The 119,150-nt window shown below is 38.5% G+C and overlaps 1 protein-coding gene across 1 annotated transcript; it reads left to right on the forward strand.

Annotated features, from left to right (window-relative positions):
- The first annotated feature begins 2,711 nt into the window (after positions 1–2,711).
- Positions 2,712–101,197, forward strand: cacna2d1a (calcium channel, voltage-dependent, alpha 2/delta subunit 1a). Its single transcript, XM_079403456.1, has 38 exons — positions 2,712–3,074; positions 32,048–32,129; positions 33,521–33,637; positions 54,541–54,600; positions 57,525–57,560; positions 57,671–57,800; positions 64,116–64,247; positions 65,236–65,305; positions 65,431–65,481; positions 66,852–66,951; positions 67,591–67,749; positions 68,105–68,209; positions 74,730–74,808; positions 74,893–74,942; positions 75,025–75,114; positions 75,200–75,277; positions 75,363–75,443; positions 76,726–76,800; positions 77,264–77,335; positions 77,911–77,982; positions 80,034–80,095; positions 80,601–80,677; positions 84,145–84,205; positions 84,337–84,437; positions 88,952–89,033; positions 89,462–89,527; positions 89,618–89,727; positions 89,813–89,884; positions 90,152–90,219; positions 90,756–90,794; positions 91,888–91,959; positions 93,868–94,020; positions 94,665–94,717; positions 94,942–94,997; positions 95,300–95,426; positions 95,763–95,875; positions 96,645–96,727; positions 99,804–101,197. The coding sequence occupies exons 1-38, from the start codon at positions 2,941–2,943 to the stop codon at positions 99,918–99,920; spliced, it is 3,285 nt and encodes a 1,094-aa protein (XP_079259582.1). The 5' UTR covers positions 2,712–2,940; the 3' UTR covers positions 99,921–101,197.
- Positions 101,198–119,150: the final 17,953 nt, after the last annotated feature.

The raw sequence follows: 119,150 nt of genomic DNA on the forward strand, positions 1-119,150 counted from the left end.
TTATTATTTTTTTTTTTTTACAATTTATTGTTTATTTAATAATTTATTTGTAATTGTAGTTTTTATTGTTTTATTTTTTATATATACAAAGTGTTATAGAATTTAAGCTTAAACTTTTCAATCAGGTTTCATTAAATACATATAGCTTTTAATAATCTAATGTTAATCTCAACGTTTATTAATGCATTTGTAAGATCAAACCATCTGTTAACATTAGTTAATGCACTATGAACTAACATGAACATTTTTTGTTAATTGACATCAACAAAGGTTTAAAAAAAGCAATGTTAATAAATGAGACCTTGTTATAAAGTGTTTCTGATTAATAATAGCAGCTATTTAGAGGTTATCAGGCAAAACATATCACATATATTATCCAGAATCCAGATTTTGGCAAGAAAAAAAAGGCAGTGTGTGTCCTTGTTGATAACAAACTCTTCACGTACAGTATAGTGCAAGCAGTGGTTCTTGATACTGTTCTCAATGTCACTCTTCTGTATTGGTTGCGTTTGTGTTGAATGTTGCTTCTTCTTACTAATACCACCTAATCTAACTAAAGCCCTGTAATCCACTTAAAATGAGGTTATGAGGGAGCTGCTGGATCTGTGAGAATGAGTGTCTGTCTTCATGTACTGCTGCGATCTGTGCGTCTCACATTGAGGAAACAAAAACACATCAGAAGGTGACTGCAAAACACTTCACAATAAATAAATAAATGGTGCATTTTTTAGATACATTAATTGAATTGACATCTGCTGTAGGGTCTTATAAATATCATCTGTCTGTTAGATGTCCTTAAAGTATAATGTGTAATTTGTAATATGTCCTACAGATGCATTATGTGGTCGCTCCTTTGGTTTACAGTAAATTCACCACCTCACATATTCAAAGTGCTAACACATGTGCACGCACACACACACAAACACACACAATCACACAGTTCTTCAAATACACCCTAGTGTAAATCCTCATATTTGCTTAGATCAGAGTCAGCTGCTTATTTGCTCAGTAAATGCAGCGCTCCGGTGAGCTCACCTCCCCTGAGCTGGATCCAGACAGCGAACACTGCATATCTTTTCATAACATAGAAATCATACCCTTAGGGAGCAATCTAACCAGCAAGAAAGTTATTAAAAATCTATTTATATTGTCATGGAAGATTTCTTTCCTCTTTGCCATTTGATATAGACACCTTTTATAAGAACTGAGATATTTACTTTACAGTGTCAATCTTTAAAGGTGCCATAGGATGGAAAACTGTCTTTACCTTGGCATAGTTGAATAATAAGAGTTCTGTACAAATGACATACAGTGAGCCTCAAACACCACTGTTTCCTCCTCCTTATGTAAATCTCATGAATAAAAAAGACCACTGAAATATAGGCGAATCAGAACATAACACCGACTGTGACGTAACAGTCGGGATCACTAATAGTTACGCCCCCAACATTTACATAAACCCGCCCATGTTCTAGGCCAGCCACCAGCCGAACCATCAGAAGTTCTGCAGATATTGTGAAGAAATACGAGCAAGGACAACAGCGAAAATGGCAGATCATGGAAATAAATGTTATGCTCCAGGCTGTGCAGGGCGTGTGAAGTGCAGGGATGGGTTGGTGTCTGTATTTAGAAAGGCACGGAAAGCAAATAACGTTCTATTAAAATAACGCGAGTCACTAAATGGACATGGATAGCTCCTTGCTAGCTGTAGCCTGTTACAGTACATAAGATTTCACTTAAACAGAGTAAGGAGAGATGCCTGCGGATGATGGCGAATGATTTATAGATCCTGAGCACCACTGATAAGCATCTGATCTATAGATAGCACAAAAAGTTATTTATACAATGATTATTATATGCCTTTTATTTCTGAAATGTTTTAGTACACTCATGGAATATTTTTTACATTTGACTACTCTCAGTAACATAATGTTCCCATTTTGCAGTGTGTGTGTGTGTGTATGTTCCTGTCTGTTTCACTGACTGTCTGTCCATCTGTCAATCTAGAAGCAATAAGTGATACAAAGTGATACAATATACAATAAGTATACATACAATAAAATGCAAAATTTGCATTGGGGTGGGGGGGGGGGGGGGGGCAAGTATGGCCTTTTTAAGGTTTATTGTTTTAATGTTTCCATTTTACTGAAACCAGGCTTCTTAATAGGCTGACTATCATTATCACAAAATGTCAACTTGTTTTCAGTGAAGAGTATTTGTTTTTTGAGGCAATAATAGTAGTTTTTTATATATATTTTGTAACTTAATTAAATTATTTACTTTAAGCTAAAAAAAAATTATTTGAAGAGTTCAGATGCAAAAGCCTCTAAGTGCCATCTGAAATTTTCTTCTAAAATTAGCATTTTTCTCAGGCTTGTATGCTTATGTTCAGTTATTTCACTTTAATGGCAAAAAAAAAGAATCTATCTATCTATCTATCTATCTATCTATCTATCTATCTATCTATCTATCTATCTATCTATCTATCTATCTATCTATCTATCTATCTATCTATCTATCTATCTATCTATCTATCTATCTATCTATCTATCTATCTATCTATCTGATGAAACTCTAACTTTCTTGTCATTCAAAGTTATATGAGCTCATGATGCCTCGCAGCGCGTATCTACTGTGCGTCGCGAGCTCCTTGTATGGAGAAACACGCGTGATGAAGATCGCGCGCAGATGGGAGGGGGGCGTGTGGTGTGGAAACTGATCCGACGCCGCGCGCACAGTCTAAAACAGACTCTTAACGTACTGCCAAACCGGAGAGAGACGGAAACGCCCCGTTTCGACATCTCTGGAGAAACATCTGAACTAATTCAACAGGGCAAAGGCAAAAGTAGCTGGAAGGACCAAAAGCATCTGAGATTTGTTTGTGGAAGTAGCGGCGCTCATGGCGGCAGCTCGGCTGCTTTAGGAGGGTCACTTCAGTGGATGTTTTGGGAGAAACTCGTCTGTTGGATGTCAGTCAGAAGAATAATGGATGCGCTCAGATTGTCCGCTGCTATTCTTCTACTTCTGTCTTTATTCAGCTGTGGAAGCGCTATACAGTTTCCCGACTCCCTTCTGTAAGTAGGCACCACGAAACTTGCTATTATTGTTATGAATTCTGAGTTGTTGCACTTCTTACAATCAACATTTTTGTTGGCTAAAATTCCAAAAGATTTTTTATTTGTTTTGTATTCCAAGCGCGTAAGATAGACTGGTACTCTTCAAGCCACAAGTTTGGGTCTTACTGGACGCGTCCACACAGGAACGTTCCATACGCACGTTCCATATTCGCTATTTTGAATTCAGTATGGTAAGCCGTTTTGACTTTTATTCCTTCTCAGGATATGAATTCTTGATATCAACAATTCAGTTTTTGATATAAAGAATTAAATTGTTGATATCTGTAATTGTATTTTCACTAGTTAAATGTTGCCATAGGCTGCCATTCAAAATCAATTGTTGATATCAAGAATTAATTTCTTACTAGTTGAAATTCCAATTTCACATATCAGAAATGCAGTTCTTACTAGTAAAAATGTCTATTCTTGACATCAAGAACTAAATTGTTGATATCAATAATTAAATTGTTGATATCATAAATTACCAATTGTTGATATCAGAAATACACTTTCAGGTATCAGAAATGAACATTTTAACTAGTAAAAATTTAATTGTTGATATCAAGAATTCATATCCTGAGAAGGAATAAAAGTCAAAACGGCTTGCCATAGATACAGTTGTTGGTACACATGCGTTGGCGGCCCTTGCGCGTTTCAGTAAAGGGATAGTTCAAAAAGACATTTTGGAGAATTTCTTTACTATGCTGTGACATTGAATAGTAACTAAAAGAAGATGTCAAGCCTCAAAATAGAACACAAAAATGACCACAGAAGTATCATAAAAGGAGTTCGACAAAACATTTCATGGAGATAAAATACAGGCAATATGTGATGAACAGATGAAATTTAAGTTGCTTTTTCCTAAAATCTTTTTTATTTTGTTCTATTTATTGATAATTTTTAGTTTGATTCGCTCAACATTTTACAACAGTAGCCAGATGGTGAAGACAAGAAAAAAGAAACTAAATTACAATGTCACTTGCACTCTAATGTATTAAGATACATTAAGTGCAATTAAAAGATAAAATTCAAAGTATAGTTATTATTAAATGTACTACAAGGCAAGCAGACGGCCATGAACACAATACGCAAACTTTAACTTGTCCTCCCATACAGCAAAATGCTTATTGTGGCATAATGGATTAAATTTAATAATAATATAATAAGACAGTTCATTAGCCTATAAGTCTTGTTGACACAAAGATACAGACCAGCAGATATGAACGTACATTATGAAATGCATTAAGTGATATTATAGGACGCAATGCGTTAAATTGCACTTTAAACGTTTTCTTCCCATAGAAAATAATTTTAAATACAACACGTAATATAGCTTAATGGACAAAGACAATGATATAAAAGAGCTGTAGACCGTTTATTCTATATGGATAATGTACAGGCTGGGCTCACCTGCCTGTACATTAGTTATGTATATTTTAATAATGATGAGGAGCATATCGAGTTTGCACTTTATCATCTTAGTCCATTATACCACATTGTCCCATGTTTTGCGGTATGGGAGGAAAATAATATATACATATTAACATCTTAACACATTAAGCCATATTAAGTGTTTATGATTTTCTACGGGAGGAAAACGCTTAACGAGAAACTTTGCGCATTGCGTTCATATTCTGCTGTTCTGCCACGGATTTGCGGGTCTTGTCTTTTTCTCCTTCAGATGACTTGCAGGACGCTGTTCGTTATTGTTCTAAATTAGTTTTAATAGTTTAAGCACCACAGCGTCTTGTCTCCACTGGCAACGCACACGATTCGTGTTGAATGCAAGTGACATCGCAGGTAGCGGAAAGTGCAAGCGGCGATTGTAATTTAGTTTCTTTTTTCTTGTCTTCATCACCTGGTTACTGTTGTAAAATGTTGAGCGATTCAAACAAAAAATAATCAATAAATATAAAAAAAAAAAAAAAAAGACTGCAAGTGACCTCACTCGCGGAAGCGCAAGTACTGAGCGTGCAAGTACTGAGAGTGCAAGTACTGAGAGTGCAAGTACTGAGCATGCAAGTACTGAGAGTGCAAGTACTGAGAGTGCAAGTACTGAGCGTGCAAGTACTGAGAGTGCAAGTACTGTGCGTGCAAGTACTGAGAGTGCAAGTACTGAGCGTGCAAGTACTGTACTGAGCGTGCAAGTACTGAGCGTGCAAGTACTGAGAGTGCAAGTACTGAGCGTGCAAGTACTGAGCGTGCAAGTACTGTACTGAGCGTGCAAGTACTGAGCGTGCAAGTACTGAGCGTGCAAGTACTGAGAGTGCAAGTACTGAGAGTGCAAGTACTGAGCGTGCAAGTACTGAGAGTGCAAGTACTGAGCGTGCAAGTACTGAGAGTGCAAGTACTGAGCGTGCAAGTACTGAGCGTGCAACTACTGAGCGTGCAAGTACTGAGAGTGCAAGTACTGAGCGTGCAAGTACTGAGAGTGCAAGTACTGAGCGTGCAAGTACTGAGCGTGCAAGTACTGTACTGAGCGTGCAAGTACTGAGCGTGCAAGTACTGAGCGTGCAACTACTGAGCGTGCATCACCCCCCCAATCAATCAATCAATCAATCAATCAATAAACAAAGTATATGACTGATCCGGTTCTCAAGTTCTCAAAAATGGAATAGTATATATATATATATATATATATATATAAAGAAAGTCATACAAGTTTAAAAAGACATGAGGGTAATAAAGTGATGGCAGAATTTGTGAGCTGTCCCTTTAAAATGTTCATTTAAATTATAAACTGTAAACTGTGTAATCTTTTGAATTCACAACATGTTTTGTGGTTTTATAACAAACAAGGCTAGTGCCAGACAAGTGGTCATCAAAACCTGATGTGCCACCTGTGTCCTGTGAGCTATTTTTAGTTGAGCAGAGCCTATCACCTGTTCATATTATGTCAAACTCGAGCTTGTGAAATCTTACCCTTTTTTTTACTTGTCCGCTCTCTTGCGAGTGTATCAGAGTTGTTTGACCGTGCTCTCCATCATGTAGCCTCATTTGCTGGCATTAAACTACAGTTGTTGGGTTTTAGTGTGTTTCACAACATCTTCAAACTGATATAGTCCCTTTCTATGACAGATTGGACACAAGAACAGCTCAAGGCGTAGAAGCAATCATCTGTCAAATGCAAGCAATCAGATTCCACTCCTTGCTTGAGATTGTTTGGGGTTGAGACAGAATTTGGTAATATGTAAATCACAGTCTGATGTCCTTAGGCCTGTGTCTGATCTGTGTTGTGAGCTTGTACCTGATCTAACAAGTTAAAGTTAACATAGAATCAAAATCCAGTCTTTACCTGGATTATTTGGAACAAGTTGTTGGTTTATGTTGTTCTACTGTATATAGACAAAATAGTTATATTCATAGTCTTTTGTCAAAATTGAATAACTTCATTTGTTTCTAAAATTACTTTCCTTTTTAGCTGACATCACAAATTCTGGTGCATTCTGGTATAAAACACCCATTTTGTTTTCATGCAACAAGCAAAACCCAACAGATAAACGGATGTTCCAACTTTCATTCCTTCTTGCTTCTATATCTATATATATATATTTCACTGAGAAATGTCACATTACATAAGTAAAATATTAATTTTTCTTTATTGTGTTCACTCTTCCCTTCTTTCTTGTCACTCTGAGCCCATTTTCCTCCTGATTTGTGTGACTGCATCTTTGTGCCCAAACTCTAACCTCCTAATGCCAGAGCCTGTCTGCTTCAGATGCTCTATGACTGCACTCTCCTCCCCAGTCTCCCTTCTTAGTGTCTTGTGGCTTTTGCTGTGCTGTGAGGCAAATGATTAATGTCCTCAGATCTGAGGCTGATGTCACCCGTTCCACCCCAAAAGCTTCTCAAGAGAAGCACTAAGCAGGTAGCGCCTCTGTACTCTTTTGCTATTATTTATGTGTTATGAATTGTCATCTTTGCTTCTGTAATGGTTTGGGACCTGTCATCCTCCTTTTTTATTATGTTAATAAACAAACTTTTAGCTGTGAACTTAAAAATGAAGTGAACAATTTGCATAGATTATTTTGATCTGAATTCATCTGCTCAATATTTTTATGCAAAAAAAGTGCCATCAACACTACCCTTCAAAAGTTTGGAGTTAGTCAGATGTTTTAATGTTTCTGAACGAAGTTTTTTATGCTCACCAAGGTTGCATTATTTGATCCAAAATATGGTAAAACAGCATTATAGTTTTCATTTTTAATATATTTTCGAATTTAATTTATCCTTGATGACAAAGCTAAATTTTCATCATCATTACTCCAGTCTTCAGTGTCACATGATCCTTTAGAAATTATTCTAATATGCTGATTTGATGCTCGAGGAACATTACTTATTATCAATGTAAAAAAAACATTTTAGTGGAAACCATGATATGTTTTTTCAGGATTCTTTAATGAGTAGAAATGTCAAAATAACAACAACAACATTTTCTGTAAAAAAAAAAAACCTACTGCCACCAAACTTTTAACGTAGTGTCTATGTACACTAATGCTGTCTTCACGTGCTATTGGAAATTTCATATTTCCCACTTATGAAGTCATGATTACGAGCTTGTCATATTCGAGTGCTTTAATGTCGTAATCCAGCAGGCACACAACAGGCACACAACGTCATAAGACGTTGATATTTGTTTAAATTTCGGTTGCGACGTCGGGTGACCAAAATTCAATGTAAATTCAACGTCTAATATCAATGTTAAATTGATGTCTGATTCCGACGCCAGCTGATGTTGAGATTTTGTTGTTTTTAGGTTATGTAACCAAAATCCACCGTTAAGTCAACGTCAAATTGACCTCAAATATTGACGTCAACCCGATTTTAATTTTCAACCAAAATTCAACGTCTGTCCAACGTCAACTTGACGTGTTATAGACGCCTGGTGCCTGCTGGGAAATAATAAAATGTAGCATTCCATATTTTACAATCATATAAACATTCACTGCGCTTTACATGCAGTTTGCTGACAATTCTGGAATTTCAGTCAAATACATACTTATTTCACTGCTTATAAAACACAATATGCGTCGAATGATCGTTCATATCTAGCCTATAAATGCACTACTTTAGCGACAAGACAAAGGGGTGTAGTTGTTGTGAGAACAGCATTGACAACAGCAATGGGTGTCCCCTCCACCATGTTTACTTTTTACATATGTACTGTTTTATAATGTACTACAAAACTGAGGTGCAGATAATTGCCACTATTTGCAGTAAGTTGTATATAAATAGCAGAAACTCTTGCTATATATAATATATAATATAATCTAATTGCTATTTACACTTAGTGCAAATAGTCGCTGCCAACTTTTAAACGTGGCCTAATGGTTAGAGAGTCGGACTCGTAATCGAAAGGTTGCGGGTTCGAGTCCCCAGCCGGCAGGAATTGTAGGTGGGGGGAGTGAATGTACAGCGCTCTCTCCACCCTCAATACCACGACTGAGGTGCCCTTGAGCAAGGCACCGAACCCCCAATTGCTCCCCGGGCGCTGCAGCATGGCTGCCCACTGCTCCGGGTGTGTGTTCACGGTGTGTGTGTGTGTGTGTGTGTGTGCATTTGTTCACTACTCACTGCTGTGTGTGTGCACTTGCATGGGTTAAACGCAGAGCACCAATTTTGAGTATGGGTCACCATACTTGACAATACGTCACGACTTTACTTTTACTTTTTTTTAAACACTTGAGAGCAAAGTACTTATTAAAACTGATCATTTTTACTAAAAGTGACAAATGAGGAATCACTGTGTAATTCAAAAGAGGGTGTTTTGGACTGTACAAAACCATTTTCCTTGTGCAAGCCTTTGAAACATTTTTATTTGACTTAAAAAAAAAAAAAAAAACATATCATTGTAGAATGTTTTTAGTGAGATGCATTACTTCTAAAAGTTCCTGAACATCTTAGAATAATTTCTTTTTACTGCTTGGACTTTGGATCAGGACATTGAGGTTGTTTCTCAGCACATGTGATGGATTCTTTTTCCATCAAACTTGAGTGATGGTTCCCTGTAATTATTATTATTTTTGGATCTGGAGCCTCAGGTTTCTGGGCCTCTGGGATGACAGTACTGGATCGGTTAGCCTCTCGTCATCTTCGAATCACACTTCTACAACATTTGCGTCAGTGTCCTCGCCATGTTGCACTTTGACTACAAGCATAATCAAATTTCATGCTTAAGCAGTTCGATACATGGGCCTTTCCTGTTTCTAGCCTTATTCCTCCCGTCTCATTATTTGGCCTTTGGAAATCAGCCGGCTCACTGTCTTTGTGGCGTGGGTTTAACTTTGAACTACGGCTCCAGAGTTACATCTTTCCAGAAAGAAAGGTTTTGCTAGTACATTATGTGTTTGTGCTGTGCCGTACTTATGTGTTTAGGGGCAGTTTTTTAGCACCTTAGTTCAGCAGGAAACCTTTTTGTAGGTATTTGCTGAGCCCTTTGAAAACAGCTGGGAGCTATTTTTGTCACTCAAACACTCGGGCAAAGTTAAAGCTCAGTCAGATTCAGGGTGAACGGCAGAGGACCAGAATGTCCCCCTGATTCTTTCAAATTAATATTCTTGTGCAAACTGCACAGGAGTTTATACTGTCTTTCCCCACAAATATATTTACCTAGATATGTGAAAACATTTAATTGTTCTGTTCCACGTAGTTGATTCGTATAAAGTTAATTATGAATGTCTAACTGTTTTTGGGAGAAAATTCTGTTTCTATTTATTTAATTGTTATTTTTAAATATAATTTAATGAAACCGTAATTGTGAGTCAACTCAAAGTTGTTAAATGCATTTATTTATTTTTTACATTTTAATTTAATTTAATATTTTATTTAATTATTTTGTCATGTTTTATTTAATTTTATTTTTTATAATTAAAAATTTGAAATCCCTCGGATGACTAAAGGGAGTTTTAGACAGATTTAGACAAATTTGTCCCCAGAGTACAGCTAAAGTAAACCCACACAGAATGTCTTCCCGTTCCCATGCCCACATACAGGTCCTTCTCAAAAAATTAGCATATTGGGATAAAGTTCATTATTTTCTGTAATGTACTGATAAACATTAGACTTTCATATATTTTAGATTCATTACAACACAACTGAAGTAGTTCAAGCCTTTTATTGTTTTAATATTGATGATTTTGGCATACAGCTCATGAAAACCCAAAATTCCTATCTCAAAAAATTAGCATATTTCATCCGACCAATAAGAGAAAAGTGTTTTTAATACAAAAAAAGTCAACCTTCAAATAATTATGTTCAGTTATGCACTCAATACTTGGTCGGGAATCCTTTTGCAGAAATGACTGCTTCAATGCGGCGTGGCATGGAGGCAATCAGCCTGTGGCACTGCTGAGGTGTTATGGAGGCCCAGGATGCTTCGATAGCGGCCTTAAGCTCATCCAGAGTGTTGGGTCTTGCGTCTCTCAACTTTCTCTTCACAATATCCCACAGATTCTCTATGGGGTTCAGGTCAGGAGAGTTGGCAGGCCAATTGAGCACAGTAATACCATGGTCAGTAAACCATTTACCAGTGGTTTTGGCACTGTGAGCAGGTGCCAGGTCGTGCTGAAAAATGAAATCTTCATCTCCATAAAGCTTTTCAGCAGATGGAAGCATGAAGTGCTCAAATCTCCTGATAGCTAGCTGCATTGACCCTGCCCTTGATAAAACACAGTGGACCAACACCAGCATCACTGACTGTGGGTACTTGACACTGGACCTCAGGCATTTTGGCATTTTCCTCTCCCCAGTCTTCCTCCAGACTCTGGCACCTTCATTTCCGAATGACATGCAAAATTTGCTTTCATCCGAAAAAAGTACTTTGGACCACTGAGCAACAGTCCAGTGCTGCTTCTCTGTAGCCCAGGTCAGGCGCTTCTGCCGCTGTTTCTGGTTCAAAAGTGGCTTGACCTGGGGAATGCGGCACCTGTAGCCCATTTCCTGCACACGCCTGTACACGGTGGCTCTGGATGTTTCTACTCCAGACTCAGTCCACTGCTTCCGCAGGTCCCCCAAGGTCTGGAATCGGTCCTTCTCCACAATCTTCCTCAGGGTCCGGTCACCTCTTCTCGTTGTGCTGCGTTTTCTGCCACACTTTTTCCTTCCCACAGACTTCCCACTGAGGTGCCTTGATACAGCACTCTGGGAACAGCCTATTCGTTCAGAAATTTCTTTCTGTGTCTTACCCTCTTGCTTGAGGGTGTCAATGATGGCCTTCTGGACAGCAGTCAGGTCGGCAGTCTTACCCATGATTGCGGTTTTGAGTAATGAACCAGGCTGGGAGTTTTTAAAAGCCTCAGGAATCTTGTGCAGGTGTTTAGAGTTAATTAGTTGATTCAGATGATTAGGTTAATAGCTCGTTTAGAGAACCTTTTCATGATATGCTAATTTTTTGAGATAGGAATTTTGGGTTTTCATGAGCTGTATGCCAAAATCATCAATATTAAAACAATAAAAGGCTTGAACTACTTCAGTTGTGTTGTAATGAATCTAAAATATATGAAAGTCTAATGTTTATCAGTACATTACAGAAAATAATGAACTTTATCACAATATGCTAATTTTTTGAGAAGGACCTATATAATATGTTGTCTAATTTTGTTTTCATGGTCATATGAGAGTCATAATTGTATGTTTTCAAATGATTTTAGTAGTACGACAAAATGTTGAATCTATCAAATTATGCTTGATGTTTTAAAGAATCAACTGCAAACATAAAACAAACAGAAAAACTTGCTAATGGTCTATCATCATGCTAATGGGTGAAAATTCTTTGTTTCTGCTCTGAGACATTAGGCCACGTTTAAGACCCCCCCCCCCCCACCACCACACACACACACACATTTTCCCCAACCCTGGGCTTAACATACATGTGCATCTTGACGTCTGTTTCAAAGACGTGTGCCATAGTGAGACAGACAGATGTCCTGACCATGAGTGAAGGAAGGAGAAAAAGAGGGACAGAAAGGAGGAGAGATGTATTTGTGGAGACAGCCATGCTTGCCAGAGGAGATTACTAATGTGTAAAGAAACCCTACACTCTCCTTGATGGACTCACTCACGCACATACACACTCTCGCAGGATGCACAAAGAGCATATTTAGATTTCGGTCTCACATTTTGCAATTCATTCTGACATAAATCAGTTTTAATCAGAAATTTCAATATCAGCACCTAAGGGAAGCTCAGTCCCGGGGGAGAGAGATGCAAATTTTACAAGCTCAACAAGACAGGCATAGACAAAAAATATTAATATCCAAAAATATGTACATATATATTTTTATTGTAGTTTAATTCATTCCTTCCCCTTACCACAAAGTCTGACCTTAAAGAGATAGTTAATTCTGTCATTAATTACTCACCCTCAGTGTTGTTTCAACCACAGAAGTCTTATGTTCTTCTTTGAAACACAAATAATTTTTTTATAAAGCCAGATAGATTTCTGTCTTCCCATGAAAATCAATTCCACCAAAATGTTTAAGCTTCAAAAAGTTCACAAAGACACTATAAAACTAATCCATATGAATTAAGAAGGTTTGTCCAAGTTTTCTTAAGAGACACAATCATTTTATATGATTAATAGGTTTATTTTAGGCTTTTAGTCACATATTGTTAACTTTGTCTTTATGAACTATTTGAAGCTTCATTACTTTTTGTAATGAATTCCAATCTCTCATGTTTTATTAATAATATCTTCATCTGTGTTAAAAAAATTATAATAGAATTTTAATTTTTGGCAGAACTATTTCTTTAAAGATATAGTTCACCCAAAATTGATGTTTTGTCATCATATCATCACCCTAATTTTGTTCCTGAACCTATTTTCCAAAGAATATACAAACTGCTCTTTATCATGAATTGAAAGTTGAAGGTGAACTTTGACAGCTTAAATTTCCATCTATTCATGACACATACAGTGTAAACAGAATCCCTTCAGTAGACTTGAAATATAGTGCATGGGTCATATGGACCATTTTTTATGATACATTTATGCTTTTTTTTCTTCTTTTTTGGAACTTTACCTCATATACAACAGTTACAACACATGAAAACATTCAATGATGCTTATTAAGGAAATGCATGAAGAGTTGGGTGTGTCAACTTTTTGAACAGGATGATAATGTGTTGTTTATTGAATTTAAATGTCATAGATTTTTTCATTTTGTACTGCCCTTCGGAATCTACATATACAATGCCTTGCCTTTCTGTAAGCATCTTCTTTGGCCTGACTGAGCTGTCTGAGTTTTGCAGTGAACCATGGTTTGTCATTGTTGTAGATTAGATGAGTCCTGTTAGGAATGCACATATCCTCACAGAAACTGATATAAGATGTTACTGTCTCTGTGAGCTCGTCCAGATCGATGGCAGCGGCTTCAAAAACAGACCAATCAGTGAGGCCGAAACAGGCTTGTAAATCCTGCTCTGTTTCATTAGTCCATCTTTTAACAGATCTTAATACAGGCTTTGCAGATTTAAGTTTCTGCTTGTAGGTCGGAATGAGATGAATCAAACAGTGATCAGAGAGTCCTAAAGCTGCTCGTGGGACAGAGTGATATGCATCCTTTATTGTTGTGTAACAGTGATCCAATATATTACTGTCTCTGGTGGGACATGTAATGTGATGTCTGGATTTTGGCAGTTCACGGGAGAGAATTGCTTTATTAAAGTCCCCGAGAATGATTAAAACAGAGTCTGGGTGTTGTTGCTCACTCTCTGTGATCGTATCAGCGAGTTTCTGTAAAGCTGTGCTCACGTGCGCTTGCGGTGGAATGTAAACACTCACGAGAATGAACAAGCAGAACTCCCGTGGCGAGTAGAACGGCTTGCAGTTAATGAAGAGCATTTCTAGATCTAAACAGCACATCTTCTTGATGTTAAAGAACGTCCCGCCACCGCGCGATTTTCCTGTTGATTCCGCGTCGCGATCTGCTCTGATCAGCTGGAAATTAGGCAGATGAATCGCGCTGTCTGGTATGTCGCCATTTAGCCAGGTTTCCATGAAACACAGGGCAGCAGAGTTAGAAAAATCTTTGTTTGTCCGGGAGAGCAGAAGGAGTTCATCCGTTTTGTTGGGTAGAGAGCGGAGATTCGCTAGATGGATGCTAGGCAACGCTGTTCGAAATCCGCACTGTCGAAGCTTCACGAGCGCGCCGGCTCGCTTCCCCCACGATACTGGAATTTCTAACTTCGATACGATACCTTGAAAAATATCGATATTCGATACCATTTTCGATACCACGGAGAAAAAAACTGCCACAATATTAAGGGGTAATTTTTTTAATTTAAAGATAAATGTAACAAGTCGAGAACATGCGGTATATTTTACATGAACAAAAAATGTCTTGAGGTACTGCATTTGTTGATTTATTTATTAATCTTTTATTAATCTTAGTTAAATGTTAATTGAAATTAACGTTTACTAATACATGTACTAATTAAAATCCAAAGTTCTATTTGTTGATATTCTCATTTGCTTCATAACCAAAATATTTATAGATATAGGGCCCTATGAAATCCGTTTAATTTTTCCCCAAATTCCGTTTTATTTTTTTCTACATTCAATTTTTTCCATTTTAATTTTTCTGGATTCAGTTTTTTTCCGTTTGAATTTTACTGGACTTTTTTTTTTATGGTCAAATTAAATGCTATTAATCTAAAAGCATGTCTAATTCATTAAAATCATGAAAATTATACAATATAACATGTAATTTATTAAAAGTGTAACAAAAATGACATGTTTAGTGCCGTATGAAATGTTTTATTTTTTTCTCACCTTATGTTTTATTGTTACCAAATTCTGTGTTTTAGCATGTCTATTATTTTTATTTATTCTTACAGTAGCCTTATGAAATGTGTTTTCCCCCTCAGAAATTCTGTGTTGTGTATTTAAATTTTACTGGATATCAGATGAAGGCATAAAACTATTTTAATTCATTTATATTTGAATTCATGAAAATTAAACATTTACATTTTTGGCAAATGAAGGGGATTTACTATTAAAATTAAAATATTTTGTGATTATTTCTTTAAAAAAAATTAACAGTAGTAGTATTATGTACATTCTACTAAATAATAGTAATATAGCCTATTTCTGGCACACGGTCTTTAATGGGCTAAGTTAAACCGAACTTTTATTTTGACGGGTTGCCGTGAATACTTTTAAAGTTCTGTGTGTGTATGATATGACACTAGTTTTCCTCAAATTAAATGGTAAAATGCTCGTAAAGTGCCTTTCAGATCAGTTCTGGAGATATTGTTGATGTATTTATGTCCTCACTCCTCATTGAGAGAGGCAGACGCTGAAATCACCGCGAGCGCCACATTAGTAAACACAACCGCACGTGCAGCACATTCACACAGAGACGCGCAGAACATGCAGGATTCATATTTAAATCGACTTTTGCAGCTTAATATTTACAGATACTAGTCCATATCGCGATTTGATTTAAGTGTAATGACCTACTGTTGATTAACCAGCGCGAAGGAGACGAGTGCGGTCACGTGTGGTGCTTGTCCACGCGCCTTTGGAGAGAAGTGAAAGTGACAGCTCGGCTAGTATCGGTGTATCGATACTTCGGGAAATTAATATTGGTACCGTTCAGATATTTCAGTATCGATATTTATCGAAATATCGATATTTTTGACAACACTGATGTCCAGCAAAACGTCCGAAAAATCAAAATCCGGTAAAAGATTTTGTGGTGTGTTCTGCCGAATGTTCAGCAGGTCATCCCTGGTAAAACTGATCGTATTTGAAAAACAAACAAAAACAGTACAAACACTGAAGAGCAACGCACAATAGCTGCCATCAGCGGCGCCATCTTAGTTCAGGATCTACAGTGGAGTGTAGATTGATGTGGAATAAAAAGTAATTTAAAGCAGTTTAACATAAGGCATCAACATAACAAAATGTGAAAAAATGAAGGGGTATGAATACTTTCGCAAGGCATTGTATATATATATATACTCTGATCAACCTGTTCAATAAAGACGTCAAAGATTATAATTGTTTTTGTGTTGTTTGCTTAAGTTTGCCAATACTTATGACTTTGAAAATCAGAAGACATTTTATAACCAATTAATGTAGAAAACCAACGGATTCCAATGGCTTCACATTCTTTTTCTTGGCACTATATCATGACTATGTGGGCTGGCTCCATTTCAACAGTTTCTAATAATACAACAGTCTGTATTAGGAGAACATCCCTGGTCGTTCACAATGTCATTGTGACTGCAGCCCCTCCTACCTTGGCACAGTGGGAACGAGAGCCGCATAAGTCGTGCTGACGGTACTGTGCTGAATATAGCGGGCACACAGAATTTGGGTTGCAGGTGGGTCACAGCGACAGCCCCATTGAACATTCTCCAGTGTTCTTTTATCTTGGGTGTCATCTCTGGTTAACAGAGCATGCAAATGCAGCACACTGGGTTTCCTCAGTTAATGTGAGTTCCTAAGAATATGGTCTTATAATAGTCCTGCGCAGATCACTTGCTGGTAATGAATAAGTTAATATGAAATATTCATATGCAGCGTTAATTCAATTTTAGAAAATTGTGAAAATGCCAAATGATTCCTTTTGTCATTGCAATTTTTCAGAGGATTTACCTGACTCTCTCTCTCTCTTTGATACATTTCTCACATAGACACAGAGATAGAACATGATTTACAGCTCTTGTATCTTACGGAGTGTGATTGAATCAAACCTCTTCTGTTCAAGAATCTTTGCCACTGACAGGGACAAAAAGGAGGGAATATTCGAAGAATGAATTGCAGCTGCTTTTAGCATTGTTTAGTTGCACATGCTGTCTGCGTTATTTTAGTACTTGATACATAACAAAAAGGAACAAAATCCCCAAAATTGAGATTCCCTATCGATACTCCACTCGTACTGCGTCTTGCTAAAGACGCTATGGGAAAAAGCCTTTTTTCTCCTTTACTGAAGCCTTATTCAATCACGCAGTGAAACTGCACGATCATTGGTTTGTGCAGTGTGATAAAACGAACCAATGTGTCGGCAGCGGAGCTGCACGAGCCTATGGCGACGGAGCCCGCCAGATCCCGCCAGAATGGGCGGGGTTATCTGGCTATATAATCAGCCGTCTCGCCATAGGATCCTCAGATTTCTTCTCCTTCAGCGACGACATCTCGCCTTCGCTGATCCCAAGAAGCCGCCATCGCCGTTGACACGCCTCGCAGCTGAGCCAGAGACCTCCTGCCTGCTGAGACGACGCTCTTCGCGCTCCAGCCCCGCAGAAGCCCCGGTCTGTTCGCTGCCGCCATCCGGCGAATTCACGCACTCTAAAAGAGCAAATTTAGGCGTTGTTTCAAATGCCTGGCCGACTTTGCGGCTCGTGCAGGGCTCCCCTGCACTCCGATGACGGCCACAGCGAGTGCGTTTCCTGCTTGGGGAAATCCCATGCAGATGCAGCGCTCGCTGACACTGAATGCTCGCACTGCGAGCGTTTCAGTCTCGCCTCTCTGCGCTCGCGGATCGCTTTCTTTTCAGAGAGCGATCCCGCCCCTCGCGCCCTCCCGTTTTCTTCCTTCCAGGCACCTGTGAGGAAAAAGCGGCGGGGCAGAGGATTTCAGTGCTTGGTTGAGAGCGAGCTCACGCCGGCTCGAGTCCCGCGTGCCTCGCTTTCGCCACAGAGAGAGCATTCTACCGTCCTTTTTTCCCAGCCCGACCAGCGTCCCTCCGCTGCCGCGAGCGATCTGGTCTCGTTCGGAAAAAGTGACGAAGAGCTGGCCGATGACAGCATGTCATTGGCAGCTTCTGATGCGGAGGAGCTGTCGGGCTCTGCTGTAGACTCCGCCCTCCCGCATTCTTCAGCGCCCAGCACCGCTGCAGCTGGGATGGACGCCGAGCTCTTCCGTGTCCTCTCCAGAGCGGTTGAAGAGCTGGGACTGGATTGGTCTCCACCAGAGGAGCCCTCTCGCACCCGTCTTGATGAGTGGTTCCTGCCGGGGCGCCGTCAGGCCCCTCTACAGCGACCCTCGCCGTTCTTCCCTGAAGTTCACGACGAGCTGACGAAATCGTGGCGCGCCCCCTACTCCGCCCGCCTCCGCACTTCCTCTTCATCCGCCCTCACTACAATTGACGGCGCTGAAGAAAAGGGGTACGGGAAAATGCCTCAACTGGATGAGTCAGTGGCTGCCCATCTCTGCCCACCCACTGCCATCGGCTGGAAGGCTAAAGCCGCCCATCCATCCAAGCCATGCAGGACCACTTCAGCACTCGCTGGACGCTCCTATGCTTCAGCTGGACAGGCGGCGTCGGCGCTTCACTCTATGGCGGTTCTACAGGTCTATCAGGCCAAACTCCTCGCTGCTATGGACGAGTCTGAACCTGATCCTGCAACTCTCAGGGAGCTGAGAAGTGCGACAGACCTGGCTCTGCGCGCCACCAAGACCACCGCCCAGGCGATTGGACGGTCCATGGCCAGCCTAGTGGTGCTCGAGCGCCACCTGTGGCTCACGCTGACGGAGATCAAGGACGCAGACAAGGTTTCCTTCCTTGATGCACCGATTTCGCCTAGCGGCCTCTTTGGACCTGCGGTGGAGGGTTTTGCTGAACGCTTCACGGAAGCACAGAAGGCGTCGCAAGCCATGCGACACTTCCTGCCCAAGCGATCAAGCTCTTCTGCTGCCGCTAGTCGCCCCAAGCCTGTGCCGACTAAGCAGCCTGCGAAGCCCCCGCCTCCTGCCTCCGCCTCTCAGCCTGCCAAGGCTCCGCAGACGCGAGGGCGTTCTCGATCGGCCAGACGCTACCCCCATCCGCAGCGCCAGGGGCCCCGACCCAGGATTGTGTTGGACCCTGCGCCTCCAGCGTCTTCCTGATCTGCAGGCCAGGAAGAGGAGAGGACCAAGTCCCGCCGCGGCCGGACCGCCCGCCAAGCGGCCTCTCTTAAAAAACCTCTTGTCACTCCGCTCATCGCCGGGTGCAGAGCACATTGTGTCTGTTGCAAACACAGGGCCCGTACAAGCGTCCTTGCAACCGTCCGTTGTTATAATGGGCAAAATAAAACACAAACATTCTCAAAGAGAGAGCAAATTTCCTCTTCCTTCCATCACGAGCGTCCTGCCTCCGTGCAGTCGATCGCTCGAGTTTATCCAACCTCTTGCCACGCGGGCCGAGGCCTGGAGGGCCATCCCCGGAGTGTCAGAATGGGTTGTACGGATAATAGAACGAGGTTACTCACTCCAATTCGCTCGCAGACCCCCGCGCTTCAGCAGCGTGGTCTCCACTTCTGTAGACGGCAAGAACGCTCACGTTCTACGTTCAGAAGTGATGACGCTGCTGGAAAAGGGAGCCATAGAAATGGTTCCTCCAGCTCAGAGCGAATCAGGCTTTTACAGCCGTTACTTCCTCGTTCCCAAGAAGGACGGCGGCCTCCGGCCCATCCTCGATCTCAGACGCCTGAATCGCGCCCTCATGAGGAGGTCGTTCAGGATGATCACACTGAAGCAGATCCTCTCGCAAATTCGCTCAGAGGACTGGTTCTGTTCCCTGGACCTGAAAGACGCATACTTTCACGTCCAGATAGCCCCCCATCACAGACGATTCTTGAGATTCGCCTTCGAGGGAGTGGCTTATCAGTACACGGTCCTTCCCTTTGGACTGTCCCTGGCTCCACGCACTTTTACGAAGTGCATGGACGCGGCTCTTTCCCCTCTCAGGCAGATGGGAATCCGCATTCTCAATTACCTCGACGACTGGCTCATTCTGGCCCAGTCAGAGGTACAACTACTCTCACACAGAGCCCTCCTCCTCAGCCACTTAGAATGCCTGGGGCTCAGGGTCAATTTTGCCAAGAGCGCACTGTTTCCCAGCCGACGGGTGTCGTTTCTGGGAACAGTTTTGGACTCAGCTCAGATGAGAGCTGTGCTAGCGCCGGAACGCGCTCTGGCCATTCAAAAGCTTGCAGCCTCCTTCCAGAGCGGCACCGCTCGCCCCGTCAAAGCGTTTCAGAGGATGCTGGGCCTCATGGCCGCAGCATCGCCGGTGCTACAGTTGGGCCTGCTTCACATGCGGCCACTTCAGCGCTGGTTGAAACCACGGGTTCCGCCCCACGCATGGCGACACGGTCGCCTACATATCAGGGTGAGCCAGGCCTGTGTATCAGCCCTAGCCCCCTGGAAGAACCCACAATGGTTCAGAAAGGGTGTGACCATAGGGATGGTCTGCAGCAGGAAAGTTGTCACGACAGACGCCTCCAACATGGGTTGGGGGGCGCTGTGCGAAGGCAAACCGACCTTTGGCCTTTGGTCGAAGGCGGAGCAGAACCTCCACATCAACTGCTTAGAGATGCTAGCAGTGTGTTGAGCCTGCCAGTTTTTCCTGCCAGAGCTAAGGGGACGACATGTGCTGATCCGCTCAGACAACATGTCAGTGGTGTCCTACGTAAATCACCAGGGAGGTCTCTCCTCGAAGCGCCTCTTCCTTATGGTAGAGCGACTTCTGGAGTGGGCTCAGCTCAACTTGCGCTCGCTGAGAGCAGCACATTTGCCGGGCAGATTGAACCAATGAGCGGATATGTTATCACGGAGCAACGTCCCCTCAGAAGAGTGGATGCTCCACCCGCAGACGGTTCGAATGATCTGGAGAATCTTTGGCAAGGCCGAGGTAGACCTTTTCGCCTCCAAAGACAACTCTCACTGCCCAGCCTATTATTCGAAGGTCAAGGACGCGTTGGCCCACGACTGGCCCAACCTCCTCCTCTATGCATTCCCTCCGATCGCTCTGATTCCTCAGGTCATCAGGCGAATCAGGGAACAACGACACAAGGTCTTGTTGGTGGCCCCCCTGTGGGAGAACCAGCCTTGGATGTCAGAGCTGACCCAGCTGCTAACCGCAGCCCCCTGGCCCGTGCCCCTGAGACGAGACCTCCTCTCTCAGGCGAACGGTTTATTGTGGCACCCTCGTCCCGAACTGTGGGCGCTTCACCTCTGGCCGCTCAACGGGAGCCTACCAGCCTCCCAGAGCGAGTGCTAAATACCATTTCTGAGGCTAGAGCCCCGTCTACGAGACGCCTCTATGCCCTTAAATGGGCGGTTTTCTCCGAATGGTGTCTAAGCCGCGGTGAGGACCCCCCTACATCTTGGCGGTGATTCTGTCCTTCCTGCAGGAACTGCTGGATAAAGGACGCTCTCCCTCCACACTCAGGGTGTTCGTATCGGCTATAGCGGCCTTCCACGCCCCTATCGCGGGCCAATCAGTGGGCAGGGACAATGTTATCGTCCGCTTTCTAAGGGGTGCCAAGAGGCTGAATCCGCCTCGGCCCCTTACTGTCCCTACGTGGGACTTACCCACTGTGCTGAGGGCCCTGAGGGGCCCTCCTTTTGAGCCGCTCCAGTCTACGAACCTTCGTTCGCTGTCGCTGAAGACTGCTTTGCTACTAGCACTAGCGTCAGTCAAGCGAGTAGGAGACCTGCAGGCGCTCTCTGTGAGCCCTGCCTGCCTGGAATTTGGGCCAAACGACTCCAAGGTCGTCCTAAAACCAAGGCATGGATACGTACCTAAGGTACTTTCCACTCCGTTCAGAGCTCAGGTCATCACACTCTCCGTGCTTCCTCCCTCTGAGGAGGACCGGGAGTTCATTCTGTTATGCCCTGTTAGAGCCCTACGGATCTACTTTGAGCGTTCCGCCTCCTTCAGGCGCACGGAACAGCTCTTTGTTAGCTTCGGTAACCGCGCCAAGGGGCTTCCGGTCACGAAGCAGAGACTCTCTAAGTGGATAGTGGATGCCGTTACGCTGGCTTACTCTTCCTTGGGCCTTCAATGCCCCATTGGAGTACGAGCCCATTCGACTAGAGGCATTGCCTCGTCGTGGGCCTGGTCTAGCGGTGTGTCCATTACAGACATTTGTGTGGCGGCCAGCTGGGCCTCGCCGTCCACATTTGCAAAGTTTTATAAGTTGGATGTACCGACCTTACAGGCCAAGGTCCTATCTGCTTAGATGAGTATGACTTATGTTGTGGGAACATCCCTAACGGAGATCTCTTGACTGCATGGGCACTCAAGCTCTCTGATGGGTTCCTTACATATCTCAGCCCTGAAAGTGCTGAGTATGCGAGGAATACATGGAATGACCCGGGCCGAGCGTGACCTCTATGAGCTCAGCTCGCTTTAGCCCGAGTATACTATTATACTTCCCTCTGAGCATGTAATGCTTATGGAGGTATTTTACACAGTCGTTCCTCTACCATAGCACGGCGTGATTGAATTGTGTTCCCATAGCGTCTTTAGCAAGACGCAGTACGAGTGGAGTATCGATAGGGAACGTACTCGGTTACTATCATAACCTCGGTTCCCTGAGATACGGAACGAGTACTGCGTACTTTGCCGTGTCAGGTAGCTGCACGACTCAGTCGTCGCTTCAGTCGAAGTAAACCTGAGGATCCTATGGCGAGACGGCTGATTATATAGCCAGATAACCCCGCCCATTCTGGCGGGATCTGGCGGGCTCCGTCGCCATAGGCTCGTGCAGCTCCGCTGCCGATACATTGGTTCGTTTTATCACACTGCACAAACCAATGATCGTGCAGTTTCACTGCGTGATTGAATAAGGCTTCAGTAAAGGAGAAAAAAGGCTTTTTCCCATAGCGTCTTTAGCAAGACGCAGTACTCGTTCCGTATCTCAGGGAACCGAGGTTACGATAGTAACCGAGTACGTTTCTTAATGCTAGGATACAGTAGACCAGGAGTTTCCAAACTGGGGTTCTGCAACGTCCAGGAAATCCTGTGGAAAAGTAAATAAATAAATACATTTTACAATTTTGATATTATGGTTTCAGTAAACCCAGAAATCGTGAGATTAATCACAGTTATTTTATATTTAATTTATGTCTATTGTCAGCCATAATTTAATAAATAAATACATAAATATACATAAATATATATATATATATATATATATATATATATATATATATATATATATATATATATATATATATATATATAAATAAAAATATGGCATTTTCACTAAATTCATAAATTGTTAGATTAATCAGTTACTTTATATTTAATTTATCTATTAACAACCATAGTTTGATCAATAAATCAATAATAGACCAGTTAAAATATATCAGTATTAATTAACTAAATTTGATATTACTGTTTTGTTAAATTCCGAAATCATGATATTAATCCCAAAGTTTTAATTAATTTATATTGACAGTCATTTTGTTAAATAGATAGCTAATCAATTAATAGATAAATTAAAATAAATTTCATTTCTGTCAGGACCACTATCGTCAATATAAATTACGATTAGCATACATTTTTAGGCAGGGGGAATGGTTCTGTTCTGGGCAAACCCTCCCTGCCCATCCACGCAGCCTAGTATGGATAGGAGCAGAATACCCCCACCAGGGAAACAGAGCCAACATCAATAGCAGATAACGTTATCATGTTAATGTTCTACGTGATTATTTTAACAACATGATTCAGTCGTCTGACTCAATGATATATTCACTGCCAAGTCCTGAATGGGCGAGAGGAGGAGCTGGGGATGGAGGTGGGTGATCAGTTCCTGAGCGAAGCCATAGCTGCTGAATAATGACTGAAGGGACCTTATGAAGGGAATTATGATCGGTATCGTGATCCTATAGGTAGATGTGGATTAGTTGAGTGCCAGCTGATGCGAGCTTGACAAACATGGTCTGCCAGAACTATCGCTATGCTCGATTTGTAAAAATTTACTGAATTTGATATTACTGTTTTAATAAATACATTCAGAAATCATTAGATTATTCACAATTATTTAATATTTAATTTATATTTATTAACAGCCCTAGTTTTATTTTTCTCTTCAGGTGAGCTTAATGTTTTCAGGATAAAATTTTACATGTAATATATATTTTTTTATTATTATTCACAGTATATATCCTAATAATGTCTTTTTATACAATATATATCTAATAAGAACTCAACTCGACAGAAAAGCATACCGTGTCAATTGATAATTGTCCTCTACGCGATCTCGCCAAACAACAGAGTACTATGTAGTCATCCGCCTTGTTTTTTCCATTAACAAATTTCACCCTCAGACAGAGCAAGATAGATGCTGACAGACAGGAGAGTGAGAGTGGCAGAAATGGAGCTGAGAAAGTGCTAAACAGATTAAGTGAGAGAGAAACAGCAGAGGGAGGTGACTTATTTCTGCTTTCTTGTGTCAGGTTTGCTACTAGATTTTCCCCAGTGACATAATTAAATCCCACCCTATTCTTGTGTGCTGTACTTATATTCTGCCAGTAGTTATTAGACGTTTGATTGACATCTGATTGAAGAGGTTTGACAAAGAAGCAGAGATTGAGGCAGGTCAAATAAAGGTCATTTATACAATACTCATGGCCTGATGAAAACTATGGACGTTTTTGGAAAACTATGCAGTGCATATGTTGCATGCTCCATTTTTGCACCCCTGGCTGTTTGAGAGGTGGAATAGCACAGTTTCAGCTCTGAAGGCTTAAAGCTGAGCTGCAATTGTGTGAATTGAGCTCAGTTTTAGTCACTGACATTCTGTGCACACCTGTTGCTTGCCAGCTTTGTTTCTGGTGTTTTCAACTGTAACCCAGGAGCATATGTTTGTAGGTGTGAAGACTGTATAGAAACATGTTTGTTTGGTATGGACCGTTTTGACTCCTGTAGATCCCCACAGCAACGTAGAGTCACAAGTTTGCATTGTAGCAGAGGTGAATATTCACATATGTGCATTAATGACCTCAGGTGTGTCTACTCTCAAAGCAACAACACCAAATCAAAGTGAAAATACCCCCCAAGAGTAGAACTTGTATGTTTAAAATGCTGAGTATTGTTATATAGTAGTATTGTTATATGAAAATGTTATATAATTATTGTAATAATTAAATAATAATAATAAGCTAAAAAAAATTGTAAAATGTAATAATTTAAAAATTAATATTACTAATAATATTAAAGAGATTTTTCACCCAAAAAATGTAATAAATAAATAAATGTCAATTTATTTATTTGAAAAGTGATTTATTAATTTATTATTTAATAGCACATTTAACTACAGTACATCTGTAATTTGAAGATTTGTTTACCTTTTTAAAATAATACATGGTAAACAATATGGAAACAAAGTACATACATATAAATATGTACATATATACATATTCATAATAAATGAATGATGACTCTGAAGAAGAAATCTGTATAAAAATCTGAATTTATCTTCCCCCCAAAATTCTGCCTTCATTTAGGCTATTTATTTTCTTCTCCTGCTGAACACAAAAGAAGATATTTTGAAGAGTGTGGGTAACAAAACAGTTGACTTCCAAAAAGGTTGATTTCCAAAATATTTTTCTAAACAGCTGTTTGGTTACTGTGATAAGATGCCACCACTGCGATAGGTTTGTGAAATTTTATCCTTGCTAGAAATTCCATGGTCAACTGATAGTATTATAACTGATAAGTGGAAGCGTTTAGGAACAGCAGACCATGTAAAGTCACAGAGCGGGATCATAGAGGCATATGGTGCGCAGAAGTTGCCAAAGCTTTAGTTGATACGCGATAGTTGAAGATTTCCAAACTTCCATTGGCATTAAAATAAGCACAAAACTTCCTGCTTCGTGAAATGGATTTCCATGAACGAGCAGCTTCATGTAAGCCTCACATCGCCACAATGCCAAGCACCGAATGGAGAGATGTAAAGCATGCTGCCACTGGACTCTGGAGTAGTGGAAAAGTGTTCTGTTATGGTTTCCTGTTTGGCAGTTTGACGGGCGAATCTGGGTTTGGCAGATGCCGGGAGAATGTTACCCATCTGACTGCATTATGCCAACTGTAAAGTTTACTGAGTGAAGAATAATAATATGGGGTTGTTTCTCTGGCCCCTTACATCCAATGAAGGAAAATCCTAATGCATCAATTTACTGAGACATTTTTGTCAATGATATGCTTCTAATCTGTGGTAACAGTTGGAAATTCCAACATGTATTAATGTCCATGTATTTAGAATGCATTGTATTTAGAATATCATTAAAGTCCCTTTTGGTGTAATGGACAGGTGTGTGTCTCTATTTTAGTCATCCTCATTAGATGGATGCAGTGTGTGTCGTGTGTTGAGTTAGTTGAGTTGGTTGGTTAGCTTTTGTTCCCAAAGTGCATTTTACTGTTATTGGCTTTTGTCACTAAATGTCCCTGTTGTTTTGTTCCACCTTATGATGATTATTCTGTACTTGAACTAGCAGCACCTGTTGATCCGTGACCTTCATTTGTGGAGATCTTTGATGACTGATAAGATTTTAACAACTCACATGGTTCCAGACAGCTGGTCTTGCAATGACATTGTGGAGTAAAATGGAGCATGTTCATTCTTTCCTGTCTTTGCTAAACTATTTTTACAGACTCTAAATTGGTTCACAGTTTACAGTTGCAAAGGTCAGAACTGTTAAAACTATTTTTTTTTTGTTACCATTTAATGCTCTAAATTAAAGTTACTGTCATATAAAGTCATATATTTTCAAAGTATTGGAGACTTGTAGGTCTAATGTGGCTCTGAACATAGAAACAGCATCACTTCCTCAGGGAATATACTTAAAATAGAGAAAGAGGGCAAGAGAGAGCTTGTGCTTTGTAAGGTACAGTCTAAACCTTATATGCTAACCGTTCCAGCCACTTTATTTCTCTCATCCATCATATATAAAATGATTTTATCTATGTATACCATTCAAAAGTCTGAAATTTGAATTCTTTTGAATTTTCTAGTCATCAAAGAATAAAAGTATCACTGTTAATACAAAAATATTAAGCAGCATACTGGTTTTTAGACTGATAATAATTAGAAATGTTTCTTAATCAGCATATTAGTGTGGGCCAGTTGAGAAAGCTTTGCACAGTAATTTTCACTTTCTCTTTCCTCTACTAAAGTAACTAGAGTTCCTGGTGAGCAGAGTTCACAGAAACTGATTGTTTCAACTTGTTTTCTAATGTAATTTATGAATATATATTGTACTGATTGTGAGTATGCAATTTTACAAGGAAATTAAGTCTGAAGTCTTGAATGAGTCAAAGCGTTTCATAAACTATTTACAGTACGTAATGTTTTACAGCTCGCTGGGTCGCCCCTGCCCCCAGCTTCCCTTTTCAGAGGACTAGGAGGGGGGAGGGAACGAATGGGATCTTATCTCAATTTTCCATTCACTGCTCTAAGTTTCCTTCCCTCTTTTTTTTTCCACCACATCCATTTTCCCCCAAGCTGTATAGCGCTATACTTAGCATGTATGTGCTCTGTTTTTATGGCTACTGTGGTGGTTATGATCATACTGCTGTTGTAATCTCATGAAAAGAGTTTCAATCGAATTTCATCAGCTAAACTAAAAGGGGCTGGCAGCCTTTTCCTGTCTTCATACGCTGTTGAATGAGCTATATTATGGCACTCGTGATCCATAAAAATTATTAGTTTCAATGATTCATCTCACCAGAAGGGATCAGAGAGAGGAATTGATTTGGCATAAGGCTTGTTTGGGTTTGAGCTGTTCTTTTTTGTGCATATAGGATTTGTGCAAAATCCTATTCCTAAAATAAGAAATATCCCAATATATCGCCTTGCTTACAGTATCGCAATATATTGTATCGCAACCCCTGTATCGTGATACGTATCGTATCGCCAGATTCTTGCCAATACACAGCCCGACTGCTGTTACAGATGCAGATTTCATTGTCAAGTTGTTAGCTATGAACAGTATAGTCACTTTTCAATCAGATACCACATGCTATCAAAATACTTCTACTGTTTTTTCTTTTTCTGAAGGTATTATGGCTAATTATATAGCTGAAAATTATTATATTGCTGTTTTTATTTATCATTTATTATTTGTGCTTTCACACTGCCCTTTTTACAAGTGAACCAGAAACTGTAAACAAAACCACACGTGTGATTAAGGTGATCCATTCAACAGTACCAGAGTCCATTTGGAACCGGACCGAGACCACCTCTTCAGCTGGGTCTCGGTACGGTTGTTTGGTGCGCACCCGAGTGCGAATAGTGTATTCACCCCTGTCCAAAAGATCCGCACCAAGGCAGGAAACGAACTTGAGTTTGATTCAACTGAACCAAACAAGACAGGTGTGAATACACCCATAGTGATAGCAATAGGTGAGATCAATGTAAAAATCGTGTTCCGGGGCATGACTGAAAGGGAGCTTAAAGGGACGGGAATTGAGCTTAAAGTTATCTTGATAAATAAAAAAGTTAATCAAAAGGTTCAACATTAACTTATAGCCTACAGTGTCTCAACTTTCATAGAAGTTGTTCAGGAAACCTAAATTTAATGGTAAACCACTTACTTCAGAAAGGCTGTGATGCACACTGGATAACAAGCACCACGCCATCATATTATTTCATTCTCCCGACATTCCAAAATCTAATCTCCAAATCTAATCACCAAACTGGCACCAGGTTCACTTCAAGAATCAAAAAAACGTTGATGAGTTCTGCTGTAAAAGCAACACAAGCTGAAAGGGTAAGGGCAATCTATATTATCCCTTTATATGAAACATAGACTTTATTCAGTCCACAAAAAGACTCTTCCAGCCTAGGGTGAAATCATTATATACGTTAAAAATGATGTGAAACAAATATAATGTAAATGTGTGAGTGACACATATCCCTGCAGTGCTATTATTTGATACATTCATATGGCATCAATCCTCAAACCAGTCTTGCCTTAAGCTGAGGCCTCTGGTGGTTGGCCCTCATGGCTAAATATACTGCCTTTGCTCACGTGGTTCTTCTTCTCAGATTACACTGTTTTTTTTTTTAAAGAAAATGTTCCCACTAGAACTGGCCAAATTCATCACCCTCCAGCAAGAGGGAATTTTCAGCAACCCTTGTTTTGTGCATGCGGTGATTTGTGTTTTATGCTGCGGGACATCTTGTATACATTCAACGCGCTCTGCAGCTGTGGCTTTGAGTCACACTGATAAGATTCATAGTGGTGGTGACAGGATAAGGACCTCGGTACAGATTCACTTACATGACACCCATATCCCACCCTTTACACCTCTCTCTCTCCCTCTGCCCCACACTCGTTCTGCTGTGCTTTAACGGGATCCTATAGTGCCCTTAGATGGAGGTGCAATGCATGTTGTCTGCTCAACAGTTTTAGATTTATGTTGAGTATTTAAAACAGCAGGTGGCTGGTCAGCAGTGCTGGGCTAATCTGAGACTGTGGGCAGGGTTAAAAAATTTATAATCATTGGTTTTTTATGTATCCCCCTTCATGTCAACAAATTAAGAATGACATCTTTTAATGATATTGTTGGTCAGCCTAAAATTAAAGTTTTGTCATTTACTCACCATCATGATATTCCAAATCCATATAGCATGCCACATAAAATGCTACAAAACTGACAAAAAGCACCTTTAATATGACTTGTGTGCTCTAATAACAGGATTTCTGCACGTCTTTAAAAAGTCTTAATTAATACTTCCACAAATTAAAACCGGTATAAAGGTCTTAAATCAGAACAGAAGGTCTTAAATTCATAAAGTCATGGCATTAACTGTTGTATGCACTGCATAAATGAATATTTTCCTCAGTATTTTTTGTCTTGTTTTCCAATGCAAATAACATTAAATCAAGATACAGTTATTTGGGATGCAAAATGAAGATATAAAGTCTTGTTTTCTGAGACATTTTGTTTTTGTGGGGAATGAAATCTTGTTTTCTCTTTGAATTCAGTATATTTTTCTGAGCCCATTGGCAGATATTTGTTCTTTTTTTAATCATAAACTCCATTAAACTCCTTCATTTTGATCAGTTTCACGGAAAACGTTTTGACATTTTGCTTCTCAAGTAAATGTATCTTGATTTAAGATTTAGACATTTGCGCTGGACAACAAGACAAAAATGCCGATGAACAACATACATTTTTGCAGTGTGATCAGAAGGTGTAGTAAAAGCTGTGAATTAACATGACAGATTTTAAGTGATTATAAAAGCAGCACTCTTGGCATGCTTTCTAGGCTATATATAATCCATTCAGAATTTGAATAAAAGTTTTGTTTTTCATGATGCTAAGAGGAACAGCAGCCACATGGTGCAAAGCCATCCACAAATACACACGTGGTCAGAATTGTTGGTACCCTTGGCCTTGGTAAATTTGATCAAAGAAGGCTGTAAAAACTTAATCTGCATTGTTAATCCTTTTGATCTTTTATTTAAAAAATTCGCAAAAATCTAACCTTTCATTGGAGAATAAGAATTTAAAATGGGGGGAAATATCATTATGAAATAAATGTTTTTCTCTAATACACATTGGCCATAATTAACGGTACCCTTTTATTCAATACTTTTTGAAACCTCCATTTGCCAAAATAGTATAGGAGTTTTCTCCTATAATGCCTGATGAGGTTAGAGAACACCTGACAAGAGATCAGAGACCATTTTTTTTTCATCCAGAATCTCTCCAGACCCTTTAGATTCCCAACTCCATGACGGTGCTTCTCCTCTTCAGTTCACCCCACACATTTTCTACAGGGTTCAGGTCAGAGGACTGGAATGGCCATAGCAGAAGCTTGGTCTCAGCTCACTTATGCTCTGTGACTCATTTTTGTTTGGATTATTGTATGGTTGGAAGATCCAAACATGGCACATTATAAGATTTCTAACAGTCAGTCACTTATTGATTTTTTTATCTGTTGGTATTTCATAGAATCCATGATGCCATGTGTCTAAAGATGTCCAGGACCTCCAGCAGAAATATAGGCCCACAACATTAAAAATACAGCAGTATATTTCATTGTACACATGGGGTACTTTTTTATGTGCACCTAACCCATTTGAATGCTCATTTTATGTTGGTTTCATCTGATCATAGAAACCAGTCCCTTTTGAAGTTCCAGTCGTGTCTGACAACTGAATATGCTGGAGTTTGTTTTTGGATGAGCTAGGATAATTTTTCTTGAAAAATTCAAAAATTCCCTCTCAAACAACATGTGGTGATGTAGGGGCTGTTTGACAATTTTTTTAAGGTTTTCTGATCCCGAGACTAAACTATTTTCTGAAATTCTCCAGCTGTGGTCCTTGGAGAGTCGTTAGCCACTCAAACTCTCCTTCTCACCGTGCATTAGGACGATATAGACACGCGTCCTCTTCCAGGCAGTTTTGTAACATTTTCTGTCGATTGGAAATTCTTAATTATTGCCCTGATGGTGGAAATGGGAATTCTCACTGCTTTAGCTCTTTACTTAAAGCCACTTCACTAATTTGTGAAGCTCAATTATCTTTTGCTGCACATCAGAAATATATTCTTTGGTTTTTCGCATTGTGATGGATGATTAAGGGAATTTGGGCTTTGTTTTCCCTCCTATTTATATTTCTGTGAAACAGGAAGCCATGGCAAAATTGCAATGATTGACATTGTGATAACATGTCAGGAGTGTCTAGTCTAGTGCCACCCTGGACCCCTCTCTGGCTCCGCAACTGTATTTTTCTTGCGCTTGAACCGATAAATACACACAGAATTATGTGTGTATGTCTTAAGTGAAGTAAATGTAAACAGAAAGAAATTGGATGTGTATTATTGTATTGGATCCATGCATTCAGTCTTAAAGTGACAGCCTATAAATACCTGCTGCTGTCTGTGTCATTTATGTTAACTAAACACAGCTTCAAAAAAACAAAAAAAAGTAATTATACAGTGTTATTATGCAGTCAACTGTTACATTTCTATACCTGAATGCTACTATTTTATTTGTACCTTTGTTCTATTGTATGTATCTATGTTTGTAATTTGTGCATTTGTTCTTTATTTCATTACTGACTGTTCACTTGATTGAACTTTATTAGTTAGGCCAGACGTTTTTACTCTGGTATCGAAGAAGTACTTCAAGTGTTCTTTAAGATGAGTGAGATCAGTAATTAATAACTAAATCTGATTGGTTCTTTGTGTTTACAGAACCCGGAAATGGGCGATGCAGATGCAGGAGGAGCTAGTGCAGTTGATCGATTCTGAGACCGGCATACAAGAGCTCCAAAAAGTAAGACCACACATTTGTTTTTTAGCACGCTAAGCAAATTTTATGCAGCTATGAATATTTTATATACTGCCACAAAATCAAATACAAATGTGAGTCACATTAGTTTTATAACTAGTATATATCCCAGCTATAGAGTGCTACAGCAGCTTTAGTTCCGGACGTATGTTGAAATCTGGAAGTAAGTTGAAATAATGCAGGCTGATGGCTTAAACAAAAGCATATACCATTGATTAACAAAATCCGAGCTTATATTAGATCCTGTCTCAGTTTTAGAAGTTGTCCTTAAAAATCTATTTACCTGTGCAGAAATTGAATGGAACTTGCTTGTGCAGTAGCTCTAGAGTTCTCTTTTCATGGATGAAGGAAAGTCGTGACATGAAGGTGAATAAATGATTACAGAATTTTCATTTTGGGTGAACTGGTACAACTTCAAAAGGAGCAAAACTACATCAGCAACTCTGTCACCCGGTTTCAACAAAACCTTGTGCTGCACGTCATGTGGTTTGCCATTCTGAAAGTGTTTGTGTCTAAGGCCAAAGACTGTTTACTGTGTGAGAAAGTCAAAGAATTTCATCAACCAACAAATCCAGCTGCCAGCTGTTAAGCTTGGTAGCAATCTTTAATGGTACATGTGATCATCTTATGGGGGTCATGAGGTCCAGTGTTTTCTCTGAACCAAAGATTGTTCTGTTATTTATTTTTTTACAGGACCAGGTACACACAGTGATCCAATCATAATCTTTTACGGTGTATTTTAATGCCTCATTCACACTGCTAAATAAATTAACAAGTGAAAATCACAAATGATCAGATATAAACATCCTCAAACCTATACGGGATGTTTTAAGTACAGCACAAAGTATTACCCTCCAACTTTTTTAAATTTATGGACTTTTTACAACAATATTGATGAAAACAGTTAGAAGAAAGACAGAAAGTGATCATTCTTATTTTGGCCTTGATGTTAACATAACATTATATTTACTGTATCATATTATGTTTTTTTATTTGTTATTCTATTCCAGTCTTCTCAGTACATCCCCACAATCCTAAATAATTGTCTTGTTTGGTTTAGCAAAGTCTGAAACCTTTACCAGTTTTTAAATAGTCGTGTTTTGGATAAATTACAGTATCTAGTTAAAGTTTGGATAGGCTAATTAATCATTTGGATATTTATTTATTTATGCATTGCTTATCTGCCACAACCGATTTTACATTAGACTAATTTTGCAGGTACGTTTTTAATAAATGCTATGCTGTCTTTCATGGCTAGAAGAGTGCCCCCCCCCCCCCCCCCCCCCCCCCATCTCCTCATAGGTAATGTCTTTTGGACCAATTTCCAGCAAGTGAACCTGAAACCTTAAACCCCTCTCTTTATCTTTTTCTCTCAGATTTTCCTGCAGTTTCGGAACCACTATAATGTGAAACAAAACAACGCTACACAGCTGGTGGCAAAAGCTGCACGTGAAATCGAGAAACTTCTTGCCAATCGTTCCAAAGCTCTAGAGGTAAGTAATGAGCATTATTACACATTATCTCATAATCCAAAACATCCAGTGTTTTTGAGATATTTACACAGTGCAACTGAATATACATGTGTGATTTGATGCAATTTGGGTTATAACCATGCAAAACAATGAAATTTGCTTTATCATCATGCATATTTTCTGTTGAGGTGTATTCCATGTGTCTCAGAATAGCATACTTAAATACTACTTTTGCTATTTCATCTGTATGCATAAAATACCCAGATGATGTTCTATAAAAATGGGCATTGTACAACCAAAACTTGCTACATGGAATGCTGTATCCCACAGTGCAGTGTGACATGTAATAAATTACTACAGCAAAATAATAGTATATAGTGTAGATACAATGAAGTACTGTATGTACTAAGCTAGCTTTCCAAACATACTCATTTTTTTTCTCTGCTCCGTTCAAACCCTTCCAATATTTTATATTGTTAGTAAATTAGATCTTGCAGAAAGATCCAACTTGGATCGACCTGCATTGATCTAGCTCTGATAAAACCGGGTCCAGAATGTTGGCAGGGCTGCTTGAAGCTGAAAGTTAATTCGTTTGTAGATACACTCTGTCTTTTTGATTTTCTTTTTTGATAAACTACGCTGTGTGCCCTAAAAGCTATGTTTCAAGAGCATTTTCCAGTAATATATGAATAGAAATCATTATATATCATTATGCAGGCTCATTTTCCAAGATAGTGGAGAAATATTGCATGTTGTGTGTGCTTTAGCAGGGTCAGTCAGTGTTATAAATGTTTAACTCTTGCCCCTGAAGTGCAGGTGATGGATACGGCAGACTGTGTGGAGCTGCTTTTATTGGTCAGCATTAAACACATCACTGACAGCACACCCTGTTGACTAAATGAAAGTATTGACCTTTCACTCTCTCTCTCTCTCTCTCTCTCTCTCTCTCATACTGCCTCTTTCCTTTTTTTCCTCTGCTAGCTCTCGTCTGTCATGTTTATTTGGTCTGAATTAAGTGCTCTTGTTTTAATGGATATGGAAGCACTGGTGTGCCTCATATGATGGAAATAACTGGTCTTAGGTCATTGGATCTGTAATAGCTGGCTGTGGTGTGAGGACAGCTTGGCTCTTTGCTTCTCTGTCCATTTGTGTGTGTGTTTATTTTTGGCAGATTGTCTCTACCTCCAGTCACAATGCCCAAACTGGTTGCTGTCCTCATGTCACCCCATTTAAAGTAGTCTTTATCCAGTGTTTTCCCTCTGCCGTCTACCAGCGCAAACACAGGTTTTCTTGTGTTCTTTGAAGTGAAGTGACATTCAGCCAAGTATGGTGACCCATACTCGGAATTCGTGCTCTGCATTTAACCCATCCAACGTGCACACACACAGCAGTGAACACACACACACACACCGTGAACACACACCCGGAGCCATTTTATGCTGCAGCGCCCGGGGAGCAGTTGGGGGTTCGGTGCCTTGCTCAAGGGCACCTCAGTCGTGGTATTGAGGGTGGAGAGAGCGCTGGACATTCACTCCCCCCACCTACAATCCCTGCCGGCCCGAGACTCGAACCCGCAACCTTTGGATTACAAGTCCGACTCTCTAACCATTAGGCCACGACTTCCCCCTCTATATCTCTCTATATCACATTCAGAACAAAAAAGATTTCAGTGACTCATTGGAGTTTCTTGTGCATCCTGCCTATAATTAGAAGATTCACAAGTACATCAGATTTGGCATCTCTAGTGAATCAAGAAGAAAATGCAATTAAATGCAGCTAATTCAATTTTGGCGTTAAGCACTGAAGCGCACTTGTTTAAAATGTTTACTTTTATTGTAGAGTATATTAATTTTATAGTTTTATTACAATAGCTGTTTTCAAATGTATAATTTATTCCTGTGATGTGAATTTTCAGCACAAGAAACATTTAATACTAAGAATACTAATTATTTTCATTATCGAGAACAATTGTCGAGAAATTGTGCAGCCTTTTTGTGAAATATCGTGATTTATTTATTTATTTATTTATGTGGACACAGTAAGATTTTTTAGGATTGTTTGATGAATAGGAATAAAAAAAATGAAAATATATACGGAAATTCCTATTCATCAAACAATCCTGAAAAAATATGTAATATAATAATATATAATAAACAAGGAGAGAAGTAGAGGAGAAAAATAAAGTTGGCACACCATGGCTCCAAAAAAATAAAGGGAATTTATTGACATACAGAAATAACGTTTTGACATACAGAAATAATATGTCATTTTTTGTTTTAATATTTTGTGGTCTTTTGTGTTCCTGATACGGTGACTGAAAGGTTTCGAATAAGACCAGATATGTGTTTTGGCAAAGTAAATTGGCTCAATTTTAGGATTTTATATTGACTTGAACCGTTTTTTTGTTTGTTTTTTTTACGCACTGATTAGTGGTCTTGCATGCTAAAAGAAATCATGCATGCAACATAGTTTTTTTCTGTCTCTATAGCACAGCTGAAAGCTAAAGAGTACAAAATATACAATCAATTAGCTTTTTTTCAGACGGGACAGCATGTTATCTTTGCAATCAATTTGCACTTTTTTTTAGCAGGCATTTATCCTTTAAGTCCTACAGCTCAGGAACATTATTTATGGAGTTGCTCATTCTCAAATAAACAGCATAACAGGGTGTGAAACTGCCAAGTTCAGTTGTAAGAGCAGATCTAGACATGTTTATCAGTTAATCTCACCCTTCTTTTGACAGTCAGCACACACGACTTTGTACAATCTTGACTTATTTCTGACATCTGTTGGGCTTTATATATAGTAAATAGTCAGTAAGTAATTGTGGCACCAGCTCAGATTAACCTGCATCTAAAGGGGGCGGTGCTTGGCTGAATCACATTATCTCCAAACTCATCTACCAAGGAACTGCTTTTTCTCGAGAACTCTTATTCCATAAAGCCAGGAAGCCAGCTGTCACTATGATGATAAGTATATCTTGCCGATCATGTAGTGCTGTTCACGTTCCTGTTGTTCTTTCCTGAGTGACCCCTCAGGTGCAAGATGGCCATAGATCATGTCTTGTTCTAATCAATATCTGCTGGATGGGGCCTGACTGATCTGGAGGCCAAACGTGACTGTGGGCCGCTGTGGTTGGATTAGACTGATTGATTGATTGATTGGCAGCTCAGTTAAGTTGATCAGTGGGAGTCTTTAATTTGGAGCCATCCATCAGCAGCTGTCTGCACGGTCGATGCGAGTTAACGGAGGTTGCTTGACGTGCGGTCGGGATGCTGTGTTGTCTAACAGGAAACTGAAGGTGCTGGCTGCTGATGGAGACTGTGTTATCCTAAACGTCAATCAAATCACGTAAACAGCAAATATGTCTCACTCATGCCCCCCCCCCCCCCCCCCCCATCTCTATCGACTTTATTCCAATTATAGCAATTCAGCTTACAAACATGAACCTTTCCTTGTCAACCTCTGTTTCTTCAAGCTCTCACTCTCCAGCTGTTTTCTGGACATCCCTTTTTTATACTGCTGACCTCCTTATACACCAATGAATTTCAACTATTTTATAGAGTATGTAATATTATACAATATATCAAATGTCTGTATATTTTGACCTTACAATATTTGTGTTGGACTTTTTTTGTTTTAAAATATAATTTATTTATGTGATGGAAAAGCTTTTGGTTACAAGATTACAAATATTGCAACCTCATTTAAAATATAATATAAACTAATAAACACAGATAATAAACATCTAATAAAATAATTATTTTGTTCTCTTGAGGTTGACATTTTTTTTTTTAAGTATCTTCTTTCAATGCCCATTACAATTAAAGAAAAAAAATATGGCGTAGTGTTTTCTTTGAAACAGTCTTTATTCAGGAATTGCTAGTAAATAAATTTCATAAATAATTACAAAGAAACCTTAGTTTACCTTGTTCTATACTTCTTACATAACCAAACTGAAATGGAAGCTCCTAGTGACTCATTTAGAACAGTCCACATATTGGATTGGATTGGATTGGATTCAATTTATTGTCATTGCACATGTAGGTACAAGGCAACGAAATGCAATAAAGAAGAAGAAATACAGCATAACATGAGGAAAGAGAGGAGAAAAAAATTGTCCTCACACTACGCTCCTGAACGAGAGTGCAGTGTGAGAACAGACAAAAACCTCAGCATAGAGCACAGTCAACACAGGAACATAACTTGCATAGTAATCCTAGTTCAGACGAAACAGCCATCCGGCCAGCAGCCATTACAGCGCAAACACACAGACCTGTTATCACTGACAGGATGAAGCGACGAAGGCGTGGAATGGGGGGTAGGGAGGTGTATGAGTGTGTGTATGTGTAAGTTCGTGTGAGTTCGTATGCCTTGAAATCCGTTTCGCCAGCACTCCAAACCAGTCGACTCAGTTCGCAGGTTGTGATGCGACATAGCAATTGCCATGGAAACGACCTTGGACAGAGCACAAGCGCCCGACAATAACAAAGTGTTTGATGGGGGGAGGGAATGGAAGAAAGAGCGTCTCCCTGCAGTATTCACAGGAGAGTTGATACCAGAGCGGCCTTGCCAAGCCGTTCTGTTGTGGGAAGCCGGAAAGAGATAAGATTGTTTTGTCTTTGGGTGAACAGCTGTCTTCCAGTTTCACAGCTATTCTCATTGTCCATTCTGATCTCCTTGTCCATCAATTTTCCTTTCCAAAGCCGAGAGCTTAGCCGTGATCGAATCCATATTGCGGTTAATCGCCTCTGTTTCAGAGGCGACCGCTCTGCCTACAGCCTCAATCATGACGGGCAGCCTTGAGAGGTTTTGGATAGCCAGTCCCGTCTCCTTAATTTTCTGATAGTTTAGGGTAACGCCTAATCCAAATTATCAGAAACCCAGTTATCATTGTTCCGAATAAGAAGATGTCTTCAATGTCCTCCACGGAGAGAGCCGCCAGACACACGACCCGCCATCTCTCCCATGCGTCCATCGTGTAGCCAGCAGCAAACGTCCCAGCGGGACATTCTGGTTCTCCAGATCCCGCTTTCCTAGTCGAGAAGATGGTGTCAATTGCGTTAAGAGACCAGTTGATCAGATCCATAATTTCGGTTTTGTAAATAGTGCAGCAAGAGTCTCTTAAGAAGGACAGGACAATACTAGAGAGCAAGCAGGGAAGTTCAGGATAGGGAGGGAGGGAAGAAAAATGCGACCGCCTTCGAACAGAGCCAAACGAGAATATATGACCCTGGAGCACAAAACCAGTCTTAAGTCGCTGGGGTATATTTGTAGCAATAGCCAAAAATACATTGTATGGGTCAAAATTATCTATTTTTCTTTCATGCCAAAACTCATTAGGATATTATGTAAAGATCATGTTCCATGAAGATATTTAGTGAATTTCCTACTGTAAATATATGAAAACTTAATTTTTGATTAATAATATGCATAGCTAAGAACTTCATTTGGACAACTTTTAAGGTGATTGTCTCAGTATTTAGATTTTTTTGCACCCTCGGATTCCAGATTTTAAATAGTTGTATCTAAGCCAAATATTGGCCTATCAAAACTAACCATACGTCAATGGAAAGCTTATTTATTCAGCTTTCAGATTATGTAAAATTGACACTTATGACTGGTTTTGTGGTCCAGGGTCACATATAGGCAGGAACTACACACAGATAACGCATGAGAGAATCAATTTACACTGCTTTCCATTGGAGTTTGATGTTATTGCTGAGATAAATGCTCAAAACTTTACTAAGCATAAAAAGCACAAGATTTGAGATTAATAAATTTTTGATACTTTATACTTTAATATTTACTTAAAAATAGTGTATTTTACTCAGCACCTCCTTTATGTCAGGAAAGTGTATATGATGCCTTAAAGTTCTGTCTAGGTGGGCAGCTTAAGGTTTTGGAACAGATCCAGTGTTTATGTATGGTAATTCAAAGTATCTGCTTCCCTTTTTAGAAAGAAACAGGGGGCTTTCACAGTGATCTGAGAGCCCAACTGCTAAATGCTACATCAAAAGGAAGAAAAATTAAAAGCAGGACAGAAAAAGAGAGAGAGCCACTTGCATCCATCAAAAGGGAAAGAACAGATGGAAAGGAAGGGTGTTTGTTTGCTCTTTCTTTGATATGGCAGATAAAACAGCAGCAGCCAGTTCCGCCACTCTATGCGCTGATTCTTAGACAGCTAAATATCATTAGAGCTTCTGGAAAATATATTGCAGACTCTCATGGGCCAGTACTGTACACCAAATTTATCTGCAGGAGCCCATTCCCTCTCCTCTCCACACTCGTTTCTTATCCTATCAGTCTTTCTGTCGATGATGCAGTGAAGGGCCAGGGAGCTTCAGGATAACATCAGTAAACAACACTGGGTTGTTTTGTAGGGTGTCAATGATGTACAGTTCACTCCAGTACAGTTAGCTTGTTAAACTGCTTCCTACTCTTTCTTCTCGTATAAGTAATAAATTTTTTTTTTTTTTACTTTCTATTTCTCTTGATTAAGGGGAAAAGGCAGCAATAGTTAACTGGTCCCACAAAAATACAAAGGCTACAGTACATACAGAGTACATCACCTTTGAGCTATAAGACATTGTACTGTATCTGTATACAGTATATGTAATTTTTTAAATATAATATAATATAAATAAAAATGTGTATCTGTGTAAAGTATATATAATATATGTATATATATATATATATATATATATATATATATATATATATATATATATATATATATATATATATATATATATATGCACTCACTGGCCACTTTATTAGGTACACCTTGCTAGAACTGGGTTGGACCCCCTTTTGCCTTCAGAACTGCCTTAATTCTTTGTGGCAAAGATTCAACAAGGTGTTAGAAACATTCCTCAGAGATTTTGGTCCATATTGACATGATAGCATCACACAGTTGCTGCAGATTTGTTGGCTGCACATCCATGATGTGAATCTCCAGTTCCACCACATCCCAAAGGTGCTCTATTGGATTGAGATCTGGTGATTGTTTGAGTAAAGTGAACTCACATGTTCAAGAAACCAGTCTGAGATGATTTGAGCTTTATGACATGGTGCATTATCCTGCTGGAAGTAGCCATCAGAAGATGGGTACACTGTATTTTCGTCCACACAACTGCCGCTCACTGGATACTTTCTCTTTTTCGGACCATTCTCTGTAAACCCTAGAGATGGTTGTGCGTGAAAATTCCAGTAGATCAACAGTTTTTGAAATACTCAGACCAGACCAGCATATATTATATATATATATATATATATAATTGTATAATTATGTAAAACAAGTAATACTTTTAAAATATTTATATAATTTAAAAAGTAATGTTTTTGTATACTTGTCAGGGTTCTGTCACTTCGGTCTAGTTTATTCATGGTTTTGTGACAGAGCCCTGACACTTCCTTCTTGTCTTGTTTTCTGGTGAGCGTGCGGCTTCGAGTGTACTCGAGCTGCACGCTCTCTCGTCTGCGTGCTCTGTTTCATGTTGGGCCGTGGTGTTCGGATCCCGGCACTCCTGTTAATTTGCCTGTTAATTTGCCCCACCTGTTATCTCTTTACCCTCCGCATTTGCTCCCTTTATAATCTCCTTGTGTTTGCAGTCCTGTACTGGTTCGTCGTCGATGTTACCCTGTTTGAAGTCCTGTCTTGCCTTGCCTTGCCTTGTCCAGCCTTGTCCTGCCTTGCCAATCTGTTTTCCCCTACGGGGTACTTTTTGTTGTTTATTTCATTTTTGGTATTAATAAAGCCCTTTAGAGAGACCTCGCTCTATCCCTTTACCCACACCTAACACTTGTATTTGTAAAACTATACAAATACAAAAATAAATAATGCTAAAATAATTCATTTGTTATAATTATAATAATAGTAATAGGGAAAAATATATAATTTAAAACAAAATTATAAACGCAACACTTTGGCCAGCCTAAGGCACACCTGTGCAATAATCATGCTGTCTAATCAGCATTTTGATATGCAACGCCTATGAGGTGGATGGATTATCTCAGCAAAGGAGAAGTGCTCACTAACACATATTTAGACAGATTTGTGAACAATATTTGAGAGAAATATGCCTTTTGTGTACATAGAAAAAGTCTTAGATCTTTGAGTTCATCTCATGAAAAATGGGGGCAAAAACAAAAGTGTTGCATTTATAATTTTGTTCAATATATATATATATATATATATATATATTATATATATTCCAATACTTTTGGCCTTACTCCAAAAGTATTGGAACAGTAAGGCCAATTCCTTTATTTTTGCTGTAGACTGTAGACATTTGGGTTTGACATCAAAAAAATTATATGAGATGAGAGATTAACATTTCATCTTTTATTTACAGGTATTTTCATCTGGGTCTGATACACAACTTTAGTTTGAACCCACCCATTTTTCATTTTACCAAAAGTATTGGAACATGTGACTGACAGGTGTGTTTTGTTGCCCTGGTGTGTCCTATTAATTGATTATTCAAACAATAAATAGCACTGAATGTCTGCGCTCAGTTTCAGATCCCTGCAGACTGCATTTATAGTTAGTTAGATGTATAACCAACATGTAAACCAGAGAGGTGTTTATGGGTGAAAAACGAGCAATTGTGAAGCTGAGAGAAGATGAAAAATCAAACAAACCATTGCACAAACACTGGCAATAGCAAGTACAACCATCTGGAATCTCCTGAGGAAGAAAGAAGCCACTGGTGTACTAAGTAACACACCTCAAACGGGTAGATCAAGGAAAACATCTGCAGTTGATGACAGAAACATTGTGACAGCTGTAAAGAAAGACCCTAAAACAACTGTTAGTGACATCAGCAACAACCTCCAGAGGGCAGGAGTGAAGGTATCACAGTCTACTGTTCGCAGAAGACTTCATGAACAAAAGTACAGAGGCTACACCAGAAGATGCAAACCACTCATTAGCAAGAAGAATAGGAGACGAGCCTCAGAAATTCTGGGACAAGGTTTTATGGACTGATTTTATGGACCAAAGTGATGGAAAGGCTAAAGTTTGGAGAAAGAAAGGATCTGCTCATGATCCCAAACATACAAGCTCATCTGAAACACAGTGTGCACAGGTGTACATTATAGTACACATTACACAAGTAATGTAATGGCTTGGGCTTTCATCGCTTCTTCTGGGACAGGGTCATTAATCTTCATTAATGATGTAACTCATGACGACAGCAGCAAAATTAACTCAGACGTCTACAGAAATATTTTGTCTGACAATTTACAGAAAGATGCAACCAAACTGATTGGGAGATCCTTCATCATGCAGCAAGATAATGACCCAAAAAATAGTGCCTAAACAACAAAGGAGTTCATCAGGGGCAAGAAGTGGAAGGTTTTAGACTGGCCAAGTCAGTCTCCACACTTAAACCCTGTAGAGTATGCATTTTACCTGCTAAAGAAGAGACTGAAGGGAGTAACCCCCGAAAACTGAAAGAGGCTGCAGTGAAAGCCTGGAGAAGCATCACAAAAGAAGAATGCAAAAGTTTGGTGATGTCAAAGGGTCACAGGCTTGATGCAGTTATTGAAAGCAAAGGATTTACAACTAAATATTAAGTCTTTTTCACTTTAATCTATGTTAAATTTCTCTTACTGTTCCAATACTTTTGGAGGGCACTGTATATATTATAATAAAAAAGTTTTGTATTTGTTTACTTGTACTTATAAAACTATACAAGATAACAAAAATAAATAATGAATTATTATTGTAAAGATAAATAATAATAGTAATAATGAAAAATGTATAAAATTATTTGTGTGTGTGTATATATATATATATATATATATATATATACTGTATATATATACATTTCAAAATGTTACAAAATAATTTTTATTATTATTTTAATTATTTTTCTTCATCTTATGTATTATGTAAAACTATATGAGATAAAGAAAAAAATAATGATAATAAAAAATGTTAAGATTGAAATTGTTTGTTTGTTTGTTTTTCTTTATCTTGTATAGTTTTATGTTATATATACCAGTAGTTTATATGAAATGAATAAAAATATATTGTATACCCTTGCAGTTTTTTATTTGCAAATCATGAAGCATCTAATGTAGGGTTCCTCAAATCTTTCACTGGAGTGCCACTCTGCAGAGTTTAGCTCCAACCCTGTTCAAACTCACCTACCTGTGATTTTCTAATGATCTTGAAGACCCTCATTACCATGCTCAGGTGTGTTTGATTAGGGTTAGAGCTAAACTCTGCAGGAGTGGGCCAGATTTGAGGATGCCTGATCTAATGTAATCCATTTTTCCATTCAACACTGCTTGTAGTCTTACTCAATTTCTACGAAAGTCTAGACTGACTGATTAGATTGTAGGAAGGAGAACTGCACCTTGGGAAACGTACCGAATTAGTCACTCATTGTAATGGGGAAGAGTGAGGACTTGAAGGACAGAGGAAGGGTATGACGTCAGATTACAATACCCATAAGCGTTCAGTGCTTCTCAGAGGACAAATGGCTGTCACAGGTACCACATGTCACATAACCAAACTAATTGAGCAGCGTAAACGACTGTGACTTTCATAACAACTCAGAAAGAGACCGTGTTTGTCTTGATGTTCTTAGCAGGCTTTGTGTTGGAAATATCCTGAGCTATAAAGCAAAGTGGTCACTAACAAAACATTACACCTTACAATCATACATTATTCTTGGTTGCTACAGTACCTTGGCTCCATACAGGCACTGCTAAACTTAGCCGTACTGCCTGTCTCCAAACAACAAATGTTATAAGAAACAAATGATAGAAGGCTCATGCTAACTTCCTGCAAACTCCACCAGCCTAATATGAGATGTAATGAAGCACTAGTGTGAGAGCTGGCAGTAGTTAAAGTCTCATCTCAAGCAATGCCAAGCTGCATAATTACAGTGCTGTCCACCCACAGTGGGACTGTACCGGAAGATATTTTCACTTCTGTTTAAACACCCTGTACTGGGAAATTTAATGGGATGTTACGAGCTTGGGTGATCTTACAGTTGATTCACTTATGTTTTTAGTGAGATCGAGAGGCGAGTGGCTGACGGATGTCCAGTTGTTGAGGTTTGGATAGATATACTGTACACAAATGAGATTAAGCGTATAGAGTTATACAATGAATATGAAGATTTTAGCCTAAATATTTTGGTGTTGGAAGAAATGCTAGAATGCATGTTGAAATCCTTGACATTTAATTTCAGATTAGGTGAATTGGAGCAAAGTTTGCATTATGCTAGGTACACACTAAAATATTTTTAAAATCTTATAAGATCTTCAAAATGTGAGAGACCACAAATATGAGGACAAAAAAATCCTAGATTTAACCGTTTTGCTCCTATAGTGTGTGGTGTGCCATGATGTGACAAAGACAGCACACCACACACCAACAGATTCACAACCAGAGTCCCGACTGTGAACATGGGAAATTTCGCAAAATCTCTGGAGATTTGAGAATAGACAAGATTTTTTTTAATTGCAATTTTAGAACAAAGAACATACAAGGGCAATGACATATAAATGACATCAAATACAATAATAAACAAAAAACAATAAAAATATATATAAATAAAATAATATAAAAAAGGAAAAGCAATAAGAGAATTACATTTCCTTAAACAAGTATAAATAATTAAAAATTGCGATGATGATAGTGTCCAAATCCTTTTGTACTGCGCCATGACTGCGTTTGTTATGCTTCCGTCTTCTGTCAGCTTGCTTTCTGATTGGATATTGTTTTGTTTCACGTGATAATCTCAACATCATATGCGCGTTTGTCTTCGGGGTTCCCCCCCACACATCAGGATTTCTGATCGTTGAATATTTACGATTCGCGATTGGGGCGCCTCCGACGTTCTTCCGAGCAGATTCAGTCACTCTTAACACACCTCACACCACAGAAAAATCTGATAATATAATCTTTAGATCCACCAAGATAATCGGGACATTACCTAGGATTGTGGGAAGGGGAGAAATCTGCCCAAAATCAGCCCGATTATCTTGTGATGTGTACCCAGCATTAATGTTGAGATCTGTTCTGAATCTGTACACATGAGATCACTGGGAACATTTTTTCACAGGAGCAAAATAGCAAATTCTCTATTTGATCTTCATTTAATCTATTTGCTGGCCAGCACATTAGACAAAATGTCATCATGTTTCAAAACTAATGTGTATAAAATATTACTACCCTCACAAGCTTGTTAGCGTTTTTACATTTTAGCATTTTTTAGTTATTAAATACATTTTTTAAATTATTTTATTTTAATTTGATTTATTTATTGTTTTTGTATGAACTTTTAGTTTTAACAAAATGTGCTAATGATGTAGGTATTTTCAATGTACTATCCTAGTGGGGACTTTATTTTATTTGCTTTGCTTTGTGCTTTGATTTTGTGTTTTGTTTTGTTTTTTATCGTTTTGTTTTGCTTTGTTTTGTTTTGTCAGTGATCTAACAATGTACTAGGCAGAGGTGGGTAGAGTACCCAAAAACTGTACTCAAGTAAAAGTAAAAGTACTTCTAGAAATATTTACTCAAGTAAAAGTAATAGTCTGAATAGTTACTTGAGTAAGAGTAAAAAATTACCGGATAAAAAAACTACTCAAGTAGTTAGTTACTCGCTACTTTGGATCATATACTAAATATAGTCTATTTTTATTTAGATATATAGATTACATTTATGTAATGTGTATGTGTATACACAGACACACACACACACAGACACACACACACACACTGCCGTTCAATATATATATATTTTAATGTAATTTATTTCAGTGATGCAAATCAGAATTTTCATCAGCCTTTACCCCAGTCTTCAGAGTCACATAATCCTTCAGAAATCATGTTGATTTATTATCAGTGCTGCTCTTTTTAGATTTCTATTCATCAAAGAATACTGAACAAAATGTCACAGGTTCCAAAAAATATTATGCTGCAAAACTGTTCCAACACTGATAATAAATCAATATATTATAATGATTTCTGAAGGATCATATGACTCCGAAAACTGGAGTAACAGCTGATGAAAATTCTGATTTGCATCACTGAATTAAATTATATTTTAAAGTAAATTAATTATGTATTATTCTATAACCTCTGACACTGAAACCTCTGAAAACGCCTCACATGACTGCTCTGAACATAACGAAACAAATGCATATTGACGGATCTTCTGTTCTGCAAAATGTAAACAAATGTAGCCTATATTTTTGCAAGCGTAAATATTGTAAAAATATGAATATTAATTGTGTCTAGAACAGGCCGCGCGCCGCTGCGCAGAGCTAACACGGGTTCCGCGTGTGTTCATTTCATACTCTGTGACAGCTTATTTAATGTATAAATTATACATTGTATTTAATGTAAGGTACGTGTACAACAAACTGGTAATGTCATAGTGGTATCGTGGCCTATACCTGTGGAACAGTAGACAGCACACGCGGTGTTCATCTAATAAAAGATCTTCATATAGCTCTAGCAAACAAGCCTTTGCAGATTTGCTTTCAACTGACTGTAGATCCAAAGCCACGTCTTCAGCGCTCTTGATGTTCTTAAACTCTCTGTTATCTGAGTGAGAACCGCTTCAGAGACTCAGCGCGTGCGGCAGGGAACTGAACGAATCATTCAAACTGATTCATGAACCGATTCACTGGTTTGCCAACTGGTTTGATAAAGCCTTTAAACAGAATCGACTCAAAAGAATGAATCATTCGCGAATGGGCATCGTTCATTGCCCAGAGAAAAGTAGACGGCGCGTTTGGAATAAACCCAAAGCATTTTTTACTTATATTGCATTAAGATACAGTAACGAGAGGAGAGTCGCCCACAGTAACGAAGTAAAAGTACCGTTTTTTCTCTAAAAATATACTTGAGTAAGAGTAAAAGTACCCATTTTAAAATATACTCTAAAAGTATTAGTTACCCAAAAAATGTACTCAAGTAAATGAAACGAAGCAAATGTAACTCGTTACTACCCACCTCTGACTGTAGGTATTTTCAGGTTTTGCTATCCTAGTGGTGACGTTTGGTAAAACAAGAAACTTAATCCACACACATACACAGAGCCATCTGTTTTAAAGCATGTTGTGGTAGTGTGGATCAGCTCCCTCGGCCTCAGGCTGATCTTCAGTATGTTGAAGTGTAGTGCTGAACACCGGTTTCATCACGTTGTGCTTGGAACAATGACATGTGGATCCCCAATAAGCATCACACTCTACCCACCTTGAGCCAAAATGGCTCCTTTAGCACTCTGGCAAGCCAGTGCAGTTTACTCTGCCACAAGCCAACATGGCTCCAGCTCCCATCAGTCTTTGCCAGGCCAAACACGATGAGCGTTATAGGGATCATAGTTTCTTATTCATAATCTGTGTTTACTCTGTGCTAAGAGGTGTGAAAACGCCTCGTTTACCACAAACAAATTTCCAAGTGCTTGTGTTTGTAGCCAGAGAACTGATGTCTACTAGTGAATCTTGAGAGAACTTCAGAGGTTCATGCTCTCCATGTTGTTGAGTCACATTCGAAAAGTTAACATATGGAGGTTTTCCAGCAACTGTAAGAAAGACTTCAGCTTCACATTTTCATTTACTAAGTGAATAAATTGACCCTATTCATCTCATTTTGATTAGGCTGACAGTCATGTTACTTGTTACAGGTCCAAGCAGGGAAGGCATTAAGATTGTAGGATAATTTTTTTTAATCTATTTTGCTATTTCATGAATTGTTTTGTTTTATGTATGTTTTACATGTATGTTTTTATGTATCTATCTTAAACCAGAAAAGGTTAAAAAAAAGCCTATGAAATATTCACTGGTGTAAAAAGTGTAACAACTACTTATTGTACCACACCAAGAACTGATTTTTTTTTTTTTTGTCATCTTGTTTGAGATGATGTTTTATATACAATATACTCTAGTTTAAGGTCAGTAAGATTTTTAAAATGTAAAAAAAGAATTACATTAAATTACATAAAAAAATCATTAACACATTAAATAAATTGTATTTATAAATCAAATATTACAATTTCAAATAACTGTTTTCTATTTGATTTATATTTTAAAATTGTATTTATTCCTGTGACGCATGGTTTTTCACAAATCATTAGGTGAATAAGAAACATTTCTTGTTATTATAAATGAAAACAGATGTGCTGTGATATTTTATTATGCTTTTGTAGTGTTCTTCTTAGTACTTATTTATTTAATTTTATATTGTAATGCAATTGTTACAGTGAATACTGTATACGTTATATTTAGCAGCTGTTGAAACAAGAAAACAAACAAAAAAGAGAGGTCAGATCAGATCAAGTTAAACTAACTGAGCTAAATGACACGCATTTACAACAGCAGGGAGACCCTGCAGCATTTCACGCCATTTCTTCCATCATCCCTCAACACTGTGGCAGTGTTACGGAAGGATATCCAGACACGGAGATGTTAGTTATTAGATTTATTTAAGCAGATGAGCGGGATGGAGCAGGTGAGTAATATGGACAAGGATACTTCGGTTGCTGGATGAGGTTGGTGAAGTCAAGGTTTGTCTTACAGGTTGAGATGAGCACTCCAGTGCTGAGTTCCAAGACAGTGATTTGGGCTTGTTTTTCAGGAGACTTGTAAGTGGGCTGGCAATGGTACTATAACCACAAATAAATCTCCTGTAAAAGTTAGAAAAGCCGAGGAAACGTTGGAGTTCCTTAATCGTGGTAGGTAGAGGCCAGTTCTTGATGGCTGCGACCTTCCCCTCGTCCATCTGGATGCCGCTTTGGTCGATGTTATAACCAAGGAACTGCACTGATAGTAGATGGAATGAGCACTTTTCAGCCTTGAGGAAGAGATTGTATACACTCAATCTGTGTTGCAATACCTCCGCAACGTGATGGCGATGTTCGGCCATGCTCAGGGAGTAAATGAGGATGTCATCGATATAGACGAGAACGAACTTGGAGAAACTCCCGGAGTACCTCGTGCATAAAATCCTGGAACACGGAGGGGGCGTTGGCAAGCCCATACGGCATCACGCAGTACTCATAGTGGCCAGTAGGTGTCACGAAGGCAGTCTTCCACTCGTCCCCCTCACGTATCCGGATGAGGTTATATGCGCTGCGGAGGTCTAACTTGGTGAACATTTGGGCTCCGCTTAGATGTTCTAATGCCGCTGGGACGAGGGGAAGTGGATAACGGAACTTGACTGTGACTATTTAATGCCCAGTAATCTATACAAGGCCGCAAACCACCGTCCTTATTGGCCACGAAGAAGAAACTCGAAGCAGCAGGGGACGTCGAAGGGCGGATGTAGCCTTGTTGGAGAGCCTCTTCGATATACTCCTCCATGACCTTCTGTTCAGGGATGGAAAGGGGTATATTTTTCCACGGGGCACTGACTCACCCGGAAGCAGATCAATAGCGCAGTCCCATGGCTTTTGTTGTCAGTTATAATCATCAAAATTAATGGAAATAAACATTTGAAATATATCAGTCTGTGTGTAATGAATGAATCTAATATACAAGTTTCACCTTTTGAATGGTATTACTGAAATAAATCAACTTTTTCATGATATTCTAATTTTATGACCAGCACCTGTATATATTATTTCATTATCGCTGTAATTAGTCATGTAATTATGCTAGCCAGAGGGCATGTATAACCCCAGTTTTGTTCATGTGTGAATGTGTGTGTGTGTGTGTGTGTGTGCATTAGTCCTTTGTTGATTCCCTATAGTTTTTCTTCTTGTTTTTTTGCTAAGTATTCTGGGCATTAAAGGCTAGATAGTGAGGAGCAGCAGATGTTTGTGTTCTCAGCATGTACAGAGATTCTCTGCACATCAGGTGTTTGTACCTGAGAGCTGCTGTACAAGACTGACTAATTAGCTACTAATGCATAATGTGAGTGTGTGCGGTGCTCAAAAGGTGCTGTTAAAGATTTTATCTCTTGTGCTTCTCTGCATACATTAGTAGCACAGTCGCCTGGGATTTCCCTTATTATTGTGCTATTAGCCTCATTATGGCTGATACAAGCCTGACCTTTAACCTTACACTGTGCTTAGGAGAATTACTGTACATATTAATAATAATCAGTGCTGTTAAACAATTAATCGCATTCAAAATAAAAGTTTTTGTTTACATAATATATATTTGTGTATTGTGTATATTTGTCATGTCTAGCCTCACACATACAGCATATATTTTGAAAATATTTACCTGTATTTACATGTATATATTTATATAAATAAATTTAATATATTAACGTAACATTTTTCTTAAATATATACATGCATATATATATATATACACACACACACACACATATATATATTATGTAAACAAAAACTTTTATTTTGAATGCGATTAATCGTTTGATAGCACTAACAATAATAACTTTTGGTTTCAAAAAAAGGGAGAAGAGAGTTTAATTATGTACTGGATTGATAAACGGGGATTGGGAGATGGATTATATGCATATATACTGTCTTCGGTGTGCAGTACTGGTGAAAAAGTTGCTTGTTTCAGGTTTTTAATTAACAGAAACATAATAGCATTGGTTTAATAACTGTATGTTCTTCAATAAAAATAATTGTTGATGGGAGAAATTTTACCCTCTGAGGTCAGTGATCCCGCTGGTGCGTTCAGTTGCATTTTTTTTGAGAACAGTCAAAAGAAATTAAACTTTATTTTGGGTTGCACAGATATGAGTAATATCATTCGAAACTGTAAAGGGTCTACATAAGAAACATGGTGTCATTTTACATGTTTTACTTTTTTTTTTTATTGAGGTTAGATTTAAATAAATAAATAAAAGAGAGACACCTTATACTTATGGATAATCCAGGAAGGAAATTAATGAATGGAAGTGAATGAATTAAACTGAATGAATGAATGAATGAATGAAGTTTAGGTTTAAAAATGTTTAGTTAATTTAAAAAAATCAAATAATCCAAAAGAGAGACAATTTATACTTATGGATAACCCAGAGGGCAAAGGAAGTGAATGAATGAATATAGTTTAGGTTTAGGTTTAGTTAGGTTTAGTTCATTTAAAAAGGAGAGACACCTTATACTTATAGATAACCCAGAGAGCCGAATGAATGAATAAATTAATGAAGTGTAGGTTTACTTTGGTTTAGTTTATTAAAAAATAAAAATTAAAATAGTCCAAAAGAGATACACTGTATAGCCCAGAGAGTTGAAGGAAGAAACAGGGCTAAATGAATGAATTGATCAATCAATTAATAAGTCAATCGATCAATAAATATTTTTAAATTTTAATTAAATATTATTTTTTATTCACACAAAACCATTGTTCCAGACCCTGTGAATTTTAGCGATGACCCTGATCAGTCCGAGATGAGACATGTTTCTCTGAAAATCAAGGCTCTTGCCATGCAGATTGTGATGTCCTCCCTGGATTGTGTGACAGCAGGGGCTGGCACTAAGACAAACACACACCCCAGTCCTAATGTGACTGAGACCACGCTACTGGGGTTGTTATGGCAACAGCTCATCAGAGTGCGTAGACCCTGGGGTCAATGTGATTATGGGATGTCTGAAGTGGGTAGAGAGGTTTCATCATCTAGCCATGCGTTACACTTATTTGTTCATTTCCCCTGAAGGATCGAGTGATTAAAAAAAAAAAGAAAATGTATTTTTAGTCTTAGTATAATGGGGAGACTCCGGTGGATCTTTTGTGTGGATTAACATCACAAAACTTTGAAATTCCACTATGTCCCTACAGCATAAAAAGCCTTCAAAGCTATTTCACCATTATGCAAGATGTGCTTTTGTTGGCTTTAATTAGCTTTAGTGGCATTTATGCTCTTCTGATATAATTTATTCTGGCAGTGGTGATATCAAGCTGTTTTATATATATATATATATATTATTAAAATGCAGTAATTTTTTTTTTTTTTTATATTTTAACAATTTAAAATCAAAAGTGACAGTAAAGACATGTATAATGTTACACAAGATTTTAATTTTGTTTTGTTTGTTTGTTTTGTTTTTTACTTTCTGTTCATCAAAGAAACCTGAAAAATAAAATGCATCATAGTTTCCACAAAATACTGAATAAATATGCTTGATATAATAAATATAATGTAAGTTCACCACATGAAATTTTTGTAACCTACAGTAACCTTGACTTATAATATTTTCATATTTGTGATCATTCAATCATGTAATATTTTCTGATCATTCTGAAAGATTTATTGATCTTCTTGACACATAGTCATGAAGGTCACCACTAAGTAGGGCTTATCTCTATTATATAATTTCCTGTTTTATGTTATTTTTCCACTAACACTTTAGTATAGGGACCATTTCTCACTATTAAGTTGCTTATATGCCTATTTATAACACATTGGCTGCTTATTAGTATTATAAAGCACATATTTTGCATGACCATATTCTACATTCTTTATCCTACCCAATACCTAAACTTAACAACTACCTTATTAACTTAATAAGCAGCAAATTAGGAATTTATTGAGGCAAAAGTCATGGTTAATGGTTTGTTAATAGCGAGAATTGGACCTTAAAATAAAGTGTGACCATTTTTCCTGTTTTACGTTTATGTTTGTTGCACCACAACTTCTGCACTAAACTCTAAAACACAATTAAGCTTCAGCTTTTATTATAAAGTTCCACAAAATGAGAAACCAACTGTTTATTTGATCAAAGTTTATCCACCTCATATATCTGTAGCGTCAAATGAGAATTTCTTCATTTGCTTTTAGTCCCCTGGTTATCAAGATTAATTTGACTTCATAAACTCCCAATCTTCAATCTCATTTCAAGGCCAATAAAAACTAAAATAAAATAAAGATACATAAAGAAAAATGCTCCGGGACAAGTTACAGTAATGGGATGTGAAAGTTCCCAAGGGAAATTAGGCGTACAGTGGATTTCTTGTACAGACCAGATTAAAAAATGATGCCATTATACTGTTATTAACCTAATCAGTTGAGGAGACCTGGACCGGACCTGAGCTGCTGTCTAAATTTAGTTTGCCGTCACTGAGGGTTTTTCTCATAGGCAGAGAATCTGGAGTACAGGCTGAATGCAGGTCATTCTGAAAAAATATGAGGTTTAAGCTGAGCTTCATTTTCCTTCATAAAAGCCAACTGTTGACTGAATGATAAATAAATTAGCCAATCATATTGGAACTCTGTCGTGTTAATGCATTTATTTGGTGTTATTAAGTGTCTGGATGTTAACGTTTGGTTCTGAGGCTCTTTTATTAAATTTGAGAAAATCAATGAAGCTCAACTGTGTCTTACCTAGATGATCACATATTGTTAGAACTAATGTTTTTGTGCTCTTTTCTGGTTTAAGATGGTGATTTATATACATTACAGTATACTCTATCAAAATTTGGGGTCAGCAAGATTGTTCATTGTTTTTATATGCCCAATAAGGCATATAAAGACGGTACAGTAAAGACATTAATATTGTGGAATATTTTTTACAATTTTACATTTTTTCTATTTGAATATATTATAAAATGTAATTCATTTCTGTGGTGCAAAGATGAATTTTCAGCATCATTACTCCAGTCTTCATTATCACATGATCCTTCAGAAATCGTTCTAATATGCTGATTTGCTGCTGAGAAAGCTTTTTTTTCAGTGTTGAAAACAGTTGTGGTTCTTAATATTTTTTTGTATAAACCATAATACTTTTTCCCCCAGGATTTTATGATGAATAGAAAGCTAAAAAAACCACCATTTATTTCAAATAGTTTTTTTAAATAATATTAAAAATTCCTTTACTGTCACTTTTGATCATTTTAATGCATCCTAATTTCTAAATTCTAAATTTATCAAATTATTTTCTAAAAAATAAGTCCAAACGTTTGGACGGTAGTATATGTTTGGGAATATATTTATGTATTCTTTAACACTTTCGTCTCGTTCCTTGTGTTTGTAGGCACTGGCGGTTGCTGCGGAGGACCTGCAGAAGGATCACCAGTGGAAGGATGATCTTGACGTAATGCTTCACACATTCACATTTTGTAAACCCTCTGAAACACACACATACACACACACACACAGGTGGAAGAAACAAGGCTGTGAAACTTTTGCCAGGGTATGTATTCAATCAGCCCTTTATTGGATAAGAACAGATACTGGATCCTTATTTAGATTTTTAGAAAATGTTGGCATCCTGGTCTCAGACCTTGCGTCTGTGGTATTGATTCAGTTCAGCTTCCCACGGACTGAAATATCAATTCTAATTTGCAGAGAAATGGATGTGAAGTCTGATTGTCTGGTTATAGATTTGTCAGTCAAGTATTGTCTGAATGAGTCATCAAAATTTGTAGCGCAGCAATATTTCATTTCTGAATCAGACTATAGGGGTGAGATTCGCTATTTAAAATGCTTTTAAAAAACTTTAACTCAAAATGTTTCAAAACATGTTTGTAATCTGAATATTAGAGAGATATTGAGAGATTCAGATTATCACAACCAGTGGTGATTTGCCACAGTAATATATGTGATAGTGAGCATATATACAGCATATACAGTGCCCTCCAAAAGTATTGGAACAGTAAGGCCAATTCCTTTATTTTTGCTGTGGACTGTAAACATTTGGGTTTGACATCAAAAGATGAATATGAGATGAGAGATTAACATTTCAGCTTTTATTTGACAAATGATAAAAGTACATACGATTGCTAAATCAAAATAAATCTGAAATTAAACCTGAAAATATAAAAAGCTAATCTGAAATATTTATAAATACTCTAATAGTATATAGATAATACTCCGTAGCATTTAAAACAAATTATGTTGTAATATTTATTTATTTACACAAAATAGCATTGAATATTTATATTGGCCATAATATGAAAATCGTTGTTGGATAGTTCTAAGTTACATGGTACTTCCGTGATTCATGTAAAAAAAAAAAAAAAAAGCATTAAAATGGTTTTATTTTTCATAGTTAAGATGTTACACTCATAGTGTGTACTGTAAATCAAACAAATGTGTGGGCGCCTTTTGTGCTCAAAAGTCTGTCCTGCCTGGAGCTGTCACAGTAGGTGCTTCTCTTCAAGCCTTTCTTATGGACACAATTGTTGTGACAGACAGAGAGGTTTTCTTTTTAGTTAATGATGGGATGCAGGTAGATTCATGTTAAAGACACAATCTGCAAGGTCAAGAGTTTGATCCCATGCAGGGCTGATCTATATGTGCTTGTCTCAGCGATTAGTGGTCTAACCTAAAAAGAGTGTCTGCCACATGATTAGCAAGCAAGTAGGACAGGTGGCGGCAGCCGGTGATGATCCACTCCTATGTCTCCAAGGCAACTGTATGTCAGATAGTGAGCTTGCTTGTTAACGCCCCACTAATGCTTGTCCTGACAGTGCCCTCACACTGTGAGGAGAACAACCCTGGGAGAAGACACACACACACACCTAAAACAACATGCATCACTTGTGGTAAAGAGAGAGTACAAAAATTGAACCTTTTGTAAATGCACATAAAGCGTGACCATTTTTCCTGTTTTATATTTGTTAGTTGCACCACAACGTCTGCACTAAACCCTAAAACACCATTAAGCTTCAGCTTTTATTATAAAGTTCCACAAAATGAGAAACACACACACGCACACACACCTAAAGCAACATGCACCACTTCTGGGAAGGAGAGAGTACAAAAATTGAACAACTTCCTTTTGTAATGCACAAAGATTAGGTACAAACCACACATAGGCCTGGTTTCACAGACAGGGTTTAGGTTAAACCAGGATTAGGCAATAGTTCAATTAGGACATTTAATTACTTTTTATAAACAAGCCTTTGCAAAAAACAATACTGATTTGTATATTGAGACAAAACAAAGGAAATTACATATTTTAAGACCAGTTAGTGCAAGTTTCTTTAAGTTGAAACAGCTCAGATTTACATAGTAGTCTGGGATTAGGCCTAAACCTTGTTTGTGAAACCTAGGGAATAGAGGGCTAAATAAAAACACTTGGAAATACACAGTCACATTCAGATTAAAAATACTGTTAGAGATGGACACTTCTTTATTCTATCAATCATCAGTTTATTGCAAAAAAAATGCAATAAACTGATGATTGATAAAATAGAAGATGGAACGATATTTTAATTCAAGTAAAGTCTCAAATACCTTCTTTTAAATAAGCATGATTTAATGAATTTCTTAAATACTACTACTACTACTACTAATAATAATAATATCTAAATATAACGTAAAACCAACTTGCTGAAAACTATTACCTCAGAAAATCACAAATTAATATAAAAACACTTAAAGTCATTTGTGGGGGAAGTCGTGGCCTAATGGTTAGAGAGTCGTACTCGTAATCCAAAGGTTGTGGGTTCGAGTCTCGGGCCGGCAGGAATTGTAGGTGGATGGAGTGAATGTCCAGCGCTCTCTCCACCCTCAATACCACGACTGAGGTGCCCTTGAGCAAGGCACCGAACCCACAACTGCTCCCCGGGCACCGCAGCATAAATGGCTGCCCACTGCTCCGGGTGTGTGTTCACGGTGTGTGTGTGTATGGGTCACCATACTTGGCTGTATGTCACTTTCACTTCACTTCACTTAAAACTATATGCAAATGACTATATTTCTGCAACATTATGGGAATGTTAATTTGTGATCATGAAATATAAATCAATATTGTGACAAAAACCTAAGAAGAACATTTCACAGATGAAACCTAAGAAGAACATTCTAGATTGCTAGAAATTGGTGATTATGAAACATAAACATATTCCTTTCTGGAATGTTTATGATTATTTTAAAAAAAAGATAGCATTAATGGACTGCCCATCTAAACAATTAAATAAATAAAAAGCATATTGAAACCAAACTATCCTAATGAATGTTTAAACCTTTGATATTAAAACACTAAAGTCTTGTTCACTCTTTGTCAAACAGGTGAATGATACCATCTACTACAATGCCAAGGACAAGGTAAGGTTTCTTTTTAAAAATGCATGTTTGGATGTAAATAAAACAGAAATGAAAATTAAAAGGTGTTTTTTTGTTGTTTGAGAGGTTTATGCTTATTTTTATGTTCCTAGTTTGACATCAATGACACTGAAACACGCCAGAACCGTGTCAAGCTAGATTTCAAAGTGGATCCTGCTTTCAAACGCCCTGTTTCACTGAGCACAACAGCAGTGCACATTCCCACTGATATCTACGAGGGCTGTGAGTACACACACACACACACATCTTCGCATGTGTTCTTTTTTTACTACTTTGCATGGTAGCTAAAATACCAGTTTATAAAATCAATCTTTCAGTGACAGCTCAGCTTTATTGCAGTAGATGGGTGCCGTCAGAATGAGAGTCCAAAAGCTATTAAAATCATCATAATAATCCACATCCAGTCGATTAATTGACATCTTGTGAAATTAAAAGCTGCGTGTTGGTAAGAGGAAAATCTAACAAGACTAAATCATGGCTTCTGGTCAAAATATCCATAATCCATAATAAGGCTCCCTCCAGTGAAAAAGTCCATTCCCTGTTGTCTTGTCACATCAAAATCCACCAACATATTTGTTTTGGACTGTTTTTGCTTGTAAACAATGCTTGATCTGTTCATATTTCTCTCCTGATTCAGTCGAGATTACTTTTTCACTGGAGAAAGCATTATTATGATTAGAGGACTCTAATCAAAAATGTCGTAATGGTTGATAATTTTTTTTTTATTATTACAAACAACTTTTTGCTTCACAAAACATTTAGTGTGTATTATTGTGATGTTTTTATCAACTGTTTGGACTCTCATTCTGACGGCACCCATTCACTGCAGAGGCTCCACTAGTGAGCAAGTGCTGCAATGCTTAATTTATCATCTATATCTTGTATGGCCAAAGAGTGAGTAATTGTTATTTTTTTTTTTTGCAAATTTTCTTTTAAGGGATACGTTTTGCTCAGTACTCCCGCCGTTCAAAATTTCATTGGTCCCTCATAGCTGTATATTAAACATCACATGCATATGTTGGCTGTGATTTAATAATAAGTTGGTCAAATCGGCTAGCACTTTCTTAAGACACGGTGCATCATATTCTCTTGTGTTGGCAAAAATCTGATCTCCTCAATGATAGGTTCACTGTGGCCTTGCGTTTGTGTGAGTGTTTCACAGGCAAATGAGTCTGATGTGATATTTGTGTTCTAGATGAGGAATGAAGCAGCCACATTCATCATATGACTCATCTCTCTCTCTGTCCCGCTGTCGCTCTCTATCTACTTTTACTCACTTAAAATTACTCTTAGTACCTTTTGCTTTCCGCCTGATTTTCTTGGTCCCCGCAGCATTGCTTACTTAACAACAGCCATTGGGTGAAGCTTTCGAGCAATATTCTGTTTTCCATTCAAACTGTGTTTTTAACTCTCTATATTTAATTATAGTTTATTATGTAATAATGTGGCTGATTATTCAAGGGTTTGTATATTCATATGTGTGTGTGTGTGTGTTATTGGGGGCTCTAGGCTGTCAGTATGTTTGTGTCTTATTAAGATATGAATCTGTGCGTTTTGCCTCAACGCAGTGTGTCATCTGTCATGACAATCTCAAGATGGACACAAGACATGCTCAGAGAGTGTGTGCGAGCTCGATGACTTGTCTGTCACATGGATCCCTCTGGCTGTGCTCGTAGTGCTCAGATTGGTTTTACTGTTGACTGTTTGCCCTGATTCATTTAAACCAGTGAAAGTTTTTTCGTTTTTACCACACATTTGGTACTTGACGAGTGTTCATTTTAGACCCTAAGTGCCATTGTACAGTCATACACTTCCAGTTTATATTTTGTAATTGGACTTTGATCTTGTTATTTGTGCTGATTTTCCATACAGAAGCAAATAGAGATACGGCCAACAGAGAGAGAGAGAGATGGTTGTATGGGTGTTATCTAATAAGGATGTGTGTGGACTGACAGCCTGATGGATGAACAACAGGAAGGGGTGTGAAACCACATCTAATCTGACCGAAAACACACACACACACACATACACACATACACACTGTGGCGGGAGGAGCCAACGACAGACACAGTGGGCGTGGCGTCAAGCCTCGGAGAGGTTTTTATTAACCAATATATCAAAATAAAGTGTCCAAAGGGGAAAAAGTGTCCAAAATAAACAGGGATCTGGTGTCCTCGTCGTGCTGCGGGGCTGTGTAGGAGGGCAGTGTTCAGGAGGGAAGGGTCCAGGGAAGGGGCGGAGTCCGGTGGCCGCACGCGCTCCCCTCTCGGGGCCGGGAGCGAGTGGCGGCGGCGTCTCTTGCGCGGCTTCGTCCATCTCTTCGGTTCCCGGCGCTTCTGGGGGATTCGACGGCCCGGCATCCTGGCCCGTCAGCCGTCTCACGGGTGCGGCAGTCCTGCTCGACGCTCCCTTCCTGGACCCACGAGGACACCAGCGTGCATGCACGGGGGAGAGACCGGTCTCCCGAGGAGAGGCGCGTTCGGCATTTAACGGCGGCGGTGATGAGGCTCTATTCACGTCAGGTGCGCCTCATCACACGCCGCCAGCCCTGGCTGTTTCAGCGCCCCTCCTCTCTCACACACCCACTCCTGTCGGGAGCCTGGTGAAGGGCGGCGAATATGGGACGGGGTGGTGATGACGGACAGGGGGGAGGCAGCCGACTCGTCACAACACATACACACATACACACATACAGTAGATGATTGTAAACAGCTATATACTCTCATTCACTAATGCACTTCCTTTAGGATCAGTAAATTATGCCTTCATGGACTAGCCTTATAAAGATATATGTGACAGCCTTTATTTGCAGTATTGACTTTTGACCTATGGAGTCTGTATGTACAGTATGTAAAGAGATGACGTGTATAGTAAGTATGTATGTGTGCGTGTGTGTGGGTGGGTGGGTACGTGCAGAAGGGATATCCTCTCAATGTGTCAGGGAACTGTCGTGTGTGTGTCATGTGTTCCTGCCTCTTGTGCCCATATTTGGTTTGTTTCCTGTCCTTGTTAAACGTAATCATTAGTTAATTCTTGTCTAGCCGTGTTCGTCTCGTTATCTATGATTTACCTGTGTATATTAGTCCTGTCTGTTCCGTTAAACTTTGTCTGGTCTACTCGTTACTCCCCGGTGTTCCTGTCTGTGTTTTGGTCCTGCCTTGTCTTGCCCTGCCTTGATGTTCTTCAGTAAAGTATGTTATTTGAGTTTGTATCCTCGTCTGCGTGTTCCTGGTTCCTCCCTCGTGTGTGCACCGTGACAGAAGACCAGACCAAAACAGTAAGCGGCGCCCCTTCACCTCGTTTTGTTTTCAGTTTTTCAAAAGTCTTGTTTTGTTCCTGTTTGTCTGTCCCTCGCGGCATGGAAGTCGCCACTCGTCATCCTGCCTTAGCCCGCGTCAAGTGGTCGTGGGAGTTTGGTGGGATCACCGCGAGTGCCGCGAGTCCGCTGGCCGCGAGCCCTCAAGTCAAGCCCGCCGATCGCGGGAGATATCCGCCGCTGCCCGCGGCTATCCCAAGCCTGCCGCTCACCCAAGTCCGCCGTCCGTGGGGAAAGCCAACCCACCGTCGGCGGCTTCCCCAAGTCACGCCGCCGTTCGCGGCTCACCGAGCCCGCCGTTCGCGGGAGATCACGCCGCTTTCCGCGGCTCACCGACCCCGCCGTTCGCGGGAGATCCCGTCGCCGTCCGTGGGGAAAGCCCACCCACCGTCGGCGGCTCCCTTGTTCACGCCGCCGTCCGCGGCTCCCCTGTGCACGCCGCCGGTCCGCCTCTGACTCAATGCCCGCCGGATTGCCGCTGACTCAAGCCCACCGGATTGCCGCTGACTCAAGCCCACCGGATTGCCGCTGACTCAAGCCTGCCGGCCGCCGCCTCTGACCCTTTCTCCGTGGATCAGGTCCACACGTCACGGCCAGGAGAGCCGTGTTTGTTTGTTGTGCCCACAGGAACATTTTAAAAAAACCCTTGTCTTGTCCATGGAGACTCGTCTGGGGCAGGCGGCTCCTTGAGTTGTGGCCATGGAGGCCAGTCGCAGCCGCTTGCCCCCCCTGTCGCAGAAGTGGAGGAGGTCGCTGAGGGACCCTGTGAGGGCCCCTGACTCCTCGTCACGCCCAGAGGAAGACTCAGCTTCCTAGCCAGCCCAGGAGGGCTTCTGGTTCCTGTGGGATGTCCTGTTTGTCTGACCCTGGAGGGTTTCTGTCTTGTCGTGTTTTGTCTGTCTAGCCCCGGAGGGCTCCTGATACCCCCTGGATTCCCCATGGAAATTTTGGGGGGGGGTAGTAGAGCTCTGGGTGGAGTGGGCGGGCCGTAGGAGGCCACGGCCACGAAGACCACCCGCCATGGCTTTCTGAGCTCCCAGCTCCGCCGGGGCCTCCGTCTGTTCTGCTCTGGAGGTCCCCGTCCTGTGTTTCTGTGGATGTCTGTCCTGAGGGGCCTCCAGAGCGCCCACCCCCCCTCCCTGATGGAACTGTTAAGGCTCGGGACGAGCCTTTCGGGAGGGGGGAGTTATGTCAGGGAACTGTCGTGTGTGTGTCATGTGTTCCTGCCTCTTGTGCCCATATTTGGTTTGTTTCCTGTCCTTGTTAAACGTAATCATTAGTTAATTCTTGTCTAGCCGTGTTCGTCTCGTTATCTATGATTTACCTGTGTATATTAGTCCTGTCTGTTCCGTTAAACTTTGTCTGGTCTACTCGTTACTCCCCGGTGTTCCTGTCTGTGTTTTGGTCCTGCCTTGTCTTGCCCTGCCTTGATGTTCTTCAGTAAAGTATGTTATTTGAGTTTGTATCCTCGTCTGCGTGTTCCTGGTTCCTCCCTCGTGTGTGCACCGTGACACAATGATTACAAGCTTTCATGACTCTGCATTGATCCTGCAAATTAGCACTCACTCCGCCACTTGATGGCTTGATTTATTATTTATTTATTTATTTTACGTAAATTCCAGTCAAGTAAGTGCAATTATTGTGTAACAGGTATTGTCTCTGTATTTTATTTGTTGTTCATGTGATCATGTACATGCAAATTTATTTATTTATTGTGATTTTTGTTTTCATTCTTCTAGTTAACTAGGCAAAATTATTGTTACAGGTTTTGTCACTGTATTTTATTTAATTGATTATTTATTATTAATTAATTATTAATTATTTTAATTTATTAACAGAGACTGTGTCGCAAAAATAACAAGTTAATTCCAGCAATTTCCAACAAAAATCTTTATGAATTTATGACTAGTTGTCTGTATAATTATAATACATGTCATTTCTTGGTATCATTGCTTTTTTTCTATATAAACGAAAACTTGTAAATTGTGCAATGTTTAAAACATGTAATTAAAAAATGATATTTAAATAATAATAATGCTTGGAAAACAATTAATAATATGAAATAATAATGCATGTAGAGTAAAATTAAAATTAGAAAAGTAAAATTCTAAATGTAAGTAATTATAACATGTAAATAATTCAATGTATATAAATCAATTTAAATTAATTTAAAAAAAGAAATGGGTCACTGATAGTATTGGCGGGGCAACTAGAAATCTGGGTCAGTTAAAAAAAAGGCTTGCTGTTGAGCCCCTGTGTGTGAGCAAAAAGTGCTGTTCCTCTACTGACTGTAAGTGACATGGCAATTTCTAGCAATTTCTTTAATTTGTTGAATTAAGATGTTGAATTTATGTGCAATTTTGAGGGACAGGATTTTGGACCAATGAGATTTCACTATGGGCAGGACTTTCTAAAATGACTGGTTAGGACAAAATCTCGGATTTAATTGGCCAATAGGTTGTGTATAGTTTTAACATGCTGGCTGTTAGGCTACAAACTGCTTATGATTAACTCACTTGCGCATATTTTTTTACCAATAACTTTTTTTAATCCTTTTTCCATATTCATTTCATTGCCTATAGTAAACAATATATGAGTATATCAGGAAGGACTGGTAGGAAGTTGTAGAAATAGAGGAAGATGAGATGTAGCTTTGGGCTGCTGATGGACCCTCTTAAAGATGATTGATAGGGTCTGGTCTGCTTTTGAGTGATGGAGAAGGCCTGTATTGATTACACACCTCGAGTGGGAGGAGTCTTGATAGAAAGAGGAAGTGGGTGGCATTGGAGGGGTATTAAAAGACATCAAACAGAGGCTGTCAAGGCGGTAATGATTCTAATAATAATTCAGTATCATAATACTTTAATATAATATCTTTGCCAGGGCTCTTTTAAAATGTTAGCATCACTCTCACTTAAAGCAGGCATTGTGTCCATTTATGACATTCTCTGGAAAAAAGGGCCCGATTTCCCTATAATTCCATTAGAACTGCATTAGCTAATAGTTCACTTTGTTGTTTCCTCTACCGCAGTGGTTTATCACTTAGCATAACATGATGGGATCTGAAGTTTTGAGAGCCAGTTTATTGATTTATCCCTGATACCCCTGATTTGGGGTTCATTTGAGTGAGAGCTCTCAGAAAACATGTCAGCTTGAGTTAAATCCCATAAGACCTGTGGGGATGCTGGGATTTATCCTGTATATTTATGTGTTTGTAACAGCCACTATAATCCTGAATGAGCTAAACTGGACTGCGGCTCTGGATGACGTCTTTAAGAAGAACAAGAGAAATGACCCGTCTCTCCTCTGGCAGGTGTTTGGCAGTGCAACTGGCCTGGCTCGATACTTCCCAGGTAAAGCACTGGAATGAATAGGAACTCTATGTTATCAAGCAGTTTCAATATTTACAGACATTCATAATAACACAGAGACTACAGAAAGCCATTGCAGAACATAGTTCCTGTCCCAAATGCATTACATAGCTGATGGTGGTATGTGAGGGTGGCATTTGGAGCAAGGACTGTAGACTATGGTGAACACAAAAAACGTGGCAGGAAATAAAAGTGAAAAGCAAAACCTAGAGCACAGAACAGACAACACAGAGTGAAAGGGAATTCATGAGTGCTATATGACTATTAAATGACATCAGATTTCAGTCTTGAATAGTATAATTAATTGAAATTATAAATGTAATGCAAATCATGATATTTTTCACCTCTTAGCTGTTGTTTCATTGTTTTAGCATCAAAATAATATTAAATTGTTTTGAATTACATTGTATTAAATTTATATTAAATATCAAACCTACATTTCTAACTAAATATTAAGTAAAATGTAATATTTTGTATTAAATAGTGATATTAAATACCAAACGTAAATGTTAAAGTAAAATTAAATTAATATTAAGTAAACATAAACTAAATGAAACATTTAGTATTAAATAATGAGAATTGATTTGTTTGTTGTTTCTTAAGAGCCAATATTTTTTAACAAATGTTTTATTTTATTGCTGTGGTTTCATTTTTTATATAGTATCAAAATAATATTAAGTTTATTTAATATATATATATATATTATTAATTAATATGAAATACTAAACCTAAATTTTAAATTAAATGTTAAATAAAATGTCATATTTATTGTTATATTTTTTCTTTATTATTTATTCATTCATTTATTCATTCTTATTTTGTTCACACATCATAGGCCCACAGCACTTATTTCTACTTACACTGACTGTTAGTTAAAAATGTTTTATCTCTTTCATTAGAAGTGATTGTAGAAGGTTGGGAAGATAATAATCGTAATAAACCCATTATCCCACTCACCCATCTGCTCTAGCTTCCCCTTGGGTTGACACAAGGAGCACACCAAACAAGATTGACCTGTATGATGTACGCCGAAGGCCCTGGTGAGCAGAACTGTGCTGCTTTAATTTACATGTGTCTGCTTATGAGAGAGATAGCAAGTGTTGTTTTTCTTCTATTTCTTTCTCAGTTGTTATGCCTGATGTTTTTTTCTTGTGTGTGTTTGAAGGTATATTCAAGGTGCAGCTTCACCTAAAGACATGTTGATCCTGGTGGACGCGTGAGTGAAGTCTCTATGTTTTACTGTTACAGTTAATACACTGTACTCTCACTGACACAAACCCAGCAAGCTGCTTAAGCAGTCTTTCTCACAACTGATCCTGTTTCAATTTTACACTTTGAGCAACTGGTTGATCAGCAAAATGTAATTTTTCATTGCGTGTGACACATCCCACACTCTCTACTTAAAGAGCTCATGTTAGTTCTGCATTAGAGTCATTTATCACCGTTAGAGAGAGAGAGATGCTGACTAAAGACTGACACAGCGTGGCAATGCGCCAATGACAGGTGAGAGTAATAAACATGAAAAATCGATTTTTGCTTTTTTGGAAATCTTTTTAAATAACGGAGTTATGTTAAATGAAGCAGTTTATTAATATAAAACTGTAAGCAAAAAAAAGCATCTTTTTGTTCCCATAATGTGCCTTAAACTGTTATTCCACACTTATTCATCATTAAATATTTGCATTCAAAGTGAAGAAGCACATTACAGTCATGCTTGGCATGTGAAAACATTTATAATGTAGATGTAGCTGAAAAGTCAGTTACAGATATGACCCAGAAATATAAAACATCCATCAAAAACCACATTAATGTGTCATTATATTTGATCATGCTTAAGGGGCGTCTTTTGGTTACAAGTGAAATTAGCCTTGTGTTAGAAAATATGACCTTGAAGAGTTGATTCTGTTATTTCTCAGCCGTAATGATGATGGTGTTTTGCTGTCTGGGCGTTGAGCCCATTAGTGTAGATCAGCTTTAGCCAATCAATGTAGTTTAGCTTTATGACTAAACACTAAAGCCCACACACCTCCCATTGGAATCACAGATTGATTATTAACCCGTAAAAACTTGATGCAGCATGTCAGTTCTGGAGACATGCTGCATATTATATTATTTTTATTTCCTTTTTTTTTAAATATCTATTTTATTTTAAATTAGTAAGTTGTTTTCAGAGTGAATGAATCAATCAATCAATCAATCAATGAATCAATCCAAAAGAGCAACATTGACAATGACTTATAAATCAATGAGAGACATAGTCATTTCGTATAATTTTTTCCAGATTATTTTTCCATTCTCCTCTTTACCTCTTCACCTCTGTCCATAATATAATAAATGCCTATTATTAAGTTATTTTCAGTTAGATGTCTATCTTTTTAATTTTTTATATATTTTTTTTGCCCATAACTATAAGTTGTCTCTCTCTATATTTTATTGTTTTGTTTTAGTTGTTTTCAGTTGGATTTTTTTTTCTTTTGTATTAAGATTTTTATCTGCCAAAGTAAATAAATAAACCTAATCTTTTGTAGCAAACTGTAGTGATTATATAGAAAAAACCCGTTCAAACTGTGTTCTAATTCTCTGTAGGAGTGGAAGTGTGTCGGGTCTGACACTGAAGCTCATTCGCACTTCCGTCAGCGAGATGCTGGAGACTCTCTCCGATGATGATTACGTCAACATCGTCTCTGTGAGTCTACAGGAGATATGTGTGTTGCTGAGAGTGTTTAAATGATGAACTCCTCCGACGCTCCTCAAAAATCTGGATTCCTGCTGAGTAGGAATAGAAAATTGGAGGGAAACAGAGGCATGGAGCCTCCAAGCATCCATAACGTCATAGTTAATTTTTTTTTTTGCAGTTTCAGTTAGGCACCGCTGAGGCGGCAGGCCATAGACTTATTGATGTTTCCCATCATCCTCTGCTCTAGACGCTGTACAATTCATTTATGAAATGCATCGTTTATTTCATTTTCTTCGTGAGACTACTGACAGGGATAAAAATCACAAACTCTGTATTCTGCTTTTAAGTGAGTGAGTTGTTTTGTATATTTTCAATTAACTTTCTTCCTCCATTTCTTTAATAGCTTCACGCTTGTACTTTATGGCCTGACTCCAGCTGTGTGACGTTAGCTTGGCGTTAATGAAATTAGCCAGCAGTGCTCTAAGTGTATTGCTGGCACTGAGCCATGGGACTTATATAGAGACCCCGAACAAAGCCTTGAATCTAAAGGATTTCATAACAATCTTTGCATGTATGCGAGCTGCACCTCACAGTCTTAAAACAGATTTTTACGGATAACTTAACTACGATGCTTTTATATGGTTTCAGTTCAACAATTCGGCCAAGTCAGTCGCCTGCTTCGAAAACCTGGTCCAAGCAAATGTCCGTAACAAGAAGATTCTGAAGGAGGCAGTCCAGAAGATCACAGCAAACGGCACCACTGACTATAAAATCGGCTTCAAGGAGGCTTTTGACCAGCTCTCCTCAGTAAGAATATGTAATGTAGCTGACCCAAAAACATTATGAAACCATACTATCTCTCTCTTTACCCCTCAAAATATTTACCTACGCAACAACTTTTTTTGTCACAAAAATCTTCTTTTGTGATGGACTTTTAAAAAAAAGTTATATAATGTGTAGCCTATTCATTGGATATATTGAGATCTAATCTGTGTAAAGGTAACTTTTTTTTTAGTTTTCTGCGCCATCTTGTGGCCTCCGCTAGTTATAGGCTACTCAACAAAACTAGCAGCAGTGAATAATAAAGCTATGGCATCACAGTGCATCTTCAAGATATATATATGTATCTTTACACTTTTAAAATGATTTGTTCATTTTGTAGATTAATATTTCAAGAGCAAACTGTAACAAGATCATCATGCTATTCACTGACGGAGGGGAGGACAGAGCTTCAGAGATCTTTGATGAGTACAACAGTGACAAGAAGGTGAGGAACCGTCTTAGGTTACTTGTGTAACCCTAGTTCCTCGAGGGAACGAGACGCTGCGTCAACGACGCTTTGGGGGACGCCAATAGCGTAACCGGCTCTGAATACCAATCAAATCTGTCCAGAAATGGGAAGGGATGTCACGGGCGAGGTGACGTAATGACCAGCTGGTACAAAAGCACGTGCGGTGAAACCGGCATCAGCTTATAGAATGAAGCAAGCGCTGGCAGGGATGCCGGAAGTGTGGCTCCGTGACGCAGCGTCTCGTTCCCTCGAGGAACTAGGGTTACACAAGTAACCTAAGACGTTCCTCTTCAGGAACTCGAGCTGCGTCAACGACGCTTTGGGGAACGAGATACCAACGGCTCCAGACTTCCGCACCCCTGCCCTGTGTGTCCAAAAGAGGCGCACAGCTAGGGCAAGAGAACGGAAGAGACTGGAGTGGCTCACATGTCCAGGCCAAGGATCTGACTAAGGTCAGAGGCGTGGACCAACCCGCAGCGTTGCAGATGTCCTGAATAGGAACAACTGCGAGAAAGGCCTTGGAGGCCGCCACACTCCTAGTGGAATGAGCCCTGACTCCCATCGGCGAGGGGAGGTCAGAAGACTCATAAGCCATGTGAATGGCATCCACAATCCACCGACTGAGGGTCTGCTTGGAAGCAGGCAGACCCCTCTTAGAAGGACCGTAGCACACTAGCAACTGGTCCGTCCTTCTCCACATGGCAGCTCTGTGGACGTGCTCGCACCTGGTCAGGCTCCCGAAAGGGAGGAGGACTAAGCCTCAGTGCACCACGGAGGAAACATGTAACTAGGGGTTGTGCGCCCACTGTCAATCCAGCAAGAGGGGTGTGGTAAGCAGAAATTGCCGCCACATAGACCTTCAAGGTGGAGTGGGCTAACCCTGCGGAGAGTCGAGCCTGCAGGAACTCCAGCACTGTACCTACTGGGCAGTTAACTGGGTCGAGCTGGCGATCTCCGCACCATGAAGTGAAGAGTCTCCACTTCAGGGCATACAGTTTCCTCGTAGAGGGAGCTCTGGATTGGAGAATGGTCTCAACAACCTCGGTTGAGAGACCAGAGGCTATCAGCTGTGCCCCCTCAGGGGCCACACCCACAGCTTCTATAACTCCAGGCAGGGGTGCACAAGGGTGCCTCCTGCCTGTGAGAGGAGATCCCTCCTGACTGGAATCTCCCAGGGAGAGCCGTCAAGGAGGAAAATCAGGTCCGAGAACCATACTCGGCCCGGCCAGAACGGGGCTACCAATAGCTGCCGGTGTCCGTCCCGGCGCACTCTCTCCAGAACTCCGGGGAGCAGAGCAATCGGGGGAAAGGCATAAAGACGAAGCCTCGGCCACGTCTGTACCACAGCATCCAGCCCCTCGGAGCTGGATGACGTAGAGAGTACCAGAGGGGACATTGCGCTGCCCGAGTAGCGAAGAGGTCCACCTGGGCCTGGCCAAACACTCTCTAGATCTGCTTCCCCACCTCGGTGTGAAGCATTCCCGGATAACAGCCCCTGCCTCGACAGGGTGTCGGCTCCCCATGAGGTACTAACTCAGATGCTCAGAAGGGAGCGGCATGCTCAAGGTGACCCTCTAAGTTGAGGGGAGCAATGCTAGCTCTACCAAGGCAGATCTCTGGAGAGCGGAGCACTTAACTCTCTGCATGAGAGGGAGCTCAAGACACTCAGAAGGGAGCGGCATGCTCAAAGGTGACCCTCAAAGTTGAGGGGAGCAATGCCAGCTCGACCAACCAGGAGAGCTAGGCCTCATAGCCCACACAAGGATCTGGTGTGCCAGCCTGTACAGGGGGCGCGAACCGCAGACCTCCTTGGTGGTTGCTATAAGAGACCACCGATGTGTTGTCGCTTGCGAACTAACACATGGCAACCTCTTAGGTCTAGGAGAAGTACTGAAATACGGCCAGCATCTCGAGCCTGTTGATGTGCCAGGCGAGATGATGACCCCTCCACCGACCGTGGGCAGGGTGGCCACTCATGACCGCTCCCCAACCGGTGAGGGATGCGTCCGTCGCTAGCATACGCGGCGACAAGGAGCTTCCAACACCAGGCCCTGGGACAAGAACCAAGGTTGTCTCCACATGTCCAAGGCACGTAGGCACCGCCGCGTGACCTTGATCATGCGAAGCGGGTTTCCCCTCGGGGAGAACCCCTTGGTCTTGAGTCACCACTGTAGGGGTCTCATGTACAGCAGGCCAAAAGGTATCCCGTTGGACGCAGCTGCCACCAGACCCAGCAGTATCTAAACCGCTTGACAGTGAGTGACTGGCCTTCTTTCACCCTCCTGACTTTCGTGAGGATTGACTCGATCCGAGCAGGAGACATACGTGCCTGCACCGTGGTCAAATCCCCACCACCCCCAGATAAGTGGTTCTCTGTAATGGAGAACGCACACTTTCCTTGGGGTTCAGTCTTAACCCCAACACTTTTAAGTGAGCGAGAACAACACCTCAATGTTGAGCCGCCCTCCGCTCTGATAGAGCAAGAATCAACCAAAGGCCGATGTAATTGAGTATGCGGGCGCCCCGTAGCTAACGTGGCGCCCACACACTCGTAAAAGTGTGGGGTGAGAGTGCTAGGCCGAAGGGAAGTACCCGATATTGGTAAGCTTTTGCCCCCAAAAGCAAACCTCAGGAACTTCCTGTGAGTGGGAAGGACGGAGACATGGAAGTATGCGTCTTTTAGATCTACGTGTCAAACCAGTCCTCGGACTTGATCTGAGATACTTACCTGCTATCAGACCAGTCCTCGGACTTGATCTGAGTACTTACCTGAGCATCTTGAACTTCAGTCTTGCAGACTGAGCGGTTCAATTGATGCAGATCTAAAAAAGGGACGCAAACCTCCATCCTCCTTGGAACTATGAAGTACCGGCTGTAGTACCCGGACTCTCTTCGGAAGGAAGACCCACCTCGATGGTATCTTTCCTTAAGAGAGTATCTACCTCTTGTTCCATTACCAGAGCCTGCTCGGGGCCCACAACGTGGAATTCACCCCATTGAATTGAGGCGGACGAGAATCAAACTGGATTCTGTAGCCTCTCTCTACAGTGCGCAGGACCCATCGAGACACATTTGGCAGTAGTATCCACGCTGCAAAATAGTCTACTAAGGGAACCAGTCTCTCGAGACTGGCCTCTGGTGTAACCCGGAGCGGCTAGTTCGGTGCCCTGAAGCGGAACCCCGGCAGGGAACGGCCGAACTAGCTGCTCCAGAGACCCCCGAAGGGGTGGCGAGCATCTCAGCTCCGCTACGATACCGGGCGGAAGAGACTGAGATATGCGCTCGCTGGAGACCGCTGCGCCCTGAAGCACCATAGGTGGCAGGGTTGGCAGAACGATCTCCTGAGGGCGCTGGGGGGAGTGACGATCGCCGTGCGATCGTCGCTCTACCGCAGCGGGGGCTACCCTCATAAGCCCTGATCCCACTCACATCAGGGCTTCTTGGCCGAAGACGTCTTCGCCTGCTTGGCTGGGAGGTCTTTGACCGCGCACCCTTCTTACCGCCCCAATCCGCTCCTGCGGGGGCACGCTTGCCTATACGAGGAGCCAGCACGCGGCAGGGGCTGCTCTCGCCCAGCAGCCCCATGAGCTAGAGAGCGGCGAGGGAGAAACCGCTGGAACTCCGCCACCTGCCTCCTGAACCGAAAAAGGCCAGGCGGCAAAGTGGGGCGTCCAGAAGGAAGGCCCTGTCACGATTGCTTACCATAAATCCGACAGGGTCCACCAAAGATGCCTCTCCGCCGCCACCAGGGCTGCCATAGATCGCCTTGACGGTCTCCCTGGCGGCGCGGAGAGACAAATCAACGGTTTTGCGGAGCACACAGATGTGCTCCGCATTAATCCCCCGCCCTCATCCAACTCCTTGAGCAGGTCAGCCTGGCATGCCACCATGATGTGCAAACATAAGCCAGACCGACCTGCTGACGCGTACCCTTTGCCTTCAGAGACGACGCAGCGTCAGGGGACAGATAGCTCGCAAGCGTCTGTTCCACCCGCGGCATCGCTCTGTAACCGCGCTCACTCGTCCCCATGACACTACCGAAATAACAGAATGAGGGGACGAAGAGGCGGGCCGAAATATTTTCCCTACAACCTCGACACCTCAGTGTGGAGGTCGGGGAAAAAAAGGGCAGGCTCAGATGTGGAGGTGAGTCTGAAACCGCAGAGAACGCAGTATAACCCTCTCTGCGGTTCGACAAAACACTCCACAGGCTCCTCATATGGGACGACAGAGTGGGTGCAACATGCTCGACGCCTCCCATGTCAACCTCCTCGGAGGAAGACGCGAGAAGCGCCGATGCTGCTGCCCGAGGGGAAGAAACCGCCACGCGTGCTTCCGGACTCGGGGAGCGGTCGCGGGATCCGGCAGGTGCGGATGGAGAAAGAGCTCGCTCGTCTCCGATCCCTCTGCCAGATCCCGTTGCGAACCCCACGAACGCCGTCTCCGCTCCGCCTTAGCGGAAGCGGGTCAGTGCCGCGGGGAACGCTAGTGAAAGAGCCCTCTCCGGAGAAAAGAGCCTTTCGGGAGCGAAGCACACGCAGAGGAAAACCCTCGCAGTGCGGACAATCAGCCCCCTCGAGGGCTGCCTCCGCATGCCTCGCTCCCAAGCAAAGCACACACAGACTGTGTGTATCCTCCGTACACAAACAGCGTTTTGCACGGAGGAACACACAGCCCGTATTGCGCCTCACTCCTCTCCCCACTTCGCTTTGACATGTTTTACAAACAGACAGACAACGGTAAATAGGACTCACCAGTCACAGAGCGCTTCGCTGAATGACAAAAAGCTGATGCCGGTTTCACCGCACGTGCTTTTGTACCAGCTGGTCATTACGTCACCTCGCCCGTGACATCCCTTCCCATTTCTGGACAGATTTGATTGGTATTCAGAGCCGGTTACGCTATTGGCGTCCCCCAAAGCGTCGTTGACGCAGCTCGAGTTCCTGAAGAGGAACACATGGACACACACACACACACACACATAAATCAGGACACACCACAGACTTCTACTGTTTTTTATGTACAGCTAATAATAAATACTACGCACTAACATTAACAGAAAACAATGTATCATGCTTACCAAAAAAAATATTATGCCTTATAATAATCATTATTATATAAGCATGTTTTCAACATAGATAATGATAAGAAACGTTTCCTGAGCACCAAATGAGCATATTGGAATGATTTCTGAGTGATCATAAATAAATTACATATTAAATTGTAATAATATTTCACAGTATTCAATTCAATAATCAGTCACAGTGTTTTCACTGTGTTTTGATAAAAAATAAAATAAAAGCCTTGCAGTCTTGGTGAGCAGTGAGAAATCACATCTTTCAAAAACAATATATAATTTATATCATATTTAATTTTATCTGTAACACTAGCACTTTCTATTCTACTTATATTGTCGCTTTGGATAAAAGCATCTGCTAAATTATTCATGTAAATGTAATATCATATTTAATTATATATCATTTTTTACCAATAAGGATGTCTTCGGATTTGCTAATGTAGGTTTTGTTAGGTGTTGTTTTTTTTTTTGGTCCAGAAATTAAAACTTATATTTACACTTCCGTTCAAAATTTTGGGATCAGTAAGATTTTTAATGTTTTTTTAATGGGGTCTCTTATGCTCAAGCTGTATTTATTTGATCAAAATACTGTAATGTTGTGAAACATTATTGCAATTTCTAATATTGGTTTCTTATCTGAATATACTTTAAAATATAATTTATTTCTGCGACGCAGCACTGAATTTTCCTCACCTATTAGTCCAGTCTTCAGTGTCACATGATCCTTCAGAAATCATTCTAGTATTCTGATTTATTATCAGTGCTGAAACTGTTGTGCTGCTTTATATATATTTTTTGGAACCTGTGATACTTTGTTCTTTGATGAATAAAAAGAACAGAATTTATTCAAAATGGAAATCTTTTGTAACAATGTAAGTCTTTGCTATCACTTTTTATCCTGTTAACACATTCTTGCAGAATAAAAGTATTAATATCGTTTCCAAAAAAGACTTAAAATTTACTGACCTCTTTACTGAATTTTTGAACAGTAGTGTATATTGTAACAAAAAGTTTTGATTTTGAATAAACACTGTTCTTTTTAACTTTTTATTTGTCAAAGAATCCTGAAAAAAGTATCATAGGTCCCAAAACATATTAAGCAGCACAACTGATAATAAATCAGCATATTAGAATGATTTCTGAAGGATCATATGACACTGAAGACTGGCGTAATGATGCTAAAAATTCAGCTTTGCTTCACAGGAATAAATTCTATTTTTAAGTATTGTTATTTTAAATTCCAGCAATATTTTACAAAATTACAGTTATTTTCTGTAGTTTTGATCAAACAAATGCAGCCTTGATGAATATAAGAAACTCTTATATTCTTACTGATCCCAAAATTTTGACTGCCACTGTAAATACACCTGGTTTTACAACATAATCATGTCAATGTCTTTTGTTTCTCTCTTCTGTCAGGTTCGAATCTTCACTTTTTCTGTGGGCCAGCATAACTATGATAAGACACCAATTCAATGGATGGCTTGCAATAACAACGGTAAGACACTAAACATGTCATGCTAAGAAATTTGGAAGACTTATAATGTATTATCACATATTAAGATTTTAATGTTTCCTGCAGGTTATTATTATGAGATCCCCTCGATTGGAGCCATCAGGATCAACACCCAGGTAAACAACAGTGCATCATTCACATAAACGTGACTCCTGTCCAGCATCATATATGATAGTAACCAGCATCCTTTCCATGCAGGAGTACCTGGATGTGTTGGGTAGACCCATGGTGAAAGAATACAAGAAAGCAAAAAGTGTACAGTGGACCAACGTTTACGTGGATGCTCTAGTACGTCTTATGTTCTATATATCTGGCTGATATTAGGCTGATTCTGAAGTATTGAATAGCTGTTGTGTTTGTATTTGTGTTGCAGGAATTGGGCCTTGTGATTACAGGCACTCTGCCAGTGTTCAATATGACCAACACCAGGAAGAGTCAAGACAAGAATAAGGTGGAGTCAATGAATTGATATCTTGTGAATCAGATGAACTGAAGTGGAACACGTTCGGTTTTAATGTCCTTGTTATCAATTGCAGGCCCAGAGCCAGTTGATTTTGGGGGTGATGGCCATAGACGTGTCTCTGGATGACATCAAGAGACTGACTCCACATTACACTGTAAGGCGTGAGAGCGTGTGGGTGCGATCTGCACTTCTTAATTTACGACCGATAGTTTGCAACATTGAAGAGCTTGCACAAGCGTTGCATTGACCTGTAGCAGTTGAGTCATGTTACCAGTGCTGCTGCATTCCTTTTGTTTAGTAAATCTTGTTTTTTTGGTTTGTTTTTTCAGTGCCAAATAAATTTAAAGGGGTAATTTTATGTTAAATATGTTTAATATTAAATATATGCGTTTGACCTTTTTCTGAGTTCACATGGTTAATGTCCAATATTTTATTAGTGCTGTCAAACAATTAATCGCGATTTATCGCATCCAAAATACAAGTTTTTGTTTTCATAATATATGTGTGTATTGTGTACATTTATTATGTGTAAATGTAAATACACACACATACAGCATATATTTTGAAAATATTTACATGTATTTGCATGTATATACTTATATTCATATAAATTATAACACATAAATATATTTAATATATAAACGTAACATATTTCTCACATATATACATGCATGTCTGTGTATTTATACATACATAATAAATATACACAGTACACACAAATATATTATGTAAAAAACTGTTATTTTGGATGCGATTAATCGTTTGACAGCACTAATTATTATAGATTTGATGAGTTTGAATGAGTTCAATACACATTTTATATAATAAAGTTTTATTTTTTTGAGTCCTTTTGTATGTTTTAAGGTTGCACTGATATTTAAATTTTGGTTGATACTTATAAGCCAATAATTATTATCACATTGTTAAATTTTCTTTCTTTCTTTCTTTCTTTCTTTCTTTCTTTCTTTCTTTCTTTCTTTCTTTCTTTCTTTCTTTCTTTCTTTCTTTCTTTCTTCCGGTTGACCAAAGCTATACATAAAATTATCTAAAAGGCAAATAAACTAGTATATGATTTGGCAAATAATGCATTTGACTCGCTCTTAAATATATGTATAGATAAATAAATTTTAAGTCGTCAAGATTTAAATATAGATTGGAAAAAAGGAAGAGAAGGCTCTATATTTTATTTTCAATATAGATTTTAATAGTTTTACTTTAACTATGCACCAATATTTCTGAAGAATAGGATTTATTTGTTTGTTTGTTTGTTTTGGGTACTGTCTGTGCATGCTAAGCAGCAAAAATGAATCATCCAAGCTTAAACAAATGATGAACTCTTTGTGCCAGCCTGGTGGGAGTGTTTATAAACATTTCACATGCAAAAAGGTTAGCCAGTAATAACATATATAATCACCCTTGTCTTTTGTTCCATAAAGCTCGGACCAAATGGATATTACTTCGCCATCGACCCCAACGGCTACGTGCTACTTCATCCCAACCTTCAGCCAAAGGTATGACTCTCACTCATGCCATCGCTGTATGTTTCTTTCTCTCTGTTGTTAAAAGTAGCTGCCCATAACCATGTGTATGATTAGTTATGCAGGGCTGAAGAACCTTCACTACAGGTTATGATGAAATAACTCTGGCCACTCACATGTGCAGAGGTCATCTGTCCTTTGTAATAAATATAATTTGTGCAACCCAAATACAATCGATCTGTTTAGTTCACAGATGAAACGGCACAGAGAGCATTTATTCAAAACACATGCATGGCATTTAGTAAATGTTTAGTCAGTGATCCATGGGATTAGTGAACACTTTGTGTGGAACAAAGTAGATGTGCTGAGAAACAGTTTCTCATTGGGCACTTCTTCAAGGAAAGAGTGACTCATTGGTAAATATTTCTGCGCACAAATATGCTGTCCAGTATTGACTTATGGTATTACTTTGAAAGTTGTTGTTGTTTGCCTGCAGGATCTCAAGTCTCAGGAACCCGTGACATTGGACTTCTTGGATGCAGAACTAGAGGATGAAGTGAAAGTGGAGGTGAGAGCAAACTTTTAAGATGTTCTTTCTAATGCCGAACATGAAAAAAAATCAAATAAATTGTCAATACAATGAAAGTAAATGGGGTCCAAAACAACGCTGGACCCAACTGACTTTCATTTAATGGACAAAAAACCCTTTTTCAAAATAATCTTATATCCCATTAAGTTCAAATCAGCGTTTAGATTCAAGATTTCTTGTATTAAAATTAATACAGGCTGGTGTGATTCTATTTTGTAACTTAGCTTGTGCTCTGTTGTACAGATGTTCAAGTCATAACAAAGTGATTATCGAAGCATCATCAAACAGCAAAGTTGATTCTCAGTCCTGTGTGATTTCAGAACAACATGTTGGCTATAAAAATTGAATTTTCTCACTTCACAACCCAAATTACTCATTTTCTCACTTGAGAATGACTAAGGGGATATTAGATTACAGTAGTAAATGAAAGCAGTCTCTTCTTTTAGCTGAAAGCAACACTCTGTGTCTGCTTTTGAAGATCCAGTAACATACTGTATTTACAGCAATGATAAATCAGTGACACACCTGTCTGTCTGACTTCTGTCTGTCTGTAGATCAGAAGAAGTATGATAGATGGTCAGAAGGATCAAAAGAGATTCCAAACACTAATGAAGTCTCAAGATGAGGTAATCATGCATGCATTAAAGGAAGTGCTTCTCAGCTGGTTTTGCTTCAGAACCTTTTTTTTTTATTTTTTTTTTATTAGAAGTCAAATGGAAACAACATAAAAATTGTTTATATTTTTCAAACATTGTACAAAAGCAACCAAAAGTGCCCTTTAAATGTTAAAGTGTATTTATTGAATTTTATTATTAGTTCCTAAATATCTCTGGTCAAATTTTACTGCACAAAACACATTCTGGTTGGTAGAAACCATGTTTATCTTATTAAAGGGGTCATATGATGAGATTTCAAGTTTTCCTTTCTCTTTGGAGTGTTACAAGCTGTTTGTGAATAGATAAGACCCCTGAAGTTGCAAAGACTAAAGTCTCAAAACCAAAGAGATATTCTTCATCAAAGTTAAGACTCTGCCACGCCCCCCTAAAACAGCTCGTTCGAACACGCCCCCACATCTCTACATCAAGATGTGGAAATATTTGCGTAATGTCGGCCAAATGTTCACGCAAAGAGAGAAGGCGTGGTTTCAGTAACCGCAGTAGTGTTGATGCAGCCATGACAGGGAGATACTGTGTGATTCTAGGCAAAAGCACTTTATTTGACCTTCCGAAAGTAGATGCATTTAGGAATCATTAAGATTACTTACAACAGAACAGCACAACCCAGATGTTATCACAACGCATTTTATGAACGACCGTTTCGTGAACCTAGGAGAGGAGATAATTCTGACTTTGCTATGACAATCTGGCGCTTCTGAATCAGCGACTGTAAGTATGTTTTGTTATTAGTTTAAGTATTTGCTATTGACTGCTCAAATGCGGAGTTTTGCGCATTGTGTGTGTGTGTGTGCTTGTGTGTGTGAGAGGGGGAGACACGGTCACACAATCGTGGCTTGAGTAGCCAACTGCTAACACATAGGAGCATCATCACTGTGTCTGTCACGCGACTCTGTTTCCCTCTCGGGCTTGAACAGATGGTAAAACTAAAGACATTATTAACTGTCTTTCCATTTATTTTGAAAGCTAAAACTCACGATTATGGAAAGGGGCGTTACATTTCCGACGCGGCTTGTTGTGTTCGGCCAATCACAATGCACTGTGCCAGTTGGCCAATCAGAGCAGACTGCGCTTGTCGGAAGTAGGTACTTTATAGAAATCTAAGCGTTTGAGAGAGGCGGGGCATAGAGGACCTACAATAATGTACAGTATTTGAAAAATAATGTGTTTTTTGAACATTAAAGCATGTCAACATATTCTGTTACACCAAATACACAAAATAATGATCTTTAAAAAAAGCATCATATGACCCCTTTAAACCATAGTAATGTATCATATCTGTTTCTTATAACAAATAACAGCTAAATTGCACTAAAATGGTGCAGCGTTGGATTAGACACACATCCTCTGACATAAAAAAATAATAAAAATAAAGGTGAACAATCCATTTGACACACTCTTAAATAAATGAATAAACAAATAATTTTTAAGACATCATGACTGGTACTATATTTTATTTTTAATATATATATATATATATTATTATTTTTTTTTTTAGTTTTTTAGTTTAACTAGGCAACAATATTACTTAAGAACAGGATTTTTTTCTTATCTAATTAATTACTTGTATATCTTATTTATCTTATTAAGCCATATTAACATATCATATGTTTCTTATAACAAATGAAATTGCACTAAAATGGTGCAGAGTTGGATTAGCCACACATCCTTTGACATAAAAAAAATAATAAAAAATGAAGGCGAACAATCTATTTGACACACTCTTAAATAAATGAATAAATCATTTTCAAGACATTACGATTTAAGCATAGATTGTAAATCAGGAACAGAACAAATGACAGATGAAATTGCACTAAAATTGTACAGAGTTGGAGTAGCCACACACACACACACACACAAACAGTTTCTCCTCTCTTTTAAATGTTTTTGGGTCGCAACCCACCAGTTGAGAGCCACTGGGCTATATAATACTAGTTATTCAGAAGTAAAACATAGATCAATAGTTCATTAAACCACTAAGTGTTATTTTATTCTAATTGCAGCGTTACATAGACAGAGGCATCCGAACCTACACTTGGGGACCTGTCCATGACACAGACTACAGGTCTGAGAAATGTTTCGTTTTTGTCTTATGTCTTTTGTTGTTTTCTTACTATTTTTATTTAATTTATGATTTGCTTTTGTCTTGTTTTTATTAATTAATTAATTAATTGCATTTTATTTTAATTAATTATTTTTTTCTTTGCTTTGATTTGCTTTGTTTTTGTTACATGTTTTTATGTTGTGAAGGATCTGTGGGGTACAAGTGAACATATGAATGTTTTTTTTTTTTTTTTAGTATTGCCGCTAGGGGACACTGTTCAAAGTCATGTTGAACAGAAATTTGACATACTTGTTCCGTAAAGGACACAGAGAAGCGAAATAGAATAATTTAGGTTTGAGTTTAAAATCTCTTACCAATTTGAGTTGGAATCTGTAAATTGCAACATGGACAAAAAGCTACAAAACTCCAATTTTAATTTCACAGGACTTTAATTTCTCAATTTTTATAATGTCAGGAAATCCGCTACATTTCATCCTCATTTATTTATTTTGTCTTCTCTCTGTAGTCTCGCTTTAGTTCTGCCTGATTACAGTGTCAGCTACATCAAGGCCACTATAGTAGACACCATCACTCAGGCCAAATGTAAGTACCATAACTCACATTCTCACACCTTTATCAAAGAGATTAGAATGACAGTCTCTTGGCCTCAGAGGCCAGAAGCCGTAGCATGAGCCTCCTGGTTTTTATCCAGAGAGTTCCCTACAGCCTCTGTCCATTTCACATCTCTATTTTGACACTCTCACCTCCTCTGGAGATGTAACAGCGTGGTTCCTCAGTTGTGGTTGGTCTCCAAGAGCGTGTGCCAGATGGGGTGACAACTCCTTTAATGGCAAAAGGGTTTCACCTTGTGCATATTAGCCCAGGTTTTTCTTCCAGATGCACCTCTGTGCCCATGTTTACCCTCTCGTACTCTCTCATGTGGCTTTTGGGAGAGGAAAGGGAATCTCAAATGCCCCTCCCTTCAGGAGAGCCCTTACAGTTCCTGTACAATATTGTTATTCAAAGCTTCTGGGGTTGAATAAAATATTGTGAAATCCCTCATGTTCTTTCCTATATCTTGCCTTCCCCAAAATCTTTTCATTCTCTCTCTCTTTCTCTCTCTGTTTTTCTCTCCATATCTCTCCCTTTTCCCTGTCTGTCTATAGCTTGGAATGTCTCAGAAAATTCCGGCAAGTATTTTCCTTCTGTATTTCCTTCATAGTGTTCAGTGATACTCACTAGAGATCGGCCGATATTGTTGTTTTGTGATATCCTGGCTCAAATGGAATTACCATTCAGATTTACTTAGCTGCTTATTGTCAGTAAAGACTTAAACCATTTTATTGGCAAAATGAACTTCAATTAATGTATTTTTTTCCAAATGTTACAATAATATGAATTTTAGGATCTATTCATTTATTCAAAAATACATTAAAATGCAACAAACTGCAACAAAAATGTGACAAACTTTTTAAAATTAAATTTCTAAATTAAAATACATTTTAATGTTTATAGGGGTATTAAGTCAAGAATGTCAAGGTAATAAAATTTCCCTGATACTATAATACATAGAAAGACATTCTTAAAAATAAAACCTTATAAAAATTATTTGAAATTGAGTTTTTTTACTTTTACTGTTATTTCTTATAAATAAACCATTGGAGCAATTTTCCTTAAATATTATAAATATCTGAAAAATATTTGTCTAAATCAAAGTCATGTAATGATTCATGTGAAGATTGATAATCGGAAATTGGAAATCATAAATTGGAAATTATATTATGACCTATGAAGACCCTCATGAAAGTGTGTTGAAATCAGTAAGTTTCTTAAAATATCTGATAATTGTATGTTTGCTTGTTTTTTAAATGTCAGGGTGAGTTCAAGTCAAATGTCATGTGGTGCAACTTATATAAACATTATATGTATGCAAGTTTACGTCAAATGTCATGTGGTGCAACTTATAAAAATGTTATTTATGCGAGTTCAAGTAAAATGTCATGTGGTGCAACTTATAAAACATGATATTGATGAATAACATTTCTTGATACTTGTTTAAATCTAAAAATATTTATATAAAATATTTATAATATAAAGTGTACACAGATTCAGGGTGTAAGCAAAATATGTTTTTACTTTTTACTTGATGGTTACACCACTTGACATTTTTGGAGTCATTAAATTTAAACTTTAAACTGTTAAAAATGTTATACTATAGTTTTTCAGACCCATATGAAACCAACATGAATACAAAGAGACATTTCTAAGAACTTGGCACATGTATTTTAAACTAGATTTTCCCTTATCGGCCTATCTCTACTACTAGCACCTGCTCTACACTTACAGTATCTAAATCGCAGCCACCATAAAAAATAATGCACAAACACGCATTCGTCCACTCTTCTATGTCTGTTTTTGCATGTATAAATGTTTCCCAGCTGAGTAAATCAGTTTAGATGTGTTCTCTCTTTACAAATTTGGTGTGTTTGTCAACGGTATGAGTGTCATGAAGTGTGACTATCACATTTACTCACCGGAACCGAGTCAGAATGTGTATGTATGTGTGAGGGCATCAGGAGATGTTTAGTAGATGTTTTCCTGGAGGTTTGGAAGGTGAAACCGCAGAGGACATGAGTGCGAGTCTTTGTGCTCTGAACCGGTACTTTTATCTCCACCCCTTCGCTCTCTGAATCATCTGGATGCTTTCAAAGACTCGTAAAGGGGCGGTTTAACAAAATACAGGCCTCACTCTTTAGAAGGCATGTCCTCTGTGTGTGTGTGTGTGTTGGGTCCACGTGTTCATGTCCAGGTGTGGATGTGGGATGTGTGTGTCCCTTTTTAACTTTAACGGGACAGTGTAACTTCAAGGCGTCTAACGTTACTGTTCCGCAATAACAATCTGTACTCATCGCTCGTCTGCCACCAGATCTTGGCTTGTCCTTCTGCTAAACTATATTTTATATCCTTTAAAACCATATTTTACCACTTTTTTGTCTTTTTTCAACCTGACACCATCACAGAGATTGAGTTTAATGTAAATCAAGACGCAGCGGCCTCAAAATGCATTTGGACAGTTTACCCACATTTAAAAAATATTGGGATGTCATTACATTAACAAAATATCATAGTGACGTTCACTTTGAAAAAAGTCACTTATAATTATTTTCTGCATGAAATTTTTACCTCCTTCATCTGTCATCTTTTTTGGCTCATGTGAATGCATAATTCATTAACGTTGCTTGTCTTTCAATATACAACCAGCAGAAAACCTTAGATGAGAATGCAATATTTTTATTCAAGGCTTGTTCTGTGAATAAAATATTGGTGACCTTTGACCCCTGTGGTTTTACCCTGTTTCTCTGCCTCTCTTTGCTTCCTTTCCTCGGTAAATCGCTCCCTCCTTTCCCTCTTTGCGGCATTTGACCCTTCAGAAGAAGCTGGCAAGTACTGTTTTTCTCTCCTTTTGTCTTCTCCTTCATGTTTGAACCTGGATGTAACGTCTGACCGCTCACATGTTTGAGTCCGTCATCTGGTTTCAGAAAGAACAAACATACTCACAAACATACCCACATACTTAAATATGTAGAAGAATGTATGTGGGAGAATGTGATGAATTTGTAAGAGACATTTATTTATTTAAAAATATATTATTATAGTGCAAAATCTTAAATATTTTTTGTTCTACATCTCAACTTTAATTTTGCTTTATTCTACTACTTTTAAAAACACTGTACATGTATATTTTGAGATAATAGATCAAATGTCTCATTTTGAACTTTCTCTGTCTGGGCCACCCATATGTGAGGTCGTGTGCCTAAACAGCAGGGTGTCACAGCAGATAACCGCTTTACTAGACAGAAGCTCACAGACATATTTTTACAAGCTGTTGTACAGCTGTCTGTAGAGTTGTGTTTCACTGTCAGGTCATTTTGAATGTACCTGTAAGTTTTGGGGTCTGTTTTTATTCTGTATATATCTGTATTGTATTATTTTCTGCTCTGTAATGACAGAACTTATTTGAAATGTTTTTTGATCTCGCTGATTTCTGATATTTACATATTTTCTTTCAGTTTTTGAAAGCCTGCATGTGGACAGATTTGAAGAGTATGGATATACTTTAATAGCACCCAGGTCAGTTTCTTAAAGGGATAGTTCACCCAAAAATACTGTGATTATTTACTCACCTTCATGTTATTCCGATCTTACTTATTACTTTATTTCTGCTAAATGATTCTGAGAAATGTTTCTTTTTCATGTTTTAGAGATTACTGCTCAGACCTGAAAGCTCAGAGTGACAACGACACACAATTCCTCACAGACTTCATTAAATACATTGACATATATACCCCCAACCACTCGACATGTGAGTATCTTCTGGCGCTTTCTGGGCTGCTGGTTAAAATCGACTGAGGTCAGGGATTCATACCGCTAGTTTAAAGGTTCAGAGTTGATTTCCAGGGCTTCTCAGTTTTTGAGGACATAATCTTGATTAAAACGTTACTTAATAGTAGTCACTACTTTTAGCTAAAAATAAATTGTATGTTGTAAATATTGCAATTCCACTAGGGCTGGGCAAGTTTAATTAATGTGTTAAACAAACATTAATTAATTAACGCCGACAATTATTTTATCACACGTTTTTTATTATTATTTTTATTTTGAAAGTCCGTTGCTCACTGGCTCTGATTTCACATACAGACAAACCAAGGCTCACAGGAGGGGTGGCATGTTGATCATTACTGACTTGGGATGGGTGTCATGACACGTCTCAACCAATGAGAGCATTTGGGGTGGGCCTAAGACTGCAGCAGCATTCACATGAACGCCCCCGATAAAACATTTTAGGCTAAATATCAAAATTCACAAAAATTTACATTATTTTAACAGAAAAGAATGCAACGTGCTCGTAATCACGACTTCATAAGTGGGAAATAGTATGTTTCCGATAGCATGTGAAGACAGCAGTGAAGCACTCTCGCTCAGCACCATTTTGTTAACTTTGTGGTTTATTATTTGGAGTCGTTTGGGACGCGGTAGCACACGGCCCTCTCACAATATATTGCTTTACAGATCTATAACATTTGCAAGTTATATTTCAATGTTAATGCATGTTTCAGAAGTTCTGCGCGGTTAGTGCTCACACTACATGCATACCGTATGGAGTCAAAACAATGCCACATATATTTGCAAGAGAATTTAAGTATTGCAAAAGAAAATAAACGTTTTGCAAACGAAAATGAAAGTGTTGAGTAAACCTAATGTGCTTTTTGTAAACAAAAATAAAGAATTGCAAAAGAAAATGAAGTATTGCAAGAAGAAAAACAGTTTTGCAAATAAAAACAAAGAATTGCAAAATATAAATTAAACAGAGCAAAAGCAATGATTTTGCAATACATATTTTCCATGACCATATCTACTAATTTATTTGCAACGCTGCTTTTATTTTGCGTTTTCAAAATATTACCAATAATAATAATAATAAAATACATGGACTTACAAGACTTGTGGGATGGATAAAAAATTTTCTTGTCTGCCTATTTTATTAGCTTACTTTATGTAACATTTATTCATAATAAACTTAATTCGTGCAATACAGTCCGGTAGCCTATGGTTAACACTTCAACCACCAGAGGTCGCTGTATACCTAAAAGTGCCAATGGGTCAAATTTACCCATGCCATGACTACTGTTTTGATATGGCTAAAAACTTATTATGTCACTGTATTATGCCACTGTCTTCGCAATATCTAGAGTAATAAAATGATAATTTTTTTTAGTCATCAGCTATGTTTTTGTCCTGTTGTTTTAAGTTCACAGATATTTTTAAGCAGATTACACTAATCACTTTTCTTAATGATGAATATAAACCAGCCTGCAATGACAATGAGAATTACAAAGAAATAAATGCATATGTGGGTGGTGTAATATTATAGCTAATAAAATATTTTAAGATAACCCATGTTATTTAAATGACTAAAATACCCCAAATAAACTATTATAAGTAATTCACCACACTTCAAAGGATGCATGATACAATGACAAATTCAAGCACACAGTTTCACCTAATTAATTATTAATTTATTTAGGTATATACTTTATCATTTGAATAAGAGAACAACACCAATAAACGTGGGGTAATCATAAAAATTGTTTTATTCATTACATCATAATTCAGTTTTTTTTTCAGAAATAAATAAGCGACACAGTAGCAAACCATAAACGATAATCAATTACAAAACAAAAATGTATAATTAATCCAAAGTTTAAACATTTATGAGTAGAGGAATAAACATCTAAAACATCTTCATTTGAATGTGTGTAACACTTACAATGACAGCACAACAATAAGTGAATTATGCGTAAATTTGTCCCAATTGCGCGTCCTCCCACAGGTTAAGAGATTTTAAACAAGCACTGTTAATACACATTTAGTTAACCAAATGAAACAATACACATTTTAATGCTATAAAAGTGTGCACATTGAGAGAAATAAACAGCAGTTGTTCATATTAACAACTTATTTAACTTGAGCAAACGCTGCTAATACACATATACATTTGTTAATAAAGTTAATAAAATGAAAACATGCATGTTTGTTTTAAAGCTAGTAAATAAAGGGCCGATGACGTCACTTCCAGGGAGGCATGTCCAGGCCTGTTGTACACGCCCCCATCCCTTGACTCCACCCCCATGTCAAAACAGTGCCACAAAGTGAGATGTGCAGAAACGTGAAGCGCAAAGGGGAAAACGGTATCGCAAGCTCAAACTTGACTGAAACGCAAAATAAAAGCAGCGTTGCAAATAAATTAGTAGATATGGCCATGGAAAATATGTATTGCAAAATCATTGCTTTTGCTCTGTTTCATTTATATTTTGCAATTCTTTATTTTTATTTGCAAAACTTCTTTTTTTTCACAATACTTCGTTTTCTTTTGCAATTCTTTATTTTTGTTTACAAAAGTACATAATTTTTTCTCAGCCCTTTCATTTTTGTTTGCAAAACTTTATTTTCTTTTGCAATACTTCAATTCTCTTGCAAATATATGCGGCATTGTTTTGACTCCATAATTATAGTCTTATAAATATAATTACTAAATAGTGCAATCACACATTTTTTCACACATTATTTTTTATCACTTTTAATACAGTATTTTAAATATTACTGCATATTACTAAATAATATCATTCCCCATTTTTAAATAGCTTCATACAATATTCTAAATGCCAAATATTGCTATTTCAGGTTGGAATATATTTGTATTATTTTTAAACCTTTTTTACAATGATATAAATATTACTGTATTATTACTAAATGTCATCATTACACATTTTAATATTTTTTTCTGGCAAATAAATAAAGAAATATCTATATTTTAATTATGTAATAATGCTGAATTAAATAAAGTTCATAACCAAGTATATTAGATACAAAATAAATGATTTGGAATAATTTTGAGTTCTTTCATAGGCGAAAGCTTCTATTCACAATCAGACTACTTCTACTGTATTTAAAAAAAAAACACCTCGTCCACATCAAAAGCAGTCCTCTTACACCTTGTCTTGATTAAATTAGCGTTTGTGTATTTTAGTTTGAATCTAATTATATTTATTGTTCTCTTGTTGACTGTGTTAATGCTAAGTAAACCTCCTCCCTTTGCCCGCACACACAGACACCCCCCTTCCCCTCACCTTCCTTTCCACAGGCTGCTTTGATCTCATCAGGATCAGTTGGTGCTGCGGTAATCACTTGGTTTGGTGCACATGTGTTGAATGTGTAGGTTTGGCTGTAATCCTTTATTCCTATGAGCCCACCCCCTGAATTCTGCACCAATTACCCGGTGTGAAAGAGGAAAAGCAGGACATGTCACAGGGAAAAAAAGAGAGAGAGAGAGAGAGAGAGAGAGAGACGATGTGTGCCAATACATTAGTAGGGTCCAGGAAATTAAATTATATTATATTAAATTCAATTCAATTAACACATTTATTTTTAATTAAATAAAATAGATAATTTAATTTAATTTAAGGTTCCAAAAGTATCTCTAGATCTCTATTTCAGAAATCCAACAGAACAAAAATTATCTCACATTAACCAACAGACAATAATTTAGTTTTTTCACTCAAGAATAAAACTTCCTTGTGAGCATAGACAATCAAATTTTGTAACCAGCAAAACAGCACTGTAAACGCTCATTTCTGTGGCTATTTGTCACAGAGGCCTGGTATTTTAAGTCCACGATTTCCTCGCTGTCAAACACAGGCAGATCAGTTGAATTGTGTTTTTGCGCTGCTCTCAATCAGGTCCTAATGAAAAGCATGCAGTGTGCAGAGGGGGGCAGAATAAAGTTGTACACCAGCTGCTCTTTCTGAAGTGTGTGTGTTTTGTCGTGAAGGCTTTGCGGTAATGAACTGCAGTGCGATGTTATAAAACACTCTAACGTTCTGAACGTGCCCGCACCAAAAAAATGAAAAACCTTTGAACACTTACTGCCGTTTCATACAGCGAAGAATACAATCGTGTTCCACGTCTCGGAAAATTAATCTGCGTGTTACTTTCCCGACATGTCTCACCGCCTGGTTTTTTGCATCGCTGTCTCGCTCTCTTTTTTATGAAGTTCTACTGCTTTATGACTTTGGCATCAGTTGCCTCAAAGGTCAGAATGTGGAGCCTGTTCTTACTCATGACCAACAGGTGTTTATGCATTTATCAAGTCAAAGGTGAAGCTTATAATGACGTAAAGCTTTGTTCTGTGCCTATTGATCTTCCATTAGATTTTGCTCCTGTAGTGTGAGAGCCATTTTGATACTTGTCATGTCAAAATGATGGTAAAAGGATGCGAGATGTTGATAGAAACCTTCTTTTATATATATGGATCTTCAGGTAATATGGAGCTAATAAACAGACTGCTGCTGGACGCTGGCATCACGGCTGAACTGGCCAAACACTGGAACAAACAGGGGCAGTGAGTTGTACTGAATTATAAATGAAAAATACACAAGGCCAAGTGAATTTAACTTTAACTTTACTCTCCTCATGTTGATCCAAACCTGTATGAATGTCTGTCTTTGGTGGAACACAAAAGGAGATATTTTGAACTATGTTCATGCTGCTTTTTTCATTCAATGAAAGTACAGGCTGTCAAATTCCAAAAAGAGCATCATAAAAAATTGCCTTTTATGGTGGTATATTGTCCTTTTAGGAGTTTGGCCACTGTATGCTTTTGTTGTATGGAAAAGAGCAGCATGAACATTCTGCTGAGCATCTCCTTTTGTGTTCCACAGAAGAAAGAAAATCACATAAGCAGCATAAAAGATAAATGATGATAGAATTTTTCACTGAACTTCATCTATTTTATACAGCACTTTTTTCAGTCTAGTTTGTGGTTTTCAGGAATGAGAGAATCAGGGCTAAGTTTGTGACGACAGACGGCGGAGTCACTAGAGTCTATCCTGCGAGGTACTATTATATTTTAAAGCTTTAGAGAGGGAATACCAGGCAGGCCTATGGGATTTTGACTAAAATGATCACTCTGTGTGTGTTCTGCAGTGCTGGTTCAGAATGGACTGAACAGGCAGAAACATACAAGTCTAGTTTCTACAAGAGAAGTCTGGACAACAACATTTATGTATTTACATCTCCGCCATATACATTCAATGGTGCGTATGTGTTTGTGATTTATTATACAGTAAAATCACATTTTCTTTTTGGATTAATAGATATTTTTTGTCCCCTTTTTATCAGAAACTCAAGATTCAATTTTAGTGAGCAGAGCGATGGACCTGAGAGTTGATGAATTCATGCTGAAGCCAGCAAGTAAGAGTTGGACTCTTATAGTTTTGATATGGGAATATACTGTAGATATTCACTGGGATAGAAAGATAGAAGAAAGCATGTGGTGATAAACCGATATAACAGCCTGCCTGGTCAAGTAATCAAACAGTATTTTCAAATTATTGGCACTTATTAGATGTGGCCAGTTCAGAAAGCTACCAATAGTGTAATTAAAGTCAGTGAATTTTTGTTTGATTGTGTGATTGTGAACTGATGGACAATTTAAAACTAATCTCATTTTGGTTTCAGTGGTTGGTGTAAAACTGGATAAACAGACTTGGATGGAAAGCTTCATCAACGCTACGATTACGCCCAAAGTGAGTGCAAAGAATGGACTACCTGTATTCATTTTAACTGTAGTGCTGGTTAGAAAGATGGTTATTGTCAGTTTGATTCATCTTTTTAGTGTGAGTTTGCCATTTGTATGAATTAGGTATGCAGTGATGAAAGTTATGGTTAAATGGACAATATTCAAATTCCAAAAAGTAAATTCGAAATCTAAATGCTGCAGGTGAACTTTATAATTACAACATTGTAATGCACGGTTTAAAAAAGCAAAAAAAAACAACAAAAAAAACTAATATTCATTTTGAGATTTGAATTTTCATTTAACAGTGTTATTATTGTTAATGTTTTTAAAGATTAATTTAAAGTGAGCATTAGATGTGGTCAAAGGTGATCTAAATGTAAAAAAATTAGCATGCATAATTAAATATGCAATATGAGTCAATGTCCATTGTCCACTGATACCAATAAATAAATACAAATCTCTAATATTGCCTGATAATATAGTTTTGATATTTTTGTGCAACTCTAATATGAATCTGTCTGTATTATTACTCATTCTACACAGTGTGTTGGCGAAATCTGTGGGTGCAGGAGGGACGATAGTGTAAGATAATATTTATGTGAATACTGTAAAGAGATGTTATTATCTATAATATATGAACTACTGTTAACAATTTGGAGTTAGTAAGATTTTTTTAATTATTATTCTCTTATGCCCAGCAAGGTGGTATTTATTTTACAGTAATTTTACAAAAATACAGTAAAAACAGTAATATTGTAAAAAATACAGTTCAAAAGAACTTTTCTATTTTAGTATATTTTCTCAAAAAACATTTCTTATTATTTTCACTTTTAAAAATGGTTGCAAATTTTTGTGGAAACCATGTAATCTTTTTCAGGATTCTTTGATGAATGGAAAACAGCATTTATTTAAAAATAGAAATCCTTTGTAACAATATAAATGTCTTTACTGTCACTCTCGACCAGTTTAATGCATCCCTGCTGAATAAAAATATTAATTTCTTTAAAGTGCCCTTATTATGGGTTATGATAGGTTCATATTTTGGTTTTGGGAGTCCCCAACAAGAGGTTGACATGCATGCAAGGTCAAAAACACTTTCATTTTCTTATATGCATTTATTTTTTCCTTATTTGCTCAACGACTCCCAAACGATTCGCTCAACGATTCATTTTTCCAAAACCCTCCTTTGCGTGATGCTAATCTGCGGTGATTGGTCGATTTCATTTAAAGCAGCATCTGTGAGCGAAGTGCTGCTTTGTGTACAACTATTTTTAATGCACCAAAAGCGGCGCCTAGTGGAAAAGAATGAATTTGCAGTTTCATTCAGACCAATGCAAAAATCTAATTTTCCCTGGTCTGCGCGCAACAAGTGGGCGGGCAATATGCTAATGTTTCATGTTGACGTCAACATGAAACGGCTTGGGATTCATTTTAAAAACAACTCGTTTCAATGATTCAGAGTCGACTCTTTCTTTTGAGAGACAATCACTTTATACACGGTGCACTTTCAGATTTAAAACTTTGCAGGATGTTTTCATTCACTTAGAGCTGTGTTACACACTGCATGAAAGGTCATTTCCAAAAATCCATAATAGGGGCACTTAAAAAAAAAACTTACTGAGCACAAACTTACTTTGAATTACACTAAGACTGTATGTATCTTTTTCTTTCAAAGAATCTTGACTGCTTTCTTCTGGACGATGGAGGCTTCCTTGTCATGACCAATAAGGACCTCTATATCAATAAGGTGTGCCTCTCTTCATACCAATCACCATTTTGCTTCCATTCCACATTCCCCTTCTTTGACCCCTGGAGAGCGCCAACCCAACCCCACCTGCACCCCGCCGGCAACAGCAGTAGAGTAAATGTTTAAAGTTAGGCTCAGCAAGGGAAACCAATCAGAGCAGAGTGTGTGCAGGATAAATCACGGCCGGAGTGTTTGGCAGCAGGACTGAAGCCGAGGGGACCGATTGTGCCCTAAATCCCGTCTTCTCCCCTCTGTGTGGGCAGACTCTCCAGGGGTCGGCTAGGACCGCCAGGCAGACCGCACATTCATTATGGCTGTTATTGCATGGGGAGCGGCAGCCGTTCTGTACGCTCTAGGATTTATATCACCTTTGGACTGACTTATAGTCTCGGATGCACACACTTTTACATTCTTACGTGCAATATAAAGCTGGAAGTTAAGCTTTGTGTATTCGAAACAGTAACCAGAAGAGGGGGCGTTTTTTAAATTCCACACACACTCGCGGTCGGTATCACACCTCAGAGATTTTCTGGGCTCACAGACAACTCTTTCTTTGGTTTAAATTATGGTAATGCAATAGGCTGTCCTAATAAGATTAGAATAGATCTTATTGGCTCCCCTGAGCACAGTGGGCTCCACACTCTTTAAACACACAGCATGTAGTTCACAGCGTGAACTTATTCTACAGATTAGTGCAGACAGACATCCTCATACCCTGAGTAACACATGCCTGCTATGAAACTTGGCCAATGTTGTGAAATTTTGAATAAGAATAACCACATATAATCCGAAGTGATAGAATTCAGCAGGAAGCTGTGCATAATTATTCACTATTTAATTCTGCACATTTCCGTTTTAACACATTTAAGCATTTTTGGTAACACTTTATTATAAGGACCAATTCTTACTAATAACTAGTTGCATGACTATTATTAACATATTGACTGTTTATTAGTACTTATAAAGCACATGTATGACCGTATTATACATCCCTAATCCTACCCAATACCTAAATTTAATGACTATCTTACTAACTATTAATAAGCAGCAAATTAGGAGTTTATTGAGGCAAACGTCGAGGTTAATGGTTTGTTAATAGCGAGAATTGGACCTTAAAATAAAGTATGCAAGACTGCATTTTTAACAATTCCACAGAATTATGCACATTTTCCCCAACAATCAGTGTGGAAAATGTGAACTATTTTATTTTAAGAAGAAGCCGTATTTTGTCTTCCTGCAAACTGTTAATAGTGGACGACTCATTCTTCAGGAGCAGATGTGTGTATTCAGTGCTTGATTCTTTATACTGTTTGTAGCTCATCTCAGGACATCTGCAGACCAAATGTCGAATAAACAAACATTTCATTGCGGGTTTAAATGATGTTAATTGAAAACAAAAATAGCTTTTGTATACTTTATTTTTCAGTGGTGAATCTTCACAGTATGTGCCTGTTGCTTTTTAAAATGCAGGTTCATGAAGGTTATTCTTTTGGGGCATTAAATTATCCCCAGACGTAAACTAAATCTGATCAAATCCTTTAGATGTTCTTTTGGAGATGCCAGCAAAGTTTTGTGGGTGAAATCCAGTCATTTCAGTAGATAACAAAATTTAACATAATGGGAAAAAAATTCCCCACACAGATTTCTCAACCGCATTTAACAAGTTCGTCACATTGACCGATAGAAGGCTGCTTCATTTGAAAATAACAGTTTGAGCTGTGTAACAACAGACCTTTTTTGTCTGAAAATTTCTGCTGAAATTTTGTAAATGTGATTTATTTTTTTTATTTTTTTTTTTATTTTTTTTAAGCCTGTAGTAATTATAATTTATCCCTATATAATAACAACAGAAGTCTATGATGCCCCCGTAAGTAATTGTGTGTGTTTGTGAATCGTCTATGTTTTCAGATCGGACAGTTTTTCGGTATGATTGACCCCAGCCTAATGAGGAATCTGATTAACGAATCCCTGTTCTCAGTCAAAATAACCTACGACTATCAGGCCCTCTGTGAACCCACCAAAGAAACTAAAGCTGCCGCTGGTCTCAGATCAGTCTATGTGGTGAGTTTCATTTTCTTTGAATTCATTTCAGTTTCTTAAGACAAAAAAACAAAGTCAGTTTATAATATGTTCACTCACAGTAAAATCGCATCCAGTAGTGGTTTGGGTGTTGTCTGAAAAGTGTTTTGGCACCTGTAAATAAAAAATTAGCTTACATAGCACATTTTCCCCAGACTATAAAGCTTAGTCATACGATTAGTGAACTTCATAGTATTGTTCCATATCACACTGATAAGTTAGCCTCACGATACTCTCTCTGATCTGTGTGACTTGAACGATTATGGCCTTGTCTTACATGCTGACTAAATCTCTCACAACCCACAGAGTCAACCATGAATCATTTATGCTTGCATCTGCTGAGCTTTCGTCTAATATCTCCTGTATTGTTTGGCACCGGGTCCTTTCTGTCTGGCAGGGTCGTATTAGGGCCCTCTGCCAATAAAAATCAGGATGTTTTGGTGCTTCTCAGCTCCGGATATGCAACTTGCAAAGTTAGAGAAAAATGTCTGAGAGAATAAGAGTTTAAGGTGCCAACATCTTAGAGTTTATTCTTATTTTAATGGGAGTGATACATCTCAAGGAGATTTTAGATGCCCTTAATGCTTCCAGAAATGTTTTTAAAACATGTTGTTTGTCCCTTTTAGCCCACCATAGCTGACATCCTGAACATTGGTTGGTGGGCTTCTGCAGCAGCCTGGTGAGCGATTTAACTTTCTCAATTCACACAAAAGCTGAAAATCCATTGATTATTAACTAACCCTCAAGTTCCAATACTTTCTTCTATGGAGATATTTTTAAATATTGTATGTTTTACAAGTAAATAGGATTCCAATGTTGTTTTGGAACCCAGTGACTTTCATTACAACATATGGACAAAAACATTTTTCTTAGCTAAATCAGTATTTCTTTTGATTTCTCCAGGTCAATATTGCAGCAGTTGTTTGTCAGCATCACATTTCCTAACTTCCTCGAGGCAGGTAAGATCTAGACATTAGTAATTCATTGCTATGAAACAATGATTAAGCCACTGAAATTTGGCAATTTTCTTGTCGTCTGGTGCACTGCCAAAACTACAGTGCTAATGACAGCTAATGTTGAATTACAGAGTGTGACCATGTATTCTATTTCAGAATGTCAAAGACAATTAATGTGATGGGGCACGGTGTAAATTTGACTGTATTCATTGACTCATTGACAGTTCAGTGGGCACAAAATCAACAGTGATTCAAATAAGCATTGTAGCTCATGGCAATTGAATAGCTATTGTGTTTGTTCACAGCGGATCTAGACGATGACCTGTCTGAAATGCCATCTAAAGAGAGTTGCATTAAAGAGCAAAAACAGTATTTCTTTGAGAACGATGAGACAACTTTTAAGGGGACTATTGATTGTCAGAACTGCTCCAGGTGAGACTTTTATGGAACTTGATCATGGAACTAAAATTATTTTTATTTCTATTTATTTACTTATTTGAATTATTACTTATTTAAATGGCATCTCATGTAACAATAAATAAATATTAAATAAAAAAACTAAATTAAACATGCAGTTATATAATTCTGTAACTAATGTTTTGTCTTTATTTAGTTGGCATATCATTTAAGAATAAGTAAATTAAATTCAACATTTTATGTCATTAAATAACATTTTAATCAGTTATCACCCAGTTCTTAATGATCAAGGTGATCTTTGTCACAGATGTGCCCATTAGTTTGTGCATATTTTTGTGCTTTTGTTTTCAGGCAGTTCATAGCTGAAAAGCTTCCGAAAACAAATCTGGTGCTTATTGTTGCCGACACGAAAGAACCGTGTTGCCAGGCTGATGAAAAATATTTCTCCCAGGAAGAAAAGCCTTGTATCCTTCATTCACGTACAAACAAACCTGCTGTCTGGTATTGAGACACAGAATGATGATTACTCATCAGGTCAGTGTCAGCTTTGGGAAGGAAATTCAGAAATAACTAGAAGCAGCTTTTCCAGTAAAAGCATTGCATCTTACAATTTCACACAAAAACTGGAGGACATTTTAGTCAGTTTATTCGAACAGCTGATGTCAGTAAACTGGAAAAAAATGGTTGACCAGTTCTTAAGTCATTGCCCAACTTGTTTATCTCATTAAATGTCCCATTTTCCTTGGAAATAAGTGACTTGTAGAGGTTAAATAGGTTGCAAAGTTTTATCAAATTTAGCAATGCTGGTATTTTTGGTACTAAATAAACCAGAAAAACTTAATTGGAGCTCCAGAAAAAAAAACAGGTTTTGCTGCTGAACAGCTAGACCACCAGCACTAGACCTGCATAAACCAGGATGGACTAGCAATTTTTTTTCAGCAGGAGTGTATTAAGTCCAACACACTCTAATGTCAGGTATAAATGTAACTAAGTTTTTGTGAATTGGTGGGTTATTATGTCATACAAATTATTTCGTACAATCGCATTCGTGTAAATTTTTGTACGAACTGCGTACAGCCCACTGACTGTTGGGTTTTCTTCTAAAAATCATATGCTTCCATACAAATCACATTTTTATACGAAAGTTATGTGAAAAATGCCACCTCGGAAAATACTTACATTTTCGCATAATATCAGATTGTGTTGATTTGAATCCTGAACTTGGTCTCACAGCCCCAGGTCCAGATCCCTGTGAGATAGCCCAGAACCCACGTTATCGGAAAGGTCCGACACAGTGCTTTGACCACAACGCAAGTGTAAGTCACCCAAACACCTCCTTCCTGCAAAAGCCTACAACATATTGAGACCACACTAGCAATCAGCATGACTTAATGTGCATCATGCCCTATTCTTCTAAAATGGCTGGTCTTTGCTGCTCTCATTTCAGTCATTACCTGAGATCTACCACACTGAGACTCTGTATGAGAATCATTGAGTCATGATCAATGTAAAGAAATGCTGATATTTGTCTCTGTGTGATAGATCTTGGTTTGGGAGAGCTTGGCTTTGTTTGACATGTTCTAATCTCACACAAAACATACATTTCATGGCCTAAAGAATGTGGACACCTTCTTTTAATTAACTGGTTTGGGTGTTTCAGATATGACTGTAATTAACAGGTGCTTAATACCAAGCGTATAGTTATGCAATCCCATTTTTGAAGAATTTGACTGGCCTGCACAAAACCAAGACATGAACCTCATTGAACAAGCTTAACTTCCTATTCATAATTTTGAGTTTAAATGTTCACCGAGTACATATGAGTGGGGTGTCCATATACTTTTGACCAATCTTTATCTAAACACACCTACTTCCTGCTCTGGATTCTCTCCTTTTACTTAAAGTAATAACACTTTTTGGCTAAAGCACTTGTTCGCGTGTTGCTTAAACTTCTGACTGTCAAACATTTTTCTGCATGACTCTTCCTCTCTCTTTCTCTGGTGCTGTGTATTTGGCTGTATAATGTATGTTAGGATGAGGCCATGTGTAGGAGAAATGCAGGCTCTCCGCTGCTTTCCTCTCTGCTCATGTTACTGCTGCCAGTGTTCATGTGCTGTCTCGGGTCAGTCCATCTCTCTTTCTCCCTCTATCTCTCTCTCTCTCTTTTTATTTATTTATTTATTCATTCATTTACTTATTTATATCAGTCTATCTTGTCTGCCAACTTAGAAGTAAATTCACTATACACACAGTGGGCGGGGAAATAGTTTGGTCCCCTGCTGATTTTGTATGTTTGCCCACTGACAAAGAGATGATCAGTCTATAATTTTAATGGACAGAATAACAACAAAAAAATCCAGAAAAACGCATTTCAAAAAAGTTATAAATTGATTTGCATTTTAATGAGTCAAATAAGTATTTGACCCCTTCGCAAAACATGACTTGGTACTTGGTGGCAAAACTCTTGTTGGCAATCACAGAGGTCAGACGTTTCTTGTAGTTGGCCACCAGGTTTGCACACATCTCAGGAGGGATTTTGTCCCACTCCTCTTTGCAGATCTTCTCCAAGTCATTAAGGTTTCGAGGCAGACGTTTGGCAGCTCGAACCTTCAGCTCCCTCCACAGATTTTCTATGGGATTAAGGTCTGGAGACTGGCTAGGCCACTCCAGGACCTTAATGTGCTTCTTCTTGAGCCACTCCTTTGTTGCCTTGGCCGTGTGTTTTGGGCCATTGTTATGCTGGAATACCCATCCACGACCCATTTTCAATGCCCTGGCCCTGACGGTACATGGCCCCGTCCATCGTCCCTTAGATACAGTGCAGTTGTCCTGTCCCCTTAGCAGAAAAACACCCCCAAAGAGTTTCCACCTCCATGTTTGACGGTGGGGATTGTGTTCTTGGGGTCATAGGCAGCATTCCTCCTCCTCCAAACACGGTGAGTTGAGTTGATGCCAAAGAGCTGGATTTTGGTCTCATCTGACCACAGTTCTCCTCTGAATCATTCAGATGTTCATCTGCAAACCTCAGACACGCCTGTACATGTGGTTTCTTGAGCAGGGGGACCTTGCAGCATTACCAATTGTTTTCTTGATGATTATGGTCCCAGCTGCCTTGATATCATTGACAAGATCCTCCCGTGCAGTTCTGGGCTGATTCCTCACCGTTCTCATGTTCATTGAAACTCCACGAGGTGAGAGCTTGCATGGAGCCCCAGTCCGAGGGAGATTGGCAGTTATTTTGTGTTTCTTCCATTTGGGAATAATCGCACCAACTGTTGTCACCTTCTCAGCTCATTCCAGCCTTGTGTAGGTCTACAGTCTTGTCCCTGACATCCTTGGACAGCTCTTTGGTCTTGGCCATGGTGGAGAGTTTGGAATCTGATTGATTGTTTGCTTCTGTGGACAGGTTGCCTTTTATACAAGTAACAAACTGAGATTAGGAGCAGTCCCTTTAAGAGAGTGCTCCTAATCTCAGCTCCTTACTTGTATAAAAGACACATGGGAGCCAGAAATCTTGCTGATTGATAGGGGATCAAATACTTATTTGACTCATTAAAATGCAAGTCAATTTTTAACTTTTTTTTTAAATGCGTTTTCTGGATTTTTTTATTGTTATTCTGTCTTTCACTGTTCAAATAAACCTACCATTAAAATTATAGGCCGATCATTTATTTGTCAGTGGGCAAACGTACAAAATCAGCATGTGATTAAATAATTTTTTCCACCACTGTATGTGTCACTTTTGTTTCTTGTATGTCATCTTATTCACGTTTGCTTAAACAGCTTTCTATGGAAATTTCTTCCTTAGTGAATCAGCTGCTAAAAGAGCACAGGCAGTTTGTGCAAAAGGCTATAGCAGGCACACTTCTGTTCTTTATATCTGCATGTTCCACTCATTTTTTTTCTGTCTAATTCAGATTAATATATCTTTCTCTCATGCATTTAATCTAATTTGCTTAGCTGTTGCTTCTTACAGCTTGTTAAAGTGTTGATGTAACTCTCACGCTTGACTAATTCACCAGCTGTAATGAATAAATTATATTATAAAAAATTTTTTTTAAGTTTTTAGGCTAATTGTAGTGGGATATTGTAGTTTTAATATTTTTCAAAATATTTTTTATTTAATATTCTATATTTAATATATTATGTAAAAATATGCATAATATAATTATGGAAAAGGAAACAAAAAATAATAATAGTAATAACCAATACATATTTTTATGTATTTAAACAATTTGCAATAAACTATATTATCTATTGTCAATGGAGAAAATCAATGGAATTTTTACTTTATTATAACGTTTTCTTTTCATCCTTACGGTAATTCCCACACTATGTGATCGCACCATTAGTTTCCCAGCAGACTTATTGGCTTTCTCTTGCTGGCAATAGGAGCAGAACGAGGATTGCGGTGGGGCGTCGGGTCTGAGTCCATCTGTCGTGTCCATGGTCATCCTCCAGCTGCCGCTGCTCTGGCTTCTGATTGGACGAGGACACTGCCTCTCATGACCACAGCATAGAGACACCACACCCCACTACGATGCCAAAACGTACCACATTTGAACGTTCATCCGGACTCCCACGCTACAGCCCAGCACATGGAGGGAGAGGCTCTGACCCAGGAAGTACAAAACCCAAGCCGCCATCACTCACAGCCTTTGAGGTCAAAGTAGGTCGGAGATGATAAATGAGCAACGACCTTTGACATTTGACCCATGAGGTCAGATTCTCTCCACATGAGCGACAGGGTGGGCAGTCTTACCTGGGTGGGCAGACCTTGACACTTCATCGTCACTTCGCTATGAAGAAACGACCTGGCTTTAAAACGAAAAAGTGATCCAATCACAACACTGCCAACCAAAATGTCACCCTTTACCGGTGTGATGCCTTTTTTTTTAACCTATTTGTCCTTCAACATATTTACACGGCTAATTCCTCTGTATTACAAACTGTTTATATGTGACTTTTAAGGTTTGCTCTGCTGAGATCTTTAATGGACCCCTCCGGGTTGGGTCAAAATTCAGCCTTGTTTGTGATCTGCAGCCCATTACTGGAAGAAAAACGGACAAATGAGCTTGTGACCCGATGCAAAAGTCTCTTGTTTTTCCCAGTGGTCTCCACCTCTGTGCCTCGGGAATATCGGTTTCATTTCCAACTGCCGTTTCGAGTGAACAGTCCCTCCCTCCATTTGTCCGTGGGTACGTGTATTCACAATTTTTTTTAGCGGCCCGTAGTGCATTTCAAATGCGTACTGCTGCCAAACATTACCCTGTGTGTGGTCTTGCTGTACTTTGCACTTGATGCCGAGCAGGTCATGTGGCCAAACAGCCCTTTGGTTCTTATTTAGAGCTTTTTAAATCTGGAGAACTCGAAAAGGTGGAAAGAAAATTATCTAATGTTTACAGATATTTTGAGACACCCGAGAGTTTTTATAAGAAATGTTGCCCCTGGTTGTGCAGTCTCTGATGTGTCGTTTTTCACTTTAATGTCAGAGGCAGAGCTCTGTCAGCCTTTATTTCCTGTCAATGTGCCTTGATGTTAATGGGTTCATATTAAAATAAGCGAAGGAATATCACAATGTCCAATCTGACCTAGAGAAATGGAAAATATCGGCATTCTGATCTGATAAAATTTTTTTTTACTTCCGTCCCTTTAAGAGGTCCTGACTGGATCTTTGTGCCTCATTGAAATCTGGGCCAAAATCCAAAATTTATGGAATAATTAAGATTTTGTGAAGAGACAAGAATAATTACAGAAGCCCTGGACAGCTCATAAAATGAACGATTTAAAAATATTTTTCAGTGTTTTATTTGTTTAATACTAACAACAACAACAACAATAATAATAATAATAATAATATAGTTTAAAAATGTATGTATTGTTTGTTTACTAATTGTATTATTATTGTTATTATTATTTGTTTAAAAAATTTAAAAATATGTTTTTAAGAAAAAGAAGAAAAAAGAACGGGGGGGGGGGGGGGCTGTCTGCATTCTGTATAGCTATATTTTTGCCCAGTTTGTTACAAACAGCCAAATCTTGTGGTTCAGAGCTTCTGTAAATAAATAAACATAGTTATTAAGGGGAGGGGGGGTTGACTCCAATTTCAAATTATTACTTGTTTCATGAATGTTATGTCTGTAAAAGAGCAAAGCATTTTTTTCTTCTATTTAAGCATTCAGTTCAAAGTTTTGAAGGGAAGGAGGGATGCCTAATGCTTAGCCAATACCCAATATATTCAGCACTGTATTGATTATGACTTATGATGATTAATTAATAGCAAACAGATGATTTCTGCAAGTGATTAATGGCCACTGAAGCTTGTTTGCATTGTTTTTGGATTAGTGTATACATGTACAAAGTCATTTGGGTCTCTGTCAGCACTGATTACCATCGTGTTCTTTCTAATTTTAGAAGCGTAGACAAACAGGAAATTAAAAGACATGAAGACACACAACATCAAATCCGGAATGGAAAGTGAATTTTACTGAGCAACATCCCTGCTGCTTTATGCATCATTTCCTCTGTACACAGGAAATGGTTTTGGTAATGCACCTGAAAACAACATAATTGGACTTTGTGAATTTGGCTTGCGTTGAAAAGCCATTCTTTTCTAAATCTTTCCATTATTCATCACAGTAATCAGACAAGCATTCTAGAAGTGACGTGCATTAAATCAGTGTATGATAAAATGCCATAAACATTGTAGTTAATTGGCTGTCAAAATGAGAAATGATTGAAAACATTGCCAGTTCTAGACCGTTAACTCGATGAATTACCCACGTTAATTCCCAGCAAAACTAATGTCATCTTGTTTATCTATAATAAGTATAAAGTACATGTGTTTCACTTCCTCTACCTGTACTTTAAAGTGCCATAGAACTCTCAAACTGTTTTTATGGCCTATTTGTTCTTTAAAAACACACGAAATCTGCCTGTGACTGGTATTCAAACCTTTAACATAATCTTTTCTCTTACTTTTAGTCTGCATTTGTTGCACTAGAAGTGAAAACTAAGCAGTGTGCGTGCATGTGCACATCTGCTTCTGTGTGTGTGATGCTACAATATTTGCCTCTGTAGATGCTGGAGTGTGTAAAGTAACAGATTACGGCTCTTTTCGGAATAGCATACTAGCATACTACTACTATATTCGTAGTATGTAGTATGTACACTATAGACAGTATGCACATTTTCAATATGCAAATACAAAATTCCTAAAAGACCAACTATTTTTGCTCAAATATGCAGTATTCAACAGCACACTGCATGGAATACTGTATCCCACAATGCAATGCACCTGACTTGACCTTCATTTTTTTAGTAAACTGACTACAAAAATGTACATATTTTTACAAATAACACATTGTTTCCCATCTGATGATATTACTTAGCATTATACTGTTTGGAATGTTTAGAGTGGAATAATGTATATATTTTTTTAAAGAGACAGAACATACTGCTCAGTATTCAGTATGTACTGTAGTATGCTAATATTCCTTTCGGGATGCAGCCTAAAGATCTTTGCACACTGAGTCCGAAATTTTAGCATGTTAAAAAATAAATACAACCACACGTTGTGTCAATCACATTTACATACTGCCCCCGAAACGGTCGTCCAAAAAACAATTCGGATCAGGTTCGATTTTCTGTGCGTGACGATGATGAATACGAAAAAACGCATATGAAAATTTTGGACTCAGACCTTAAAGGTGCAAAAGGCGCAATCACATTTAGCTAAATTTTCGCGGGAGAAATTCAGTTATTTCAGTAGGAATCTGTACAATCTTGAACCTTGCATGAGGACGGATTTTGCTAATTTTTGCTGACTTCGAAAGTGACTTTTGTGTGAGCTGTGCTTCATGCGTCGCTACACTATTGACAAAATAACTTTTTTGCGAACTCGCTGAAATTTCATTAATGTGACCTCACCTTAACATTCACTGCCTTTTTCTTGGGACGACAGCTGCTGAACCGAGACGTATCCTGATCCTTACAGTCCAAGCTAACCTTAACCTTAAATGTCACAACTGATTTGGGACCGGTATTTGAAAGCATTAAGGGTCTCCCGCTTCTGACAGAAATGGTTTACAGGATACCTTAATAGAGCTGAAAGTGTTTTCTAGAATATCAAAAAGACATGTTTAGGGGAAATATGAGATCAATTCATATTATTCCTTAGAAAATACTGAATTATATTTAGCAACTTCAAACAAACTGGGATGAAGAAAGGCTTTGGTTTAGCTTCCTTTAGACTGAGCTCAGATGCTGTCACCTCAGGAACAAAAAATTGCAAAGTGTGATTTAAAAAGCTGGCGTTTCGGTTCTCTGCCTCTCTGATCGGTGTGGGTTTTGATCTCTGGAATTGTCCGATAGTGTGAAGTGTGTTTTAAGATGTCAGTCAGATCCTGCTGCATCCACTTGCCTCCTGGCTGACCATCAGTCTGCCTCAGTCAGGGTTTAGGAGGACTTATCCATGGGCTTATTTTCAGTCCCCCTTAATTTTACTGTCATCCAGTGGTTCACATCTGGTTTTGCTTCAGGAAACAGATTTTAAGTGATGACCCAAACAATACCAAACATAACCTGTATATAGTCTGGGTTGTATTTTTTTCACTATGCATAGTTTTGTTCATGGTTTTTGAACAATTTCAAATAACCGTGTTATCATTGGCCTAATTTGGTTAAATAGCTTCTATTAAAATGACATTAAATTACGGCAAGATATTTGACGTCAACTACAAAAGATATAGGAAGCGTTTACTCCTTCCTTTAAAAAGCTCATATTTAGATGTACAGTCTCTGAATGTGTCATACTGTATTTTTTTTTTTTAATAATTAGAAATATAATACTTTTTTTTTCTAGAAAGTTTTGGCAATTTTTAATGTTTTTTTGGATGAATGATTAACACAGCAGGTGTACAACAGTACAACCAAACTGTATGTTCATCCCTCACAGCATTGTTTTCCTTCACATAAAATGAAATATGGCATTGACCTTAAGGTCCATGCAAGATTATATATCATTTGCTTTTAGCAGTCCATGACCCTCAGAGCAGACCTGTGGCCCACCAGTTGAGAACCACTGATTTACGCATAAGACTCTTGTGAATCTTCATTTGTCTGATTCAGAATGTCTGTATATTTGTTTTAACAAATATATATATATATATATATAAAAGTAAAAATGATTATCTAAGGCAGGAATGATAAAAAGGCCCACTGTTTATAATCCTGGAACTGTCTAAAATTCTTGTTCAAGTATATTCAGAATAAAACCTTTATCATCAATGTGAGTGTTGCTGTGTCCTTTGCCTTGACTGTTTTGACCGTGACAGATTTCTGTTTTTCTTCTTTTCCAAAATCACTTCTACTCGTATTTGTCCTGGTGCCAAAACATTTTTCCCCATGTATGTCAGAGGGAAGTTGGAGTCTGCAGTTGCTCTGCTCTCATGTGACATCCTTCTGTCATCAGCGAGGACTCAGACTGAGCCAACCACAACACGGCCCGTGAATCGCTGAAAGCCATATTCACACAATGTTATCTGACTGCCATCGCTTTTCTATTGCTCCATCGCCATATGCGCTCTCTCGCCTCTGATTTGACATTGAAGGCCTCAGTAGCGTTTCACCTTGAGTTTGAATGTGAAACCAGCAGCATGCAGATATACAGAGTCGTTCCTACGTTTATTGGCGATATTAAATGGTCTCCTTCTGCGATGTGTGATATACATTACTACGAGACTGTAAAAGCTCACGTAAGGTACTTTAGCGCTCTGGGACATTTCAAATAAGTTCAGTTACAGTCCCCACAGTGTTTTTGTTTAATGAAAGGCCCGTTAATAATTGCGAAACAGCCGGGGGTAGCCTTAAAAGGACACGTACGATATAAAATTACATATTTTACAGACTGGAGGGAGGAAATAAGCTGTAATATTAACGGCTAAGGCATTATTAAAGCTGTCAGTCTCCTAATGCTGCCTGCTTAAAAGGAGAAATTGAAAATATTTTGTGTACTGTTAAGCAGTATCATAAATATTTGATTGTGCATCGGAATTGGTGTGAAAAGTGCAGGGGTTCTTGGTGTCTGTGAGCAGGTTTGAGACAGAGGAGATAAAAAATTTAATTATTTATAAATAACATAAATGAAATTATAAATTAAATTGTACTGCCTGACATTATCAAAATCATGTATGGAAATAGTAGAGCGGCTTTTATATTGCATTTATGTGGCCTATTGTAAATGCAGTGTGCTTTTCCATTGCCTCAAAGATACTCTTGAGATTTTATTTAACTGAATTTAATTAAATAATTAAATTAATTCAATATTTATTTACTTAAATTCTTTCAAATCAAATTCAATGTGTTATTAATTATTTAACGTATTTAATTTTTTATTTCTATTAAATTAATTTAATTTATAAATTAAATGATTTATCTTTAAATTCAAAATTCTTAATTTGTTGTCTAGCAGTAGCGTAATCATCGATGGAAACAGGAGAATGTATTTCTATGTGATTTGCGGAGTCGCATTTATGTGGCCAGTTCTAACTGTAATGTGCATATTCAATCATATAACGGTCCGTTTGATCATGACGCAAGAAGAGTAAATGCGATCGCAGAGTAAATGTCCTTGTATCGTTCCTACATTTATTTTTTTTATGACAGGGCCTGTGTGGATCTGTTGTTGTTAAAAGCTTATTCAATTTTTGGAGTTAGTCATTCACTTTTTTTTTTCTCCAAAATTCTTCGACATTCTTAGACTCTACAAGGCCTTATTTCACAACGAGCTCTAGACGTGGTGGCTCTCGAATGGAACGTGTTCTTATGTTTTTCCTCCCTTGTCACCGCATCGACCCTGAACTCATAAACAAAAGTGGACAGTACATATTGAAAACTAAACATGCTCACTGTGCACATATTTCAACTGAACATAATTCACAAGTGCCATCCACAGCCATGTTCTATCTCCTTCCAGGGATTTTGACAACAACATGGTTTAGTTGTTTGTATTAAAACAGCATGTTTCCTCTCTAAACATTCTAGAGGTTGCACATTTGATGTGCATATTTTTTTTTAATAAGGCTGCATTACAGAATCCAAAACATCTTAGTGGTTGCAGCCAAATCAGACTGACTATAGCATGGAAGAACACCATGTCTGATTGTGGCGCTTTGCTCCAGCAGAGATATTAGCCTAAAGTGTCTTTTCTAAAGGTTGATGTTGGACTGTTGGTATTTGTGGGGACTAAAAAGTAGCAAAGGACCAAACCTCAAGATTCAGATGAGGGTGTCTCATTCTCGAAAGCGGTATTTCTAGGTTTGCGGTTGAATTTCGGTGGGTTAAATCTTGATTGCTAAACAATTATGTTTGAATAAACTGCTGTTTTTATGTTGATCGCTTCTGGTTATTAGATGGGAGGCCACTTTATTTCCATTATAAAGGCTCACTGATGCTTCATGGAATGACAGTGGTTGCTATTTTTCCAAAACGCCTCCAGACAGATTCCGGATATCCAAGAAAACAGCTGTCTGTTTCACAGCACGTTTAAAGAAATTTCAGCTCTGCTTATCGCACAAGTTAGTGTCTACTTTGTGTTAATAGTATTTCTCATTATTTTTACTCTGCAAAATGTAACAATCTAGTTTAATTAAATTGAACCTGAGAGGTAAAGTTTACTCCTGTCCGTATTGTAACTCTAACCCTAAACCAGTCTAAAATAAAATTGTCTGAGCTTAAATACATTAGTTAGCCAATATTATGTAATTTATGTAATGGTAATTTTTAAAATGCAAAAGTAGTAGTTTGCTTGTAAATTCATGTACATAATCAATGCATATTTATATTCTTTAAGGTTTTCCTCATCATTTTGAAAATATGTCAAGTACCAAAGAAATATAAACCAAAAAAATAAATAAAAATGAGGTTGCTACTTGCAGAAGGTGTTGTGGTAATGAGAGAAAATAGTTCAAATCAAATAAAAATGCTAATTTAAAGGGATAGTTCACCAAAAATGAAAATTCTGTCCTTAATTACTCACCCTCATGTCGTTCCAAATGCGCAAGACCTTCGTTCATCTTCAGAACACAAATTAAGATATTTTTAAATGATCCGAGAGCTTTCTGACCCTCCATAGACAACAACGCAATCATCACGTGCAAGGCCCAGAAAGGTAGTAAGGACACAGATAAAATAGTCCATGTGACATCAGTGGTTCAACCTTAATTTTACGAAGCTACAAGAATACTTTTTGTGTGCAAAGAAAGCAAAAATAACGTCTTTAATCAACAATTTCTTCTCTTCTATATCCGTCTTTGATGCGAGTTCACAAGTGTGTCATGGTACTGTCACGGTATTGTCGTGACACAGAAGAGAATAAATTGATGAATAAATTTGTTGTTTTTGTTTTCTTTGCGGATAAAAATTATTCTCATAGCTTCATAATATTGCACTAGAACCACTGATGTCATTTTTCATATTTATCACATTTATCATTTATCATATTTTATTGATATCTTTACTACCTTTCTGAGCCTTGAACGTCTCAGTTGCGTTGCTGTCTATTCAGGGTCAGAAAACACTCAAAATATCTTGCATCAAAAATATCTTAATTTGTGTTCCGAAGATGAGCGAAGGTCTTATGGCTTTGGAACAACATGAGGGTGAGAATATAAATGACAGAATTTAAATTTTTAGGTAAATTTAGGTGAATTATCCCTTTAAGAATATATATTATTTCAGATTTTTGAGTTATTATGCATGACTGTTAATAATCAGTTTTTAAAAATGTTAAATTGTATTAGCTTTCCTTATGGTATTGACATTTTCAGACTGTTGAGGAAATGAACTTTTTAAGGACTCTGGAAAATGTATTTTAGATGTTAAATAGATGCCCATAGATGTTAAATTGTCAGTGGATGCTTTTAAATTAATGCTCATAAACACTAACTTTGTTGCTAATTTCATGTTTGCAATGTTTGAAACCAAGCTCTCGTGAGAATCACCCATGAGTTGGCTAGTACATACGCACAGCAGAGGATGTAGAGGAACTTCCAGGTGCTGTAAACAATTTCTCTGTTCCGTAGTCATTTCTGGAAAAAAACCACTACAATCAGGAATGTTTAGATGCCAAGTCTTTCTTCTGGGTGGGTCATTGGAAATAAAAGGATTGCTTTTTAGATATTCTTCTTATTCATGCCCACTCCCCCTACACACATGCGTGGTCCATACCAGCAGCTGTAAACTCCACAGACCCCCTGAACTGTGTGACTGTGACTCACCTGTGACTCATTTGAGACACGCGCTCTGAAAGCAGGAGTCTGGTAGCGCTCTTGCTTTTCATGTCCTTTCATGTCCAGCTGTCTGTTGTGAAAGTGATTTGGCCGCCGCACGCAGCACAGCCAAACACAATAACTTCTCACAGATGTGTGTAATGTCCGGCTGAACCCCACCACAAAGCCAAAGGGAGGGAAAGAGAGGGGAAGCAAAGTTTTCAACCATCACTGAAACTACAGATGCTGTAATGCTACATAAAGGCTGGCTCAAAACGTAGTGCATTGGCTTGATGATTGCTAATGGCTAATTAGGAAGCACCTTAATCTTAACCCCACCAACTGAGTAAAACACAAAATTGTTACCATAAGATTGGCCCTCCCAGGTTGTGACATTGGCATGTAGCTAAACTAACAATTTGTTAAGCACATAATTGGCTGAAATAATACATGTATCAATTCCACCAATTAGTTCCAGTATTTTGTATAATTTTCAGTTCATAATCATTTGTCTGAGATCTGGCCGTCATCCTTGCTAATGCTAATATATGCTAACACCATGGTAATGAAGAATTATCATGTATTATACTTTACTCGTTACCGTTATGAATATTAATCATGATTTTAATGTTGTAAAAGAGTAGTAACTATGTTTTTTGCCATATTGATTACCAGTTGCGAATACAATGGTTAAACTATGGTTGGTGTAGCAAAACAATGGCTAATTTGTGGTTACCGCAGTTTAACTATAGTAACCATGGTTTTTTGGTTTTATTTGTAGTAAAACGATGGTAAGGGTATTTTGAATACCATGATACATCAATGATACATGTCTAAAAGATCATAGGCTTAATTCACAATAGCATATTAGAATGCTAAACTTGCTATTTCTGATAAAGACATTAGTCAGAATATGTTAGTATGCTGTTCCACATTCAGCAATAGTTTTGCCACTGTTCGAAAACTCATGACAGAAGTATATCTTCATACTTTTTGCTGATGCATTCTGCTCAAATTTGGACTAAAATTGTTTCTGAGAAAGTAGTGCAGTCATTGCAGGTTCTGACACTAGCATGTAGCTAGGATAACGATTTCTAGTGCAGTATTGCTTGAAACAATACATTGATGTATCAGTTTAAACAGTTTGATTTAGTAAATCATTTTAGTTTTCAGAACTCAATCAAATCTATTCACAATCAGAATTTCTTGAGCTCTATCCACCACATTGTCAATGCTAATATATGCTAATAATACCATGGTAATGAAAGATTATCATATTCATATACTTGATGGTATTATTAAGACATTGTACATTACATACGGAACTGCAATGATAAATGTCTAAAAAAGCATGGCCTAAATTTGAAGTAGCATGATAATCTTAGCTATTTCTGCTAACAGTTTTCTATTGGTCATTGTGGCAAATTTGCATCACTAACTGAACTCGTTCACACTTTATTTTAAGGTCCAGTTCTTGCTATTAACAAATCATTAACTATGACTTTTGCCTCAATAAACTCCTAATTTGCTGCTTATTAATATTTAGTATGGTAATTTAAGTATTGATTATAGGTATTGTTCAAATTTTCACCAAGTGTGGTCTCTTAGAAGCTATGTATGCAGCTCTTCTGTTGGGACCTGCAGGTGTGGGATGGAGTCTGTGCAGAATCAGCATTTCTGAACAAACTCTTGACTCACAATAACACAATGTGTTTTGTAGCAGGAAGCAGTGATTGTGATAATGATCTTGTGACATGATAGGGTTATTAAAAGTGTCTGCACGATGCGAGATACCAGGCAGCTGCTTGAGTGTTTAATCTCTCCATGCTTTGTTTCAGCTGAGGAGTCACTCTGCCCCAGGGATGGTTTATTTATGCACACAGATGCTCTTTTATCCTCTTTCAAGTTCTGCATCTCAGTGGCATCTTCTCCTGCTGTTCCAGTGACTGGATTCAGTGTGTGTGGCAGATTGAGCACTGGTATGTTTTCTGTGTCTTTGTTGGCGTCACTCTGGTCTTTGCCCACATTGGATTTGGCTGACCCAATGCTACCCAAAAAAAAGTCACTTGGGCCTTTTGTGCACTAAGGATTCCAGACAGACCTGGACTGATAAAGTCACAACAGAAGGAGGAAGATGTCTGGAATCAGTTTCCTCATTTGAATGCCAACTTCTCTTGTCGAAAGAGCAGCCCAAAAACATGGTTTATCGCTGTAGAAGGTTCTCTAAAACTGACATAGTCCTGCAAGACTTCTCCTCCAGACTTTAAATGGCCATTTTCCATTTGCTAGGGTTTGTTTCCCAAAGCATTAAGGGAGATGAACATCTGTTGGTCTTCATCATCCATCCAAGTTCCCATCCCAACAAAAGTGCAGGTATGCAGTGTAGAAAAAGAGGTTCTTTGGAGCTCAGATTTTACTTGCTGGGGTTGCTCGTTTACCTTGACCCCTTACCCAACACCTCGACAATAGAGCCTGATAATATGTGCTGAGATTAACACTAGCATTAGCATTATTTGCTGAGGAAAAAATAAACAAGGGGATCTTCTGAGAGGTTTGTAGCTTGTTGGAGACGAGAAAGAGATTCATGCTGGCTGATTGGTCACTGAACCCATGAAGCCAACTGACTGCTTCTGAGAAGATATAAACTCTCCACAAAGCTAGTTGACACACTGTTTGTCACCCAAAATAGCTGACACGCGGTTTGTCTAATTTATGCTGCTAGCAATGCAAGACCATAGGTTTGATTATCAGGGAACATACTACCAAGTATGTCTGCCTTGAACACACTGTAAAATGCTTGGGCTAAATGTATAGTGATACACCAATTCACTGGAAAACCGGACTTGGGGGCACTGAGACCACCAGACTTGGGACAACAACCTTCAACGCTGCTCGTATAACATAAAAGTCCATGTAATGATATATAAACAATATATATATTAAGTGATTATATGTATTTTAAGTCATGCTGCCTTCAATTGGTTTGATTTAAAGGTGCCATAGGATGGAACACTGTATTTACCTTGGCATATTTGAATAATAAGAGTTCTGTACAAATGACATACAGTGAGCCTCAAACACCACTGTTTCCTCCTCCTTATGTAAATCTTGTGAATAAAAAAGACCACTGAAAAATAGGCCAATCAGAACATAACACCGACTGTGACGTAACAGTCGGGATCACTAATAGTTACGCCCCCAACATTTGCATATACCCAGCCATGTTCTAGGCCAGCCACCAGCCGAACCATCAGACGTTCTGCAGGTATTATGAAGAAACAAGCGAGGACAACAGCGAAAATGGCAGATCATGGAAATAAATGTTATGCTCCAGGCTGTGCAGGGCATGTGAAGTGCAGGCATGGGTTGGTGTCTGTATTCAGAGAGGCACAGAAAACAAATAACGCACTCTACTAAAATAACGCGAGCCACTAAATGGACATGGTTAGCTCCTTGCTAGCTGTAGCCTGTTACAGTACATAAGATTTCACTTACCACATAAACAGAGTAAGGAGAGATGCCTGAGTATGATGGCGAATGATTTACAGATCCTGAGCACCACTGACAAGCATCTGATCTTGAAAAATGTGTGGTAAGTACTGCTGCTCCATAGTATAAACCGAGTTTGTGCGATCGTGAATCTCGAAACTGAAAGTAAAACGCGATCATGCATTCCAAAGCAGTTTCAATGCCCGGCATATTAATAGCGGCTCCCTGATGCCCGCATTTTATTTACAGTATAATTACCCAACGATATAATTGCGCAAGGAAGTATTGAAAGATATATTTTCCCTGTGTTTCCTTCCTGTGAGCTACTGAAATGAGCCGCACTGTGAAACAGCCAATCAGAGCAGAGCTCAACATTATTATTCATGACCCTTCCAAATAAGCCAATAACAGACCGTTTCATTCTGGGGAGAAATCTTATGGTTGTAAATAGACATGTAGAACTGTTTCTGGAGAATTTTTGCCCTTACCTAAGCCACATGCCTTCTATGTAGATATCAGAGATAACAATTTAAAATATTGTATCAATGCATTCTATGGCACCTTTAAAAATAATGGTAGCACCTTATTTTAAGGACCAATTCTCACAATTAATTTGCATGCATTTTACCAGCATTTTACCATGCTTTTTATTAGTACTTACTATATAAATCACTTATTAATGCCTTTTTCTGGATGACCATATTTTAGATCCCTTAATCCTACCCCATGTCTAAACGTAACGACTACCTTACTAAATATTAATAAGCAGCAAATTGGGACTTTATTGACACAAAAGTCTTAGTTAATAGTTAGTTATTAGTGAAAATTAGCCTTCAAATAAAGTGTAACCAAAATAATATATAGGATCAAACAAATCTTCAAAAAAATGTTTAATAAAAATAAAACCGTACAGTATATTATGATATATCCAAAATATGATATACATGTAGTGTTTGTGTGTGCACAATTAGGAAATGCAAAAGTAAACTGAATTTGTAATCACTTTGAATTTTGTTGCATCTTTCAGGTCAAATTTTCTTTTATTAGACCTGTTATATTCGTGGTTTCTGTTCATATTTTTGACCAGGATTTACAGAGTATTTTAGCTCTTTTTTTTGTTCAGTGAGACTAACAATGAAAATCTGTTTGTAGGCCTTCAGCTTTACACCCTTAGTATCCAAGCACACATGCCAAACATCTTTTCTGGTGGAGGTGTGTGTGTATTTGAAAGGCGAGGGGGTCAAACTGCGGTCCAGTTAATTTGCTGCCTGTGAAACTGAAGTCCAGCACCCAGACCTGCATGAGGGGCTTTAGGACATCTATTAACACCTGTCTCCTGCTTTCTTCTGTCGCTCGCCCTCTCCCTCTGTGTTCTCTCTTCCTTGCTAATAACTCCACTTAAGACACCGCAGTCACTCAGAGTCCGGCCTTGAGCGGTCTCAGCAGGGTGTTGGGGTGGCCGTGTGTCTGGAAGGGTAAAGCAATTTATTTGGGCTTGTTCCCTCACACGTGGAGCCACTTAGTCAGCTGCCACAGCACCAGGGCTCCAGCCCTCTACCCTTTCCAGGCCAGGGCAGGGTCTTTTCTTTGGGCTCGATTTCAAAACTGTAAACCAGGAACTGGAAGACAACCAATAAGCAAAAGGGATTGAATCAGTCCACCCTACTGAGGTTTCAAAGTTTTTAGGACACCCTCATCTGATTTAATTTCATTATCTTCTCGGAACATTTTCTTTTCTTTTTTTTTCTTTTTTTATGTGTAGTTTTCAAATTTTTAAAGTAGTTTAGTTTTGAAGTTAGAAACAGGTTTGTCCAATCAAATGTTTCCTAAACTCCCACTAATATCACCTTCCTCCAATGAACATATCAAGTAAGAAATCGTAATGAATCAAGTGTGATGCAACTAAACAACTGTATATTGGCTATTTGGAAAATAAATACTAGCCCTCAATATGTCCTACCCCAAGAGATATGAAGAGATATGATGTAATAAATATTTGTAAAGACTTGTTTTGATCCATTTGAGACCAGAAGACAAACTTATGTAAGAAAGAGAAAATGCCTCATAAGTTTATCCTGGAAATACTTCATTGAGCCATGAAGACGAAACAAATTATCCTCTTAACATTGTTTAGTCCTTTGTTTAGTTTATTTTTGCTTCAGTGAAACTTATTCACTTGTGTCCTCGCTGACGTCAAGTTACAAAAGTGTGGTCAGTCCACTTTCCTGTGTTTTCATGTGTAACATTGTTATCTGGGGAAAGCGCAAGCTGCACTGATGTGATCTGTGGCTGGTCGCACGCGCGCCAGGGTTAAGAGACCTGCTCATTTGTAATTGGATTTATGTGCAGGAATGTTTTTCCAAGGCGCGACTTGTGAAATAACATGCCATCTGCTCCCTATTAGACTGTGGGACCAATGCTCGCTACACAACAAGCAAGGAAAGCCCCAGACGTGTAGATTCATTGTGCTGGAGGGCCGCTTTATTACCGCACAAGGGAGAAGTGTGGTTCTCTGACTCGCTGTTCAATCACTGCGTTTTCTCTGCGAGGTTCTTAAACTCTCTGTGAGAAACTCTTACCTCTCTATTGGTCAAATTCCTTCTAAAGTTTATATCCGTCATACATCTATCACTGTTTTACTGCTAGCTATGTTTTCAGCAGTTCTTGCTAAAAGCCAAGCATCGCTATTAATATTTTTTACACTTTTCCCAAAACCCCTGACCTTAAGCATTAAACTTCAGCATGTAAGATGTACCGCGTCGTGCATTACATGCGATGTAAACAAACTTACGACTTTCTAAAGTAACATGCTAACAACCAGCCAGAACACATTAGTAAGCATATAGCAACGCAAAGCAACATTCCAACAACCACTCAGAGCACCTTATCAATGGCGTAGCAGCATTTTTGCACGGAAAGCCAGTGGTTTACAAGTTCTTTATAAAAATGTAGTTTTTAATATTAAATCTTAAATCTTCCTCCTCACTGTCCATTCTTTTTTCATATCTCATCTTTTCCGCTGAAATTCTGACTTTAACATGAGGGGCATGAGAAACAGTGAGAATGAGCATAAGAGGGCAAGAGAGAGTGGGGGCAAGGAGGCTATTACTTTGACAAGCTTAGGTCAAAGGTCTCAGAAAGGAGATTATACTAGCGATTAGGCCCCTCGATAAGGGTTAAAACTTTAGTCCCACTAGGGAATGGTACTTGTGCAAGTGTGAAAGTGCATACAGCAGAATGACAGACCCCAGCCTGGGAGAATAAGTGTCTCCCTCAAGCCACTAGAGTGAGGACCCACCCTTTTCTTTCGCTAGTTTCAGAGCGAGTCCATATTGCAAGACTTATGTCGTAATGGTGTGTGTTTGTGCGTTTGTAAAATAAGAGGTTGTGAGAGAAAAAGCCCACAACATCAAATATGTGACCTTGGACCACAAAACCAGTCATAAGTGTCAATTTTTCAAAACTGAGATTTATGCATCATAAATAAAATAAATAAGTAATAAATAAGTAAGTAATAAATAAATAAGCTTTCCATTGATGTATGGTTTGTTAGGATAGAACAATATTTGAAAATCTGGAATCTGAGGGTGCAAAAAAATCTAAATATTGAGAAAATCGCCTTAAAAGTTGTCCAAATGAAGTTCTTAGCAATGCATATTACTGATCAAAAATTAAGTTTTGATATATTTACAGGAGGAAATTGACTAAATATCTTCATGGAACATGATCTTTACTTAATATCTTAATGATTTATGGCATAAAAGAAAAATTGATCATTTTGACCCATACAATGTATTTTTGGCTATTGCTACAAATATACCCCAGCGACTTAAGACTGGTTTTGTGGTCCAGGGTCACATATAAGTAAGTAAGTGTTTGACTATGAAACTTAATACTTGAGGATATGTACACATAGGTTATCATTTACCAATTTTGAAAAATGTGTTTTTTGTCATGTTGACAGAACAATACCCTTATCAGACTTTTGTCAATGTGTCCTGTATTTTTCCTCCCTCATGTTTCCTCATGCCCTTATTTGGTCTTCCTGTTCCTATCCTCGTTTAGTGACATTATTAGTTCATTGATTTCCAGGTGTGTCTCTTCATCCCCTCTTCATGTATTGTGTATTTAAAGAGTGTTCTGTTCTGTAGTCCCTCGTCCGCTGTATCTTGGTGTTTCCTTGCCTTTGTGAGTCATTAAAAGACCATTTTGAGAATCTGATTCCCACGTCTCCTTGCTCCAGTGTAATGTGACAACCCTTGAGAAAAACAAGTGTATTTTAGCATAATTTTAAAAAGAGTACTTATAATGGAAATAAAATGGTTAAAAACTGAATGTGATGTTTTCAGACACTTAATTGCATGTTATTTGCAGGTTTGCTTTGTTTATTTATTTTTGACTGACGTAAGTATTAAGTCAACATAAATAATTTAATGATTACTTCTACTGTTATTGTACTATTAATTTTCATGTAGCATCAATATTTTGGTAAATATATAGGTCAGATAAATTTTAGAACTTCTATCATTAATTATTAAATGTTGGTTTAGTACATATAAGCTATTGTATGTTTTTTTACTTTTGCACGGATTCTAGAAGTTTCTGTAATATTCTAGAGCTTTCTGGAACAGTCCAGTCAGAACAGTGTGGGACTAGTCAAAAAAGACAAAAATCATCTAATGTTTGCATCTGAAGTTTTGGATGACTCACTTTTGGTGACTGTTTATGTTAAACTGTTCTTAGTTTGGTATTATGCATGTACCATGTTATTTTTATGCATGAGTAAGAAAAGATTAGCTTGTACAAGTTGTCAATGTTTCAGGGTAATGTTTAGAACTAATGGGAAAAATGGGTGAGAGATACAGGTACATCTCCAAAAATTAGAATATCATGAAACAGGTCAATATTTTTTGTCACTCATTTCAGGAAGTGAAACCCATATATTATATAGATTCATTACACATAGAGTGAAATATGTCAAGCCTTTATTTGTTGAAAGTTTGATGATTATGGCTTACAGATAATGAAAACCCCAAATTCAGTGTCTCAGAAAATTAGAATATTTCATAAGATCAATAAAAAAAGGATATTTTAAACAGAAATGTCGGGCTTCTGAAAAGTATGTTCATTTCTATGCACTAAATACTTGGTAGGGCCTCCTTTTGCATGAATTACTGCATCAATTCGGCGTGGCATGGAGGCAATCAGCCTGTGGCACTGCTCAGGTGTAATGGAAGCCCAGGTTGCTTTGATAGCGGCCTTCAGGTCATCTGCATTGTTGGGTCTGGTGTCTCTCATCTTCCTCTTGACAATACCCCATAGATTCTCTATGGGGTTCAGGTCAGGCGAGTTTGCTGGCCAATCAAGCACAGTAACACCATGGTCATTGAACCAGCTTTTGGTACCTTTGGCAGTGTGGGCAGGTGCCAAGTCCTGCTGGAAAATGAAATCAGCATCTCCATAAAGCTTGTCAGCAGAAGGAAGCATGAAGTGCTCTAAAATTTCCTGGTAGATGGCTGCATTGACTGTGGACTTCAGAAAACACAGTGAACCAAGACCAGCAGATGACATGGCAGCCCAAATCATCACTGACTGTGGAAACTTCACACTGGACTTCAAGCAACATGGATTATGTGCCTCTCCACTCTTCCTCCAGACTCTGGGACCTTGATTTCCAAATGAAATGCAAAATTTACTTTCATCTGACAAGAGGACTTTGGACCACTGAGCAAGAGTCCAGTTCTTTTTCTCCACAGCCCAGGTAAGGCGTTCTGACGTTGTCTCTGGTTCAGAAGTGGCTTGGTAGCCCTTTTCCTGAAGACGTCTGAGCGTGGTGACTCTTGATGCACTGACTCCAGCTTCAGTCCACTCCTTATGAAGCTCTCCCAAGTGTTTGAATCAGCTTTGCTTGACAGTATTCTCAAGTTTGCGGTCATCACTATTGCTTGTGCACCTTTTCCTACCCAAATTCTTCCTTCCGGTCAACTTTGCATTTAATATGCTTCGATACAGCACTCTGTAAACAGCCACACCTTTCAGTAATGACCCTCTGTGACTTACCCTCTTTGTGGAGGGCGTCAATGTACGTCTTTTGTATCATTGCCAAGTCAGCAGTTTCCCATTATTGTGGTTTCAAAGAACAAGAGATACCCAGAATTTATTCTGTAGGGATGGTCATTTATTGAAACTCAAATGTAAATATTCTAATATTTCGAGATACTGATTTTTGACTTTCATGAGCTGTAAGCTCTAATCATCAAAATTAAAAGATTTTTTTTTTAAATGTTTTACTTTACATGTAATGAATCTAAAATATATGAAAGTTTAACTTTTTGAAAAAGTTGAAAAAAACTTTCACGATATTCAAATTCTTTGAGATGTACCTGTATGTGAGTGAGCTTTTTTTTACAATTCTTTTACAAAAAAATTAAAGTGACAGCACAGCATCACATTAAAAACACCAACAAAACATACTATGGCACAATTAAATGCTTGAGATACGATGCTTGTAAAAAATGCATTTCGTCAGAACACATGGCTACTTAATGGCTAAAAACGGAAAAAGATGCTTTTTGCAGACATCTTCCAGTAGGGGCAAACTGGCCTATTCTATCCAGCCAAACCTTGACCCCTTGGTGGTAATTCACTTGTACCAGACACAAAGTTCTAATCCATATTTCACCTCAGTCTTGTTCTAATCTGTCTCCAGTGTTTTAAGAGGCCTGTGTTGTCCTAATGTGACTCTGAGACCTCTGTGCTCTTGGCTTGCTTTTCCTCCCTTGATATCTGAGCTTTTTCTTTGTCCAGGTGCAATATAACGCCTGAAGCCGAAGCACACGCTCTCCTCTGAGGCGACAGCACTCACACTGATGAGGAGAGTTTGAGCAAAGGCAGTGATGGAGATAGAGACTGTTTGGGAGTGTGACAAACAGATACAATCAGAAAGAATAAGAATGGCAATTAATGAATGAGACAGCAAGAA

The sequence above is a fragment of the Barbus barbus genome (genome assembly GCF_936440315.1).
Source record: "Barbus barbus genome assembly, chromosome: 42".
Taxonomy (NCBI): Eukaryota; Metazoa; Chordata; class Actinopteri; order Cypriniformes; family Cyprinidae; genus Barbus; species Barbus barbus.

Bases quoted from the DNA above. Each gene is read 5' to 3' on its own strand.
- cacna2d1a (XM_079403456.1), top strand. From the start codon at position 2,941: ATGTTTTGGGAGAAACTCGTCTGTTGGATGTCAGTCAGAAGAATAATG. The intron at 80,678-84,144 runs GTAAGTACCATA...ATTTTCTTTCAG, and splicing joins CACCATCACTCAGGCCAAAT to TTTTTGAAAGCCTGCATGTG. The intron at 89,728-89,812 runs GTGCGTATGTGT...CCTTTTTATCAG, and splicing joins TCCGCCATATACATTCAATG to AAACTCAAGATTCAATTTTA.